This window comes from Trichosurus vulpecula, chromosome 5 (genome assembly GCF_011100635.1).
Source record: "Trichosurus vulpecula isolate mTriVul1 chromosome 5, mTriVul1.pri, whole genome shotgun sequence".
NCBI classification, from domain to species: Eukaryota; Metazoa; Chordata; class Mammalia; order Diprotodontia; family Phalangeridae; genus Trichosurus; species Trichosurus vulpecula.
In genome coordinates, this window is record NC_050577.1 from 74,220,185 (window position 1) to 74,364,363 (window position 144,179).

The window sequence follows — 144,179 nt, forward strand, 5'->3', positions numbered from 1 at the left end:
ACAACGGTCCAGAGCTCGCGAAAAGCCCCCACGAGCGGTTATGGGCTGAAGAGTGAGATGACCCTCGAGCCCGACTAGGGGTTTGGGGTGGGGGCGGGGACGGGTTGGCGGCCGTTACTTGTGTTTGCAACCAATTGCCATTCCGAGCGCCGCGCGCGCTGCGGTTGGCTCCAGTTCCACTTCCCCACTCCACCCCCACCCCTCCTCTCTCCTCAAGCCCCGCCCCTCAGCTCGGCTCCTTCTCTTCTCTTCCCCCGCCCCCATCCCCGCCCCCCTTCACCCTCCGGGTCAGCCCCTCCCCCCGCCCCCTTCCAGCTCGTTCCATTTAATTGTTGAATTGTCAGCGCCGCCCGCCCGCTCGCGGCCGGCAGGGGGCGGAGTTAGAGCTTTGAACTTTTCCGCTGCGTGAGCCGGAGGGAGGTAAGGAGGGAGTGGGGGAGGGGAGGGCTGGGTGCGAAGAGGCGGCTCGGCTCGGTCGCTGCTTCCGAGCTACATTTCGGCCCCCAACCCCCGGCGAAGGGGCCGTCGTCGCATCCGAGCTGACGTGGGGGTTACGTGGAGCGGCCGCAGCGGCTTGCCGTCGGCGGGTTTGCTGGGCGGTGGCGGCGGCGCCGCTCCTGAGCGGCAGCCCCGGGTCTCCGTCTCCACCTCCTCCCGCCCGTAATCAGTGACGAGGCCCGCTACGTAAATCCCTTCGCGGCGGGTAAGTAGCGCGTCTGCCCCCCGACCTAGAGAGCTGGGAGCCGCCGACGTTGGAGCGGGAGGAGCAGCGGCGAGAGGAGGAGGAGCAGCAGCAGCAGCTGTAGCGGACCCGGGGCTGCGCTGCGCGGTCCTGCCGAGGGGAGGGGAGCAGAAAGAGGAAGGAGGGGAGGGGGAGGGGGGACGGGGGCGGGGCAGAGCAAAGGCAGCCGAGCTCCGGAGCCCGTTCGCCGGCCTGTCTGCCTCCCTCTCGGGCCGCGCTGGAGGAACCGGAGCCCGGCTGGCGAGGGAGGCGGGTGGCCGGCCGGGCCCAACTGCGTCTTCTCGCCCCTTGTCGGGCCCCGCCACCGGGCCACGCCACCGGGCCAGTGCCGTCCTCCGGCTCCCCGCGGCCGAGGCTCCTGGACGTTCCTCTACCCATCTCCGGCAGGCAGGAAGGCCCGGCCTTGGCCGGCTAGCCCTCCGCCCGCCTCTCCTTCCGGACTGACCGCGGCCCCTCCGACAGGGGATGACGGGCCTCGGTGACTGCAGCCCGGATGGACGGAATCGCCGGCCTTCGGCCCCTCGCCCCGCGGGCCTCCTGGGCTCCGGGCCGGAGCTCCGCTTGCTTTGGAGGGTGACATTGTGGACTTGGCGGCTCCCGGATCTTGGGGTTAGTTGTAGGAGGCCGGGCATGAGGTGGCCGCGGAGAAGGAGGCCTGCCCGGTGACCTCGGCCGGTCACGGGGGCGTCCGAGTAATGTCCGAATTATGATGTTGATGAGAGAGAACCGGCCTCCCAAGGGGGCTGTGTAGAGTGATGGGCCGAGTGCTGGCCGGAAGACGGCCACACCATCCGAGGCAAGCCGGGCAGCTTCTGCCTCCCTCAGCTTCCTGATCTGTGAAATGGGCACAGCGGACTACGTACCTTACCGCCCAAAGTGGGCTTCATAGCCTGCGGCTATGATTCATTTTAAGGTAGAAGACCAGTTGGGTCTTAAAAACTTTTAGTTCACATGACACATTCCTATAAACTTAATTTAATCCCTTTTCCAGACGATATGAAGAGGCTGTTTAGTTTATTAATGGCTTGTGAAGGATGAATGAAACCTATGAGGATTGATTTCTTAGTTGTTTAGTCTTTACTGCCTGTGTGGACATTTAGAGGGTATTGAGTGATTAATAACTAGTTGAGATGTGGGTAAGCATGTCTCAAATATTCCTTCTGTTTTTGCTTGATCCTTAAATTTGAAGTCTGTTTAGAAATAACTTAGTTTAGCAAAAGTTAATAATGTCAGTTACTTTGTTAGATGCTAAAGCAAAGGAGAGGGTTGTGTTAAAGTAGAAATAGGTTTTCAAAAAATTGCTAATTGTTTGGCTTTGTGGCCAGCTGGAATGGAGCCAGGATTTCTTAGCATTTCTAAGCAAACCTCTTAATATAACTAGATTAAAAGTTTTTCTTCCATTTACATTTATTCTTTGTATGGCATGGTGGCATACGTGTACTTCGCTCCTTTTTGAAATGATCCAAGGTGGAAAATGATCCAGCATGAAAAAAATCTATTAGAGTTAAATGATCTTTAGGGCATCTTGTTACTAAAACTTGTCCTCTTTCATTAGAGCAGTTCTTTAAGCCTTTATCCATTTATATTACTGAAATCTAATTCCCAAGAGAACAAAGAATATTGCAAATTATGTTCAGTTTGAAAGAAATTGTTCCAGTTAATGTGGGATGAGATAGTATTAACTTTGCAAATCTTAAAACCTTATATATCAGAGACATAGTGAATATTTGCTGTTGTATGCTTTAACGTCTTGTCATTTCCCCCCAGCTCCCATCCCACTGTTCCAACCTTATTGAGCACATATATGTGTTACCTTCAAGTGCTGATTTTGACTCATGGTCATTTCGAACATTGGTTCATTTTTCTTTTCTTTTTTGATCTAACAGTTCTCTTCCATTATGATGCTCAGGCATTTGAGATTTAATGCCTGCAGAAACAGGAAGGAAAAAAGTTTTTTCTATTACATGTTGTAATAATAAAAACGCTTGAAAAAATGTATTATTGTCATACTTAAAACAAGGGATTATTCACAAAACAGCCTGTTTTGACCTTGATGGTGTTGTATATTAGTATAAATGAATATTTAAAGGCAGAATGGCATGTTGAGAGTCCAACTCTTTCTAGCTACTATGAACATTGTCAATTTTTGGATATTTACACCTGCACTTACTTAGTGTATGTAGTTTAATGTGATTTTTATTGGTATTTTTAAAGCTCTATTTTGTGGTTGTTGTAACTGCTCTGTACTTATTGACATATGCATTTGTATATGTGTTTATTGTTTAATTGTTAAAAGTTCAGGAGCAATTTTTTTATTTTAAAAATTAAAAATTTTAAATTTGTTATTGTTACGTGGGGCCTATAAATTTTTGACTTGATCATTAATGACTTTCTAGAATTATCATAGTTACTTTGGGAGAGTCATTACATGAAGATTAATAAAATGAATGAAAACTTAATTAGAATTATGACCTTTCCTGGAACAGCATACAAGAGATTTTTTTTTCAGGTTTTAAAACATCCTACAGTACTATTTCATACGTGTCATGTGATTGACTCACAAAAGTTCTAATGGGGATGGCTGATGTTAATGATGGCTCTGAGACAACTCCTACAAATGGAAGGTGAGATTAAACTAGAAAGATTTATCAAGGGAATTTGCCAAGGTAAAACACTGTCTTAGGGGTTAGGGATTTCTTGCCATTTTGGTGTCAGACCAGTTGAGAATTAGGAAACATTTCTTTTATATTTTGATAAAATTTTATATCTGTTTACACAATGGAATTGGGAGGGACTAATACTTGAGCATAATGAAAGTTTTAATGAGGTTTTTGGAGTCATTTTTGTACTGTTTGTGTGCCTTTTCATGGGCTCTTACCAGAGAGAAAGATAACCAGGCAAATTATATGTTTGAGTGGTTTTATAAGTGATAGTTCTGACATTTTAATCTGTATGTGCCCATTTTTGAAAAATAAACTGATTTTATTAACCACATTTATAGTGAGTTATTTTAATGTTGTTAAGCTATCAAAATGGCATGGTTTCTGTTAGAAATTATTCTAAATACATCCAGAATCTTTCACTGTGTTTCATTTCTTTATATACCATTGATAATTTATATGCTAACCTTTCCTTGGAAAAACTTCAAGTGGGAAAGTTCAGTACTAAATAAGATGGGAAATTTCTAGTTCTGGTTCTCTTTGTTGGCATGAATTGTACAAAAAGCAATGAATTCAACACAGTTGGAAAAAACCATGATACACCTGTGCTATATATGATACTTTTTATTTTTGCTCTACTTAAAACCAACCAAAAGCTTATTGTTTCTACAAAGTCATTTAATATTCACCCTGGAATACTTAAGCTGAAGCATCTCTCTGCCCAAATATATTTAACTATTAGTAAACAGGAATAATGAGAATGAATAAGGTACACGGAAAATTTCTCAAGCTTTATTCTAGTTATCTTCAGCCTCTCTCATCTCATTGTTTTCCAGTATAGTTAAAAATTTTATTGTAAGCAGTAGAGATCCATCTGAATGTTTTTTCTTAAACTCATTCTTTTAAATACAATAAGAGAAATAAATACATAAGAATTGTGTAATGAATCCTCTTTTAAAACATTCAAGCTGTCTCTTTACCCCCTCCCAAATTATTTTCTTGTGCCACTGAGTTACACTTTTAATTCTCAGATTTAGGGGCTCATAAGCAAGAAAATAGGCAAAAGTCAGGAGTCACGTGGGAAAAAACCCCTCCCACTAGGGACTAGGTCATTTTTGGAGTTATTTTTTACTCCAGTCACCAAAATTACATTCTGCATAAATATTAATGTTGACTAGTTGATAATAAAGTAATTAGTTGGAATGATACTAAATCTCCCCTTATACTTATCACCCCATGCTTTTAATTATGATTTGGATTCAAAATATTAACTTCATTTAAAGGGTATATTCAGAAACTTATTTTTATTCAAAATTGTGGTACTTAAATGATCTTTTGGAAAACCTGATTAATCTTAAACTTGGATCTCCTGTTAACACTGTACTCTTAATCTTGGCTGCTGTATTTTTCCTTCTGTTCTGGGACTATGAAATGGCAACTCTAGACATCCTGTTCAGTCCTTGTAGGCTTGGGACTGTTTTAATGCTTCTGAATTCTTAGAGCCCTATTTAACTCCTACCTATTCACATCTCTCCACCCCAGGCCCTTGTTTGTGACTCACCTGCTTGGCTCAGTTTCTGGATTCTTCTCATTTCTTTGACTTTGTCTTCTTAGGTATTAGATTGTCTTTTGTGTCCTAGTGGGCTCTTATTTTGTCTGCAAGAACTGTGTTCTCTTTTACTATATTTTGACAACCAAATATTTTGCCATTATTTGTTTTGTTTTCTTCTTTCAGAAGGAAAAATGCAGTCTGTTCCACTTGAAGTATTATGTCACTTTCTATATGAAGTATATTCAGTACTTCAGAGAATTAACAGGAAAGGTCAGGCTGCCTAAAATGTTTAATGATCTCCACTCAGAAACACCTTGTAGTGCCCCAAATTACCTGTGTTTATCTTTTGGCAGAGGAAAGAGAAAGTGGAACTTTTCAACACTTTATCTTTGAAGAGTATAAAGTTGTCATAACAATCCTTTTCTCCAGTAAAAGGGGCAGGCACACTTTGACTTTGTGAAGGATGAGGTCGGGGAGGAGGGAGAAGGAGATAACTAATGGAAGCTGTCTATTTCAATATCTGTGATATAATCATTCCAGGAAGAAGTAAAAGTAAACAATTTAATCGTATGATGCCTTCATATTGACTTGTAATTGTACAAATACCTAAAAGGCACCAAGTTAAAAGTGTCTGATAACAAAGAATAAGTGAATGGAAGCCCAAAGTAAATTTATAAAAATTAGTCTCAGTGGTTGCTTGGTAAAATTATACATCTCTCAAACCCTTTTTTTCATTAGATCTTTAACTTTTCAAGGGAGGTTCAGAATTAAAGGACAATAGATTTTCATATTAACTTGATTGGGTTTGTTTTAACTGTTCAAGAATCCTCATGTCACACAGTATCTGACTTTAATACTGTGTTGAATTCAGATAAAGCCAGAATGAATTAGCTCTCCATCAGGATGATCTAAGGTTGATTGAATGCTCACAAGTGATTGAATGGCACAGCATATAAGGCTCTCAACTAGGTAATACAGTAAATTTTAATCATGATCAAAGGAAACTTTGTTATATTTTGTTTATATGAAACTGACACTGGCCCCCCACCCCCATGCTACCAACCTCAAGGTTTTCAGTTTTCATTTTTATTTTTTTAAATTTATTTTTAGTTTTCAACATTCACTTCCATAAGATTTTGAGTTCCAAATTTTCTCCCCATCTCTCCCCTCCCCCATCCAAAGATGGCATGCATTCTGATTACCCCTTCCCCCAGTCTGCCCTCCCTTCTATCACTTCACCTCCCCTTTTATCCCCCCTTACTTTCTTACAGGACAAGATAGATTTCTGTACCCCATTGCCTGTATATCTTATTTCCCAGTTGCATGTAAAAACAATTTTTAACATTTGTTTTTAAAACTTTGAGTTCCGGATTCTCTCCCCTCCCCACCCCCCACCCACCCTCACATTGAGAAGGCAAGCAATTCAGTATACGTTATATATGTGTAGTTCAGCAAAACTTTTCCATAATAGTCATTATGAAAGACTGTATTTCTCTCGATCCTATCCTACCCCCCATTTATTCTATTTTCTCCTATGACCCTGTCCCTTTTCAAAAGTGTTCACTTCTGACTACCGCCTCCCCCAATCTGCCCTCCCTTTTATCATCCCCTTTCTTGTCCCCTTCCCCCCTACTTTCCTGTAGGGTAAGATATGCAATTGAGTGTGTATGTTGTTCCCTCCTTAAGCCAAATGCAATGAGAGTAAGGTTCATACATTCCCTTTCACCTCCCCCTCCTTCCCCACCATTGTAACAGCTTTTTCTTGCCTCTTTTATTCAATTAATTTTTTAATGTGAAAGGCTACTAGTCTGTAGTGTAAAGGTCTCAGGAACCCAGGACTGGGAGACCTAGGTTCAAATCCCAGCTCAGGCACTTATTAGCTGTGTGTGCCCATGGACAATTTTAATTGCTTTGATCTTCAGTTTCCTAATCTATAAAATGAGGATAATACTTAAACTCCCTACCTCATTCAATTGTAAGAAAAGTGCTTTATAAGCCTTAAAACATTAGAACCATGAGTGATTCTTATATACAATTCTTGATGAGATAAGTAATTTAAAAATTCCTAGTTTTTATGTTAATAATGGAACTATTTCTATCCTTCAGTTTTAAAAATTATTATTTGTGCTTCTGTCCTCAGCCCAAAAACCTGTAAGAAGAACATTCTATTGAAAAAGAAAGGCATTGGGATGTTAACACAGGAGAAAATGAGAACAACTTGTTATCTCTTCCTTACCTTTATTCTCTTTCAGTTTTCCTCGTCTACCCTTCTGACTCCTTTTCTCTTTATCCCTCTAAGATTACAGTGACTAAAAGAAAAATAAATGGGAGAGGAAAAATTACCTCATACTTCTTTAGAGCTGGAAAAATTTCTTCATTGCACTGTAGGTGTCCATCTTTTTCTGTGATGTCATCATTGTTAATGTTACCTGTCTTGGAATGGAAGCTCTTAATGGACAAGCTCAGGTCATGAAAAATATGTGTACACTATATTTTTCTAAAGGGACCAATAAAGTGACAAAAAAACCCCAACTTTGAAGTTACTGGTAATACTAATCTGCTCTTATTGTACTGTGAAACAGTGTTAAGAGCTACCAATGAATTCTATTAACTCTGGATTTCCAGTTTCCTCTGGTCATCAAAGTAGTCCAAAGTATAGGTGAAAAATTTAAATTGGGTCATATGCAATTTGAGATTAAAATTACATATACATTCTGGCTTTTACTCCAATCCTTTCTCCTTTAGCCTCAGTCTAATTTATCATCAGGACCTAATGATGCAATTTCCTAAATGTCAGCTTTGGTTTTCTTAAAATTGTGTATTTTATGCATTGGCAGCAGCAAAAAAAACCCAAAAAAACCAGCTTTGCTAGGGCTGGTTTTGGCTATTTTGGTTTGGTTACCTGTGATTTGTCACTTTTATGGTGTGATAATATCCCCTAACTAGTACAAAAAAGGTGAAACACCTCCCCTTCTCCTCTGTCCCATTTACATAACTTAATAAGTATAATCTCCTCTTAATCTGTAGACTCCCCCTCCCTCCTTGATGAATTGAATAAATTGTATAATGAATTTGGGCAATGTAAATGGATGGACAGTTTGCATAATTTAGTCCCAGGCTTAGTTTATTCAAGCAGAAAGAAAGATATTTCAGTTTTCTTATCAGAATCATCTGGAGACTTGTGGCTATGACAAAGTCAATCATAAAAGACAGTAAAAAAATTAAGTTTCCTATTCTTTCATTTTCATAATGTTTTTGCCTGCTACGGGACTTTCAAAAGAAGGGATGTGTTTTCTAATTAGAGCATTTCAAGCTAAAATTATTGGGGATGGCTTAGACTTAAGAGATTTCTAGGAAAATTAAGATACTTCTTAAATGAGGAAATTTAAACAAAATCCCATCTTCTCTAAAGAGTGTTATTTGAGATTTATTTTTAGCCTTGATTTTGTTGTTTAGTTGTTTTTCATTTGTGTCAAACACTGTGACCCCCTTTTTGTGGGTTTTCTTGGCAGAGATATTGAAATAGTTTGCTGTTTCCTTCTCCCTCTCATTTTACAGATGAGGAAATAGGGCAAACAGGGTTAAGTGACTTGCCCAGGGCCAGACATCTAGTAAGGGTCTGAGGCTGGGTTTGACTTCAGGTCTTCATGACTCTTGGGTAGGGGGTGGCTCAGCAGATGAGAGTGCTGGGCTTGAAATCAGGAAGATTCATCTTCCTGAGTTCAAATCTGGCTTCAGACACGTAATAGTTGTGCAACCCTGGGCAAGTCACTTAACCTTGTTTGCCTCTGTTTCCTCATCTGTAAAGTGAGCTGGAGAAGGAAATGGCAAAGCACTCCAGTATCTGCCAAGAAGACCCCAAATGGAATCACAGAGTTGTACACAGTTAACAACCGTAATTTCCTGACTCCAGGTCTGGTGCTCTAACCATGTCATCACCTAAATGCCCTTCAGCCTTAACATGTTGACATATATACCTTTTGTCCTTCCTTTTCATGTGTTTTGAGTAATAGATTTTGTAAACTTTAGTTCAGTGGGTCAGTTAGGTGGCTCAGTGGATGGACTATTTGACTATGGAAGACCTCTGAGTTCTACTCTGGACAGGGGAGTTAACCTCTCTGGCCCTCAGTTTCCTTATCTGTAAAATGGGGGTAATAATAGCACCCACCTCACAGGGTTGTTGTGAAGATCAAATTAAATATCACATAAAGCGTTTTGAAAACTTTAAAGTACTATATAAAGTGCTAGCTTATTATTGAATAGCTTTTAATAGGACCATTTATGTGCAAATTGGGGCTTATATTTGATTACACATTTGATATAGCAAATGAATGGGTCTTACGTTCATTAAAATTCTGTCAGTCCTTTGTCTTATCTGTAAATTCTTTACAGTTGTTTTTTCATATATTCTATATCAGTTATAAACAGCTGAATATTTCTTCCAGGCAGTCTTAACACAGTCACTTAAAAATAAAGGAGACTTCATACAGCAATTAGCATTGTATAATGAAAAAAAAAAAGTCTGGATTTGGAATCAAAGGACTTGGATTCCCAGGTTCAAGTCCCATCTCGAGCAAATCATCTGATCTCTCTGGTCCTCACTTTGCATATCTGCAATGGGGAGGTTGGACTAGACCTTTAGGTTCCTTTCTGAGTCTAAATTTATAGTCCTACATAAAGCATGTCTTTTGGGCAAATGTAATTATGTAAGTCAAAGACAAATCATGTATCTAAAATAATATTTTAAGGTAAGTATTCTAGAAGCAATTCTATGATGCCCTTGTGTTTCCAGGAAAGCATCCAAATTGTATATCCATATTTCAGAAAAAAACTGGTTACAAATCATCATTTTATGTTTTAAATTGTTCTCGAACGTTTGTCTACATCAGTGGTTCCCAGTCTGGGGTATAAAAAAGGTTATCAAGGGAATAGTTTTTATTTCTGAAAAATTAATCTCTTACTTTGTTTTTCACATATACAATGGTGAACTTGAAAGGCTATGAGGACTATGGGACCAGAAAAAGGTTAGGAACCCTGGATCTAGATCTTTTGAAATAGAAATAGGCATTGTTATACTTAATAAAACTACTTCAACTTAGGAATTGAAATAACTTACAATTACCAGAGAGATGATAGAGTATGCTTTTTTTTCTCCTTCATTTTTGGAACATTTACCTTAATGCAGCCTATACTCAATTTTTTTTCTTTTCAAAGAGATATCATTTGTGGGGTGCAACTTACATTGGGGGATGAGTGGAATGCTATAAATTGCTTTTCAAAAATGAAACATATTCGTTTTCAGAAATGACTATGTTAAAACAATGAACATAGATAGAAAATATTTTTATCCTGTAGAACTTCACCAATGTTTGTTACAGCCTTTTTCAGAACTAATGTTTCAGTACTGAAGAACAAATCATACCTGTTTATTTTTCATGAGTGTCTTGAATGATACATAATTCCCTATGTTTTATTTACCTTTGAAGGGTAGAGTTCTATATAGAAGCATCACTTTTTTCCCCCATAGACAACATTAAAAGAGATATATTACCATCCAAATATCACTGTATGTCTCCAAAGTGACTATAGTAATAGTTGTTTGATGCTTGCAATGAAGATAGCAGAGTAGACTAAGTATTTTAAGTGCAGAATTAATATCTGTTCCCTAATTTAAACATTGTTTAAAAGCAAATCTTTGTTTAAAGAATATTGCTTATAGGGGCAGCTAAATGGTGCAGTGGATAGAACACCAGCCCTGGAGTCAGTAGGACCTGATTTCATATGTGGCTCACACTTCTCTGGGCAGGTCACTTTATCCCAATTGCCTCCAAAATAAAAAAGAATGTTGCTTATAAATAATTTTAATGAGAAGTTAGCTGTTGTTCCAAAGAAAATGGATTTACATACTGATGGTGAGTTGAATTTCTACCAGGATTCTTTAGGATCAGACTTAGTGTAAAAGTTAAATGAAAGCTGAGAAGGATGTTGAGCATCAAAATAACTATGGTATTTCACCAGAGAAACGCTTTTTTTTTCCCTCCAAGGGAGGATTTTGAGAATAACGATGGGGGAAACTGGTCTCTTTTTTTCCTCCAGGTTTCTGTTATCATCTATTACCCATGTGGTTGTAGTGGCGCCAAAGATAGCACTGTATATGTTCATTTGACAAGTGACAGTTGATAAGAAGCCTTTTGTGTCTTTTCTGGAGGGCGGCGAGTGTATTTGTATTTGTATCCCTAGTGTTTAACACAGTACCTGGCACGTAGTAAGCACATAACACAACTATGTAAGACAGCTCCTTGTCCTCAGGAAGCTTATAATTATTTTGGGAAGGACAAAAACCATCAAATACCAATATAAGAAAGCACCATTAATTGTAACAGTGAATAGTCCAAAGGTATTTCCTTGTCTTATCCTGTGATATTTAGCATCCCTACTTAGTAATAGGTGGCATCACCTACTCTTCTCACTACAGGATGGTGTGGCAGCAACATTCCTTTGTCATCAGCCTTAAAGATAGATAGATGAATTATGCCAGTTGGAATGTTGGTGAACATGAACATGTTGGTGGTATGACATTAGCATTTTGGCAGTAAGAAAAGAGGAACTAACAAAAGTAATATTGGTTCTCAACCATTTTCCTACTAATTTCACAGGCAAAAACAATTCTGTCCTTTAGCATTAGAATTAATAGACACCCCCAGGTAGGCTTACGTTGTCCTAGTGCCAGTCAGTTTTCCTGAGTTTGTTATCCTGGTCATGCACTTGTACACGTAAAGCTGTCAACATATAATTTTAAAAGGCAGTCTTTAGAAATTTGGGATTAATGGCATTTTGTTTTATAATTAAATTGGTTAAAATAACCTTCCTTTAGGTTGAAGGAAGCCTATAAACCTTTCACAAAATGTATGATGTGTGTGGAGCACTGCCAGGCAGAGTGTGAGGGAGATAGAAGATATTGTTGAGACATGGAAGTTAAGTGGGGTTTCATTGTCAGCAAAATCACAGCTTCATAGAATTTTAATCAAGTATTGCTGGTTCTCAGACTAAGGTGTCGTTAATACACGTATTTGATTTTGATAAGGGGCAACTAATAATAGAACTGTGAGGGCAATGAATATCACATATTCTTATATTTCAAGCAGTTGCTTTTAAGCTTTATACTGTAGTTTTAGAAGTCCATTGATATGGTGAAAACTTTAATGAGACACATGAAACAGAAAATTAAGTATTTAAAAAGCAGATTGAATCAATAATTGGAATTTCTACCTTGCTGCTTTTATCTTATGTCATTTTAATTGTATGAAAATTAGAATTATCTCCTTCCTGGTCTTATTTTGCCAACAAAGTCTTAAATTGTTTTGATGGAAATTTTGTAATATCCCAAATTCAAAAGTATAATTTTACTGCAGGATAAATAGAAGAAGAAAGCTGGGAAGGAGCAAAGCATTGTTTACAAATGTCTTAATAATGAGCAAATGTGGCAGGAAAAAATATATTAAGACAAGCCTAAGGTAGGTGAATTTATGTTTATCTGGTTTTTAAAAAAGTTTTACTTTGAAAAAGTTAAAGTTAGAATGATAGAAAAATGAAAGTTATTTGTTCTCTTCAGATTTAAACTATGTTAGAAATAAATATAAACTATGTATTCATTCACCCAGTAGATAATTTATTGAACTACTTTATATAATACTGTACACACACACAGACACACAGACAAATGGAGTGTGTGGTCTCAATTAGGCTGAGTAGCTGAATCAGAGAGACAGAAATCATATTCGTATTAAACTTTCCTCTACTTTCTTATAAATAGTACCATGAACAGAATATAACCTTTCTAGATGATTTGGAGTCATTTTTACTGTAATGTTCTGTAATACAAAATGCCCTTATGGATTGTCTTAAATACTTCTAGCCTGCTGTGGTTTTGTTAGTTCTATCTGTTTTTTATAGTTTTTCTGTCTTTTTCATTCTTGTAGGTCTTACTTTTTGCAGCTGACAGTATCTGCCTGTAGAGCAAATAGCCTTCCCTGGTTTTGAATTGGCTGTGGTCTTGGGAACAAGATAATCAAGGTTTCTTGAATAATGATTGTTGTAAGGGTAAATAGGCTCTGAGCCCAGGCCCTCTGGGTGCCCCTAGTGCATGCACTTTTTAATATCTGATTCCAGTGGTCAGAGGGCCTTTTTTACTTTTTCTTAGTTTTCAGCTGAGTTCTGGGTAGGTAAAGTTGCCATATTTAAGTTCCAGATAGGTCAAGTGTATATAGAATGGTTTAATCGTGTAGTTGTAAGAACGGGCTTCTTCAAAAGATGTGAGTTTTGAGCTGGGTCTTAAAGAACAGTGTTTGTTTAAAGAAGCAGTACACTTGAGATAGAAGAATTGGTATGATTAAAGGCAAAGAGGTAAGAATTATCAATCCAAATTGGATGGTGAGAGGCAAATAGATTGGTTTGGCCTAGAAGTAAAGGGGCCAGGTTGAGGAATAACAAAGTGTGAGGCTAGAAAATGAATGTGATCAGGTGTTTGCTGTATAAGGAGCAGTAAGCTTTTTTAATTTAGAGTAATAATGGCAGTAGGTTATTGAAAGTTATTATGAAAGTGACGTGATCACTTTCCTTTTGATAAATAATTATTTTAACAGCTATGTTTAGGATATACTAGAAAATGGAGTATGAGCAGATTAATAAATAGGAAGCAAATGTGATGAGGTTAGAAAACTTGGAAATCAGGTGTTGACAGAAATTGAAAAAGAAATGGCTAGGCTGAGAAGCATTGTTGGAGGATGACTCTTTAGGAGAATTTTTATTTCAGTCGAAGTTATGAATGATCCCCTTAAATTTTACATCTCTTTTTAGACTATTTTGGTGAAAAATACATTATTGTGGTGGTGATAAGTGGGAGAAGGGGTACAAGATCAGGAGGATAAATTTTAAATGGTCATTTTAAAAATGAATTGTTACGTATTTCATTTAGTGAGCATACCATTTACAAGATTTCATATTTTCACTTTTTAGTTTTAAAATAGAATTATTACAGGATTACTTACTCTTCTAGATAAAAATTCAGGGTGATAATTTATTTAAATTAAATTTAAAAGGAAAAGGAAAATATTTTAAAAAGGTATCCCTATAAAAACATCAATTTCTTAAAAATGACTTAAGCTTTCTTACATGTAACTTTGGCTTCACATGGAAAAAATTACATGGTAGACTTATTTATCATTAACTGCATGACTAAAAAATTAATCTTGTTATAATACTATGTTATAGACATGGGCAGTTTGAATAAATGATGAATAAATTATTTTCATACAATAGAGATGGCTTTAATTTCTTCATCTGTAAAAGGAGGGCAGTGGGCTACATCAGGAGATCCTTTCAAGTTCTAAATATATGATGCTATCTTTCTGTTCCAGTATCAGCAATTGTGGTGATAATAATGATATCTCAGATTTATATATTGCTTTATAATAACAAAGAACTTTCCTACCTACCCTTTGAAAACTTAATGAAGTTTTATTATAGATAGTTAAGGAATAAGCCAACAGTTTCAATCATTCGGCTATAGGCGATCATAAGAAAACATTGTTGTTTTAAAAATCTGCTTTCTTTGGGCAATGTCAATAGAATAACTTGCCTGGAATTTAGAGATTTAGAATTTGTATTATATTGATACATTCTGTAGGACTAAGCATTCAGTTTGAATGTAAAAAAAATTACTTTTAAATTTAATTTTACTCTTTGACTCTGTTGGTATTTGAACATAAATGTAAATTAGTGGGCCTGATTATTTAGTACTTTGAAAATTATCCTGAAGGAGTATTTTTGAAGGTTGAGGTGGGTTTTTAGGAAGACGGGTTGAGAACTGTGAGAGGTGACTGTTGTACTACAGATGCTAAAGAAATTTTGTCAGAGTCAAACATAAATAGTGATTCTTGAGATAGGTGCCTAATAGTTTTTCCTTTTTTGTTTTCTTTTCAGACAAATGACCATGGAAACAGTTGAATCTCAGCAGGATGGAGGTGTAACAGATTCTGTAACAGACAGTGATTCTGCTCATGTACAGGCTCAGGCTGGTCAAAATTCTATTCCAACCCTAGCTCAGGTAAATTAAAATAGAAGCAATACACTGAAACTAATAATAAAGTTGTAAATCTATGGAAATAACATCTGTGGCTCTATACTTGTTATTTTCTTGGAGATGATCTTTAATGTGGTATATTCTTAGATGGTAATTATTTCTAATGTGTATGTTGAAGGGAATATTGATGTTTTAATGGACATATGATAATAGCAAAAAATAAAACCCCAAAAGAAGAAAAAAGTAAGAGAAACAATCCTCATAAAACATTCAAGAAGAATGATTGGTATACAGTTGGCATAACTATTTTGTAACAGTAATAAAATTGAGTTATTGGGATAGAATGCTTGACCTTTTTTTTAACTGCCTGTGAGTTACTTACTTTTATTTTCTTTTGACTCTGTTGGTAGTTGAACATAAATATAAATTAGTGGGCCTGATTATTTAGTACTTTGAAAATTATCCTAAAGGAGTATTTTCGAAGGTTGAGGTGGGTTTTTAGGAAGATGGGTTGAGAACTGTGAGAGGTGACTATTGTACTACAGATGCTAAGCCTTGCAGGTAGGAATCAATCAATCTTTATTGAGCACCTGCTCTGAGCTGGAGATTATTGCTGCACGCTGAGATAGATACAAAGACAATGACAAAACATCTCTGTCCTCATGGAGCTTGCATTCAAGCTGGAGAGTTAAAGTGCACTGTATAGGTGTCCCAAAATTCTTGATACAGTTTACAGCTTTATTTTTTTTATTCACAACCTAAGTACTCCAAACCAGGATTTTTATACATAAAGTAATCACAAATAGAAGGGCATATATATGTAATTAAATGTTACTTTCAAAACAGGCTAGTTTTCCTTCTTTTCCCTTACTTTCAAAATTGGCTACGTTTACTTCTGTTTTCTTGTGTGCTTTACAAAATATTTTAATGCCTAGTTTGTTTCTTTTTTTTTTCTAAATGACATGGTTGATACTTCCCCAACTCCAAAGCCCTTCCCAGTTAAAAACAGAAGGAAAAAAAACTCAAACCTTTGTAACAAATAAACAGTCAAGCAATAAGCGTAGTCAAACAAAACAGCAACTGTGTCCAAAAAAATGTATGTCTCCTTTTGCACCTTAAGTCTCTCACCTCTTATAGGTAGGAGGCAAGTTAATATGAGTTGTTCTAGGTACTCTGGAGATATGGTTGGTAGTTGCTTTGATGAACATTTTAAATGTTACAGTGTTACTGTCCTGGTATAGATTGTTCTCCTGGTCCTGCATATTTTACTCAGCATCAATTTATACCTCCCAGGATTCTTTGAAATCACTTCTTGTCATTTCTTAAGGCACAATATTATTCCCTTATATTTATATACCATAATTTAGCCATCTCCCCCATTTCCTGTTCTTTCATTCCCCACCCCTCTTTTTTTTCCTTTTAAGTACCATCACCTATTTGAGGATTAGGAAGTTTGTTTTGCTTTTGACTGTTCATTCCCAATATTATCCTCCTCCTTTATACTACCCTTCCCCCATTTCTGCCTGTTTTCCTGTTGAGTTTAATTTGTTCCTATTACAAATTCTATGTAAGTGTTCAAACTTTCATTACCTAGTTCAGAGGGGGCTAGGGCCATTTGATGCCCATCACCCCAACTCTTCTTCCATATTTGTTATGAGGAAAAGTAATTTCCACAGCTCCTTCTTCCTTTCCACATTAGTGTATTCCTTCTATTCTCCCTTCACTTTCCCCTCTTAAAAGCCTCAGAATAAAACTAAATCTTGCCCATCCCTGTCTTCTCTTTTTTTTCTTATTTAAAACCTTCTATAGCTTTTGAAGACATTAAATTTCTAAAATGATACTTGTTTATTTTTTCCTTATTAGAATATTAGTCTTTTATCATTGTACAGCCCTTTCTAATTGCTCATATAAGTTTACCTTTCTAGTTTTCACTTGACTCTTGTGTTTGTATCTCAAGGTCCTACTCAGGTCTTTTCATCAGGAAATCTTGAAAGTGCTCTATTCCATTAAAGGCCTATTTTTGTCCCTATAAGACTGTACTCAGCTTTGCAGGCAAGTTGGTAGTAAAACTATTATTTTTTGCCTTTTGAAATATTGCATTCTGAGATCTCTTATCTATAGTAGAAGCTTTTAGGTCTTATGTGATCCTGTGATTCATCTCATTAGATTTAGCCCAACGTTCCAGTCTGTCAAGATCCTTTTTGATTTTTTATTGTATCCTGTGTTCGCTATCTCTCCAAACTTTGTGTTATTATCAGATTCCATGAATAATACTATCTGTGTCATTGTCCAAGTCGTTGATAAAAATGTTAGGCAGCACAGGGCTCAGATCCCTAGGATATTTCACTGGAGATGTCCTGCCCTGTTGCTTTTGAAGTGGCGGTACAACCAACTCTGAATCTGTCAGATTACCTTGTGGTTTAATCTGTGTGTGTGTGTGTGTGTGTGTGTGTGTGTGTGTGTGTGTGTGTGTCTCTTCACAGAGCATAGTATTATATATTATACCATATCTTCTGTAATTGCCTTATGCCTTTTTATTAAGAAAAATCTCCTACTTAAAATTGTGAGAAATACATGATCTGCTTCTCTTCTTATTTTTTATAGTATGATCTTTAATATTAAGATCACATTTATTTAGAATGTATTGTGAGATGTGGTGAAAGGTAGAACTGGGTTCTAACTTGCTTTGGGGGGAGGTGGAGAATGAGATATAATAAAGTAGAAGCGATAACCAATACATATGTTTTTGAAATAGGTATTTGAACTGGTGACAGAGATTACATAGACTAAAAACTTAAGAAATACAGTCTGGAAGGATTCTGGGAGTTCTTTTTCTAAGAAAATTGATAGGATCATAGAATTTGAGTAAGAAGTGACTTCAGAGGCTATCTGGTCTAACTCTCTAATTTTACAGATGATGAAACTGAGGCCTAGAGTGGTTAAGGACATGGTCAGTTACACACCTATTAAGTGACAGACAAAGCTGATATTCAAACCCAGGTTTTCTGACTCTACATTCTAAGGGGTTTTTTTTGTATTACACTGTGAAAGTTGCCAGAAGCTTCCAGAAGAGTAGAGATTCAAAGTAAATAGAGATATTTTCTTCTGTACTTTATTGTTAGGCAAGGTGTACGTATAAATATTTAGGTCTGTCGACTCCAATTGATAAGAATGTGGAGAACTTCTCTTTAAGGCCACGTGGTTATTTTAATACTGGGTAGAATCTATATTAGATAATAGGTGAAGAAATGAAATGGAATCCAGGCAGTTCAGTTCATCCGGTTGCTCTGTAGCAGTTCTTTAACAGGTGAATTAGCTTAGTATTGACTAAAGCTTTCCATTTATTAGCCACTTTTAACCAGGCTGCTCCCTACCTTTGGCATGATGCTGACTTATTATTAGAAGCAATCTGTTTTGTTTCTTTTCCTCTCTTTTACTCCAAGCTCTGATAAAGTGATCCTTCTTGCAAAAGCAAGCCTCTCTTCATGTGTTCTTTCTTCACATACATCTTTTTTTTAGCTCCTCCTTCTGGTTAATCTTCGATCTCCATCAAGTGGTCCCTTTCCTGCTGCCTATAAACACTACCAAGTCTCTCCCATCCTGAAAAATCCCTTACCAGACTCCACCATCCCCTTATAGTTCTTTCTCAGCAAGACTACTTGAAAAATCTGTCTGTACTCATTGCCTTCACTTACTCTCCTCAGTCACTTCTTAACAATTTGCAGTCTGCCTTCTAGTCTCGTCACTTAACTGAAACTAGACTCTGAATTTATTAATGATGTCTTAATGGCCTTTTCTCAATCCCAATTCTTCTTGACCTCCTTTCAGCATTTGATATTGTTGAGTGCCCTTTTCTTCTGAGTACTTTTCCACCCTGTGGGTTTTCCTGAGACTGTTCTTCGTTTTTTCTCCCACGATATTATTATTCCTTCTTGTCTCCTTTGTGGATTTGTCATCACCATCATATCATCTTGGAGCGTACCTCAAGACTTTGTTCTGGACCCTTTTTCTTTTATTTCCCCACTCTCTCACTTGGTAACTTCATCATCAACTCACATGGGTTTCTCCTCACTATTTTGATAATTCTCAGATCTGTATCTTTAACTCTAAGCTCTTTCTAACTTCTGTTGCATGTCTCAAACTGCTTGCATTGGACATGTCGAACTTGATGTCCTGTAGACATTTCAGGCTTAACGTAATTGAAACAAAACTTAACTATCTTTGCCCTCCAAATGATCCTCTCCATAACCTTTTGAACTTTATTACTGTCAGGCACTTATCCTTACCCCTATATATCCAATCACTTACCCAGTCTTGCTGATTCTATCCTTATGGTATCTCTCACCTCCAATACCTTCTGTCCATTCACACATGTACCACCTTAGTCACCTTAGTTCAGACCCCTCATCACCTCCCTGCCTAGGTTATTGCAGAGGCCTTCTGATTGGCCTTCCCGTCTCATTACTTCAGTCTATCCTATACACTGCTTTCAGAGTAAATTTTCCTAAACACAGTTCTGATCACATGACTTCCCTATTGAAAAAATATCCAGTGGCTTCCTGTTACCTTGAGGATGAAATATAAACTACTTGGCTTTTAAAGCCCTACAACTTGACTCCAGCCCATTCTTGCAGCCTCACTGGGCATTACTCCCACTTCCAGCCAAACTGGCCTTCTGTGTGTATCACACTTGACACTCCACCTCCCAACTCTGCACCTTTGTTTTGGCTCTCCTCCACGTCCAAGAAGGAAAGCACTTCTTCCTTAGCTCCATATCTCGAGTTCCTCTCTTCCTTGAAGATGAAGCTCCTTATATTTAACTGCTTTGTATTTATTCACCTTATATTTATGCTGTATATATTTTTACATATACTTGTCTTTCACATTAGAATGTAAATTCCACTTTGCATTTGAGTAGGGGTTGTATCGGATTTTTTTGTATTTTTGTCTCACTTGCCTAGAACCGTACCTGGCACACTACAAGTAGGTGTTTTCTTGAGTACTTGCAAATTGATTCAAATCCTGAGTTTTCTTTAAGGCTTGGCGCAAACTTCATCTACTACACCACCACCTTCCTAATCTCTCTCAAACCTTCCATTCCTCACTGGTGACTTTGTACCAAAATTATTTGACTCTATTACATATATATTTTTATATTATTTATGTACATATATATTATAATCTCTGAGAGAAGGGACCAAGGATATCTTTGTATCTCTACTTCCTAGCACAATGCCTGGGACTTAATAGGTGGGTTTTTTATTTTATTAGTATTTGTTGTATAAATAAATCCTACAGAAAATATTAACAAGTGATATTTTTAGAGGCAATTTTTTTTCCTCTATTCCCTTCTATTCTTTCACATACATCCCCTTCCCACCCCCCACCCCCACCCCTAATTCCCAAAATCAAGTTCAGGCCCCCAAGGTATTTCTTAAACTCTTATAACCTTAAATCAAATGATTTTTCCTACTGATCCTTTGTATGTATGTGAATTTTTTCTTAATCTTAAGGGTTGAGTTTATTTTTCAGAGTTGTAATTGTACCATTTTACTTCTATAACATTAAGAAGAGTGATTTTTTGAATCATTATTTTTGTTTATGTATCCAGTTTTAAATGGGTATTTTTTAAAAACCTTTTATGAGTCCCATCATTTTATTATCCCATAAGTATAAAGATTAGGTTAAAAACTCACTACAAGTTAATCAGATATTTTAAAATTAACATTCTCAATTATGTAGTTTCTGGACCAATTTGTATTGCCATCCTCCCATCTTTGTGGATATATGCTCTTGCTCAGTAGCAACTGTTTCTGAGGGTAGGCAGGAAGAACCCCGTTCTAGTCTGTTTTGCAATTTATATTCCTGCTCTGGTAACAAAAGAAGTTTTTGTGGGAGCAGAGTGAAGATACTGGCTAAAATGAGGATTACTTCAGTGTTTCCTTCCTCTTAACCTTTTTTCCCCCCATAGAAACACAAATGATACATTCCTCCCATAAATTTTAATACAGTGAAAGTGAATGTTTTTGCATCTAATTTATTGCTTCTACTTTTAATAATTTTATTTTGAGTCATCTTCAAAATTGGGGCAGATTTTGGACACCTGTTTTTAGTACTGGAATTGTGATAGCTTTTTTAGTTAAAAGCTCCACCTGTTAATGGAATCTCATTATTTCTACTTGAAATTAAATTGGAGACTATAGACATTTGATTCCTTGGTCACAGGGTAATTACAAGAATTTAGTTCACAGTGACACATTTTTTACTTTATCAGCTCCCTTAAAGTACAGGCCTCTGTGACATTTGAAGGTCCATTGTGACATCACAAATCCATCTTCAGGGAACCTAGCAACAGATTGGATGTAGTCTATTAGGTCTAAATCAAGTGCTGTGTTACAACATTGTGAGGTTTCTCCCAGTTATAAGTGTCATTAATAGGATTTTTTAAAATTGCAAAGCCAAGTAAGGCTGTAAATCGCATCATCTAATTTATCTCTTCAGATTAACTGTCTATAGTGGGGTTTTCAGTGGATGTGGTGGCATCAGCATAATCTATGTTTCAGGCATCACACACAGGAGGACTGCTCTTTAGGGGATCTAGAAAAAAAGGTAAACTACAAGCCCATTATGGGTTAAACAGATCACTTTATACATCTTTTGGGCAACATCTTTATTATAAATAAAGACATGCATATTAACAAAGTTTTTATTTGTGAATATAATTTATGTTTTAAGTGACTAAAAAACCTGCATTTGTATTCATTTTGATGTGGCTATCTGGAGAGCGGTGGATATACATAAATGTATCATGCTATTCAAAGCTAAGATTTTTTTTTACTTATAAAAATCTTGGAATGCATATTTTGATATTTGAATCTCTTCCCCTTATGCATATTCTTTGGATTCAGACATAATAATCTATTTTTATTAAGATACCACTTTCCTCAACTCCAAATCATGAAATTCCAATTCATTTGGAATTTGTTAGTCAAAAGCTGCTTATTTTTCATTTTGATGACTGAGCTTTTAACATTATTCCAAGTTCCTGAAATAGGAGCATTTGAAAGGAGTGTCGTATTTTTCTTTCTACATCTTAGTGGGATCTTTGGAGAAGACTGTATCACAAAAAGCTCCTTCTTAAAGCAGAATATCTGGTATTAATGCAGGAACAATCTTTTGAATTTCTTGGCAGTAATATGCTTTTAAGATAGCTTTTTGCTATCATTATTCTTTTTAGGAAAAGAGTCCTTTAAGAATAGGTTTCCCAGGGAGCTTCTTTAAGGTAAAAGTCTTTATAGTCCTTAAGTGCTTCCTACCCTGATCTTTCCTCAGAATTACAGTTCTGTAACAGCCCCTCTACTAGACTTTTCACCTGGATGTCCCACTATCACTTAACTCAGTTTTAAAAATTGAATTAATTCCTTCTTACTCCCCACCTCCCAGCCTTTACATTATTGCCTAGTTTTTTCAATGGAATCATTATTCATTATTGCTACCACCATTGTAATTTATTCTCCCTCACACCCTAGATTTGTGCAGTAATCTCCTATTTGAGCTCCCTGCCCCAAGTCTTGTCGGCTTCCAGTTCATGTTATATACTAAGAGCAGATTGTTGTTGTTGTTCAGTTGTATCCAACTCTTCGTGACCCCATGGACCATAGCACTCCAGTGTTCTCTGTGGTGTTTTCTTGGCAAAGGTACTAGAGTGCTTTGCCTTTTCCTTCTCCAGTGGATTAAGGCAAACAGAAATTAAGTGACTTGCCCAGGGTCACATAGTAAGTGTCTGAGGCTAGATTTGAACAGAGGTCTTACTCTAGGCCCAGTGCTCTATCCAGTGAGCCACCTAGCTGCCTCTGATAAGATTAATCTTCTTAAATATATTTTTTTAAATCGCATCGTTCCTTTGCTCAGAAACTCTCCATGTTTCCCCAGTGCCTATAAGATAAAGGTACAAAAAACATAAATACTATGTTTAGCTTGACATTAAGCATTCATCATAGTTTGGCCCAGGTCTACTATGTCCCATTACATTCTCTAAAATGAGTGTTTAAATTGGGCTAGTGTCCTCACTGTCCTGTGAATATCCTGTGTGTATTCCCACATTAATGCCTTAATTCTTTCTCACTTCTCCATATAGACCTTTTCCCCTCTACTACCTTAATTTTACTCATCCTTTAGGGCCCGAATCAAGGCCAAATTATGAAGCTTTCTTTGACCAGTCTTGCCCTCTACTTTTGAACTCCTTAACTGTCTGGGCCACACAGTTTTGCTCTTACTGTAATGTATTCATCCAGGCACCCCAACTAAATTGTAATCTCTTTTTGATCAAGGAATATATCTCATCCTTTTTTCTATAATACATTATAGCACAATGCTGAGTATATATGCTAGGGGCTGGGATTGGTAGCGGGATTTGCTTTTTGCAAGAAACCTAATATGATTACCTTATGTTTTGTTTTGTTTTACCAGAGCTGTGATTTCATCTGTGTAGGGGGAGCTTTTGATGAGAAACTTCCTCTTCCAATATGGATTAGCACCTTCTCTGCAACTTGTGGTCTTAGAATGCTGAAAGGGTCATGCAGTAGTGTTCATCAACAGCAGAACTTGATCTTAGTCTTTCTGATTCTGAGACTTCGCATCTATCCATCATAAGACTTTTTATCTTGAGTATATGCAGTGTAAAGAGAGATTTTCATTATTTTTTCATTTTTATCAAGTTGCTTGTCTACCAATTGATTTATTTACATTTACTCTCAGTATGAATTATGGTGTAACATTTTATCATATGTAGAACATTTTCACATAGATCCTTTTATTTTGTTGTCATAACAGCTTGGTGATGTGCAAAGATGTCTTCTTTGTACAGGTTCAGAGAGGAATACCCAAGGTCACACAGCTAATATGTGTGACAGCTGGAATTTGAATGTGTCTAGTGTCATATTCCATTGCTCTTTTCCTGACACTGTTCTGCTCCTTTATCAGTCTTGAGAAGTGTTGGAAATTACAAATATCCCCTGAAATGAGATCACAAAATTTCTTGCAGCTCCATAGTTTTCTATAACATCTTTGGTCGCTGCTCTTCAAGAGTTACATGTCAAAGAAGTGAATGCTGAGTTACTCTGTAAGGGAAGGGAGACACAGCTTGCTGTTTTCTGGGTATGTCTATCACTAAGATGAGAGTGGCTGAGAAGTCAAAGGTTGTTTTTTAATCTTGTTTTTATGGAAAGAATCTTTGTGATTAAGAGATTCGGTAGTTTTAAATTTCCTTTAGCAATAATATGCTTTAGCTGATGGAAATTTTTGTTGAGGGGACCTTGGCAGGTCGTGAAGAAGGAGGCAGTTTTTCTTCTCAGCACGGTCTGAGCTTTGTCCAAGGCATTTGAGTTAAATGGGGTAGCAAGGAATGGGATGGACGAAGGACCCTCCTGTTCATGGGTTAAAGACCCTCTGCAAGGATGTGGGATTCTTGGCATTATTTTTGGTGTGCATTAACTTGGGATTTTAATATATGGATATGGCAGTACTGAGTCTACAGGGCATCGGCCTATGATCAGAAGTACCTCAGAATGTCATCAACTTGAGATTTTAAGTAACATTTGTTCAAATAAATTGGCTTTACAAATTTAATTTTTGCTTAGCTTCTTCTTAAAATATTATAGGTAAAAGGTGAAGAATAGTTACTTGAGAGTTTAATCATAGCATTGATCTTTTCCTAAAGGAGGCTTAGTTTCTGTAGTGGTGAGGTGGTTTAACTGCCTTAGAATCCTTTGCTGGAAACATTCTCAGCCCACCTAAGCATGGGAACTGAAAGTGAGGGTCATGGATTTTTTTTAATATCTATAACATTAGAGAACAACTGTTCTAGGATAATAATAATCTAATGGTAAATATAGCAGCTTGTTTCTCATTCCTTGATAGCTGAAAAAGAAAAAAAACTAGCCTTAGTGATGAATAGTGCCCATTTTTTGGCTGTTGTTACTGTTGTTTTCTTTTTATTGTAACATTTTTATAATACTGAATGATCATTTTTGCAGGTTTCTGTAGCTGGATCAGGCACCGGAAGAGGCTCTCCAGCTGTAACTCTAGTGCAATTGCCTTCAGGTCAAACTGTACATGTCCAGGGAGTGATTCAGACACCACAGCCATCGGTTATCCAGTCACCACAAATACAAACTGTTCAGGTTAGCTTTCTTTCTGGATGACTTTGAACTTTCTTAGGCTCCAAAAAAAATATTGCCTAAGTTGTTATTGTCTTCTCTGTAGAGCTGTTCTGATTCAAATCTTTTCTTAGGTGTTACAGAGGAATTTCTGTGATACTTCTGAAGTGTCATGCTTTGGTAGTTTAGGGTACTGATTTAGGAATTGGGGTCTGTTCTTAGGACTTAATTTGCAAAATGATGCCAAAAGAAGCAGAAAAGTGGAACAGTAGTTAGAACTCTAGACTTTGGAGTCAGGAAGGCCTAAGTTCAAATGCAGCCTCAGACGCTTGCTAGCTATCTGAACCCAGGGCAAGTCACTTAACCTCTGCCTCAGTTTCCTCATTTGTAAAAATGGATATAATAGCACCACTTCTTGGGGTTGTTGTGAGAATCAAATGAGATATTTGTAAAGCGCTTACAAAACTTAAAGCATTATAAAAATGATGCTAGCTGTTATTAAATTAGCTAACTTGTTTCTCTCTAGGGAAAAAATCAGACTTAGAAATTAATCAGTGGTACATATTTTGAAAATCCCTCATGAAATAAATTTGGTAAATATATTGGGATGATGGTGTTAGGATGGTGGTGGTTTTTAGGAGTGTCATATTGTTACAAGGAGACAACTCATTTTGAACTTAGAATATATATTCTTCAGAAAAATGATACCTCAGTTCACTTTGATGCTATATATTCTTGAGTTTTTTGCTCTCTTAAAAACACATGGATTTCTTTATAATCTTACAGTTTTAATCTCGTGATACTCTCTAATAAACATTTAGTCAAGCAGATCTTAAATCGTTAATAACCTCTTGTGGCTAAAATTTCATATTGTTTATGATAATGCAGGAAAGGGTTAGGAATGCAGATTCAAGTGTATTATTTGTGTGTTGTTTACTACTCCCCTTTGGGAATAATTTTTTCTCTTTCTTCAACTGGTATTAAGCATAAGAAGGAATTATGACTTGGCATTTTTTATTCATGTCCATTCTTGAAAGCTTGGATCCAGCAATATAATATTTTTAAAATGTTTTAGCAGTAAATATTTTTTAAAATTTATCTTTTTTTACATTACTTTTATTTCCAAACATAACCCTCTTCATCTAACGAGCCATCTCTTCAACAGATAATATTTGAAATTTTAGGTATCAACCTTTAAAACTTTAAAGTTACCTTTGTGCATTGTTCATCTTTTCTTATGCTGTTCAAGTTGTTTAAGAATATTTGGCCCAGACATATGCTTTTTATGTTAGTAGGTGATTTACAGGGAAGTTTTAAAATTTTCTTCACTTCTAAATCTAGACTTCTCATCAGGAAAGATCTCTCTTATCCTCTTTAAATTCTTAACTTAATGGGCATGCTGTTCTTTGTCCCTAGTTTTTACACGACTAAAGTTGAAGGAAGGCATAAAGCCTTGGATATACTGGGTATTTGGTCATATTGAGCAAATGAATGAATTTTCCTTGTATAAAAGTGAATGTATAGAGCTTTTTAAAGAAAATAACTGGACTTATGATTTCATCAGAATAAGGCAACTCCCAACATAGAAGCTACCTCTCCTGATAGAACTCAACACCTCCCCTGTAACTTTGTCTTAGAGGTATTAAGTGGGCCGTTCAGTGTCAAGTCAAGTAACTTGACTATGGGCACAAAACTACTATATATCAGATATAGACCTTGAATCCAGTTCTTCCAGAGTCCAAAGCCAGCCTTCGTCTCACTGTCATACTGCCTTAAAAGTTTTGCTAAGACCTAAGAGAGAAATGTTTCTGTTTGTATATGTGTTTGTATGTATGTATGTGTATTCTGAGTAATACTAATCCTTTTTCAGAATAAGTTATATTTATGCCTTTTGTTGTCTTTTTTTTTATGTTATAGTCGTTTTTGGAAGTACCCTTCACAATTGAACTTTCTCATATCAAAGAAAAATAATCAAAAGAAACATAATACAATAATTATATCGGAGAGTGTGTATTATATTCTGCCTTAGTTGTTTGCTACCTCTCTGCCAAGAGGAAGAGTGATATTTTTCATTATTTGCTCTTCAGCATATTGGTTTTTTAATTGTTAAAAGTTGGGCTTTGTTTAGTGGAGGTTTCTATTTAAATTGTTGTCAGTATTTATTTTGGTATCATGTCTACTCATTTCACTCTGTTTCAGTTTATACAGACCTTCTCATAATTCCCTAAATTTTTCGTGATTGTCATTTCTTACTGTATGATAATATTTCATTACATTTATAAATGAGGCTTTTTGAACAATTCCCCAATTGATGAGGACTTATTTTTTTCCCAGTTCTTTACTATAACAAAAAGTTGGGAGTATGACTATTTTGATACAGTATTATATATCAGACTTTTGTTTCTGTCTTTTGACCTGCCCTGTGAACATTGTAATTCTTTTTTTACATCATCTCAAATTCACAATCCAAAATGGTTTAATAGATAATAGCTCTTCTCATAGCATATTTTTTGTGTCTGTTTTTCCTCAGTCACTTCAGCATTGATTCTTTTTCTTTTTGGGGGGGTCTTTGCTAGTTTGCAAGTTATGGTGTAAAATCCAGGAGTTTTGATTTGCATTTAAGGGGATTTAAAGTATGTTTTCCATATGGCCATTTATAGTTTGCATTTTTTCTTTTAAAAACTATTCTTATGCTTGGACTTCTTATATATTGGCAAATGGCTCTTGGTATTATATTCATGTCAATTCACTATGTATCTTGAATATCAGATGTCACTTATTTAATTTTTCCCCCAGTCATCATTTTCTCTCTTTATTCTGTCTTTATTCTTATTTTTTGTAATCAAAACTACCTACCGTGTCTTTAATTTAAAAAAAATTAAATATTTTATTTTCCCCCAATTACATGCAAAGATAATTTTTAGTGTTCATTTTTCTAAAGTTTTGAGCTCCAAATTCTTTCTCTCTCTCTCTCTCTCTCTCTCTCTCTCTCTCTCTCTCTCCCTCTCTCTCCCTCCCTCCCTCCCTCCCTCCCTCCCCTCCCTTTTCACTGAGATGGCAGACACTCTGATATAGGTTATATATGTGCAATCGTGTAAAACATTTCCATATTCGTCATGTTATGTAAGAACACTGAGCAAAAAAAAAAAAAAGAACATGAAAAATAGTATGCTTTAGTCTGTATTCAGACAACATCACTTCTTTCTCTGGAGGCACATAGCATTTTTCATCATGATTCCTGTGGGATTGTCCTGGATCATTGTATTGCTGAGAATTGCTAAGTCATCCACAGTTTTTCATCGTATAATATTTCAGTTACTGTGTATGGTGTTCTCCTAGTTCTGCTCACTTTACTTTGTATCAGTTCATGCGATATCTTTTATGATTATCTCTAGCCCTTCTTTAGTTAAAGGTTTATTTTATCCCTTAACTGTAGTTGTGAAAGGTATCTCCTTTCATTCTCTAATTTGTGTTCAGGGAGTATATCCATTTCATTCTTACTGTATTGTATGCTGGTCTAAGTCTAACTTCTGCTTAGCTTCTTTCCTATTTTCCAAGTAGTTCTTGTCAAATAGAAAGTCCTGTTCTCATTGATTTATGTTCTTAGGTTTGCTATTTTCTATTTCTTTGGTTCTTCCTTATTTCATTTGTTCCACGGTTGTGCTTTTATGTGTTTTTAAGCAGAGTTTTGGTCACTATTGGTTGTTTTCTTTCTTACAAACTTTCTAGGTTATGGGTTTAAGTTGTGACTGGATTATGTGACTGGAGACCCCTAACCATCGTAGAAGTAGTTTCTCTGAGATTTCGAGTCATTTCTAAGTCTGGGTATACCTAGGAAGAAATAGTGAAGTTTGATCCCTTAAAAATTTTCTTTTGTTCCTAGGCTTACCTTTTCAAAATTTAAAGATTTATGATTGGTGCTATTGCTTACTTTTGGCTATTAGTATGTATTAGGGAGTTACTGACAGATTCTGATGCTCCATCAGAAATGCAGAATAATAGAAGCCTTTTAAACTAAAACATTTTTTGAAACTTTACAGAATAATAGAGATATATTTCTCTAGATGGCATTTAGCCTTTCATTTTTATCTTGAGAATAGGCTTCTTTTGCTCTTTTGAATTTTAGGACAAAGTTGATTAGATAGTTAATAGCCACTCCCAATATAGAGACATTGAGAAATATGGATTATATTCGAAATATGGGTTATTTCTTAATTTCAGCAATATATTTAAATTATACTACCTTATCTTGATAGGGACCCATGAATAATTGTGTCAGAGCTCCCTTCTCATGGCAGAATATTATAAATGACTCTGGAAGCACATTATGACTATATATGTGGATGTATATATGTGTATGTATGTGTTTACACTCACATATACACACACATACACACATGTGCTAGCCTGAGAAACTCCAGTACTATTATTGTTACTACACTGTCTGCTGGAAAATAAAATTTTCATCAAAGACTGTATTAAAGTACTTTATCAAGTTTTAAGTATGTACACCCATGTACATATACCCACATGAATGACTGATACTTTGGTTAATCAGGGTTTTTTTGTCCATATCTAGTTTCAGCATTATGAGGCTTGGTGCCTTATACCTGTTGTTATTGCACTGAATTTACCATTGTGATTGATACTAATAAATACTCACATTTCTATGATTGTCGGTAGATTGTAAGCTCTTTAGGGCAGGGAGTATGTGGCTTTTTTGTCTTTGAATTCCTGCTATCTAACTCAATGCTTTGAGCATACTAGGTGCTTATTAATGACTTAATTGAATTAATTAGTGAATTTAAGTTAATAATATTTTGCATATGTTCTCATTTAATCATCAAAATAGTCCCCGTATCAAGAGTTTCCTGTAATTTATATGGTTCAGTGTTAAGAGTGATTTGAGAGTTAATGGAAATGGAAATTTAAAATTTTCCCAGGTTTCCTTCAGATTTGTTGATTGTATTTAATGTTATTAGACCTTAAATGTGAAACAATACCTACTCTTCTTTTAAAAAAAAAGATAAGCAAGTTTTTCTGTTGCACATTTTTGGGGCTTTCCAGTTTGATACTGGAATCTCATTTGGAAGCAATCTTAGAGAATACGTACACCAACTTATTTTATGAAGTAATGGTTTTTTAAAGAATGTACCATGATTTTTCAAAGACACACAGCTAATTAGAGTCTGTGTGTCTTTTGTTTCAATGGCCTTTCTCTTCTTTCATACTGTCATTACAAAAGGATGACGTCTTTATGCCAGGGCCAGATTGTATTGGCCGTTGAATACCACTCAATCTTAATAATCTTAACCTCTTCACTGGTACATAACACAAGCCCTTTGTTTAGCCAAAATGGTCTGTTTGCTGCCCCTAAAGCATGCCATGAAAACCCCTACCTCCTCTGTGTTTCTTTCTAATACTCCATCCAACACAAATGCCACCCAACTCCCCTCTTTTCTACCCTTATTTAAATCCTGTGAAACCTTCAAAGACTACTTGGGAGTAAATAGTGCAACATGACAGCCAAAGAAGCTTTGATCTTCCACTTTGCTAAGAGGAGCATAGTGTCCACAGCAAGGGAAACAATAGTTCCATTGTACTACTCTTTCCTGGTCAGACCCCATCTAGCTATTGTGGAACTTAAAATTAAACATTTTAGGAAGGACATGGATGAGTACATCCAGAGGGGTGACCAGATGATGAGATGGCTAGAGAATATGCCTGCCATATGAAGCTCATAAGAAGGACCTGGGTAATGTTTAGCCTGGACAAGACAAAATTTAGAGGTATCATGATAGTTGCCTTGAAAGATTGGCTTTTCAAATTTTCTTTTTTTTTTAAATTAAGAATTCCACAATCAACATATGAATATTTCCATATTAAATACAAAAAAAGAATAGTATATGAAATGTGGGTCTTTATTACATATAAATTGCTTCTTTTAAAAAGAGTATATTAAATTTTAACACTTCTGTGCCAACCCTGTCTTGCTTATCTGTGTTTCCTTCTGGACATTTTTCTGCTCTCTTCTTTGGCTTTTTTTTAATGTTATATTGACATTCTTTTTAAAATTTTCATCACATGACCTACCTATTTCTTCCCACAATTATTCTCCTTCTCAAAAGATCCTTCCCTTTTTAACAAAAGTTAAGGACAGTCAAGCTTAACAAATTTATACCTAAGTAATGTCTAACAACTTACATCTCATTCTGTCTTCATGAATTTCAGTGTATTCTTTTGGAATAGAGATTATATTCATTTTGATTGCCCTCAGAGGGTTGTGGGGTGGATATTACAAAGGCAAATTCGGTCTCAAGGTCTGGAAAGCTTGCTGACAATAAAAGTTGTCCAGAAGTGAAATGGTTGCTTCAAATAGAGGATTTGATCTTACCGGAACTCTTTAAGTGAAGAATGGTTGACCACTTGCTAAGAATGTTATAGAAGGAATTTCTATTCAGGTACAAGCAGGACTAAATGACTTCTAAGATTTCTCCGAACAGTAAGAATCCTGGATTCTTTACTCAAATTTCTCCACCTTCGATATAGAACCTTCCATAATTCCAGATCTGCAGTGATTTGGCTTTCTCTGAAATCTGTAGTGCTTATCTTTTGTGCCATTTATTTGGCACATAATTATATGTATACTGCTCTCCTGTTTTAAGTATTTCACGTGTTTATATAATTTCTCTAGCTAGACTATAAGTTCCCTGAGGGCTTGGACTATGTGTTCTTATTTGTATCTGCTGCAATGCATAATATGGTGTTTTGTATATAATATTCCTCAGGAAATATTTATTGGTTGAATGAATTAATTAGAAGGCCTTTTATTTTATGATGGATGTTTAGAAACTCTTGTATTCTAGGTAGCAACAATTGCAGAGACAGATGAGTCTGCAGAAGCAGAGGGTGTAATTGATTCTCATAAACGTAGAGAAATCCTTTCAAGAAGACCTTCATATCGGTGAGTTTGTTAAAATATCCATTGTAATATAATCGTTGTATAATATTGTATAATTAGCCATCAAAACCTTAATTTTAAGCTTTTGTTTTTGCCCTTAGTTTCATTTGTTAAAAGCATGTTTTAGATGAGTTAAAGTGATCATTTATATTCTGCAAATTGTGTTTTAGAAAAATACTGAATGAACTTTCATCTGATGTGCCTGGTGTTCCCAAAATTGAAGAAGAAAAATCTGAGGAAGAAGGAACATCACCTAACATCGCTACCATGGCAGTGCCAACTAGCATATATCAGACTAGCACGGGGCAATACAGTATGTATACTAAGATACAATTTAATACAATTTTATTTCTAAGTTCTCTGTAGTTATATTAAAGAAGTATATACTATGCTGAATTAAAATAATTTTGTTTTTCAGCATTATTTTAGTTTTTAATACATCAATTATTCCCACCTGTATGTATTATAGAGTAAAAAAATGCATGTTAAATAAAGTGAGATTTGTATTGAAAGCTATTTGCACTTTGGAAAAGTCCAATTTTATTAATAATCAAAATAAAAGAATTAAAAAGGAAAGAATTGGGTAATAGTGTATACTATAAGTCTTTTACCCTTTTCAGATATATTTTTATTCATTTCTGTTGAGAATTTTTCCTTTGTTACTGTTTCTGGTTATTTTACTGTAATGTATGTTAAAGTTGAAAGCAAATGAATAGAGCTAAAGTCTGTACTTTACTGCTGTTAACGTAATATGAAAAATACCTATTTATTAATATGAAATATTTCTATTTGTATTTTTAAAAATAATGTTTTAAAGTATATTTCCACTTCCAGTTCTCTCTTTGTTCATTTATATTGTAGTTCTGCCAAAATGGGGATGGGAAAAACATTTAGCTTTTAAAACCATAGTAATAAGGCAGACAACTTAACTGAAATCATTAAACTGATTCTTATATGTACATTACTCTTATACACGTTAATGTATTGTAAATATTTATGTTCCTTGCTGTAATTAAGGTACTAGTTGTTACCCCCAATAAAGAGCAGATTTGCCATGTAAATACTTTTGTAAAATATGATCTGTGTTGCAGGTACTGGAGTATATTTGAAATTTAAATCTGGAACTAAATTTTGAGTGTGCTCTTTCCAAAACCCTTCCAAGTTTGAATACCTAGGATGAAAAATCTTATTACATTCACAGACTTTAATCTGGGCAAGTAGGAAATAACCTTTGAAATCTAGAAAGACTTTGTCAGTTCAATGTGCTTTAGGCTATTTGTGCCAATAGTTTTACACTAAGCCATCTACCCAATTTGCTTTGCCCCTTTCGTGACAAGTATTGGGTATTTATAATACAACTTTAGTGTATTGGATGAGAATTGGAAGAACTGGTTTTTATTGTGGTTCTGCCACTAGCTGGCTCTGTGACCTTGGGCAAGTCACTTAATCTAAGGGAGATTACTATGTTGATACCAAATGTAGACTTCATTGCTAAAATCAGATGCTTTTGAAAAAAGGTACATAAATATACACAGAAAAAGATGATTGTTTATATATATATATATATACACTCAGTTTTTACACAAGCTAGATTTAGGGAAAAAGTGGCATTCGTGGCAGTATAACAATGCTTACTATTCTACGTTACAAAGTTATCTATCATAAGGTTAAAAAGATAATTTATGTGAAAGTGCTATGGGAAAACAGGAAGGAAACATATAAATGAAAAGTATTGTTATTAAGATAGGACATTTTTTAAAAATGTAGAGGTCAGTAGAGTCTCATACACGTTTTGCTTCTGCCCAAAGAAGGACATGTCTTCAGGGCACTTTTGGATCCAGCAATTTGTGCAGTCAGTGGTCAAGCATTAAACTGGATTGGAGGTAGTGTAAAGGATCATAGCATATCTTCCACTTGAGACATTTGTAAAGGTAGATAAGGGCTTCTTTTTTAAGTTCTGTAGATTTTTATTTCTTTGTTTTAAGAAAGATCTACCACCTTGCAGTTTTCTGTATTTGAAAATACTACCATCTAGTAGGCTGGAATTGGAAGAACTGGTTTCTAGTTTGTCTCTAATGCAATGTTATTAATCATTTAAAATGCCATGTCCTCGTTATTTTGTAGATTCAGTCTCTTGATTATACTTGACCTTTGTTAATTCAGCAGTGTGATTAGAAAGATAGACTGTTCATATCCCTGGTCCAGTCACTATACTAGTTAGTAAAATATAACCTGCAGAAAATGCTTCTAAACTCACTTTACCTTTATTTAGAAGATAAATAAATAAATAAATGAATGAATGTTTGTATATTAATTGCAATGCTTACTTTAATTTTATAGGTAATAACACGCTTGTTTTCAAGTCTCTGCATGCATGGTTAAATAAGTGTTAATTGCTAGTGTCAACAGAAGTCAAGCCGGGGAATTTGCCTCCACTATAATAGCCAGACAGTTTGCATTTAGATGTACTTCTTGAGGACTTTTCAGAATCTTTTGTTGCAAAAAGATATCTTTTTTGAGGGTTTCTTTAATTTTCATCTCTAATTCCTGCTGATCTCCCTATTATGTTTTTACAAATTAAAAGCAGAACTTAATGTCATTGGTATTTGAAGGGTTGATTAAATTAGAAAAAGCAAAAAATACTAATATAAAAGTTGAAGACATTAAATCTTTTATTAATATATTCCAAATAGATGATGATCATCAACATATACTGCACCTATATATATATATAAATAGAACTTCTGTGAATAGAATCTGAAAGTTAGTTGTTTGCTATAGGTTTGCTGTACTTTTATGTCTTATCCTATTGGAAAAAATCAGAAATGAATATTGAGTTAGAATAGTTCATGGTGTTAGGGGGGAAAGAGATAAAAATAGGAAGCAATCTATTAATATCATATGCACATGATCTGAATTCAGTAAGTCCTCATGTATTTCAGCATAGTCTTATTGATGATTTTGTTGTATGACAGTTGCCATTTTTGTACAAGTGTAGCTATTTTATCTCAGGAGAAAGCATTTGAAGGAATTACATAAATGGTCTTTATTTTAGTCCTAGAAATATAAATGTTAGTTATTGAATGAGATATTACACATTCCATGAAAAAAATCTCTCTTTAAATTTTTACTACATAAATGAGAATTTCTCCACAAAATATAGTAATGGAAACTTACTGTTAATTTAGTATAATGTTGAAATATTGATAAAGTTGCTTACTATATAAAATTTTCCTTTAAAGACTATGAATTTTCCTATCAGATATGAGATCTTTTTACTTGATAGTATAGACTTCTTATTTCCCTACCCCCAGATTCCAGAATATCAGTTATTCCCTACTTCAAACATATTTTCTGGTTGTGTTTCTCACCTTCAAATCTACTTGCTCCTATTGCATTGGAAATTTTGCTAATATCTGATTATTATTTCAACCTTTGTGAACTTATGTTTCAAAAGTAAGTGAATCATTCTATAGAAAAAGACTTGCAGACGGATAAGAGGGATTAATAGTCTTAAGATTTCAGAGTTGCTGGGAGAGTCATAGGTCTCCACTGAGTCTATTCTTTATAGAAGGAATTTAGCTTACACTAATGGAGTCCAAGTTTCAGTTCAACTGAAACAAGATATGAAAGAGCTTTTAAACCTAAAGTTCTATATAAAATGTCAACTATTATTATTAAATGAGCATAGTTACGTTTTACTAATTATTAATTTTGGTGTTTTGTGCCTTTGACTTTAGAATCATACACAGAGTATATTTTCAGAGATATAGACCAGACACTTTAAATTGTAAAAAAAATTTTTTTTAATCGGGAATAATCTGGTACATTCCACAAATCTTACTTTGTGTGATCTTTCTACTGAATCTGCTCTTTATTTCCATGTAGTAACTTTGTTGTGAAACTTACTGTTCATTCCCAACTCTGCCACTGAATTTTGTTACCTTGGGCAAATCATGGGTAAAATGCAATAGTAATGCCTACCTTAATTATTCCAGATTTACCCACATTTGTATAAATGTGACCTGCGCGATACTTGCTTCCCTTTTTTCTTTAACCACCTTTTGGCTGTTGTATTTTTAAAGGCACATATGTTCTGTGGCTCTCCTTTTGTTCCAAGTTTTTTTCTGTGGAAGTTTAAAGCTGAGGATTTGTTGTGAGAATCTGCTGTACTTTTCAAACATGTTAACATTTTATCAATGAAGATACATAGTTGTTGTCTGTTACCTGTTTTTATCACAACCTATATAGTTAGGGTGACTTTAAGAATAAATTTTATAGATAGATAGATAGATTTGCATTCAGTAAAACAACAAGAGTACTATGATGAAGGCTGTGGGGAGATAAAAAATTCAGGTAAACTCCTGGAAGACGGAAACTGTAGCTTATAGTGTAGTAGAGGGATAAAATGAGAAATAAGTATATTAAAGGCTTAAAGTTAGATGGATTGTGATTGGTGGGGATTAGAGAAGACTTCACTTGGCTGATTAGGAGGTGGTTTATGAATTGGCCTTTTAAGGATATACAAGAATTAAACAATTGAGCAAAGGGGAAGTAGAACATTCCAGGTATTGAGTATGAGCAAAGAATGCTAGTTTGGAAAGCACTTGGCCAGTGTAGAGAGCAGAGAATAATACCATTTTGTTATAGCATAGAATACATGAGACAAGGTGGCAAATGTGAGGGTGGACCAAGTTTGTGGAATGTCTTGAAGGTGAAGTGAATTAATTTGAATTTCCTTTAGGCAGTAGGAAGTCAGTGAAGATTTTTGATTAGAGAGAGACATTCCTGAAGCAAGATTTAGGAAGATTAGACTGTATGAAGGATAAATTGGAGGGGGTAGAAAGAAGAGAAACAGCAAGACTTATTAAGAGGATATTGAAATAATACACGTTGGTGGTACTGGGCATAAGGGATGAATGTTAGGTATATCTCTGTGTCAGAATTGCCTGGACTTGGTAACTAATTGGATGTTAAAAGTGTGAGAGGGAAAAAGAATCTAAGGTAACATGAAATGGAATATAGAAGTGAATGATGACAGAAACAGTGAAATCAGTATGTAAATTAATATGTCTTTGCATGGTTAGGATCTAACATATATGTGACCAAGTCACTTCCAGTCATAGGACAAACCATTAATCTTCCCAGGTTGACTCCTTATTGGGTTTATATTATAGTTCTGCCATTACCTGTGTGAAGTATAGTCAAGTAACTTAAATTCTCCAGGCCTTAGTTTGCTCATCTGTAAAATCAGGATTCTTACCTTTTTTAGTATCATAGACCCCATTTTTATTTTAAATTCATGATTGGAGAAGATGCTAAATTTTTTGTTACCAGTTAGTGAAAATAAAACTCTGTGATACATAGTTTTTCCCTTTCCAAATCCAAGCCCTGCCCCCCTCCCCCAGAATCTATCCATGGACCTCTTTGGTGGGGAGTAGGAGAGGTCTAGATGAACTCTCAAGTCCATTTCAGCTTCAGATCCTATGATGCTATACATTTTTTTTTTTCCTAACCATCCTTCCTACCACGTCTCATAGGCCCTCTCTTTTACTTACTCTTTATCTTTACAGTGCTTTTCATTTTTCACAGAAGTGTCTCTAGGTAATTGTTGAGTATAATTGAACTGTTTCAGGTTATGGAAATTTCCTGTTCCTCTAGAAAACTAGCTTTTAGAATATGATTTTTTTGGGGGTTCAATTTAGTTCTACCACCACTGTCATCAAAAGCATAAGTGCCAGATTGCACTTGGTAGGTTCTACAGGACATAGAGCTGGGTGGAACTACTGGGTCAGTAGTTCTTTCCCCTATAAGAGGACACTGAGGTTCCTGAAGGTTGGCTGACTTACCTAAGGTAACAACAGTAGTAAGGAGCAGACTCATGTCTTCTGACTCCTCACTCATTGATTTTTCCATTATACCATGCTCTCTTACATGGGTGCTAAGTGTTATGCAGACGACAACTATGTCCTGCCTTGCAGAGATTTTGGTTGTTCAGTCATTTCAGTTGTCCGACTCTGTGACCCCATTTGGGGTTTTCTTGGCAAAGACATTGGAGAGGTTTGCCATTTCCTTCTCCAGCTTATTTTTACAAGCGAGAAACTAAAGCAAACAGGGTTAAGTGACTTGCATAGGGTCACACAACTAGTAAGTGTCTGAGGCCACATTTGAGCTCAGGAAGATGAGTCTTCCTGACTCCAGGCCTGGCACCATATCCACTGCACCACCTACCTGCCTCCTCCACAGCTGCTCCGCCGCCAAGATACAGTGACATTAATGTATTGATCACACAGATCTTTATTTTGTATTTGTTCTGTGATTACCTATAGAGAATGAAAAGGTAAAGATATTGATGTAATTGGGAGGGGTCAAGAAGTTCAGGTTCAGCTAGAGTAAGCTGAGGGTTTCTAGGTTTAGAGAAGCCACTAACTTTTGTTCAGATGTGGTGGGGCTAATGTTATTTCCTTTGATTCCTAAGTGTAGAGGATGGTGAGAATAGCGCTAAGTAATGCTGTGGGGCTAGAGGGCTGATGCTCTAAAAATATTCTTGTGCACTCTACAAAAAGTGAATATTAATTATTAGTACGTGAGATACGTGTAGATGGCCATCACCTTGGGTTTGCACTCACCAGTATTTTAGAGATATTCCAGAAATAGCTTAAGAACCCTTCTCCAGCTTTCTTTTCTGGCCTGTAGAGTTCTTTGAGAGGACAGATAAGCATCTAGAAAAGGGAGAGCTACTAGGCATTTAGTTTTTGAAAACATTTTTTGGCAAAATTCTGTATCCAGGGCTGTTAAAAAGAGACAGCATAGGTTTGTGGAAAGAATATTATTGCATTTGGAATTAGGAGAGTTGGCTTCTACTCTCATCTTTAAAGACAAGTTATTTTACTTCCAGGCTTCAGTTTCTACAGCTGCAAAATCGAGGTGTTGTACATGATAGTCTTTCTAGTACTTTCTAATTTTTAAAGGTTTTTATTATCTCTAGTATTATTAGACAGTACCATGATGAAGGAAGAAAAAGCAGTTAATAAGAGGCAAGAAAGATCTAAATTTTAATACATCGCCAGTTGTGAGATTTTTTTTTGGTTGTCACATAACCTCTGGAAGTTTTAGTTTTTTCATTTTAAAAAGAGTCCTTTCCTGTTTAAAACTTTTGTGATCTACGATATATGGCAGTGCCTTGGGGAAGAATGCTTGTGGCATTGGCAAGTTCAGATTTTACAGCAGGCACAATTTCACATGCTTTAGAAATTTCAGTTAGATCTGATAATATGGTAAGGTGTTGTTGGATTTGATAGTGCATTTTAAACCAACCACTCTTCTCTCTACTGCCTCGTAATTATTAAATGGGACCAAATAGTTTGGAAATAAAAGAATACGAATATATTTTCAATTTGGAGGTCCTAAAATTAGAGAAATCATGTGTAACAACTGTTAATTTTTACTATGGAGAGGAGCAATTATTAAAATAACGAATTATGTTTTTGTTTAAACTGCTACTGCTAAAGTCATGTTGTTGAGTTCAGGTCTTATGTCTTTATTACAAGTATTTTAGGAAAACACTGACTAAGCCTTTTTATTAATGTGAAGTGGGAAACGCATTAATTTTTATTTATCCATAGTCATTACTGGCCATTAATCAAAGTAGAACTTTACTTATGCAAGTGATTTGCTAACACCTTAGAAGTGTGTTGATAATACTTACGGTACATGAATTTGTTATTAACCCGCCTCTGCTCCTGTTAACAAGCAGTGCTAGCCATGCTGTCCTTCAATGATTTGCCTAATCAATTTTCTCACGATATTAAAAAATGAACACGACATTATTATTTCCCAGCTTTCTTAGACATTTGAAAAATACAGATGTATTTTACAGTAAAAGCTAAAATTTCAAACTTTAAAAAATTTCATAGGACTTGTTGATTTTAAACTGAATACAATCTTTGGCTTATTGGTTAATGGAGTATTACTGTAAACATATCAAAGAATTTATGTTAGAGTGTCTTAGGCCATGGGCTCCTTGAGGAGGACATTTAATATTGAATTTGGGGAGAAACAGTACAGTTGTTCAGGCATTGCCTTTATTGCCTTTATCATCCCCCCACCTTTCACTAGCTTAATAATTATTCAGCGTATCTGTTTTATATGTTGAATTTTCTTTATTTTCTGAATTGCTTGCTAATGGCATGGTCATGTTTATTATTGGCATTCATCCTTCTAGTTCTTTACCTTTCTCTGAAATTGGGAGAGTAAATCTCTGCCTCGTTGTAGATCATGTATCAGTTGTTGAGAATTTTTGTACTTGTATGATCTTCAGTAGTTGCCACGAAGTAGGGGCTATCCCGGCAAAGGAAGTTGGAATAAATAGGAAGACAGGTCATTGAAATCACAGGTTGGATGTTTGGAAAGTTTGTTTGGAATATTAAAAGTTAAATTATAAACCTTTATAGAGAGAATATATAGTTTCTTCTCATGCCAGATGAAAATATTTTAACATAACCAACAAATGAAATAATACTATTTAGCCATCCTTAATGCCTATTTGTAATAGAGGGATTTGATAGGTAAATGAAGGAGAAAAATTCCTAAGAAACAAGTTCTTGATATACTTTTCTTCTTGGAGGTAGTGTACCAAAGAAGTACTGATTTGAAAATCATTGGGAATAAATGAGATGACTGAAAAAAGGAGGAAGGAGAGATACATGTTACTTATTTTCAAGCTTGTTGGTAACATTTACTTGCACAAGAACAGCAGTTTAATTCGAAGTTTGTTTTGATGTAGGAGTTTGTTAGAAGTCGCATGAAGTCATAACAACCTTAGTAGTAATTTCAGGAAAAAGATTAAGGCCTAAATGCTCTAAAGGATAAAAGTATACCATGGAGTTTTACTTACATTGTGTTTTTGAGATTTTGGAACTAATTTGAATTGTTTTCAGTCTATTATTTTCAGTCTATTAATTGATTGACGTTAAACCCATCAGATTTCAAATATTTTAATATTAGTATGTTATCATCTTCTGTATTTGTATTCTTACACAAGTTTTTCCTGCTATTTTTGAGCAGTGTAGAGTCCACATGTTGCTTACTATTGATTGCTTGTTTTCTATATCTTTGGCAAATGTAACATTTTTTGTCATGCATACGTGAAATGCTAATTATAAAATAATAATTTAAAAATAATTAAACCAATTATACATTTCAAGTCTCTATGCTACCTCAGTTTCTAAAAAATTGAATCTATTCATTATTAAATTTGAATGCATTTCACTTAAGCCCTGGTTTCTTATAGAAAGTCAGAATTTGAATTACAGAAGAGTATATATAGTGCTTTATATTGGTAATTCAGAAATTTTTGACATTGCACTTTGAGAAGAAGGGGAAATCACAAAACAAGCTCTTGTCAAGAATTTAGAGGGAAAACAAATTTCTGGTTATATTCTGGGGTCAGTATACATTTAGTCCAACCTCCAACCCATGCCATTCTGTAGTCCTTTACACTGAGAAGCAATGTTCAGAATGATGATCATGAAGCACTGTAAGGCCCTGAATCATCAAAGAATATCCAGTATAGTCTACTTACAAAGGTAGGAAAAGTGGACTAAAGTGTTTTGGAATGATTTTCAACAAGGATTGAAAGAAAAAGACTTAATTTGAAAATTCATTGAACAAGCACATTTCCCAAGTATTCTGGTTAATCAGATTTTTATAATGTTCCACTTCAACGTTGAACTCCCTCTCCTAAGATAGATATTTAATTCATCTTCCATGCTAAATATATTCAGTGACATTTTGTTAATTGTTTTATAAGAATTTCTTTAGCTCCTCTCATTTTGTTATCTAAATTGGGCCCAGTGGTATCCTAAAATTGAGGAAACTTTTCCCAAAACTTACTTGCCATTCTGTAATCACCAGAACATTTGGTTGAAAAATTTATCTGGATGTTTATTTGGAACTCCACCTCTACCTCCCAACCCCAGTGTGTGAATCTCTTACTAAAAGGTCATTTACTTAGCTTTTACTAAGAATGAAAAGTTGAAATTGACCCACAGTTGTGCTGAATGTGTTGTTTTAAATATCATTGTTACATTATTGTACTTATATTGAATTCCATATCTTTGTTGTTATGTTATTTTTCTATCATCTTATTTTGGTCTTCATTATAGAGTCTAGTTGGCCATTGTAGGTTTTTAATTAAAGGACCTCCCCCTGCCCTAAACAAAAGATACTTTATTATATTTAAGCACATACCTTAGTCCTAAAATATGGTTGTTAATCCTAATGCTCCCCCCACCGCCTGCAAAAAAAAAGATGTCAAAAACATATTTTAATCTGGTGGTTGAAGAAGGCTGTGATATTGTTTTATCTTTTTAACATTAGGATATTACTAAAAACTTGACTATAAACCCTAGAATTTTTAAGAAGGTAATATTCTGTCCAAAATATTACATTTTCCTATCAGGCATGGGAGGGATAAAACTGTTTAGAGCCTGTCTCTGAAATATTTGAAGATTTATAAAAGAGCTACATATTCTATAGTATTCTTTAAAATCATATATGAGAGAATTAAAGTTTTGTTTTCCTTTTATGGTGACTCAAATGGAACAAAGTGCAGATTCTTACTCAGTAGTGGAAACATTCAGATAAAAAATTTGACAGTTTTTAGTAGTAGATACAGTTAATATTTCGGTTTTCTGCAATTAAAAGTGTCTCAGTGAAATTAGATCTTAAAGCTATAAGGGAGCCCCTGGTGGTCATTTTGGACCATTCTTAAAGACTAATCTTTACTCCCACAGTTCTAGACAAATGGAGAAAACAGTATGGTGGCAGCAAATTCAGTGGGTACCATGAAAGATTTTGGCTATAGGCCTCTTTCAAGTGTTTTGTAAAAGAGCAGTTGGCCAGCAAGATGGTAGATTAATCACTTGATCTAAAACCTCTTTAAAGCCCAAACTTCTTCTCTCCCCCCACCCTCCCACAAAAGAGGCATTATAAAGTTAGTGCTTTAAGCACCATTTAAGAGAAATATCCCTTGACTAACTTGATGATCCTCACCTCTTCACCAACAGAATGCTTATAGGAAGGCAGAGAATCCGTGGTGATTTGAGAAATAGAAAGGCACCTGAGAATAAAAATTTCCAAGTGTGTGTTTTCCATTACAGGATTATTAATTATGATTTTTCACGGTTTCTAATGTTTCTTTTCTTTTTTCTGTTAAGTTGCTATAGCCCAAGGTGGAACAATCCAGATTTCTAATCCAGGATCTGATGGTGTTCAGGGACTACAGACATTAACAATGACAAATTCAGGAGCTCCTCCACCAGGTGCTACAATTGTACAGTATGCAGCACAATCAGCTGATGGCACACAGCAGTTCTTTGTACCAGGCAGCCAGGTTGTTGTCCAAGGTATATTTTATTAATACAATAAGTTTAGATAGTTTTAAATGATTCACACCATTTCGTGGTGGGGTGGCTTTTCAAATGACATTAGTAGTTTTTTATTGGCCACTTAATGAGGAAGAAAGCTGAGGAAGATATAATATCTTAGTCCATCAAACAACCATTTACATAAATTGCTTAATTCTCACTAAGTAGTAAAATTTTGTGAACATTTAGAAAAATTAAAACTAATGTAAAGTTGTGATAAAACAATATCCAGGTTCTATTGAGTTACTCCATTAAATAAATATCCATAATTCCTGGGTCACAAATATATTATGTAATGGATTTCTATAAGTTCAAGGTCTCTGAGGGATAAGAACTTCATCTTTATTGCATGTCTTTTAGGATAAATTTAACCTAATCATAGTCAAATGGTTGAGGTGGACTTTTTTCCCCTAGCCATGGTACTCCTGTCAAATCGCCACTAGATAATTTCAAAACAAATCCAGATTTCACTTGTCCTTAACGTTATGGAATTTTAAAGTACCGATTTTCTCTCTAGTGAGTTTGATGCTCAAGAGGGCAAGCCTTGAAGAAAGGAAGATCTGGGTTTAAGCCCTACCTCTGCTACATATTAGGTTTGTGACTATGGGCAAGTCAACCTCTCAGTGTCTCTAAGACCATTAAGTTGCAGATGAATTGCTAATCTACTCAAATGGAGGGAGTTTCCACATAGGGAGTTCCCTAAACCAATGAAATCACAGGTCTAGCTTAGACCTTCCCAATTCCCTTCTTTCTCCCCCACACCCCTTGGCACTTAAAAATAAAATGAACCCATAATTATGCAATAATTCTATGCCATTATTATGACCAGACAGCTTGATAGACTTTCCGTTATAAATTATTTTAATCATTTTGTTCAGTTAAATGAGTTACATTCTAAAAGGGCATTCAACATTAATTAGTCAGCTAAGAGTGCTGTGTGTGTTATTTTATGTGAAGTGATAACTTTTTAAGATCCCAAGTTTCATTTATCTTCTTGAAAGGTGCATTTACTCATTGTGTATATTTATTGCACTGGTTTTGAAGGTTACCAGACTGAGCTCTTTAGTGTTATTTTTGCAGCAATAGGAAACCACAGCTCACAGCAGACACATAACATGAAAATACTTGCTTTTTCCTTTTATATGCTTTACCTATCATATAGCTAATCTAGAAATGCAGTATTTGAAGAACTGTTACTGATGTTCATTTGTGTGCAAAATAAACCTAATGCTTCATAGATAGCATATCCCTAATCATTGGGCAGAATTTTTTCCTAATGTGAAAGAAAATTTGTATTATTTGACTCTTAGTGTAAATTTTGTATAAGGTGAAGTTATAATTTCTAATGTGGTAAACAATAATTTCCTCCCTACTGCAGCCTGTCATTCTATGCCTTAGCTTTTTTTAAAAAGCAATAACCTTTTTTTCTGGACAGAGTACAAAACTGCTAAGACAAGAGGCTGAGATTGAGTATTTTAAATGTTGAGGGATTAAAATGTATCATTTAATTATGTCAGATTGAAAGTCAGTTTTGTCCTTCTGCCAGCATTACAGTCGAGAGACCTCTAGCCATGTTGTCACTTTTCCAACCAGTCCTACCATTCTGTCAGTAGATGATGATGATGATGATGATGATAATGATAATGATGATAATAATGATGATGATGATAGCTAAGATTTACATAGCGCTTAAAGGATTACAGTGCGCTTTACTTATATTCTCTCATTTGATCCTCACAACCCTGTTGTTGTCCCCATTTTACAGATAAGAAAACTGAGGCTGAAAGAGGTTAAGTGACTTGTCCAGGATCATACAGCTAGTAAGTGTCCGAGGCAGGATTCGAATTCAGGTTCTCCTGAACACAAGGCCAACACACTATCCACTATGCTTTGTCCAGACTGGAACTAGGTTCCTGGGGAATCGGTTTTAAACTCCCTTAGAAGAACACCATAATAGCATTATTTTTAGTTTAAGAAACCACCAAAAAGTAGTAAATTTTAATAAGAGTATTGGGGTAGGCATTAGGAAACTTGAAATCTAGTGCTGGCTCTGCTGCTTATTTTCTGACCTTGAAGTAAAGTATTTTTCTGAACCACTTTAAGCCTTAGTTTCCTCATCTGTGAAATGAGAAGACAGCATGGGATGATTCTAAAGCCCCTACAATGTGGTGATTGTCCATCAGGCCTGCTCCCGTGTCATAGAGGCTTTAGCATCTTCCTAGTGACTCAGGTCTGCTCAGGATGGAAGCAGAGGCATAATGTGGTTGGTTCTTCCCTGGGGAATGCGAAATGGACTTCACTTTGTTATATTCGTTTAGTCTTTCAGATCTTCATCAAACTTCCCAAGGAAACTTCAGATACCTGGTGTTTAGTTCAGAGCACTCAGCATTCATTCAGGGATACATAGGTTGTTTCTGTCCTAACACCAACTTGATCACTTTGAGAAGCTCAGTTTACTTTTTAAAATGTTTCCTCATTTGTAAAATCGTGAAAATGATGCTTTCCTTTGGAAGTATGTTATATTTTAGTATCATTGTGATATCATAATATATAGCTTTGAGCTCTTAAGAAATAAGACCCATTGCAGGTAGGACAGGAATTTTTATTTTGATTTGGTTTTCCACAAGTGGAGATTAGGTGCACTGAGCCACCTATACCTGGCCTTACCATCTCTTGTATTCATTCGCTGAACACAAATTTATTAAACACCTACTATATGCTAGGCACTGTTCTAGGAGCTGGAGATATGAATACAAAAATGAAATAGTCCCCAATCTCAAGGAGCTTACAGTAACTTTTAATAGCTTAAAACTACCCTAAGGTTTTCCCTGTATTAAGGGAAAACACAATGAAGCCCAGGATAAGTAAATTCCAAAATACCAAGTAAGGTGAAAGAAATTGCATTGAGAAGGCAGTAGCAGGGGGCAGGGGGTAGGAGGGGAAGGGGAGGCATACAGACATGCCTTTCACTTGAGTCTTCAGGGGAGCAGAGAAGGTTTTGAGAAGGAGATGCATTCCATATTGGGAGGGGGGGAAGCATGTGGATGGGCATGGAGGCAGGAATTGGAGTATGCATGTGACGGAGAGAAGTGTGCTGCTATTAATAACCTTGGAGAAGTAGGCTAGAGCCACGTTGTAAAGGGCTTTAAATGCCAAATGGAAGAGTATGTATTTTGTCCTAGAAGCAATTGGAGGCCACTGGCACACCTTCAGCAGAGCAGTGACATGATGACGAGACCTGTGTTTTAAGAATATCAATTTGACAGCTACGTGGAGGATGGATTGGAGGCCGGAGAGGTTGGAGGCAGGGAGACCAATTAGGAGGCTATTAAAATAGTCCAGGTGAGAGGTGATGAGGGTCTGAACTGGCATAGTGGAGATGAGAATGGCATGTCTTGGCTGACATTGTGGGAAATAATTGATGGTTGAGGGAGGGGGAAAGCATTTATCAAACGTGTGTACTATATATAGATTTGTTTGTTTCTTGTCCATACTTGTGTTCTCATGGTGCAACAAACTCTTGGTGAACAAACTCCCTCTGTTATTGAAGATTGGCAACTGTGCTGCAGTTTTCAGTCTTGTCAGACAGTTGCCTGGGGCAGTGAGAGATTAAATGACCTGCCCAGGGTTATACAGCTGGTATGTGTCAGAGACAGCACTTGAAGCCAGGTGGTCTTGACTTTTTGAGGCCAGCTCTCTATGCATTATGCTAGGCTTCCTTTCAATCAGTATATTATGCGTTTACTAACAGAATAATCAGTCAGCAAGCTTTTATTAAGTACCTCCTATTTGTCTGGTTCTATGCTAACCTCCCACCCCCACCCCCAGAATACAAATCCAAATGCAAAGATTGAGACAGTCCCCACTTCAGGGAGGTTAAATGCTGTCAGGTAGGAAACATGGACATACACAAAATATACACAAAGTAAATGAAAGAGGGATAAAATTTTATAGTGTTTTAATAAAACCAAAAACTGTTTTGGAGTGTTTTGATATTTAAAATTTAATAACCATAATTATCGCTATTATCTATGTTCAGAATCCCTAATGTAATTTCAGATGAGGCAAGAGGAACCATGCCTACAAAATTCCCATAGTAGTGGTATTTAATCTTAAAGATCCACTCTGATGATCCATTGTTGCATGTTTGAGATCTAGCTTCTTGAAGAACTAGGTCTGTAGAATGCAGGGTCAGAGAAGTACTACCGAACTGGTATAAGCTTTCCAGTATGGTGCGGGCAAAGCACTTCATTCCTGTCTGTCATCTAAGGACCAGCTTAGCTAAATTTTGAAGAGCCAAGCTGGTCATGGCATGATGATTTTTTTGGACATAGCAACTCCGAAGAACTAGCATCTGAATAAAAGGAGTGATGTTCTCTTCTTGGTAGAAGATGTACCCATGCCTGGATGTACCCATTCCTCATTTGTAAAATGGTGAAAATGATGCTTTCCTTTTGAAGTATGTTATATTTTAGTATTATTGTGATATCATAATATATACCTTTGAGCTCTTAGGAAATAAGACCCATTGTTGGTAGGACAGGAATTTTTATTTTGATTTGGTTTTCCGCAAGTGGAGATCAGTTGCTCTAAACCATCTATACTTGGCCTTACCATCTCTTGTATTTATTCACTGAACACAAATTTATTAAACACCTACTATATGCTTCCATGGATGTCATGGATCTTTAGAGTATTAAAATATGATGTTGAATTTTCTGGCACAGTAAATGACTTAAAAACTACAAAACAATTAACATTTCACCAATAAAGTTAAGAAAGCTCTAATTGATGTTATGTCAAAAAATGTTCCCTTTGCAGTACAGAAAATAGCAGTATCTCTTATTCTTTTTTGTATTCCTTTTTCTTAAACTTTTCATTCCCCCAAACTTTAAATCTATAGGTTATAGTTGGTACACCAGCTAAGAAAAACAATGTATTTTTAGGTTTGATAAAAGTTTGCATCAAAATCTTCTGCAAAGAAAAATACAGAAATAGCATTAAAATGGTTTTAATTCTTAAAGCTAGTGTGGCTGACATCTTCTTTGAATTTATTTTATTTCAGTTTTTAGAGCCAGTCCAGTTTTATTAGTAGATTTTGGAAGAAAATGGGAGTGTCTCATTAGCAAAAGGGTTCATTAGACTTCTGTTGCAATGAACTATTCAGTGACACAGTAAATTGATGACGTTGATAGGCCAGTGATGTCATTGTGATGTCAGTACCCCTCTATTTGTCATCCTGTACATGCTGTTAGTTTGGAACATTTTCTGTTGAACCGTGTTAGAGGAACAAGAAAATTCTGTAAGCAGGAGCTAGCTGATCATGGCTGTAACTGGAGAGGACACAGGTAGGAATTTTACATAGGAGTTTTCAGAATAAATTCGGCATTGTGAATTTAAGAAAAGATAAAATATTCAGGAACGTCTAGTTACTGCTCAAGAATAGGAATTTTAGAATTGTAAGCAGAAAGAAATCTTACCTTTTCTATATATTCTAACCACTATAACACTGAAATATAATTTACAATGCAGTTCAGCATTTCATTGCTTATTTAGGGCAGTCTTTTTTTCTTTTATGAATATTCAGTTAGTTAGATTTCTGCTCAGCAGGAATAAACTATCGTGTCACTTTATTGCAACCTGTTGTGAGTTCAGCCTAGCAACCAGTGAAAAGCATGCACAGCCTGGGAAGTGAAAATAAGACTTGGAAATAATTATACTGAAACATAAGAATATAGCTCAAAACAGGAGAAAAAGCTGTTATTCTCATGTTCTTCTGCCTGCATTATTTCTTTCCTCCTCTATTTGAAAATGGTTTGTTCCCCAGCTAATTGAGTTCAAAAGGCTGACGTCATTAAATTTCCTGGAATCATGTTTCAGTAGGGAAGTGGAAAAGTTAAACTCCAAACAAGATACACATTGACGTCAGCTCCGAGTCATGCTCTCAGTTAGTCAGTTCCTTTTTGCTTTGTCAAATGCTTTGGCTAGATAGAGAATGTTAAGTGCCTTACTTTCTTCATCTGCAAGGCTGCTTGTTAACCTGAATAGACAAAAAAGCTTTACTTTGTTTCTTTCAAGGTAAGTATCTGCTTTAAAGCAGAAATGCTTGTATGAGCAAGACAGCAGGAGATAATGTAGCAAGCTTATATGGTAAAGTTGAGAATCCTTTCAAGAAGAGAGCCCATGCACGTGCCTTATGAGGAGGGAACTATATATAGATTGTGTATCTTCTCTTAAACAGCCATATAAGAACCTACTAATACTGGGGTGCTCTCTAGTGCTCAGTGAGGGAAATACTGTGTGTTGGGTTTGGGTTTGTTCCCTGTCTTTTGTAGTACCACTTGCCTTTGAGAAAATATTTATTCAATAGTTTTTAAAAATATTTTTGATATATTAATCTTGAGAAATTAACTTACTAAATTATTTAAACAAAAATTGACTTGGATAAAACATTGGATGTTTAATACTGGCTTTTTTAAACCCCACAATGTGACTAGAATGAGTTAATTGTGAAGGATGACCTAACACTGATTTGACACCTCAGAGTCACTTCAGCTCAGTCCCTTTCTAGAACAGTAGCATGTACTGTATTTTATTTTAGGATATACATTGTTTTAGGTTTTTTTAAAAATATGTAAACTGTCAGTAGAACCTGAGTAAAATTTATTTTTTCAATTTTTTTACTCTTTATCCTCAATTTTTTTTATTGAACTGTAATTTAAAGCTGTCTAACCACAGTGCCTCACTGTTTCTTCACATGAAACATGTTCATTAAGAAAATGTTGTTTTAGTGTTAGTACTATTTACACATTGCATAAGACATACAAAAAATGGAGCTTTTGAAAGGTGCTATTATTCGAAAGCAGAAGTTCTTACTTTTTTGTGTCATGGACCCCTTTTGCAGTCTGGTGAAGCCTTTAGCCCTCTGAATATTTTTCATAAGATTGCAAAAGATCAATTATGTTGAAATGCAGCTATATACATATATGTATGTGTGTGTGTGTGTGTATATATATATATATATATATATTTTTTTTTTTAGATTAAGGTCATTAATCCCTGGCTAAGACTCCCTGTTCTAAAGAGTTGAGGCATATTTTCTATTCATGCTTTGGGGTATTTTGGAAGATATTACTGAGCTTATATTGGTGTATTAAAACAATTTCTTTAGCATTTTATATAACTTTGAATAGCAGCACTAGTAATGGACATTTTTCATGTTTATGTGATTGAAAGTGCTAACTTTCAATTTTATAGCTCCTTATTTAATAAGTACCTCATGAACATAAAGCTAAACAAATAAGAAAATACCTTTTTAATAACTTCCTGTTAGCCTTTAAAATGTTTTATAATATTTCTTTTGTAAAATGATAAACATTTAATTGAAATATTTTCAGGTTGGATTAATTGACTAATTAAGCATTATCCTGTTATAATGACTTGGTTTGTGGGCCAGATGTTATGGGAAACTTGGTTAGAGGATGATTCTTTAGGTGTTAACTAGAGAGTCAGTAAATAGTCACTTGTAATAACAATAAATTGGTCATCTTAGTAATCTTTCAGAATGTGCCTTTTATGACATTTCATGTTTTTCCATTTCTGCTTATTTTACTTCCCAGTTGGTCTTCTGTGATTCTTAACTTTCTTAGTTATTTTAAAAGTGATCTTAAGTTGTAAAAAAGAATAGGTGATCCTTATCATATTTGTATATTCTCATTCTTTTGAGAAATTGGCTAACAGCATATTGTAGATAAAATAATGTAATTTGACAGTAATTTCCTTAAAAGAAATAGAGTTCAATGTTAATTATCCCTTATCCTATATGCCCTGAAGAGGAAGTATTTGAGAGAAACTTATCATTATTATTATTATATTCTCTACACCACAATTTGGTACATTTTCTTTTAGAGTTTACAATAAAAAGCATTAGATTAAAGATCCAAGTTAAGGAAATTTTCCGTGAAAAATTGGAAAATACAGTATGAATTTTATGTATAACTACAGGATACATTTCTATCTTGCCAAGTACGGCTATGAGAACAGTATACAAGTGCATTTATTATAGTTTCCATGGAATTTGCTGATATTGTTAAGAAAGTGTGTATATTTTCCCAAAGATTCTTTTTTTTCCCCAAAGATTCTTTTTAAAGATTACTTTATGAAATAGTGGTGGGAAGAAGCCAGAAATTCTGAATTCATTAGGCATTTGCCAGTTTTTTTGGTTAGTTTTTACCTACTTGGAAATGAACTATATAGAAAATATTTTTGTATACATCTTTTTTTTTTTTTTTTGCTTTTTGGCAGGGCAATTGTGGTTAAGTGACTTGCCCAAGGTCACACAGCTAGTTAGTGTGTGTGAACTGTCTGAGGCCAGGTTTGAACTCAGGTCCTCCTGACTCCAGGGCCAGTGCTCTACTCACTGCGCCACCTAGCTGCCTGCCCCTACATCTTAAACACATTTTTTTTTCTTTTTTGTATAGACACTAAGTCATATTACAACAAAAACTCTAACAAAAATTTTTTTCAAGCCTCAACTAATTGGATTTGGGGATCATTTTTTTATTCCAGACTTTTTATTTCATTGGTGTATGGAACTTGTGATATCCACGAGTAGAAATGGGCAATTGTCTAATTTATAGTCTCAAAGAATTGCTCAGAGTTCTAAGAAATTATGTGACTTGCCCTTAACTACACAGCTAGTAGGTGTCAGATGTAGAATTTTAATCCAGTCTTCCTGACTCCAATTCTTGCCCTCTATATATTCTATTATGCCCCTCTCCAACTGCTCCTATGTTCATATAATGGCCTATTTTGCAGAGTATTTGATATAGTGAAATTTATCATAATAAAGTAATTTGAGCACACAGTAGTTGAAAATGATAGAGGTTGGTTTTGTAAGGGGACAGGGGGATACTATATTAATTTAGTTTATTTACATAGGTAAGCATCCTTTCAGTGGGTGGTAGTGAAAGATAGGACTATTTTCAGTAAAGACAACAGAGTATACCTGAAGATTGAAGATTCTTTGAACTGTGGTCTATAATACCAAAAGAAGTAATCCCAAATATTGCAAAGTGAAGATGACTAATGAAAACCTTAGTTGTATACTTTCGTGGGGTGGTGGAAAGAGTACGAAAGTAAAGAGTAAATTTGGAGTTAGCAGACTCCAGTTTGAATTCCGGCTCTGTACCAACATGATAGGACACTGGGCAAATCATTCATCTTTTCTGGGCCCAAGTTCCTTCCTGTGTAAAATGGAAGAATTGGAATTAATGATCAGTTTTTCAGCTGTAACGTTCTGATTCTTTGATTTACTTAAAGAATCGATTATCTGGATCCCTCAAAACAAGTTTTCCTTTAGAATGTAAGCTTCATGAGAGTAAGGAATGTTTCACTCTTTGTATTCTTAGCACCTAGCACAGTGCCTGGCACATAGTAGGTATCAGTGCATGTTGCCTGATTCTCTGCCCTTAATTCCTTCTTACATAACTTCCTAATCTTGATCATATTATTCTCCTGATGGAAGCCACCATTCAGTATTTTTTGACAGACCATTTTATGTGAAACAATATACTAGGTTCTTTGGGAATCATCTTTATGAAGAAGATAATCATTGTCCCCATGGAATTTGTTATCTAAATTAGAAGGTTATACTACCTGGACTAGGGTCTAACAGCAGTAGCACAGAGACTGAAGGCTCTTGTGATAATGTACACTGATAATGCCTCACGAAAAGTTCTTAAGGTGGCAGCTGGCCATACAGTCTACTCTAGGACCATCTATTGATTAGAAAGAACAGTGCATGTTGTAGTACAGATCATTTAACTGTGGCACTTCTTATAGTTAAAAGAATTCATTCTAAAATTCACCTATGTTATAATATGTAAAAACTTTAAAAATAAGACTTATTTGAAATAAGTACTTATAGCTTGACTCATAATGCATCATGCATCTTAGGAATTGTGTGACGAATCTAAGAAAGAAACAAACTTATAAAAGTATATTTAAAGGAAAGCAGGTGTAGATGAAAACTTTTTTTTTCCTATTTAAACTGTGCTAAAGTAAATTTCTGTAGTACCTCGCTCACTTCCTCATAATATGTCTGGTTCTGAGTGAGGCGCATGAACTCTTTCAGGGTTCTCTTTAGCACAAAGTAAAACCTTAGGTAATTGAATAGCTGGTGATGTGTAGATGTTCCATATTGGTGAATTGGAAGGTTAACTGAAAAGCAGAAAACTATTTTAACCTATTTTGAAATAGTATCTAAAAGGTATTAGCATACATTTTACCTTAATAAGTAGAACATAATGAATCTTTGATTTGCATAATCTTTGATTATACAGAGTTTTTCCCCCCAGGGTAGTGGTCATCATGAAGTTTCATTATACAGTACTTTTTCCCAAAGCTATTATTACTTCTTTCATTTTTTTATTCACTTATTAAATATTATTTGATTTGCATGCTTTAGATATATCTGATGAATTTATTGGAAACTGAGTTGGATTCACAGAATTTAGGACCGGAAGAAATCTTAGCGATCCAGTGGTCCAGTAGCATTTTCCAAATGAACAAGTGAGGCCCAGAAAACCTATGTGAAGTTATTTTATTTACATACACACATACACATGCTGACACACATATGTACGTAATACGTGTGTGCGTGTATACATTAAACTTCTGATATGAACTACTTGTTTCCTAAAAGTGAAGTGCAAGGTTCTTGTTTATTAATTGAAGAGTCTGATTAGCTTTCTCTTTAATTAGTGTTTTGCAGTACTAAAATAGTAATGCACTTTCTTAAGCCCTAAAACTCCAGGCAATGGTTAAAACATTATGGAGAATAGAGAAGGTACTGTATAATACTAAGATTGTATGTCAGATGGATTAACTGTCTTAATTTTCATTTGACAAAGCATACGTCTGTGACATCATTTGTGACAAAGCTATCCTTGATTTAACAAAAGCCCCTTATAATTTGTAAAAGAAGTTTTGATGTTTACATCCATTTCATTGAGGTATGTGAAGCTGAAAATTGTGAGTTGTTTATATAAAATTTATAACGTTCTGTTTTATTGCAGCAGCTACTGGTGATATGCCAACTTACCAGATCCGAACTCCTACTACTGCTTTGCCACAGGGAGTCGTAATGGCAGCCTCTCCAGGAAGTTTGCACAGTCCACAGCAACTAGCAGAAGAGGCAACCCGCAAACGAGAATTAAGACTTATGAAAAATAGGTAAGAGATTTCACTGAAAATTTCCAACTACTACAAAAAAGCAAAAGTTTATCTGCTAGAAACTTCTAAAACTTCTCTGGTAGAAGTTTTTGTTTTTGTTTCAAAATGTTTTAGTTTTTGAAAATATCTTACTACTGTAGTAAGTGTTCTGTGACATTTGCATAAATCTTTGTTCCACAATTCAATGAAAATCAGATTGGTCTATATTCAGATCAGCAGGAGGTACATTCCTGATTGTTGCTAAGGATAATGTTCAGTTACTGCTTTCACAGTCACTTTTTCTTCATGGTAACTGATGAGAAACTTTCTTTATAAAAATTTTTATTTTAAAGATTTTATTAATATAATTTATTTTTATGTCACCTTGATTTCCAAATATGAATTTCTCCATTCTCAGAGAACCATCCCTTGAAAAAAGAGGGAGAAAATAATGTAGTTAAGCAAAAAGTGACAAATACATCAACTCAGTCAGTCAGGCAGTCTGTGTGGTGTTTCATACTCATCCCCTGTCTCTGTAGAGAAAGGAGGGAGGTTATCAAATGAGCAAATATACTTGTAAAGCACTTTGCAAATCTTAAAGTGCTACATAATTTTTAGCTGTTACTGTTTTCTCATCTGTTAAAGGAATGTTTTTAGTGTGTTCATTTTCCAAAGAACATGATAGTTTAATATTTTTATATTAATATAGCAGTATACTATAAACAGATTAATTATCTCTAGCATCAGTGCATTTAGGTGAGAAAATATTTTCTCAGTTTAGGTGAAACATTTGAAAAGTTTATTTGTTATGTATTGGTTCATATTGGTTTATCTTTTCTAATTCTAAAAATTTTATTGGTTAATTTTTTAACATAATAGTAGGGTGGGAAGTAGACTCTTGTAGGATCAAAATAGCAGCCCAGGAAACTTTTGGACAGTTTTTATTATATTATGTTGCTCCTCAGAGGGGACCCAGATAATTTTAAATACAGGCATTTGTTTATAGTGAGCACCTGCAAGCTTAAAGAGGCAGCTCAAGGCTTTGGTTATTCTGATTAGCACTTTAGCTATAATCATAGATTGTAAAGAATTGCCTTGAGACTCAGGTTAGAAGCTCCCTGGGGTATGTTTAGACTCTAGAGGAGTCAACTTAGTCAGTCTAGAAATTGTGCCCTCCATTTGGTGCTTGGACACACTTAAAAATATGTGAAACTGTAATAGCAGTGCTTACAGTTTTCATGACATTTTGGATTTACAATAGTAATAGACATAAAAACATGAGATGTAAAAAGTTTTTACCTACATTTTGGTGGTGGTAGTTATTGACCAAAAGTAGCACTATTTAATATATTGGTGTAAAATGATTATTACAAATTGATATGCTACTAGAATAGTTGATTGACCCCTGTCTTATTATTTTCATGTTAGAACAAGTATTGCCACATTGGGAAACTCAGACCTGCCCACTAGAATCTTAATATCTTTCTGGTTCCATGGGATCCAGGATTTGAACGTGTTAAAAAGCCTAAAGAGTTGAATAAACCTAATCAAAAAGTCACAGTTAACTTTGTGAATGACCTGACTTAAAAATGTGCTAGTTTTTTTCTTATGTAGATTTTCCCTATCCTTAAAAAATCATAATATCCTTACCAGCTGTTGTCCCATCTCTAAAGGGAGAGTAGTAGTAACCAAAAAGAAAAGTCTGTCTTGTTTCCCCTTCTTCCTCTTCTCTCACCTACTTTGTAACCCCTTGTAATTTGGCTTTTCACTTCATCATTCAACCAAAACTCTCTCCAAAAGTTACAGATAATGTCTTAATTGCCAAATCCGATAGCCTTTTCTCATTTCTTGATGTTTGCAGCATTAATACTGTTGGTCACCCCTCTCTTAATGTACCCTGTCTTTTTCTACCTGTTCTCCTCCTCCATGTCCAAATTCTGCACCATGTCCTTTTCTTCCAGGTGGGGTGGGGACTCTCGAGCTCTGTCCTAGCTCTTTCCTCTTTTTTCTGTATTTTATTTTTCTTGGTGACTTCATCAGGTCCTATGGGTTTAGTTATCACTTCTTTGCACAAGTCTACTAGATCTGTGTATCCACCCCTAGTGCTGTCTCCTGACCTCTAGCCTCCTCATCAACTGCTATTTGGTCATATCAAACTGGGTATCCCCCAAACATTCCAAACTCAACCTGTCCAAAATAGAACTCCTCTTTCCCTTCCAAACCCTCTCTTCTTTCTTGCTGTTCCTGACACATCTCCCTTCTCTGGACTTTTCCACTGGCTGTGCCTCGTGCCTGGAATGTAGTCCCCCTTGAGCTCTTCCTCTTAAGATCTCCTGTTCCCTTCAGCTCTCTGTTTCCAGATTTCCCCTCTGTTCCAAGTGCTCTCCCTCACAGAATTGCTTTGTTTTATTTTGAATGTGTTCTTTACATACTTATTGATGAGAGATGTTTTCTTGTCTGATAAAATGTAAGCTTCTTGATGGCAAGAAGTGTTTCATTTTTTTCCTTAGTATCCCCAGCATCTGGCACTGTGCCTGGAGCATGGTAGATGCTTAATAAATGCTTGTTGGCTGATTGATTTTTAAATGGCATTGTCAGAATCCTTGAAGATATGAGTAACATAATTCTGTGGTCATTTGATGCACATGTTACAAAGTATTATGATTATAAGGCTATTTTGTGAATCTATAATATAGTTCAAAGCACTTAGCTAGAGTGCTAACAATTTTTTTAAAATAGTCCCTTGGTCTCTAATAGCTTGTACAAAGCATGAAAGAAATATGGCAGTGCTACATTTTATTATCCATAGATAATTAGACAAAGTGATGACTTAAATGTACAAATGAACTTATTTTATATTTCATTTTGTCATATAAATGAACCCCCCTACCACTTCCTGATTTACCCCATTCCATCTCCATTTTTGAAAAGTTCTGGTAGGTAAGACTTCTTCCTTACCTCAAGCCTAAATTTGTCTCTCTGCAACTTATATCCATTGCTCCCAATTCTGCTGTCCAGGATCAGGCAGAGGAAATCTAATCTGTCTCCCTTGTGACTGCACATCAAATACTTGAGAATAGCTACAATGTCCTTCTCTCCCCTTCCTCCCCCTCCATGTGTTCTGTTCTCTTTAGGCTAAATAGCATCCCAGATGCCTTCACTCTGTTCTTAAAGTGGCATGAAAGCATTTTTTGAGATCTTGCTTGCTCTCCTGAATACTTTGAGCATAGCAATTTCCTTCATTAAATGTGGTAACTAGAACTAGGTTCTAGGGTGGCATATGACAGGACTGTCATTTCCTTGTTCTAGAAAACTGTGCCTCTGTTAAAGCAATTTAATATTGCATGAGCCTTCTTGGCTATCTTTATCATAGTGGTGGTGACTCATTAAATTTGCAGGCCACTAAAATTCCCAGATTTTTTTTTCACATGAACTAGCCATGCTTTCCCCCATCTAAATGTACAATGTTACACTTATTCCTATTAAATTGAATTTCATCTTATATTATTCAGACCAATTTAATACCTGTTTGAAACCCGGATTGCCCTCCCAGCCTTTTGTTATCTGCAAATTTGATAAACTTACCATCTCTGCCTTTATCCAGATTATTTTTTTAAATGTTAAACAGAAGAGCTTCCTGGGGCACTCCATTGGAACCCTCCTTCAGAGAGTGCCTAGCACTCATCATTTCTCTCTCATTACCAAATGAACCACATGAGAGACTTGGCCAGATTCTTTCTTTAAAATCTCAGCAGGAGCTCCCCAGGTCTGCCTCAAGTGACCCTGTTGACAAAGGGAAGGGGTTGGTCTGACATGGTCACTGACACAAAACCATGCTGACTTTCTGTGCTTACCACTCTTTTTCTCTGTCATCTTCATTAACTTTTCCTTTGAGAATGTGTTCTAGAATTTTATAACAAATTGAAGTCAAGCTCATTGGCACATAACTTTTGAGACTCCATTCTATTCTTTTTTCAAAATGTGGGATATTTGCTGCCAAAATGTTTACTCTCTACTCTGCTTTTGGCAGAGGGAGGGAGTGGGAACATAAGCACAAGTGCACCAGCTCCGGTGGCTATACAGACATGGCTCCTTTCACTGCTCAGTGCACCAGTCTCTTGACCTGTTTCCTGAACCCCCTCATCTCTTTTGTCTTCCTGTCCAGGTGGTCTGTAGTACATTTTGGGGATAAGGAGGGACTTTGTTGTTGTTGAGTCATTTTTGTTTTATCTGATTCTCCGTGACCCCGTTTGGGATCTTGTTGGCAAAGATACTGGAGTGGTTTGCTTTTTCCTTCTCCACCTCATTTGACAGATGAGGAAAATGAGGCAAACAAGGTTAAGTGAATTGCCCAAGGCCCTGCAGCTGCTAAGTTTCTGAGGCTATATTTGAACTCAGATCCTCCTGACACCAGGGCCAGAGTTCTCTCCACGGTACCACTCAGCTGCCCTGAGGGGGAATGAGGATTCCCATTACTTGTTTTGCTCAGCACTTTACATGTTTGTTTTTAGAACCCTAAACCTTTCAGCAGTAAAAAGAAACAACTCCAGGCAGTATGTTCCTGGGAACATTTTGGGAGAGAGTTTTTTGTGTATTTGCCATGGAAGCTTATGAATTTGAGAAAGATGAGGTGGTATTTTCTTTTTTAGTTACCTTAATGGTTAGCTCATTCCCTTATTCATTAATTCTTGAGGTTTTCCTGAAGTATCAGATAAATCAGTCAGTCATCAAGCATTTATTTTTTAAGCACCTTATGTGTACCAGTCACTGTATTTCATGCTGAGATACAAGACTCAGTCAGACTGAAGAGTTTAGTATCTTAAAGCTCCCAGGAGCATCTGTAGTTTTGGTATTCATTATGGAGTTGTAAGTATCAATGAGGCCAGAGGAAGAGACACTTTTTATATGAGGGCCTCTTCAGTCAGTCCTCCTGAAATCCTGTCCCATAAGCATCCTCCAGCTTATGCTGGCCTTACCTGTATTGTAATCAAGCTGACTCACTTCAGGTATCACGGAGCTCTGGATTTGGAGCCAGAAGATCTTTAGAAGGTCTGCAGAGTGTATGCACACATATATCATATATAGACCTTTTCAGATGATAGGCTTGTACTTCATGATCCAAATCTAAGATCTCTTCAGAACCTTTTCCCTTTTTTCTCCTTCTTGCTCTCCCTTCCCCCAACTCCTGTGATTTTTTTCCCACCAAGTTTTTTTTACATCTACTTTTATACTAAACTAAGGTCAGTTTTTTATTTCTTCCAGTTTTCTCATCCATCCACACTTGCCATGTATTTCTCTTGAATAAGAGGAGATGGCAAAGGTTCAGAGATATATAGACATACAGTGTGTGAAAGTTGGGCTAGCTATAAATAGACATAGCAGGTGTTTTCCCTATCTAAGCATTGTTTAGATATGTACTATCTACTGGTGAGATCATTTAAAAGTTTTGTGCTTGGAAATTCTGACTCTCCTAAATATAGGATCACAAGGGTATATAGAAGAAAAAAAGGAAATACATTTGGTTTTTGTGTTTTTTAAACCTACCGAACTATATGTAAGAGCTTCAAAATTCCATTCTTGTTAATTCACATTATTAAATTAACTTTATTTCAGATCTGTAATTGTTAAAATAATTATATGCCATGAAAACTTTGACTTTCTTAAGGTAATTTTAGTCCCAGTAGAGATGATAGTTGGAAAATCTTTTAAAACTGGCAAATGTTTGAATAACCTTGGTTTTCTTTTAAAATTAGCAATGTGTCTCATTTACATTAATTGCATCTTTTATTAGATGAAATCTAATTTTCTCTGATTTCTTCTAACCAGTTGAGAAGACTGAAAACTTTTGACATAGTGCTTTTATTGGTTTTAGCTAGAAAGTAGGCACTACTCTTTTTGGTGTACTTCATTGAGGGTACTAGCTGATGATTCCTCTGGAGAGACTGTCTACCTGCCTGAAACAGAAATATTCACCAATTAGTAATTCAGTCTTTAAATTAGATCCTTAAAGGATTATTCTTTGGGTTAGATTTACAGCAAATTAAAGTTTGGAAGTAATTCTAATTATTGTTAGAGTAAGCAGTTTCTAGTTTATACATTTGGCACAACTGTCCAGATATTGTTTCTTAAATAAAAATAGTTCAAAAGTTGTCTTATTAAGGTGGACTGAATTAGCAGTGTAATAGCTATGCCAGAAAGCAAGGTTATTTTAAGATGGATACACTTTTGTTAATATGTTAGATTTGCAAAGGAAGAAGGGTAATATTTCAGAAAAATTTGCTATCATAGGGTTTATACTGCAAGGAGTTAAGTGTGATATTTGCTTCCCTAACCCATCCCCAAAAGGGAATTTTGGCTGTATTCTTTACTTTTTGGTGGCCATTGTGTGTGAAAATAACCAATTTAATCTCACAATAATTATTCCTTTTTATTCGTTTTGTTGCTTTGGCTGCTTTTCTTCATGGATGCCTCTGGTGCTTTTAAATGAAGTATAATGGATGTTAAGTGCATGTCATCGTAGAAAAAAGTTATGACCTTCCCGTGTGAGTTATTTTGGCAGCTTTCCTCTCATATTTCTATGTTGTTTTGCTCTTCTGCCCGTCTTGTGTTTAAATTGCCTAGGGTGATGAGCCCTGTGTTTCATTCTGTGCACTCCTTATTTCTTTTATTTTTCGTAGTAGTGCCCTTTCACTTGGGTACTTTATGTGACTTGTCTTATACATGTTGTCTTTTGCAGCTGGAAAACTTTATCTTTTGATAAAGGCAGTTGAATCCTATCTGTTTTGCCTAGATTTTAGTGTTAAGACAAAACCTCCACTAATGGTGCTTTATTAAGGTTTTCTGAAGATTAATTCTTCTAAGCATTTTTGGTCAAGTAAAATTCAGTTCAGGATAATAGAATTATGAGGTTTCTGGAGGATAAAAATAATCAGAAAAATTGAAAGGAAATATAAATGTTACATATAGAAATGCAGTTGGCAATGTGGTATTATTGTTTTGTGTGACAGAAAAGCAATTCATTGATCTGATCACTGTGATTATGGAACATATATCCTGTCAAAACCCAGTTTTGACTCAGATGCTGGGCAAATTGAATGTTAGTTGTTTGTTGTATTACAGTCATTTATAAAAGGCATGTTTTTGGTTGTAATTGTTGTATGGTTTTGTACAAATCAGTACCAGGTTTGAGTGGCTGTTGAATCTGGGGGGCAGAAGAACAGTTCATTGAGCCATTCTTTGTTGTGCTGGGAGTTGTTCCTGTAGTCATTTGCCTTGTGTTGGTTCCAGGGAAGCTGCTCGGGAGTGTCGCAGGAAGAAGAAGGAGTATGTCAAATGTCTTGAAAATCGTGTGGCTGTTCTTGAAAACCAAAACAAGACTCTCATTGAGGAACTCAAGGCCCTCAAAGATCTTTATTGCCATAAAGCAGAGTAACTGTCTTTGACTTGGACCTTGTTTACTGTGAACTCTAATCAAGGCATGAGATGCAGCAATTCTACAAATTGCCAGGTGGACTTGTGGAAGGGACACTTGTGACCCTTGGGAATCCAGTTTGGCTTAGTATTTGAAACTGAATTGGGAGTGTTGTTCCAAAATTTGGAATGCAACCATGATCACACAGTTATACCGAGCTTTCTTCAGTCTGTTTGCCAATAGCATGCAAATGGTTTTTTGTTTGCCCTTTTTGCTTCTGCTTTTTGCAGGGAAGCTGCTAAAGAATGTCGACGTCGAAAGAAAGAATATGTAAAATGTCTGGAGAGTCGTGTTGCAGTGCTGGAAGTTCAGAACAAGAAGCTTATAGAGGAACTTGAAACCTTGAAAGACATTTGCTCTCCCAAAACAGATTAGTAGAAATATTTACGCTATGAACTGATTACAACATGTACAGTTGCTTTTGAAGGCAATACAATATATAGCCGGCAAGAATTATGGCTTTTCCTTTGTATCATTCATCTTATACTATTAATTTCTAACATTCCTGAAATGCTTTACTGTACTTCGTTGACTCTTAGCTGTAACTTCAGTTTTTTAAAGGAGACAAACTGTAAAAAATGTATGTAACAAATTCTTAAAATGCAATATTTGTAAGACTTGTTCCATTGCCACATATTTGCAGTTTCCACTCTTTGTGTCACTAATAGTGTCCTACGCAATAAAATATTTTGCAGGTCTTTTAAAAATCATTTTAGGAAAGGATCATCAGAGATAATGCATCCAACAGTACAATAAAATTAAACCACCAAAAATACCTCAGGAAGTAGTTAATAGAAAGTATGTTCTGATTACATACTTATATGAGAATAGTAGCTCATAAATGAATTTATGGCATTTTTCAGATTTTTATATTAGTTGCTTTGTGAAGAAAATATTGTATTGCTGTCCTTGAATGCCATGGTTGAAGGTAGTTTTTAATAGAACCATGTTGGTTACACTTTGTAGTGTTTGGTGCTCATTTAAATATCTGAAAACACTTATTACAGTTTTTAATCTACAGTGTAATATAAAAGATCTTGCAGAAGTTTTTAGTGTCAGTTTTATGTTACATAATCAACACTTATCTTACAACACATTTTCGACTTCTGAAAGGAGTTAAGTACTTCTTGCCAAAATCGAACATCTGCACCTCAAAGCACATTGACCTATTTCTACATGGTTCAAAGATCTTCACCCTGGGACTGTTTGAGCTGTCTCATCTGATCCAGACCTGTGGAGCTTACTCACAGAAGAGAAGATCTGTGGTGAAGAATTTATATGTGTTTGTATGTATGAGTGCGTGTGTGTGTACATACATGTATATACACATATTTATGTGTGTATGTGTGCTGTGGAATAGGCCTTTTCCTGGAGAGAGTGAAAAAGGTTTGGAGATTTCTTGTTAATGTGCCACTTACCTGAATATTTGCTATCAGTTTAAGCAGCCCTAAACAAGCAGTTTTCATTGTTATTTCTAAAGCAATTTGAAGGAAATATTTAGGAAATATTTAAATTTCAATGCATACAGGTTAGATGCAGAAGATTTAAAATTCACTACATCAAGACTATAGTTTTGTAATAATAGGTTGTTTGTGTCTGCATTTCACCTGCTACCCAGTTCATTTATTTAAAAAATTGTTTTTAGTAAATAGCCATTTCAGATTATAGGACTAAACCCCTACCTGTCTCTATATATCATCTCCTCAAGCAAAAAGTAAAATTTTCCCAGGATAAAGAACCTTTTTTTAATAAATGGCCTATTTTGTCTGCTTTTGTATTTTAAAATGGCTATGGCAGCTTTCCCTTGGTTAAACATCACCCCAATTTTAGTTTGTAGAAGTGATTAATACATACCCAGAAAGAGTACCTTTCCTTTCCTGTTACTACTCTCCTGCTCTTTTCAGACATTTTCCCCCATGTTATATATCTCCAGCTTCCACGAAGTAGGAGAATTAAGATGTTATTAATGTATTCTCTAGAAAAACTTGTTCTTTCCCATATAGTCTTTTCTGCCCCACTTCACCATGTAACCTTATCAAACTTTTTGTCTTTTCTTCTGCAGAAAAATAAGATGAGGAAAGAAGCAGAAGAAAGAGCAAAGAAAAGAAAATCCAAAATTTTCAGGTGAAGAAAAGGAGAGTATTTTGCATTCATTCATTAATTGAACATTACTAAGTGTCTACTATGTGCCCATAATTGGGGTAGGCACTCATAGAAATATAGAAAAAGTAGAAGACTCTTTCATAGAACTGGAAAGAGATGATCTCATAAGAAGAAAACAAGTCATCTCTAACTGAATTTTAGATCATTTAAGTAGGTATTTAAGGAAAGCTTTTTTTTTTAAAAGGGAAGAACCTGTGGGATTTAATTTGAATTAATGAAGAGAGGGGAAGAGAAACATTTAAGGTAGAAGACTGAACACGGGTAAATCGAGAGATATACGTGAGAATGGCCCACAGATGGGTCAGATTGGAATAGTGGGTCTGTGTTGAGCCGTTGTGATCGATAAGTTTGTATGGTGGGTGCCTATTCATTTAGAGTCTTGAATTTCAAGCTAATGAATTAAAATTTGTTTAATAAACAATAGCAAAGAAGTCTGCAAACAAGGATAGTGATGAGGTAATGCTTTAGGCAAGTCTGGCAGCAGTATTGATATAAAAAAATAAATCAGGATATTGCAGTCATCTAATTACATGGTGGTGAAGGTCCCAAACTGATTATAGCAGAGTATGGCCATGTAATAGAGAAGGAGGAATTAATCTGAACAATATTTCTAAGGAAGAATGAATAGGGATGAGGGATAACTGATAAGTGAGGGCAAAAGATAGAAAAAAATGATGATTTAAAGATTTAAGGAAAGTGGGGACTAAGGTGGTGTGAAGCGAGGAGAAGAGATATAAGAGGGTATCGACAGAAATAGGAAAGTTGGAAAGACAACCCAAATGAAAAGGGGGAAAGTATATTTTAGTTTTAAATATATTGAATTTGGGGAGATGGCAAGATTCATACAACATGGGAGAATATCCAATAGTTATCTAAAAATGTAGTTCTGGAATTCAGATATGATGGAAAGGGATATCGAACTGGATTTCTGTACCAGAGAGGTGATATTGAGGCTCTTAAAGTGAATGAATCTTCCAACTTGAGAATAGATGGAAGAAAGCAGAACACAAAGAATTGAGTTGAGGGTGTTGTCCACACTGAAAGGTCAGTGGCAGGAAAATGACTCAATGGAGCCATCAGAGCAAAAGCAGACCTGATTTCACAACCTTCCTCTTTGCCGAGAGCATCCTCTTTTTTTTGTCCCTTTTTCAATCGATCAGTTATTAGGTAGATCTAAAAACCTACTGTATATTACCATCATTCTACTAGATGCTGAGAGGGATGCAAAAATAAGTATAATATACTTCCTGCCTTTGAGAAGTATATAATCCAGCTGCAAAAGAGATTAATTAACCTTAGGTACAAGACAAGCAGACTTCATCTAGTAAACTGTGTTTTATAAGTTGCTAAGAGTGCGAGATAAGTGAGGACCTAAATAATCAGAAGTTTCATAGAGGAGGTAGCGGGTAATCTGGACCTTGAGGAAAAGGTAAAATTTTAATTGAGAAAAGAGTATTCCAGGGAGTTTGTGAACATTGAAATACCTTAGTAAATCATACCACCTTTTGCAAAGACCTAAATTTGCTTAAAGAAACTCAAGTAAGTAAACTTAAGAGAATTTTACCCATGCTTTATGCTTACCTCATCTGTGACATTTTCATTTTCATATTGCATGCTTGGAATTTTTCTATAAAATTTTAAAATATATTCAAGGAAAACTCTTAGACTATTGCTGCATCTGATAAGTTTTGTATGTATTATTGTAACCAAAAACATTCTTACTTAGCACAACATTGCTTTTTGTGGATCTATTTTATCATGAGATATAGAAATGCCTCACTGATAGTTTATCTGTGACAAGACACTTCAGACAATCTTTTCAGGGTAATGCCTGCTACATAAAATCGTGGTTAAATCTTATTTAAGGAATAAAAAAAATCAGTTGCAAAGCTAATTAATATATTTGGTGCTAGAATATGTCTTATTTCAAATAAAATGCCACTGATGTTAATCCTGAGCCAGTCCTAACTTGGAAAAACCCTGAAATCAACCACAGCAGAAAGGATTCTTGAATTTCTTCAAAGAAAAAAAAATAAAACACTGAACTGCCATGTGTTATTGGGTAATTGTTTTCCCTCTGCCATTGGCATTAAGTACTGTTGACTTATAACTCAGGCTTTCCTCTTTCCTATGTAAATAACCCATGTTCAAGGTTATTTGGCTTGAAGTTAATGGTAGGAGACTTGACCCTGCTCTGAAATAATGGCATTGCCATTAGCTCCTCCCTGTAGTAGAATAGAGACAAAAATATTATAATAATCCTGAGCCAGAAAGTCATCACACTTCTTTCCCTTTTGTGCTTTCTAATGCAATTCAATAGACATTGACTGCTTTGTGCCAGGAACTGTGCTCAGTACTGGGTATATACTCCTGCCTTCCAAAGCTTGCATTCCGCTTGGAGGAAACAACACACATATGATTTACATACATAAACAACACACATAAATTTACACACACCCAAGGGAATACAAAATAAATATTAATTTGCTGGTGGAAAAACACTAAAAACTGGAGGAATAGGGAAAGGCCTCATGTAGGCAGCGGCTTTTGAAGAATGAACCTTGATGATGGGACATAGGAATTCCAAGAGGTGGAGGTTCAGAAATAGGGGAAATGGAATGTCTTGTACAGGGAACAATAACCAGTAGGCCATTTTGGCTAGAAAGTAGAATAATGTGTGTGTGTGCATGGCGGGGGGAGGTCTCGTGAAATAAGTCAGGAAGTATAGTTTGGAGCCTGACTGTAGACTTTAAATGCCAGACAGAGGTTTTTATCCTATTGTAGGGGCAACAGAATGCCAGTGAAGATTCTTGAGGAGGGGAACGATATGGTCAGACCTGTGCTTTAGTAATACCAATTTAGTAGTTGTAGATTGGAGGAGGGTAGAAACTGAAGGCAAGGAAACTAATAGAGACTGTTGAAATAATCGTTATGAGGTGATGAGACCTTGAACTAGAAGGGTAGTTGGTGTGAGTAGAGGAAAAGGGTCAGATAAGGGAGATTAGGAGGTAGAATCAACAAGACTGGGAACTATTTAGATGTGTGAGGGTGGAGACAAGATGGGAGCAATCACTCTTAAGATTTTGAACTAGGGTGAATGGAATATAGTGGTGCCCTTGACAAGAGTAGGCAAACTTTGGGAAAGGGTAGATTTGGGGGCAAAATATTATGAGGTCCATTTTTGACTTGTTGAATTTGAACTGCCTGTGTGACATCCAAGCAGAGACCAGAGAAGTTTAGCAGTCAACATGAAAGATGATATGTAGGTTTGAAAATCACTGGCCTAGAAATTATCATTAAACCCATGAGAGCTAATAAGATCATTCAGAGAGAAGAAAGCCCAGGACAAGGCCCTGAGCTACACTCACACATGTTTTCCTAACTGTGTCCACCCAAGAAGCAGGTATAGGGACAAAGCTGTCAGCATGTGAAAGTTCATGCTCCATGATGAAAGTCAAGGTGGTTAACGTCTAGTCTCACAGATTTAATCCATATTCTCAAGTGGAATCACAAAAGTTAGGCATATTGACCATCTAATTAAATTCAACAAATGTTAATGAAAGACCTAATTCTATGAAAAATCCTGAGAGAGAAAAAATGAAAATAATACATCCCCTCTCCTCAAGTGGTTTAGAGCCTGAAGGAGACTGGAGGTCTAAGACATGTCCTTAGAGACTAACCCAGGAGGCTATTGCCATTGTCCTGGTTTGACATGTAATGAGGACCTGCACTGGGGTGGTAGCTGTGGGCCAGCTCTGCTACAGGTAACCTGTGTGTTTTTCTTTACTGGAACATGTTCATTCAGCAAGATTTATTATGGACCTATCTGTGAAGCATTATACCAGGCCCTGGGAATACAAAAGAAAATTACAAAATCATGAAAGTAAAAAGATGAAAAAACAACCTATTCCCTGCTCTCGAGGACTTTGGAGGGTACCGTGGGTAGGGACTGTGACACTCATATTTTTATTGCTCTGTTGGAGTTGATGCTTTTGCCATCAGGTCATGGCAGAAGATCTGAGGGTCCAAAACAGAAGGAAGTTCTGATTGACTCAGTCTAGTCAGTGAAGCTGACCTAGGGAAAGGCAGAACAAATCACATATTAACAATTACTCTCATATCTCTAGACAAAGACAAGAAGTGGAGAACTTTGCACCAAAAAGCTCAATTAGGTGGTATCCACCCAGAGTAAGTTAAGCCGTTCTGCATGCTTGAGATTTTAGAAGTACCTAACTTTTGTTTAGAGTTGAGATTCCGTGTGCTGACATACAGAAGATGACCACTTCTTGGAGTAATTGGAAATTAAGGCTAACTAGCATTTAAGATTAAAAAACAATAGGCAGCTAGGTGGCACAGTGAATAGAACACTTGACCTAGAGTCAGGAAGACCTGAGTTCAAATCCAGCCTCAGACACATTCTGGGTGGTCAATGGACTTCTGTATAGCACCCATCTCACAGGATTGTTGTGAGGGTCAAATGAGATGATAATTTCATAGAACTTAGCAAACACTTGCCACACAGCAGGCACTACATAAATAGCAGACAAAGCATTTTGAAGTAGAAATACAGAATTATCAAATCAAAAAAGACATTGGTGTTTAAGTCCAACACCCTAACCTTATAAATGGGACTTGGAGAAGTTGAATGCCTACGGCCAGATCTGGGTCTAGAAACTAGGATTACCATGTTTCTCTTTCAACCATACTGTGCTCCTTTGATTTTGACTTTATGTTGTCACTTTCAGCTAAAGCATCAATTTTTTGGTTCAACTTTAGGGTAGCTTAGGTGTATATGTTATGAAAAAGGCCCATGTCCTTTCCAATAGAGAATTCTACAGTTTTTAAAAACCCTATGAAGCATATTGCCTCACCATAGTCTTGTCATCGAGAATTTTGGCTGGTTTCCATGAAGTATTTGGTAGACGTAGTCTTCAGACGTTATTCCAACTGAAGAATAGGAATAAAATAATATTGTTGCCACAATACTTTGCCCTGGCTTTAGGAAAGGTATCTGACCTACAATAGAGAGTTTCCTCAGTGAATGTGTTTCAGTAAAAATCGTAGGTCTTTCACTTTTAGAGATTATAGATTGATGCAGCAACATTTATGAACATTGAAAATTGCAGTCTTTTTGGTGACATTACAAAACAAAAAAATCGACAGGAGAGACAATTTTTTAACAGCATATTTCACCATGATTTGAATTATGTGCTACGAAGATAGACCTAATCAATAAGTCATCGCTTATGTCATAGAAGCACTCGATGGGCAGAGCCCCAGGCATCTAATCTCTTCATCTTGCTTATACATTTAATGAACACATACTTTGCGACAAGTAATGTGGGAGAACCAGAACTAAAAGACAGGCGGTAGCTGAGGTCTAAGGAAATCCTGATTTCACTGCCAAGAGCCAAATTTCTTAGGTAAGTGATTAGTCAGTGAAGACTTGAAGTATAATGCAGTTTCTTCTCCACCTTCACCCCTTCAAACAGCTCCCAAGGTCCTACACTGGCTCCTGAAATAAGAATTTTCTCATCCAGCTTAGATTGTCTCCTACAGTCTTCAGGGATTCTTGGCAGGTTAAAAATGAAAACCCCTCAGTGCTACGATTGTTCATTGTTGTTTTTCCAATCACCCTTCCTCCCGGCCTGGGTTCGTTTTAGCCTAGAAAAAGAGACAGATCCCTAACTCTTCTTCTACCCTGGTGTTCCTAAAATTAGAGGGAAATATACAGGTTTTTTTTTTAAAAGAGAAAAGTTTAGAAAGCCTTAAAAGTTAAACTAGTTTAATATGCCTAGATCTCTTTTTCCTAGATCAAACCCATTCAATAAAGAGTTTGATTTTTGAGTCATTCCCCAGCTCTTTTAAAGCTCAGTGGTAGACCCAGATTTGAATCTTAAGAGAACCTTATCAAGTCTGCTAAATTTCTCGTACCTTCTGGAACCTATTTCTCAGCTTTATTTACACATTTCAGGCTCCTGAATTACGAAAGGCACTAATCTGACTCCCCAAAGATTTCTCCCATATGTTTCTTGCTATCTTACAAAGTCTTTGCAGAAGCCTTCCTTGCCCCTTCCTAAGGTGTTTTAATGGCATCCATTCAACTTAACATCCCACCCTCATTCCTGACCATAGAAAGATAGTTTTCTTGGTCCTTTCTCATTCTGGGCTTATAATCCTATAGTTCTACCCTTCAAAAATCCCTCTCATAGATTCCATGCTATCCCACAAGGACATTATCCTCCTCACCTAGTAGAAGTCCTAATTCACTCTGAAACCATGGGATAGGGGAAGAGGAAACCTTTTTCTCAATCAAGTTTACTAGCTTATCATGACAGTTTCTGACCTCCTGATAATGCTTCTGATGACCTAGTGGCATAAGCCCACATCTGGGCCACCTTTCCCTTTGAAAGGGCCAGTGACTGAGAGCAAAAGGTACCTAAAATGACCTTTTGCATGTTTTGTTTCAGAAAAGAGCTCCCCTAAAGACTGATCTGTAGTTCTTGTTCCACTAAGTTCCTTTTGCCAGGGTGAGAGTTGCCTCCAGTGCATTAGTAGAATAGAGATAAATGACCATGGTTTTGTTTCCCAGCTTCTTTTCCTTCCACCAATACGAATCATAACCCATCCCTCTCGACTTGTCTGTTCTCTCATAAATTTACCATAGATGGTCTTCCTACCATGTGGAGTGGCCTTTAAGTCTTTTTAAAAAAGTTATTTAAATTCCAAATTCTCTGCCTCTTCCACATATTTAGAAAGCAAAAAATATAAAATTCATTACAAAATGTATAGTCATGCAGAACAAATTTTCATGTTAGCTATGTCCAAAAATGTCCAAAAAAATATTCTTCAGTCTACATTCAGTCCATCAGTTCTCTCCCTGGAGGTGGATAGCATGTTTCATCATCCTTTTTGAACTAGGCGGTCATTGTATTGGTCAGAGTTCCCAGGTCTTTGAAAGTGGTCTTTACAGTACTGCTGTTGCTGTATCAATTGTGGCTCTGCTCGCTTCACTTTGCATCAGTTTATATATGGCTTTCCAGGTTTTTCTGAAGCCATCCCCTTCATTTCTTACGGCACAACAGTATTCCATCACATTCATATACTTATTCAGCCATTCCCCAGTTGATGATTATCCCCTCAGTTTTCTTTGCCATCACAAAAAGAGGTGCTATAAATATTTTTGTACATATGGGTCCCCCCATCTCCCTCTCCCTCCCTCCCCCTCTCTCTGCTTCTCCCTGTCCTCCCTTACCCTGAGATACAGACTCCAGGTCTTTTTTCATTTTATGGGAAACTAGCTCAGGCTGTTGTCATTCCTTATTCTCACTACAAGATTGGCTTTCTTTATTGTCATACATTTTTCAACTAATTTATACCCATGGAAAGTCCTCTGACTTATTGATTTGTTTAAAAAAAGAATCGTTACTTGTAGGTGAACCGATCGCTGCTAAAGGCACTATACAAAGTACCTTTAAATCAGACATAGTGACTCTCAAAGGAAACCTCTCCAGTTATCACTAGTAGTGTTCTAGCTGTTTCCTGTAGTTGATCGGAATGTGATAGTAATGAGACAATAATCATTGGTTTGACAACTTAGCCTGCCAGTTATCTTTGTCCTGCTCCATTCTGTGGTTATAGATGACATCGTTAATACTGGCTAACCCTCCTGAAGATCCTCGTTCTCCTTTTTGGATGAGGTAAGTGAATGTGAATAGCAAATCCATTATAATGCTACTTTAAAAAAGTCCAAAATTTATGCTAGTTTGTTGGAGAGAGCACCTTATTCTACTTTTGTTCAGGAAGTTCTAGTTAAAAATTTCTGTCCTAAAATCATGACCCTTCTAAACCTTAAAAAACAAGTGATGATTATAATTCTCAAGATTCCAGAGAACTTAGTAGCATGATGTAGCACGCCATCCTGACCTATATTAAAAGTGTTTTAAATTTCTTGATACTCAGGTCTCCTAATTATGATTGACTTTCTGGATGCTAAATCAGAGATTATATCCCTGCCCTTTTTCCTTAGGGTTGGTCTTTAATTTTTGTCCAGTTGGTAAAGGGAGAGTTATCCTCTCTTCTGGCATCTCTAAAACCTCATGAGACTTTTAAAAATGTCACCTTAGCACAGTTTCTAGATAGACTTAAAGACACTTTTGTGGTAATATTGTTACTAACTAAAAAAGTTTACTATGAACTTTTCAACAGGAGTATTATGATGATTAATCTGATGGTATTGAATAAAATGACACAGTAATACTCACTGGGCTTTTCAAAATGCATTAGGATTCTCCATTAACTGCAGTCTATGTCTAGTGAAGCAACACCAAATGACTACCACTGGTGGAAGAATTTTTCATTTAGGAAAACTTTTTTAAAAAGAGTCATTGGTTTTTATAAAAATAAAATTGAAATAAAATTAGATTGGAATTTCCATAAGAAAGTATAATTATGTAAAAGAACATTGATTTGATTTGGGTTTGATTACTGGCTTTACCATTGGGTTGACCGTGGACCGGTCATTTTACTTTGCTATTTCTCATCTGTAAGTACCATACCAGCCCCAGCGTGGAGTGTAATGAGAAGAACCCTGCTCTAGACTTGTGTGCTTGGGGCTTGTGAGCTCAACAGTCAAAAAATCAAGTATTAAGCATCTAATATGTGCCAGGAAACGTGCTATCTCCTGAGGCTACACAGACAAAATGCAAATACTCCCTGCCCTTAAGGAGCTTCAGTTCTTTTGGAGAGACATTTCTCTATATTTCTCATTCTATAGATGATTGTATGTGACATTGTGACTTTGTGGAAGTTATTTTACTTGTGCTCATCTGTGAAATGGGCATGACAGTATTGCACTCTCCTGTCTCTAGAGATGTGTAAACCTTAAAGCGCTGTAATTTCTATTCAGTGAGTTATTAGAAGGCAGCCTGATGCTTTGGAAAGAAGACACGATTTGGAGTCAATACCCTGGGTTCAAGTCCCAGTTCTTCCCATTGTTATCCAGCATTGAACAAGTTATCTCACCTCTGGGCCTTGGCTTCAAGAAAGGAAATTGCATTTCAGGGAGCTAGGTTAGTTCACCTCCAAGGTTCCTTCCAGCTCTGAATTTATACCCAGTAGAGAATATAAGCTCCTTGAGGGTAGGAACTCTTTATTTTTGTCTTCATATCCCTAGAGCCTATTATAGTCCTTGTCACATAGTTGACATTAATAAATGTTTGTTGAACTGATACGTTCAAACTCTAAATTCCTTCTCTGAATGTTTTGATCCTTATCAATAGAATGGAAAGATCCCCCCCTTTTTTTTGCATTTGTTTAAATCAAACTCTTGTGTTTTCCAATGTATTGTGTTGCATACTTTAGAAAAATCAAGTGGTAGTCGAAAAATAAAATCTAGCGTACTTAGAATAAGCTTCATAAAATAAAAAAAAATATAAATTTTGCTATATTTTATTATTAATAAAAATCTAACTTTCATTGTTCTAAGAATTTTTGTCCAAATGCATTGATTTACTATCTCAGTTCTTTAAAGAGACCACTTGCTTGGGATTTGGTATAAAAAGATTATACAATGACTTTGAACTCAAAACTCTCCGTTTTGACATTTGATAGGCTTTGCAGTAAGCAGGCATTTGAAAGTATTTCCTAATTGTTTTGGTTTTAGATAACTGTAGCCTTCTGAGTTTCCTAAGCAAAAGAATTTTCCTTGTGAGCCATTAGTTACTCTCTGGAAAAAGTAAAAATCATGGAAAAATCAGAAATGATTGTCTTTGTCTGACCCCTTGTGGACACAATGAAACCTTACAGAGTCTAGTTGTTTTGTTTAATGTTCTTGGGGTTTAGTCAAATGTTAATTTGAGATGTCTGGAAAGAAGCCTTTTCTTAAGCCTTTCTTTGAGGAAAAGGTGCTAACTTATTTAGAGAAAATCAGGCCTAGTAAAAATCTGTCATTTGTTTTTAAGGCAGAACACATTTTTTCCAGACTCACCAGTTTCAGGGAAAAGAAGTGTGTGCTAAAAAAAACCTAGGTGATTGATTAATCCATCAATAGTAAGCCTACATTTGGTTGAGGAGGAGGAAAATAACATCGTGTGTTTAGGTGGGTTTTTTTAAAAACCGACTTTTGGGCCCTCAAGTAAAGTTGATACAGGGGGAAAAGAGCACTAGGGTTAAGAGTATGAAGACCTGGGTTTCAGTCCTGTGATAACCTTAGGCAAGTTCAGTTCACTGCCCGAGTCTTCCATTTCATCTCCAAGGCCTTTTACTACTCTAAATGTTGTGACCTTGTTCTAAACTCTCAGATTTAGATTCTGGCAGAACAGTGTGGGATGGAAATATCAAGTGGAAGGGTTGTCTAAGGAAAACACAGTGTGAGTTTTTTAGGATAAAAAAACTACAAATCTCGGCCTGGTTAGTTTTTTTTTTAGAGGGGGGAAGGCAGGGCAATTGGGGTCAAGTAACTTGCCCAGGGTCACACCGCTAGTAAGTGTGTCAAGTGTCAGAGGCCGGATTTGAACTCAGTTCCTCCTGACTCCCGAGCCAGTGCTGTACTCACTGCACCACCTAGCTGCCCCTTCTGGTTAGTTTTTACAATGTAGCCAGTTCCTTAACACCAAAATACAGGAAAGAAGTGAGGCAGCAGTTTATACCATTCAGTCAATGAATCCCCCTCAATCATACCCATCTTTTCAAACCCTTCTAAAAGTCCTTAGTAAAATCTTTTCAGAACACTTGATCACACAGTGATTTCTCCTTCCTCTGAACGCAGAGCTTGTATTGTTCACACAATTCTTTTGGCAGTTAATTTTCAACTGATTTTACTTTGCATCTGTCTTGTTTCCCAAGCTAGATTTTAAGACCCTGAAGGCCAAAGAGATTAGATTTATATATCTTCAATTCTTTCATGGCATCTAATACAGTGCCTTGCACGTTAAGAAGAGCTTAGTAGATATGTGCTGATTAAAAATAGGGGAGACCATTGCTGCCCATGTGAGGGACATGTGTACATATGGTAGGAAAAGTTCTAGATATGAAGTCAGAAGGCCTAGACTCAGAAAGGCCTAAATACTGGTACCTAAGTAATGTGTGACTTTTTACTAACCCATAAAATGGGGGTAATAGCCACTTGCACTACCTACCTAACACAGTTGTGAGGAAAATGATTTGTAAACTGTAAAATGCTAACATAAACTATTACCCCATTATGTTGTCATTTACAGTACTTGAAAGGAAGGCCTGTACAGTATCCTGCTTTTTATTCCAGTTTTTATTCAGCACAGTGCCTTGTACCTAGAAGGCAGTTAATAAATATTGGTTGAATTGACTTAGAGAATCTGTTCATCTGAATCTGGTTTGGTCAACAATCCTCATTTTTGCATCCATGGTGTCCTTATCCTATCTTTCTCACTCACTCATGCACCTATTAAAACCAACTTTTTCCCTTTGTGATAAGCTGTAGTCCCTCCCTTATTCTAGCCCTTTGGCCCTCTTATAGGAGGCCACTTGCCTCCCTTTTTGATATGATCTTTTTAAATGACACTCTTTCTAGGGTTTTCTCACCTCTACCCCCCCACCTCCCAACATCTTTAACTTCTACTCTTGGACTGCCAGGTATTTTAGGACAAAAATCACAAAAATATGAGGGCTTGAGTCCAATACAAATCCATGCTATCTTAGATGTATCAGATGAGCCTTTATGGCCACTCAAAATTCCTTTTACTCATCCCCTCTTGAGTTGCTTTCATCTTCTCCCTAGAAACTGTTCCAAACCTTTTTCCATATTCTTCAAGTCCCAGTTTTAGGTGTTGCCTCCCTTTCTGTCAGTTGACATTATGTCCTATTTTACGGAGTAAATTGAGGTCATCTGGTTCAAGCTCTCTCATCTAACTTATACTCCACCTTAAAGCATTGCTGTAGTCATAGCTTTATTATTTCGAAACTTCTTTGGATTCTCACAGGTTCTTTACTACTCTTGTCTTAAATGTCTTCCTGTTCAAGGCTAACTCCTTCACCTTAGTTGTTGATCTCTTCCTCACCCACTTCCTCCAGGACTTGTGTCTATCACTAATATCCTTTCTCTGCTATCTTCCATCTCTGTAGTGTTTCATTCCCTTATTCCTGCAAACATGCTCCATTATGTCTAGTCTCTTGACTTTTACTTGCCACCTGCATCAGACAAGTCACAAATTACTGTCAATCCTTCCTAGTGTTTTCCAAAACTATTTCTGTCTTTAAATGCACATTGCTTTCCATTCTGATTGCTGCGGAAGTGATTTGGATGACTGAATTGGTAAAGAACAGGTTTTGAATTTAGACTGCAATTATTTATAGAAATTAGGAAAACCTTAGTGAAAGTTGAAGGGAGGACTCAGAAGAAGAAAAGAATTCAAGGAGAAAGAGAAGGCAGGTGGCCAAATAAGGTAAGAAAAGGTAAGTAAGACAAATTGGTTAAGACATGGTAAGAATTTAGTAAGAGAAGGAAAAGGAAGTTGAGAATAACCATCAAGTTACTAAGGAATGATAAAAAGGGAATAGATTTATAAAGGAAGTAAAAGGGACTTGACTTCTAAAGATTGTGGAGATGCTTTTGGGGGTATAGGTTTAATGAGGTGACTGCTGTGGTTTGTTCCATATCCAGAATTATGTGATTTTTGACCCTTACCACTTCAAGCTTAGATCACTGAAAGAGAACTTGCAATAGATCTTCTTACATCTAAACTTTTCTTCTACTTTTTTAAAATTATTTTTAAATAGGATTTTATTTTTTTCTAATTACATATCAAGACAATTTTAAACATTCATTTAAAAAAATTTGAGTTCCAAATTTTCTCCCACTCCCTTCCCTAAAGTGGTGAGCAATTTGATAGTAGATTATACACATGCAATCATGTAAAACATATCCATATCAGTCATGTTGTGAAAGTAGAAACAGACCAAAAAGAAAAAAAAACATGAAAAAATTATAAAGGTAGTGAAACTAGTAAGCTTCAATATGCATCCAGACTCCATCACTTCTTTCTCTGAATGTGGATGGCGTTTTCTACCAGGAGTCCTTTGGAATTGTCTTGAATCATTGTATTGCTAAGGAGTCATTCATAATTGATCCTCACACAATGTGGTTCATAATTGATCTAAAGTTGATAATTATTTCAAGTATCTTTTTAGTTGATTCTCTTAAGTATATCATCATAGCATCTGCAAAGAGTGATAGTTTTGTTTCTTCATTGCCTATTCTAATTACTTCAACTTCTCTTTCTTCTCTTATTGCTATGGCTAGCACTTCTAGTACAATACTGAATAATAGTGGTGATAATGAGCATCCTTACTTCACCCCTGATTTTATTGGAAAGGCTTCTAGTTTATCCTTATTACAGATAATGTTCACTTGATGGTTTTAGATAGATGCTACTTATCATTTTATGGAAAGCTCCATTTATTCCTATGTTCTCTAGGGTTTATAATAGGAATGGATGCTGTATTTTGTCAAAAGCTTTTTCTGTATCTAATGAGATAATCATGTGATTTCTGTTGGTTTTGTTATTGATATGGTGAGCTAGTCTGATAGTTTTTGTAATATTGAACCAGCCCTGCATTCCTGGTATAAATCTCACCTGGTCATAGTGTATTATCCTGGTGATATATTGCTGTAATCTCCTTGCTACTAGTATTTGGGGTTGTTTTTTTTTTTGGCATCAGTATTCATTTGGGAAATTGGTCTGTAGTTTTCTTTTTCTGTTTTGGCTCTTCTTGGTTTAGGTATCAATATCATATTTGTGTCATAAGAGGAATGTGGTAGGACTTCACCTATTTTCCCAAATAGCTTACATGGTATTGAAATTCATTGTTCTTTAAATGTTTGATAGAATTCACAAGTGGAATCCATCTGACTCTGGGGATTTTTTCTTCGGGAGTTCATTATGAATGTTCAATTTCTTTTTATAAAATGTTTTCTAAAAAATGTTATTTCAATATTTTCTTTCCTCTCCTATTAACCTGGGCAATTTATATTTTTGTAAACATTCATCTATTTCACTGACATTTTCAGATTTTATTTGTATACAACTGGGCAAAATAACTCCTAAATATTGCTTTAATTTCCTCTTCATTGATGGTGAATTCATTTTTTAATTTTTGATACTGATAATTTTATTTTCTTCTTTCTTTTTTTAAAATCAAATTAACCAATGGTTCATCTATTTTATTGTTTTTTCATAAAACTAGTGCTTTGCTTTATTTATGAGTTAAATGGTTTTCTTACTTTCAATTTCATTAATCTCTCCTTTGATTTTCAGGATTTCCAGTTTGTGTTTAATTGGGGATTTTTAATCTGTTCATTTTCTAGATTTTTTTAGTTGCATACCCAATTCATTGATCTGTTCTTTCTCTATTTTATTGATGTAAGCATTTAGAGATACAAAATTTCCCCTAAGTACTGCTTTGGCTGCATCCCATAAATCTTGGTATGTTGTCTCATTGTTGTCATTCTCTTTGATGAAATTATTTATTGTAGAGTGTGCAAGTGTAGTGCTGACTGTGACACCTAAATATTTGAATTGTTTCTTTCTGACTCCTTGTGATATTTTCTCCTTGACTGTAGAGTTATGGAATTTGACTATAATATTCCAGAGAGTTTTCATTTTGGGATCTCTTTCAGGAAATGATCAGTGGATTCTTTCCATTTCTATTTTACCTTCTCGTTCTAGGATAGCAGGGTAGTTTTCCTTGATAATTTCTTGACAGATGCTGTCCAAGCTCTTTTTTTGATCGTGGATTTCAAGTAGTGTAATAATTCTCAAATTATCTCTCCTGGATCTATTTTCCAGGTCAGTTGTTTTTCCAATGAAGTATTTTGCATTTTCTTCTATTTTTTCATTCTTTTGATTTTGTTTGATTGATTCTTGATATCTCAGAGTCATTAGCTTCGACTTGCCCAATTCTGTTTTTTAAAGAGTTGTTTTATTCAGTGGGTTTTTGTACCTCCTTTTACATTTGGCCAATTTTACTTTTTAAGGAGTTGTTCTATTCAGTGACTTTTTGTACATCTTTTTCTATTTTTTTGTACTTCCTTTACCAAGCTGTTGACTTTTTTCATGCTTCTCTTGCATGACTCTCATTTCTTTTTCTGATTTCCTTCTGCTTCTCTCTCTTGATTTTTAAAATCCTTTTTGAGCTCTTTCAAGAGAACTTTTTGGTCCTGAGACTAATTCACATTTCTCTTTGAGGTTTCACATGTAGGTATTTTGACATTGTTGTCCTCTTCTGAGTTTGTGTTTTGATATTTCCTCTCACCATAGTAGTTTTCTGTGGTCAGGGCGTTTTGTTTTTTGCCCCTTTTCCTGCCTAGTTTGTAACTTTTAAACTTGAGCTTCACTCCTGAGGTACGGGGGCACCGTCTCAAGCTTCTTGTAGTAGGGGCCAGAGGTCTGGTGATTGGCTTGCTGCACCAGGACCTTGAGGCCTGGCAGCTCACCTGCTGCACTGGAGTCACCTGGCCTAGTCCAGCCTGCTGTACTGGGGTTTCCAGACTTCTCAGGCCTGAGCACTAGCCTGCTGTGTCAGCTGGAGACCTCACAGTTGGCCCACTGTATTGCTGGCCTGCTGAGTTGGGCCACAGGGCCTCTGTTGCAGATCTGTGCAGGTAACTTCCTGTCTTTTTTCTGCCATCTTGGCTCTGCCTCCCCATTTCTTCCTCTTAATTTTTCCTACCCAATGCTACCAGCTAAATCTTTTAAAAATACCATTTTGCCCACATTTCACCCTTCTCATTGGCTTCCCAATGCCTACAGAATAAAGTTCAAATTCTTGAACTAAAATTCAAAGCCTTCCACAATCCAGCCCCAAATGATCTTTTTGAAATGTATTACTTCAATAAAAATAATAGATTTACAATCCCCCAGAGAGGTCATGTGCTTTGGTAACACTATTCTCCTTATTTGGAATGATGGAATTAATCTTCCCCCCTCAAAAAAACCCCACCCACATACCCTTAACCTAACTATTGAAATGTTTAATCCTTCAAGATGTCTTTGGGTCTTAAAGCCTCCCCCAGCCAGTGTAATTTCAGTGATTAACCACTCTTCTGACGAACAGCATTCTACTGTAGCACTCATTTAATACTACATACATAGGCCTCCTTATATTTCTATCTTTTTAATACATGCAGTTGCTCCAACTAGGATACAGCTCCTCAAGAGCAGGAACCATTGTTCATGCATCTTTGTATGCCCTGTTTCTAGCACAATGCCCTTCATGGGGCAGATAATCCAGTGAATTTTAGTGACAAAGATAGGAGGTTAGAGATAGTAAAAGATTCCATTTGATTCAGGTGCAGCATCTTCAGTACCTGCACCTCTAAAACAATCAGCACCTATAGCAGTGGCATAAATGTCCTCACTTCCTATTTTTTGCTTCCTTATGCATATGCCTTTGTGTGCTTACTTAATTATGTTCAGTATGGTAGCAAGAGACTTCCTGTTCCTGAGAACCTGACAACAGTTCTTATGGCTGGAGACTGGTAACAGTGAGAAGTGTATGCTAGTAAAAAAAAAAAAAAAAAAAACCCAACTTGAACAGATTAAGAGAGCTTCCCTTTCAATTCAAGTCAACAAAGCATTTATTAAGCACCTACTGTGTGCCAGGCACACTGCCAAGCACTTAGAAATATCTCATTTGATCCTTATTAGCTTGAGAGGTAGGTGCTATTATTACAATCATGTTACAGTTGAAGAAATTGAGGCAGGCAAGAGGTTAAGTAACTTGCCCAGGGTCACAGCCATTAATTGTGTGTGAGACTGGATTTGAACCCAGAGTTTCCTAGTGGGAATAAAGTCCAGCATTCTATCCACATACCACGTTGCTGCATCAGAGGAAGACACTAAGATTGAGGAGGACCAGGAGAGGCTAAGACCTGAAGGAAGATGGGTAGTCAGGCAGAGAAGATAAGGCAGGGGAGAGTTTCAGACAGAGAAGACAGCTGGTGAAAATGCGTGGAGTTGGAGGACAAGGTTTCCCAATCCAAATTATACTACAGACCATCGCCATAGCTAATATTCAATTATAGGATTTTTTGTTTTTTACCTTTCTTTATCCCTATTTTACCTTTTACCTATAACCTGGATGTCCCATAACTATTCAGAAGGTTGGATTCAGGAGCATAGGAGAAAAGCAAAGCATTAAAAAAGGGAGGAGTTAAAATTTTTTTCTAGTTTTTAAGAAGGACCTTTTTTGGTAAAACTTAAGTATCAGTAAAAATTTGCCACAGACTACTATCTTTGGACTGGTAGTTGAGAAACATTACCTAAAGATTAATAGGGTTTCATGTCCTATTAGCAGTACTATGTAAATTTTGCATTCTTTTTGTACAAATTCTTATTTTATCATGTTTTTTTTCCTTGCATTTAAATGCCGCCTTGACTACCTTTACAAGTGTGTCTTTACAGGAGTGTAAGTGCATAATTTGGCTGAGACTGTAGAGGGCTTGCGATTTCCTATGTCCAGGGAACTCCTTATGAGGAAATTCCCTAGACCAATGTAAATAGGCTCTTCCCAACTTTTCATACCTTCCAGTCTCTTTCCCTACCCTCTAACCTGAGGACTTAACCTCATCCTTTAGTGGAGATCAAGGCCATTCACCTTGACCTTTCTCTCTTCATCTCTCAGCCCCTTGACATCATCCTTTGCTCCATGTTCCTTCACTCCAGTCTCTGATAAAGAAATGGCCCTTCTTTTCAAGACCAAACCTCTTTGCACCTCCATTATTATCTCTCTCTAGCTTTTCCAGCAGACTGTTCCCACTGTCATCCTCTTTTACTAATTTAACTCTCTCGCTTTACTGGTTCTTTCCCTACTGCCTACAAATGCATCCATGTGTCTCCCTAATCCTTTAAAAAAACTTTAAAACTTTCTATTCTCTCTTTCTCAGCCAAATTGTTTTAAAAAGATGCCTGTGCTTGGTGTTGCCATTTCCTTTCCCCTTATTTCTCAACCTGTTGGCAGGCTGGCTGCTGATTTTATCACTCAGCTGAGATGGCTGTCTCTCAAATGACAAGTAACTTTTTAAATGTGAAACCCGATGGCTCTTTCTCAATTCTCATCCTTCTCAACTTCTCTGCAATTTTTTTTAAATCAGTAAATGGAAATTCACCTCTCCTTGCCACCTTCACCTGTCTCCACTGAGAAAAACAAAACAAAACACCCATTACATGTATAGTCAAGCGAAACGTATCCCTACCTGGCCTTGTCCAAAAGAAGTGTGTCTCAATCTATACTGTGAGACCATTGCATCTCTGTCCAAAGTGGGCAGAGTGCATTTGAGCCTGGCTCTTCGGACTCAGAGCCATGGCCCTTTCCATTGTAACCCACTGCCCCAATGTCTGAGATTCACAATATATATTTTAAGGATAATCCCAGTTTCTGAACATTTCTGAAGATGCTTTGTGTTTTAAATTTAATGGCAGATAAAGTTCAGTCATTCATTCAGTAAGCATTGAGTGTCTACTATAAGGCAGCGAAGTGGATAATAACTAACATTTATGTAGATTATATAGATAATGACTGACATGTATATAGTGGCAGCTAGGTGTCTCAGTGAATAGAGGTTCTGGGTCGGGAAGACTCATCTTCCAGAGTTCAAATCTGGCCCTGGGCAAGTCGCTTAAACCTGTTTGCCTCAAATCCTCATCGGTAAAAAGAACTGGAGAAGGAAACGGCAAACCACTCCAGTGTCTTTGCCAAGAAAACCCTGAATCAGACATGACTGAAAATCACTGAACAACAGTAAGAGTGCCTACTATGTGCCTGACACTGTGCTAAGCACTTTACAATGATCTCATCTGATCCTCACAACCACCCTGGTAAGGTACTGTTATCCTCCCCACTTTATAGATGAGAAAACAGACTGAGAAAAGTTTAGTGACTTGCCCAGGGTCACACAGTGAGTGAGGCCAGATTTGAACCTAGGTCTTTCTGGCTCCAGGCTTGGTGCTCTATGCACAGCACTGGCTCTGGACCCAGGAAAACCCTATTTGCATTTAGATAATTAACTACCTGTATGACCCTGGACAGGTTATTTAATATCTGCCTCAGTTTGGCTATTTATAAAATGGGGAAAATAATGCAACCTACCTCCCAGGATCAAATGTTTGTAAAGTGCTTTGAAAGCCACATATACATACATACACACACACACACACACACACACACACACGCATGTACGAGTACTAGCTATCATCATCATCATTATGTGTGACACTCTTAGCTGGTAAACCATTTCTCGAATTTCTAATCAAGTTGTCCTGATCTTTACTCTCTAGAAGCTCCCATCTGAAAGGAGAAACCAGAATTAATGCTGTATGGGCTGTCGTCTCAGATGGGATTCTTGACTGAAAGGCTTCCCAGTGAGAACCTGCTTGACGATCAAAGAATATTTTTTTTTTAAAAAAGACTAATTGTTTAATATTCAGACTGTTAAAATAGTCCAGTTGGGAGTTGTTGGAGGGACTGAATTAGAGCAGTGACTTTGAATGGAGAAATAAGGGAATAGGATCTTGAAGACTTGTCAAATGATTGGATGTGGGGGATAAGGGAGAGGAAGAGAGTCAAAGGTGACTTTGTCATTCTGTTGTCTGGAAGGATGGCAGTGGTCCTGACAGAATAGCTACTTGATCAAAAGCATGGTGTCTTGCACATAGTAGGTGCCCTCCTAGCTTGTTTATGAGACTGTCTTATTGAATCAAACTATCTTTCAAAAATCAAATTAATTTTATAAAATTCTGTAGTCTATACTCAATCAAATCCTCTTACAAAATACAGCTTCAAGCATTGGTTCACTATTTTCAAATAAAGTGCAAAGCAACAACAGGCCTATGAGATACATGGTACAAATATTATCCTCATTTAATGAATAAGGAAACAGAGAAATTAGTTGTCCCAGGATCACACAGCTATTAAGTGTAAGCTGGAATTTAAATCCAGACAGAGAAGAAAAAGACTCATATGTGCAAAAATATTTATAGCAGCTCTTCTTTAGTGGCAAAGACCTGGACACTAAAGAGATACCCATTAATTGGGGAATGGCTGAACAAATTAAGTATTTGAACGAAATATGGTATATGAATGTGGTGGAATAGTATTGGGCTGTAAGAATTGACAAAGGGGATGGTTTCAGAAAAACCTGGGAAGATCTGTATGAAATGATTCAAAGTAAAGTGAGCAGAGCCAGGAAAAATGTTTCTACAATAACAATAGCGTTGTAGAGATAAACAACTTTGAGAGACTTAAGAATTCTGATCAATATAATGACCAACCCTAATCCTGCAGATCCTATGATGAAGCTTGCTATCCACCTTCTGACAGAGGGGATGGAATCAAGATGCCATATGAGCCTTACATTTTTGGACATGGACAATGCACTAATTTGTTTTTGCTTGGCTGTATGTTATGGGAATTTTCTTTTTCTTTTCATTTGGGAGAGAAGGTGGTAGAGAAAAATGCTTGATGAAAAATTTGAATCCATGACTCCTGACCAGTTCTAGAACTCTATACTATAGAACAAAATTCTAGGCAAGAAAAGGATTTTAATATTCTCATGAAATTAACTGTAACGGGAAAGTACCTTAATCTAGACTTAGCTCTTCAATTTACCTTAATCTACAGCTACTTATTACTGCCCTTAATGCCTTTTTTAAAAATTTTAGTGAGGAAGGAGTTGACGGTCAACATTGGAATGACCCAAAACTCTGTTGCCTCCCAATTCTTCTAACTCGACCATAGATACACTTCATAAATCAAACTTAAATTATGCCAAGAGGAAACAGACCAAATTCCAGTAAGCATGTAAATCCTTCCAGGTGCATCCACACAGATCAATGATTCAGTAATAATAGACTATTACAGATGTGATGAACAGTGGGAACAGCCATGAGCATGTTGGGTTGTTATAATTCCTCACACTCTTATGAAGCTGTTAAAACTGACGATGTCACCTTGGAATCCCCAGAATTTAATGTATGACTTGACTAGACTGGTTCTTTCATATGGAACACCTATTAAAAGTGATTATAGACTGTTCATACTATTTAAATAGGAAATACTAACCCAGTTCAAAACAAGATTTTTTTTAATCCAAAGACAGAGGACTCAGTGTTATTTGGCTAAATAAAATAATATTTATCCTTTTTATTAAAAGCACAAATAAGCTCAATAAGTGATCTATGAACCAATTTGCTTTTACAATACTTATTAGTTTGGGGTTTGGAAGATATTTAACTGTTGAAATTAAGCAATTATAGCATTGTTATAGGTGTTCAAGGACAGGATTAACAACTGTCTTCAGTCAATAGTATATTAAGCACCTGCTATGTGCCAGGCACTGCGAATACAAAGAAAGGCAAAAAAAAAGACTTTCCTTATTCTCAGGGAACTGAAAGTCTAATGAAGGAGACAATATGCAAACAACTACTTGCAAACAAGGTGTATACAGGATAAACTGGACATAATCTACAGAGGGAAGACCCTAGAATAAAAGGGAATTGGAACAGCCTCCCTGTAGAAGGTGGGATTTTAGGTAGAACTTGAAGGGAGCCAAGCAAGCTAGGAGGAAGAGATGAGGAGAGTATTCTGGGGATAGGAAACAGGGGTCAGGAGATGGAGGATCTTGTAGGAGGAAGAGCAAGGAAGCCAGTGTCACTGGATCACAGAGTACATAGAAATAAGTAAGGTGTAGGAAGACTGACAGGAGTGGGGCAAGTTATGGAGAGCTTTAAATGCTAACCAGGACTTTATATTCGATCCTGAACATGACAGTAAGCCACTAGAGCTGATTGAATAGGGTAAAGGAAGGTGACATGGTTAGTCCTGCCATTTAAAATGATCAATTTAACAACTGCATGGAGGATTGACTGTAGTGGGTTTTATTGACTAATTATTTTTGCTATAAGTAATGCTGACATTCACGGACATGATTTGAAAAGAAGTACATTTTTATCTTTACTGCAATCAGGTCCATACAAAGCCTGACATGTACATTGCCCATGTGATTGTACAGTATATTTTTCTTAGCTGAGATTGCTCCTCTGCTAGACCTGTTTTTTCTAGTGTGCCTATTGCCAGCTATCTGACAATAAAAGACTAGGAGTGGTGGAAAGTGAAGCCAGGATTCAAACCCAAGAGCTTTGACTTGAAATCAATTGATCTTTTCACTATACCACAATTCTAAAGGGCACAGCAAAAGGAAATAGTAGAAAGTCAGTGGTGGTGGGATTAAGGCTGAGAAAAGGAGAGGGATAGAAATGAAAATCTTTGATAAATTAGCTGGGGAAAGGAGTTGATCCCCTAATTGTGTGACCCTGGGTAAGTCAAATATCTTGTCAGCCTTAGTTTCATAATTTGTAAAATGTGACTTAGGTGTATCTATAGATGCAACATTAGCCTAGAAAGAGACTGCCCCTTCCACTCATTCTGAAGAGAAATGCCCTTAGCACTAGGATAGATTTTCCTGACCCACTGGAGGGCACAAATTCATTTCCCCTCCTCTTCTAACAGGGATTCGGGATGCAGACTAGAGGACACGCTTTCATTTTGATCAGTTACCTTGGATGAAGGTATCAATAATAGGCTGAGATTTGCAAATGACATGAAGCTCAGAGGAAGAGCTAACAAATTAGTGGACAGAATCTGGATTCCAGAAGTCTTGACAGGCCAGAATGATAGGCTGAATCCAATTGCAATTGAATTTAACTTGGAATGAGATGTATGCCTAGAATATGGTTCTGGAGGGGTATTTCAAGCAATGGAGCAATTTGCAACTGTCAACTCATTCCATGGGTACATTTATGGGAAGATGTTTTATTGAGGTTGATGACGGAGTCTGTAGGCAGAGAATAGCTTCTGAATGTGTATGGCTGGTGCAAAGGACCGGGAATCAGCAGGGAAGAGAGAATATAGCATTCCTGAGTGACAGTGGCATCTCTGAGGAAGGGTGACTCAGGGGAGGAAAGGAGCTTGCCATTCTAGCAGCTTGTGTGAGTTTAGAGTAGGGGAAGGAAACCTTGGACTTGAGAGATGGTGTGTAGGCTTTGAGGTCTGGTGACCACCCATATTTGAGTTTAATGATGAGAAGTTATAAATAAGCTTTGACCTCCTAAATTTTTTATGATCAGATTTTTCTGAGCCTGCTGTAGTTTCCACTGGGCAAAACAGAGTTCTTCAGGTGAGTGGCCTGTAAGCAGACTCAGAGCACAAGGTGTTATTGAGATCAGCCCAGCTGTCTAAGTAGGTATTTGATAACATCCACCTTATTTAAAAGGAACAGAATGCATTATCTATTTGGTGCTTTATAACCCACATTTGTATAGATTTTAAGTTTGCAAGGTGCTTTTTGAACATTATTTCCTTTGAATTTTACAATAGCCTGTGAGGTAGTTGGGTGGTAATGCTAGTTACTCCCCTGACGCTGTTGAGGAAAGATCTGAAGCTGGGTGGTCCCACGCTTACTCTGGTGGTTATGCTATTCCACCCTGCTGGGCAGAAGTGTCAAGTTCTCTCTGTTTCTCAGAGAATGAATGACTCTCTATCCTCCAGTTCTGCTTCTCTGGGTGGTTAATCTCTATAGAGATAGACTCACTATAAAGAAAGTGATTAGAGATAGACTTGCTATCTAGGGAATGTGGATTATTATGGATTGATTTATTCAATCAGAATCTGTTTTGATCCCCTGTCCTACCAGAAACTATACCCTCTCAATAAATCTGCTTCATGTCACTGAACCCTAGTCAAGAGACATTTAAAATTAATGGAATTTGGTGTAATGAAATCACTACTCTCAGAAACAAAGTAAGTTCAACTGCATGCCATGTCTTTTGGGGAGAGAATCAGGAAAACAATAAACAGTACATAATAAAACGTCTACCTTATGACTACACAGTCTCTTGCATTTTCCCTCTGAAACATTTATAGTCTCCTACACTTGAGCAACAAACATATATGATAAGCCTCATAACAGTGAACTTATGGCAACCTTAATTACAAAGTATGATGCACAAATAGGCACCTAATAGCGTTCATATTAGAGTTTAATGAAGTTAACATTCATGCATTTAACCATATCGTAGAACACCACAGAACGCATAACATTATGGTTAGAACACTAAACTTGGAGTCTTGATGACCTGGGTTCAAATTATAAATCAGAAACTTACTAGCTGTGTGACCCTGGGTAAGTCACATATCTTGTCAGCTTCCATTTCATAATTTGGAAAATGGGACTTAGACGGATCTCTCGGTGGAATATCAGTGTAGAAAAGGGACTGCCTCTCATTTAATCCCTCTTCTAATCTTCCTGAAGAGACACACCCTTGGCATTAAGATAGATTTTCCTCTCCCTCTGGAAGTTCTTACTTCCCTCCTCTTCCAAGTTGCAGTCTTCTGAGTTTTTATCTAGTACTAACAGACTCTCTACAACTATTGAATGAATGGGTTCTTTTAGAATTTGCTTTTTTGGCTGTTCATCACTCCTTTCTTCCTGCTGACCAGGGACTCCAACTGGCTACTTTGTAGGAAGACAGTTGCTTTTTCTTTTAGCTACTTAGTAAAGAATACATTTCAATTGTATGCATCCATGAACACTAAAATTCCTTAGCAGAATCTTATGACCTTGCTGAAGATCTTCACAGTGAACTGGTGCATTCTAGCATCTCGTGTTTCTCACCCGAACTTCTCTGAGTTGAGGCTGCACCTAGTTAGTAGGACTCTGAGATAATCTCTGTTAATAAATGTACTGGGTTTGGGTCAAGTCTTTTCCATCTTCTGAGATTCAGTCTAAAACATCCATGACTCATTTCTTGGGATACTAGAATACAGCGCTGATGCTAGTAGTGTACAGCATATAGAAAAGGTATGCTTCCCTCTAACATAAAAAAAAGAAAACCAGCATACACGCAACTTTCCAGCTCCTTCATAGCTCCATTCAGGGATTCTTCTGTAACTTAGTCTTCATTATCATCAGACAGTTCTAATATCAAAGCACTAAAAAATCTTTGATGGAGATTGAATTCAAATCCTTACAGCAGCTATGCACATTTTAAACAACCATATTGCTCATTTAAGATTAACAGAAGATGCTATTTAAGTTCGTTTATGGCTTGCTCAATTTCTTCTTCTGAAATTTGGTCATTTAGGTTATTTATTTCTTTTGTTAATTTTGGAGGGTTTTTTTTTTGGGTAGACATTGATCCGTTTAACTTACATTTGCAGTTTTGTTTTCATATAATTTGGTATGGAATTTTCACATAGTTTTATTTATTTTCTATTTATTGTGAATTCCTCTTCATTTTATTCATTTGTTTCTTTTAAAATCAGATTAACTGATAATTCATCAGTTTTGCTTGTCTTTAAAAAGCTCTTATTAAGTTTTTTATTTGTAGTTTTATTTATCTTGTCCTTAATTTTTCAAAATTATCTCTTTTGTTTTTGTTTTGGGGCTGTTAATCCATTGTTTTTCCATATTTTAAAAACTGTGTATTCAGTTCATTAGTCCTTTCTGTTACTTTCTTTTGTTATTATAGGTGTTGGGGGATATAAATTTTCCTTTAAGGGCTTCTTAATACCAATTTTGGTATCTTGTTGGCCTCAGTATCATCACTTTTTTTATTTCTTTGTATTTAAGCTTTGACCCACCCAACATTTAGGATTTTGTTTTGAAATTTCCATTTAGGTGAGCAAATTTTATTCATATTATCTTATATGGTTAAAAATTTTGTCTTATGATTGATAAATGAAGATTTCTGCATTTTTATTATTTGCAAAATAGAGAGTATCATAAAGCTTTATAAAGGTTTGAGGTGGGTGGAGCCAAGATGGCAACTGGAAAGCAGGGACTTCCCTAGGGCTCTCCCCCAGGACCCTCCAAACACCTATTAAAAATGGCTCTGAACAAATTCTAGAACTGCAGAACCCACAGAATAGCGGAAGGAAGCAGGGCTCCAGCCCAGGACAGCCTGGATGGTCACTGGGTAGGGTCTATCGCACTGCACTGGGAGTGGAGGGGAGCAAAGCCCAGCGTGGGCTGCACCTGGACCAACCACACCAGGAGCCAGGTGGAACAGGCCCTAGTGCCCAGAATCAATGAGCTGTGGCAGTTACCAGACTTCTCAACCTACAAACACCAAAGACAACAGAGAAGGTTAGCAGGAAAAAAATATGCAGGGACAGAGTGAAGGGAGTATGTGGTTCCGCCACTGCCCTGGGGGTAGAGGAGGTGGTGCAGCTACAGAACTACAGCTGCAGTTGCTTCTGGCCCCAGGCCCACTTGATGGGAAGAATTAAGTGGCAGATCAGAGCAGGAATGCAGAGCCTGCTTAGATCTGAGTCTCAATACGGGTTGGAGGTTCTTGGGGGAGGAGGAGCACTGGTGTGGCAGAGCTTGTTGCATAGAAATAGCTCTGAAAATAACAGTACAATCCCTCAAGCTTGGGACAAAGTACTCTCTACTCTACAAGCAGTCACATCCCAATGAAAAACTCAAGGGTCCATGGCCAGGCAGCAAAAACGGACTCAGATTCAGACTGAGACTTTGGAATCTTTCTTTGGTGACAAAGAGGACCAAAACATACACCCTGAAGAAGTCAACAAAGTCAAAGAGCCTACATCAAAAGCCTCCAAGAAGACATGAACTGGCCTCAGGCCATGGAAGAGCTCAAAAAGGAGTTGGAAAAGCAAGTAAGAAGTAGAGGGAAAATTGGGAAGAGAAATGAGAGTGATGTGAGAAAACCATGAAAAACAAGTCAATGACTTGCTAAAGGAGACCCCAAAAAATACTGAAGAAAATAACACCTTAAAAAATAGACTAACTCAAATGGCAAAAGAGCTCCAAAAAGCCAATGAGGAGAAGAATGCCTTGAAAGGCAGAATTAGCCAAATGAAAAAGGAGGTCCAAAAGACCACTGAAGAAAATACTACTTTAAAAATTAGACCAGAGCAAGTGGAAGCTAGTGACTTTATGAGAAATCAAGATATTATAAAACAGAACCAAAGGAATGACAAAATGGAAGACAATGTGAAATATCTCATTGGAAAAACCGCTGACCTGGAAAATAGATCCAGAAAAGATAATTTAAAAATTATTGGACTACCTGAAAGCCATAATCAAAAAAAGAGCCTAGATATCCTCTTTCAAGAAATTGTCAAGTATCAAGGAGAACTGTCCTGATATTCTAGAGCCAGAGGGTAAAATAGCAATTGAAAGAATCCACTGATCGCCTCCTGAAAAAAATCCCAAAAAGAAAACTCCTAGGAATATGTCGCCAAATTTCAGAGCTCCCATATCAAGGAGAAAATACTGCAAGCAGCCAGAAATAAACTGTTTGAGTATTGTGGAAACAAAATCAAGATAACACAAGATCTAGCAGCTTCTACATTCAGGGATCAAAGGGTTTGGAATATGATATTCCAGGGGTCAATTGAGCTAGGATTAAAACCAAGAATCACCTGCCCAGCAAAACTGAGTATCATACTCCAAGGCAAAATATGGGCTTTCAATAAAATAGAAGATTTTCAAGCTTTCTCAGTGAAAAGACCAGAGCTGAATAGAAAATTTGACTTTCAAAGACAAGAATCAAGAGAAGCATGAAAAGGTAAACAAGAAAGAGGAGTCATAAGGGACTTGCTAAAGTTGAACTGTTTTGTTTACATTCCAACATGGAAATGGAAAGATGATGTGTATAATTCATGAGACCTCAGTATTGGGGTAGCTGAAGGGAATATACACATATACATATATGTATATACGTATACATACATATATACATACACACATATATGTATATATATACATAGAGAGAGAGAGAGAGGGAGAGAGAGAGAGAGAGAGAGAAAGAGAGAGAGAAAGAGAGAGAGAGAGAGGGCCACAGGGTGAGTTGAATATGAAGGGATGATATCTAAAAAAATAAAATCAAATTAAGGGATGAGAGAGGAATATATTGAGAGAGGGAGAAAGGGAGAGATAGAATGGGGTAAATTATCTTGCATAAAAGTGGCAAGAAAAAACAGTTCTGTTGGAAGGGAAGAGGGGGCAGGTGAGGGGAAATGAGTGAATCTTGTTCTCATTGGATTTGACCTGAGGAAGGAATGACATACACACTCAATTGGGTATCTTACCCCACAAGAAAGAAGAAGGAAAGAGATAAAAAAGGGGGGATGATAGAAGGGAGGGCAGATAGGGGGAGGAGACAACCAGAAGCAAACACTTTTGAATAGGGACAGGGTTAAGGGAGAAAATTGAATAAAGGGGGATAGGATAGGAAGGAGCAATATATAGTTAGTCTTTCACAACATAAGTATTGTGGAAGGGTTTTGCATAATGATACACATGTGGCCTATGTTGAATTGCTTGCCTTCTTAGGGAGGGTGGGTAGGGAGGGAAGAAGGGAGAGAATTTGGAACTCAAAGTTTTAAAAGCAGATGTTCAAAAAGAAAGTTTTTGCATGCAACTAGGAAACAAGATATACAGGCAATGGAGCATAGAAATTTATCTTGCCCTACAAGAAAGTAAGGGAAAAGGTGGTGGGAGGGGAGTGGGGTGAGAGAAGGGAGGGCTGACTGGGGAACGGGGCAATCAGAAATATGTGCCATCTTGGAGTGGGGGGAAGGGTAGAAATGGGCAGAAAATTTGTAATTCAAACTCTTGTGAAAATCAATGGTGAAAACTAAAAATATTAAATACATAATAATTTTTTAAAAAGAGAGGTTTGAGAAATACTTTTTAACATGTAAAAAAAAATTCTGCCTTTGATTATCAGTTTTTTGTTCTCCCTGAAAGGCTTTTAGATAAAATTCAGTTCTTAACATTTTCTACAAATTTGTAATTTCCTTCTTTATCTTTCTGTTGTATTTGTCCAGCTCCAACAGAGGAACTTCAAAGTCACTTATATTTAATATCTTACTATCTATTTCTTTTTCAATTTCAAGTAACTTTTCTTTAAAGGACTTGACTACCTTATCAATTCTGGGAATATGTATTTAGAAATTATATTTTTTCACATATATTATACCTTTAATCTTATCATGCTTTTTCTTAATAGTGTATGTATATAATATCTTATATAATTATATAACTTATCATATGTATATGTGTGTGTATCTTTGCTGCTGACTTACCTTATCATGTTTGAAACTATTACTCTTTTAAATTCAGTGGAAGCATAATAGATTTTGTTCCAGCCCTTTATTTTGAACCTGTATGAGTCCCTGTGTTTTAGATGTGCTTGTTTTACAGTGTCAATTTCTGATTTTGTTCTCTGTTTCATTCTGAAATTTACTTCCTTTTTAATTGGAAAATTTAGACCAGTAAAATTTGAGACAATAGCTTTTAAAATTAGTTTTCTCTGCTATTTGTTAATGTTTTCCTTTTAATAATAATAGTTAATATTTATATAGCTTTTAACCAGTCTCCATAAAAATAAAACTTTATCTTTCCTTTTTATTAGCATTCCCATAAAAATCCTGCTCTGATGCCTTAATATGAGATTATTCCAGAGGATCACAAGTTTTATCAAGTTCTAACTTGGTGAAAAGAATTCTGCAACCAATTGTTTCTACTTTGTTAAAATCAGACAAGCTAAAGACAGACCGGCTTGTGATCAATAGATGGCTACTTGGTGATGAAGTATTTAACAATGTTCACCAATGAGACGGAGGCAAATATAAAAAGTCCACAGTCCTGTGCGGCCCCTTTTTGTTTCTTCAGTGATTAAGGAGAAGTGCCAAGAATCAGACTTAGTCTGCTTAGAACCATTAACTGTTGAGATGAATGAAAAACCTGAGAGTCAGTTTCTGAGTAATTAGTAATCAATTTATTAATTAGGCTACATAATAATCAATAAACTGATGAGCAATGAGTTCTCTAGGTAATGAAAGACACCTGATGGAGACACCGAATGCCTTAAATATTTTTTCGAAAGGAATACCCCAGATAGAAGAAATCAACCCTGATTGGTGAACAATTAATGAGGGGGTGGGAATTTAAATGAGGAGGTGGGCTATAAGTTTTTAGCTCCTCCTTCTGAGAAGTGGCTTGATCATTAGATTCAGCCACCTCCAGCAATCCATCTCCACCCAGACCACATTAGTTGGTTTTCTCCTTCCTGAGCTGGGCTACCCTAAACTCCAGTGGAAGAATACAAGAACATAGATTTAATGCTTCCGGGCTGGGATTCATCTAGAGTAGATTCTGTTTGCACTCTAAACAGAAGCAAGGTCTCCTAATTAGGTGGGGTCCTCCCCAAGATCAAGGAGCATGTTCCTGGGGGATTTGGGCAATCTCATCTATCACCCATGCCCTTCAGAGACTGGCTGACTGACCTACAGGGGCTGATCCCTGAATGAAAATATAAAAAGCCTAGATCCTAATTTGATAATCAGTTATTAATATAATAAAAAATTTCACCGTTTATATTCACAATGTGAGATTTTGTATACTTACCAATGAGTCAATATGATACTGGAGGAGTGGAATCATAAATATTGACAGTATTGCTATTACTCAAGCCAGAAGACAAAAAACAAAGCTGCCCCTAAACACAACATTCTGTTCTAGGTGCTCTTCCCTTTTCTCTCTATATTATTTTGCTTGATGATCTCAGCTCCCATGGATTCAATTAATTATCATCTCTATGCTGATGATTCTTACTCAGTCAATAAGCATTTGTGCCAGGCACTATACTAAGCAATGGAGACATAAAGAAAGGCAAAAGATAGCCCTTGCCTTCAAGAAGCTCACAATCTAATGGAGACACACAAATATGTGCAAACAAGCTACATTCATAGGATACGTAGGAAATATTTAATGGGAAAAAGGCACTAAAATTAAGAGGGCCTGCGAAAGGCTTCCTCGTAGAAGGAGGGATTTTAGTTTGTGCTTGAAGAAAGTCAAGAGGCAGAGATGAGGAGGGAGATCATTCCGAACATGGGGGACAGCCAGTCTTCGAATGCTACATTTCAGTTTATCAAGTAAAATAAAATACAATAGAATATAGACAACATTATATTTTAAAACTTAAGTCAATATGTGACCCACAGGGATCCTTACATATAGATGACCCCTGTTTCTATTTGAGTTTGAAACCACTGTGCTAAGAAGTAGAGTTGGAGATCACCTAAGGGGCAATGGAAAGGGACGTGGTGGTTATGAGCAGCTACTGTATTATATACATATGAGGAATTATATAACACACAACAGGAAAAAATGATGGACCAGTCATGAAGGACAGCCAATAGCCTATATGTTCCCTTGGTATTTACAGAACATAAAGAGAACACAGGGAAAGCATGCAACACATTGGGTGGACTCCCCACCACTAATCAAATTTATGAGAAGGTGTTAACAAAAGTCATATAAGATGGGCAGGTATGGATGGATTTCATTCTGCATTGTTAGATTACCTACATAGATGAGATCACAGATCACTGGGAGTATTGGAGAGATAAAATGAGAAGTATTTAGTGAAATCTTTGGTCTAAAAGCATGCTTGTAAGTATGATATACTGACTTTAGCATAATTCCTGAAGAAATTTTGGGGCTGATTAATTGCTCGTCTGCCACATAAATTTGTTCATTTGCTGGACATGGTTAATGTAAATGCCTTACAAAGATGAAAACCCTACACAGACGTAAAAACAGATGTGGCCTTTCCTTTATCAGAATTCTAGAATAATGTTAAATATATAGACTTCATTTCTTATGCATAACACAGAGCCAACCTAAAACAGTTAATAGAAACTCTTGTGGTTCTAAGATGTTCCAATTCCTTTTCCTATCTATGAGTGCTAATTTCTGGGAGTCATCTTAGCCATAATAATAACTAACATTTAAGCACTTTTACATACATTAATTATCTCTTTTGAGCCTCACAAGTATCCTGTGAGGGTGGCACCTTAGCTATTACTATCTTAAGATGACATATTAAGAAAATGTGGTTTAGAGAAATTATATGATTTGCTTTTGGTAAGTACCAGAGGCTAGATTTAAAACCCCATCTTCCTGAATCCAAGTCCAGCACTCTCCTTTGCTATGGTATATAACTGTCTCTAGTAAGGAATTGATCATCCCAGACTACTTGAATATAGGTTTTAGTAAGAAATGGATGACAAAATTATTATCCAAGGCTGACAATGCTTGCAAAACATTTCTATTCAAAATGTAACACATTAGCCTCCCTTTGAAAATGGAACCCAATATGTTAAAATTAAAACTTACTAAGGAATTATTTGCTTTATTCAAACCCTAAAAGGAGTCAAATTGATTTAAAAAAATAACCAAACAAACCTGGATGACATCTTTTTTATATTGACTCTAATCTCAACTTGATTCAAAATGTTTCCTATTTGGGGAGTAATCAGTTTTCTAAATGTTGGTTAGTATAATTAATATATTCAATCTCTAAATATATTTCAGATGAATCTGCACAGTAGCTCCTATTTCAGAACTTACGGGGGGGTAAGTGGGGGATGGGAAAAGAGGAGAAGGCGGCAATTAAGTGAAAATTACCAGGTAATGAGAGCTCTCCTTGCAGTCTTCCAGAGAAGTGATTATGCCCCACCCACAATGGAGGCATTTAAGGAGAATCTGGGTGATCACTTTTCAGGGATTTTTGTAAGGATAATCCCTGAACTACCAAGTAAGGGGTTTGGACTAGATCAGAAGCATCAAAGCACATAACTACCAACACTCCTGGGTACAACACAAACCAAGTGAAAATGTAACTGGGAAATATTTAACCAAACAAATAAAAATACAATAGAACATAGATGATATTACATTTTAAAACCAAGTCAACATGCGGTAAGCAGGGATCCTTATGTATGCTTTAGTGATTCTTGTTTCTATTTGGATGGGTTTGGTGGGGGGTGGTCATACTGGGGCCAGGTTTAGTGCACGTACCCAATCAGCTTTAGACCTACTACAACTCAAAAGTCCTGAGCCCAAGAGACCTATGAGCCTTATCCTCAGCCTCTTCCCAGGTAGCAGGTATTACAGGCATGTATGCCATGACACCTGACTTTATCAAACACTAAGCACTTACTGTGTTCAAACTACTGTGATGGGCACCAGGCTTAGATAAGACATGATTCTTGATCTCATGGAATTTACAATATGGTAGGTGAATATGATACATACACAATCAATGCATAGAAGAAGTGCATTGCATCCCAGGAAATCTGAGAGGAGAGCCTTGTTCAAATTCATGCAGAGCCACTGGCTAGATTAGAGTCTTCCAAGTTTTTCATTAGTGGACCACATGATTAGAAATCCATATGTATATGGAGTGGATGAATTTAATTAGGTAATTAATTACATTCAGCTTCAATTACAATTAGTAATTGATCCAAGTCAGTAGCCTGACACCTGGGGCAAGTAGCCCTGAGCAGGAGGTTAAACCCTGTTAGCATGTATACTCACTAATTAGGTAAATAAATGTTTTGAATACAAATCTCAGGCAGGCTGCCCCTGAGTGTTAGGTAGAGGCATTTTTGCCTTTTAGATACCCAAAGGCAAGTGGTTACTGACCCAGTTGCCTTTGTATGAATTTTTGTTGAGCTAGAAACCAAGAATATTATAATAGTTTAACATGGGTGGAAAAGAATACCAAATCCCTTTTGCCTTTTTTCTTGTACCCACTGCTGTACATCTAAGATTCTATGTTAATTCCATTTGAGTAACTACCAGTTGAAGCCCTGACTATAACCTCCAACTCTGCCATTTGATGTCCTGGCTGTAACATTTCCCTCAAGGCAGCTAACATAGCAGGAAGCTTTCCCCATGGTTCCATACATTTTGAGAGATTTTTTCATCTTGTTGACTTTCTTAGCAAAATGCTCCGTGGTTCATATTATTTATGTATCTGAATTATATAAACCTAAAGTAATCTTCAATTTAATTTATGTATTAGTGGGCCCTACAACCCATCTGCTAGAACACCTTGTATTACGATAAGGTGTTGAATAACCAAGTTAGAAATATCCAATTTTGAATAACCAAATGAGAAATATCCAAATAACTCACTTAATTATATAATGATAAGATTACTTTTAATCAGACACTGCATATGGATAACAGCCTGGGCCAGATTTGAACAAGAGGTAGCAGAGTTGGCTGGATTACTTTTGGGAAATTGCAGAGTTCTTTTAATGACCTCATACCCTTGAGTAAAGGGTCTATATTGTTTTAACACCAGTATCTTTCTGGTGATATTACATGACTATGAGTTGTGGAACAGTCGCCAAAGAATTGAAGTTGAAAATCACTCAAAGGGCAAAAGAGTGGTGTGTTGTGGGCCTGAGCAGGCTGAACATTTGACAGGTAAGAAATTCTGCAAGAGACATCACTGTAAAGAGTGAACTTAGAGAGACAGCCTGATCTGGAAAAAAACCAAAACAAACATAGTAAGAGAAGGTCGACTGACAGATGGCCTCATGCTCCATTGGTAGCCAAGCAACATGAAGGTATTGAGAAAAATGGCGCAGCACATTGGGCGGACCTCCCGTGGTAAATTTATGACAGGATGTGGATAAGAGTTGCACCTGGATGGATGAATCTAGGTGGATTCTGTTCTAGGTATTTATTTTAGGTGGTACCAGCACGGCTAAGATAAAAACTCCTTTGAGTTTGGGACTTTTATTCATCCTAAGTGTCCCACTCAACTCTATTTACTGAACACCTTCATATGTTCATTGTCCATATCCAGGTAAATGGACCCAGTTCCTAACTTTGCTTTGATATTCACATTCTATCATGTTATTTACATTTATGCCCTGTTATCTGCAAGGCAGACTTTCAGACACATTCCAGAACCAGAAGTATATATTTTTTAAAAACCCCAGAAACATACGTCCTGAAGTTTCTGTCATAGAGATGCAAACTTTACCACTTGGGTTCGTACTCAGGGCCTTTTTGTGGTCTACTTAACAAATCATCCTTAACAAGCTTGGTTATCTCATTTCACAACCTCACAGCAGGTTGGAAGCAGTAACCTAGAAGGTGGCTGGCAGATCTATTAGAGTCAGTCTGCACACTGAGTGCAGTGTAAGGGATTATTGACAGTCTGATACGGAGGATGCTGACAGGAAAAAAAGCCGATGACTGTGACTGCGCAGGAGGACAGTGGACTTCAAAACAATATTGATAATGAAAGCTAGCATCCACTGAGCACTTGGGTCTGTGCAAAGCGCTTTACAGATATTATTTTATCATATCCTCATACAACCCTGGGAGGTAGCTACTATGATTATCTTCATTTTACAGACACAGAAACTCAGACAGACGGAGGTTAAGTGACATGCCCAGGAATCACATTCCGAGGTTGACCCCACAGTCCGAGGTTGAATTTGAATTCAGGGTGTCCTGGATCTGGCTCTAGCCCTTGCACTACCTAGCTGCCTTGTGATGACCAGCCATTGAGAAAAGCTTAAATCATTTAAAATCCTCTGTTTTGAGAGGCATTTATAAAAATTTAAATTTAAAAAAATCCCTAGAAAATCTCTAAAATGAAATATTGGCCAGGAGTGAGGGTGGGGGTGGGGGTAGGGGTCGGAGTGAGGGGGGGGGACAGGCAGTTCATTCATATGCATCCCCTGCTTTTGCTAGATAAAAGAGATAGTTATGTACATAACATATTTTCTCTTTTTTGGTCTAGACCTGTGAATTCATCAGTATGGGGAACTCCTGATATGAAAGGGCCTTCCAACGATGTAGATTGGCCACTCATTTGTCATTTATAATCCCAGAGAATTAGAGAGGTTAAGTGACTTGCCCAGGGTGCCCCAGCTTGTCAGAAATAAGACTTGAACTCAAATCTTATTGGCGGCAAGGCCTGCTCTCAATCTGCTCAATCTCAAGCCAGTTCTGCATTGTAATTCATATGATAGAAGGTCTATGGAAGGCCCCACTGCTTCCAGTTAGCATAAAACCAGGGATGGGGAACCTGCAGCCTTGAGACCGGATGTGGCCCTCTGGGTCCTCAAGTGTGGCCCTTTGACAGAATCCAAACATGTGTTCCCCAGGCTGCAGGTTCCCCACCCCTGGGTAAGCCTTAGAGAGGTGTGTGAGGCTCCTAGAAAGAAATAACTTGGATTTGGAAGAACCTAAGTCTTCAGCTCTCCGGGCTCTCTCCACTACATTAGGGGCCTGCACATGGCTACAATTACTTCCCTTCCACTATGAAGAACCTAAAGCAAAGTACCAAGCTTAATCTTCCTATAAGGTAGTTGTTGGCTGTGGTATATTAGATGTTGAACTGTTCCTCCTGATGTAGGATGAGAGAATTTGTTTAATTAGGAAATGCTTTGTGGGGTTCTGTGGATTGTTGACAGAAATAAGATGGTGGGACCGGGAGATCATTCCATCAGGCAGGTGTAATTAGATGGTGCTTTGAGCTGCATGAATTCCAGAAGCTGCATCAGCTTTTTTAACCTCCTCATTCTTGCTCCATCCTCCCCACTTCCCCTCACCTCCATCTCTAACTTGGATGCCATACCCAAATTTACTAAATCAAACCAGTGGAAAAATTCCTCCTCCCCATCACACACACACACACACACACACACACACACACACACACACACACACAGATTTTTCTAACCCCAAGCTTTATAGAAGTCAATTATAAAACTCTCAGTGAATAAATGGCACTAGGGCCTGTTTTGTGCAGAACACTATGGACCTAAAAGTAATTTAGAGAGGAAAGTCACTAGAGAAGGTAAACACAATGACCTGTTTGCTGCAAGGGGGAAAAGCAGGCCTCAGTCATTGACACATCTGTGCCCTTCGCATTTTTGCAGCCAATTTACGTCAGTACCTTGGGCCCTTAAAACTGAAGTCAGCAGTTGTGTTTTGGGGTTGTTGTTTTTTTTTTGGCAGGGTGGGTGGGGACAGTGCTGGTGGTGGTGGTGGGGTTGGCAAGGTGTTAAAAAGAAATGAAGTAAATTGCTGTCTTTCCTGGGTAAAGAATGTGTGTTGGTGTGTGGGAAGGTGAGCTCAGGACAGAATAATTGGACAATAAGTGTGGTAAGCAATTTCACCCCTGGGCAGAATAGGACTCCAAGAATGATCAAGGAAACTGGGGCGTTCTAAAACAAGGCCTCAAAGCAAACGAACAAACAAAAAACCAATTTAGTCTTAAAGCTTAAAATATAGCAGGGACATGGAAGGGCTTAGGAGAAATAACAAGCAAAAGAGACCTCTCCCACCTTATATTTGCAAAAGGATTTACAGTTATTTTATTTGTCACATCTCAGTTTGTGAGGTACAGTAGATTGTTATCCTGTTTTCACAAATGAGGAACCCGGGGGCGGGGTGGGGGCGGGGCATCAGTGAATTCCAAGAACCCTCAAATCTAGATTCCCATTCGACAGGGGAGCAGAGCTGGGTTTCAGTTAGATTTTTAGCCTTTTGCTCCACCTAATGAGAGCTATGCTCCTACCCAAAGTTAAGACATTTTCCTTTCGAGAAAAAGTTTTTCTTCCCTCTTTTTTTGAGAGGAAGAGGCTGGAGAAGTTGACTAATGAACAGGGCACCTAAATCAATTAAATACCTGCATTAACCTTTTGACTTAATTATTCAGCAAAGTCAGTTTCTAGAAGTGCTCTGATTTTCAGATACCTTGATTACGAAAAGGCTTAGAGACACCAGTTAGTTCTTACCAAGTCCCAGGTGGGATTTCACTTTGTCCACTTTGTAGACTTCGGATTTGTTGCTTTATTGATTGAGCCTGGGAAGAACTGATAGCCTATTGATTGTGTATGCTCACAGTATATGAAGGCATTCATTTATTTTCTGAGCAGTGAAGGAAGGATGGTGTCTTTTGTATTTGAATCTGCTTTTGAGATTGCACATTTTGGTTAAAAGAATTTTGCTTCATTTATAAATAATGATTCCCAGTCAAGCATCTCATTGATGGGAGATCCTGATTAAGCTCAGACAGAACCTAGAACTCATAATTGTGCCTTTAACCTGAGGGCAGGACAATGTCTTCTAATTGGCTACAAACTCTGACCAAGGCATGGCTGTATTCTAGAATGTTCCCTCATACAAGTGCTTTATAGGGCCTGATTGTTTTGAAATAGCATCCGATAAATTTCAACATGAATGATGGTTCTATCTCAAGTGATATGAGAAGTCCTGGACCTTGAAGCTATTTATATCTATCCGCGTGTATGTGTATACACACTGATATTCATTTAATATCATTTTTGTAACTTCAATAAGAGCCAGAGCCTGAACTAATCAACCAGAAGAAGAGCCTGGACCTAACAGCTTCTTTGTTCTCTGAGTAAACTCAGAGAATACCTCTTCCTATGTCAACAAGACCAGATCAGGCTGACTTAAGAGCATTCTTTCCTCTTAACTCTGTGGCCATTAAGGATGAGACCTTTAAGCCAAGAAACTACCTTGAATAATGTGACTTTTTCTTATCTTAATATTTTATGGGCATATACTATGTTATGTTAATGGTAAATTAAACACAGAGATCCTGGGTTATAATTTCAATTGACACTTTGTCAATTCTCTTATTGTATTTACAACCTATTCAATTAAGAAAAGTCCTTTTCTTGTGTCATGGTTAAACATACATGGGGATCATAAAATTGAAGTAACGCAGGCATGCTGAGTTGGGACTAAAATGTATTTAAGCCTTCTCATTCTTTTGTTCAGACAGTCAGATTTTGTCTGGCTCCATATGTGTATGTATCTGCTAGCTTTAAGGGAATAAACAATATGAATTTACATATCACCTAGCTCTGTTTGCCTCCTTTAACCAAACTTTCAGGTCGACAACACATATGTATACATACATGCATATGTATGTATACACACATGTATGTACATGCATGTAAATATATAAAATAAACAATATTATATGTACACATATGAAGGGCAGTAGCTCCAATATCATTATGACTTCTGTAGGAGCTCTTGTGAAAATTTTGAATAGTCTCTCCATATTCTCTTTTTTCCTATCAATTTCCTTCCAGCCTCCACTCATGCATCATCTTCTATGGGCTGCATTTCTAGCTATTAGTTCTCTCTCCTGCCTCCTCAAATAATCATTTATCTATGGGGCAGTGGATAGAGTGCCAGCCCTGGAGTTAGGAAGACCTGAGTTCAAATCCAGCCTCAGATGCTTACTAGCTGTGTGACACTATGCAAGTCACTTAACCCTGTTTGCTTCAGTTTCCTCATCTGTAAGATGAGCTGGAGAAGGAAATGGCAAACCACTCCACCATCTTTGCCAAGAAAACCCCAAATGGGTCACAAAGAGTTGTACACAAAGCAACAGCAACCTCTTTACATGTTGTCTTACCTCTAATATCAAGGCATACTGAGAACAGGGTCTGTGTCTGTTCTTCATTTTGTTATATCCCTAGCACCTATGTACCAAGTGTTTGAAAGTCATAGGCCTTAATAAATTAGAAATTAGCCTTGTTTTGTTTGGCTCCAGACACTGCAGAACTAGGAAAAGTGGAAGTGCAAAGAGGCAAATATAAGGAAAAACTTCAAAACGACTCATGAGTAGAATGGACTTTCTCAGGAAGCAGTCAGTTCCTTTTCACTGGAAGACTTCAAGCAAATACTGGATGGCCACTTTACATAATGGGGAGGGAGCTGAATCCTGCTTCAGATCCTTACTAGCTTTGTGGCTTTGGACAAGTCACTTAATATCTCTCAGCCTTGGTTTCTCCATCTGTAAGATGGGAATAATAGCAGTCCTTTCCTCCAGGGGCTGCTGTGAGGATCAAATAAAATTTTACACACAGATGTATATCCATTTGTAAATCTTAAAGCTCTATATAAATGCAATTTTCTATTTTTTTTCCCAGGCATGGCTTGAGCTAGATAGCCCCTGAGGTCCTTTCCAACTCTGAAATTCTGTGATTCCATAAAATGTTTGTTGGATTAGAGGAAGAAAAGTGAAAAATAAGCAACAGCTTCTGGGAGCTGACTGGAAGCAAGATACTGGATCCAACGCCAGAAGAGTTTCAGTGCCTGCCCCAAAATTTCCACCCCGCCCGATTTTTTTTTTAAAACTTGCTGTGTTAACACTGGCTGAAATTCTGCCAGTTAGAGTCCTTTAGTAAGCATCTGCCTTTAAAAATATAACAGATGCTTCTACTTGAGTAGGGGAACTGTGATTCACACATTAGTGTGTATTAGTTCTCTCAAATTGCTTTCCCTCCTAACCGCTGCTACATTCCTACACTCTTTTTGAAGACTCTGTTATGTATAATACCAGCTCTTCTGCTTGTATGAGTTTGGGCAATTCAATTTACCTCTGGGCTTCAGTTTCTTCAGACATTCAATAAGAAATTTTCAACTTGATCAGTTATTCCCAACATTTTTTCTAAGAACCCTTTTCAGCAGACACACACACACACACACACACACACACACATGTGTTGTAAACCCCCAAGGTAATTTAATATACTACTTGTAGTGGTCTTTTTGATTTATTCATCAAGTGCTTGTAATAACTATAGTGATGAGTTTTGCCCTTTAAAAGATGCAAAATAAAATTTCCATATGTAATTATAACAAAATCTTATTCTACACACTGATGCTTCTGGGGCTGGCCCTTGGCAGGATTGTTCAGCATACAAAATTTATCTTCAGGCCCACTCACCTCTACCTGAAGTCTGCCTGTTCATCATTTCTTATAGAACAATAGTATTCCACTACCTTCATATACCACAACTTGTTCAGCCATTCCCCAATTGATGGGCATTCCCTCAATTTCCAGTTTTTGGTCACCACAAAAAAAGCTGCTATGAATATTTTTGTACATGTGGGTCCTTTCCCCATTTGTATGATCTCTTTGGGTTATAGCCCTAGAAGTGGTGTTGCTGGGTCAAAGTGTATGCACATTTTTATAGCCTTTTGTGCATATTCCAAAATGCTCTCCAGAATGGTTGGATCCATTTACAACTCCACCAACAATGTGTCAGTGCTCCAATTTTCCCACATCTTCTCCAGAATTTATAATTTTCCTGTCTTGTCATGTTAGCCAATCTGATAGGCGTTATGTACCTAAGATTTGTTTTGATTTGCATTTCTCTGATCAATAGTGATTTAGAGCATTATTTCATATGACTATTGGTAGCTTTAATTTCTTCCTCTGTAAACTGCTTGTTCATATTCTTTGACCATTTATCAGTTGGGGAATGACTTGTATTCTTATAAATTTGACTCAGTTCTCTATATATTTTAGAAGTGAGGCCATTATCAGAGACATTGATTGTAAAAATTCTTTCCCAATTTTCTGCTTCCCTCATAATCTTGGTTGCTTTGTGCAAAAACTTTTCAATTTAATGTAATGAAAATTATTCATTTTGAATTTCATAATGTTCTCTAACTCTTGTTTGTCATAAATTTGGTCATAAATTCTACATAAATCTGACAGGTAAACTATTCCTTGCTCTCGTAATTTGCTTATAGTATCAGCCTTTATATCTAAATTGTGTACCCATTTGGACTTTATTTTGGTATATGGTGTAAGATGTTGGTCTATGCCCAGTTTCTGCCATACTATTTTCCAGTTTTCCTAGCAGTTTTTGTCAAGTAGTGAATTCTTATTCCAGAAGCTGGGGTCTTTGAGTTTATAAAACTATAGATTACTGTAGTCATTGACTACTATGTCTAGTGTACCTAACCTATTCCACTGATCCACCACTGTCTTTCTTAGCCAGTACCAAGTAATTTTAAGGATTGCTGCTTTATAATACAATTTAAGACCTGGTATGGCTATGCCACCTTCCCTAGCATTTCTTTTCATTAATTCCTTTGATATTCTGGATCTTTTGTTCTTCCAAATGAATTTTGTTATTTTTTTCTAGCTCTATAAAATAATTTTTGGTGGTTTGATTGGTATGGCACTGAATAAGTAAATTAATTTAGGTAGAATTACCATTTTTATTATATTAGCTTGGTCTACCCATGAGAAACTGATCCTTTTCCAATTATTTAGATCTGACTTTATTTGTGTGAAAAGTGTTTTGTAACTATGTTCATATAGTTTGTGGGTTTGTTTTGGCAGGCAGACTCCCAAATATTTTATAACATCTGCAATAGCTTTAAATGGAATTTCTCTTTCTACCTCTTGCTGTTGGGCTTTGTTAGTAACATACAGTAATATGGAAATGCCAATGATTTATGTGGGTTTATTTTATATGCTGCAACTTTGCTAAAGTTGTTTATTATTTCAAGTAGTTTTTTACTTGATTCTCTAGGATTCTCTAAGTATACCATCATATCATCTGTAAAGAGTGATAGCCTAGTTTCTTCTTTGCATATTCTGATTCCTTCAATTTCTTTTTCTTCTCTTATTGCTAAAGCTAACCTTTCTAGTACCATATTGAATGACATGGTGATGATAGACATCCTTGTTTCACTGCCAGTCTTATAGGGAATGCTTCTATCTTATCCCCATTACATATAATTTTTGATGATGGTTTTAGGTAGATGCTAGTTATCATTTTTTTATTGTTGGTGATTAGCCTGTGTAATTCTGGCAAGGGTTCCTTGGTCCATCATATGTCTCTTCCTGAGCACTTCTAATTTATTTGTTTTTTGACTTTGGAGCTCTGCATTTTGACAATCCTATTCCTAGATGAATTAAAATTAAGATTTATGTCTGGTGATATCCTGTGAATTCTATTAATCTTTACTTTGCTCTTTGGTAGCAATCTTTCTGGGAAGTTTTATTATTCCCTGAAATATGGTCTTGATTTTTTTGTATCATCATACTCTTGTGAAAGGTCAATGATTCTTATATTATTTCTCCTAGGCCTATTTTCTAGGGCGGGTTATTTTTTGGTGTTACATGTCTTATGTCTTTTGATTTAATTCTAATAATTCTTGCTGCATTATTTAATTTTTGAACTCCATCTACTCTACAGTTTTTTGGTATCCATTACTTTCCTAAGGTTTTCCACCTTTTGTTCTGAGCCATGTAGTCTTGAGGTTTTTTTTTTTAATTAAGCTCTATTTTTTATTCCACATAACTTCCTTATTATGTTTTATAGCCACTATGAGGGTTCTTTTGGCCATTCCATCCTTTTTCTAGGGTTTTAATTGCAATTACTTCAGAATTATTCTCTTCCTCTGGAGTATTATCTTCAGATTCTCTTACTTTAAAGTATTTCTATCCATCAGTATTTCTTCATTAGGAATTTTTCCTTGCTTGCTTGTTCATTTCTTCAATCATTATGCTATTTCTTTTCTGTTGGGGATTCCTTGAGAGGATCTTTCTTGTTCCTCCTTTAGTTGCTATATTTAGTTTATTTGGTGCATTTCTAGTTGTTTCGAGGTGGTCAGGATTAGCTGGACTTGTATATAACTTCTCACCCATCTTACCAGAAGTTCAAATGTCAAAGAAACAAACCACCTTGAAACATAGATACCTATCTTTACTTTAAGATTTAACACTTTTCATAACCTTATCATCAACATTTATAGTTAATTTATTATCTTATTCAAATCTTTACTTTTAAATGCAGACCCCCTTAGCACAACAGAAGAAGGGTAGCAAGAAGGAAGAGAATTGTATGATTCCCTAGAAAATTCCCAGGTTTTTTTTTTCCATTTTGGCCCAGGACTGTAATAAACCAGAATCTTTATGCTGCAGTGCATTAGCATACCTGGTTTTAATCCCTTTGATCTTGAAACTAGCATGGTGATTCTGTTGCAATTGCAGAATAAGTGATTTTTTGAAAGTCAGATAAGAGTGTCAGCAGAGGGAGCTTTTTGGCAGTCTGAATATTCTCTAGGCCAGGGGTAAGGAACCTGGGGCCTTGGGGCCACATGTTTGTATTCAAAGGGTTGCACTTGAGGACCTAGAGGGCCACATGTTCCCGAGGCCCAGATTCCCCACTGCTGCTAGGCCCTTTCTAGGTATTGTACCCATGCTGTACCCTGAAGAAGTACATTTTCTATGCTGCAGAAAGTATTGCTATGCCCACCAAGTTAAAGTTCTGTGAGGACTGTTCAAACATCATTAATTGACTTAGAGTTTGGAGCACAAAGAACCCCCTAAGGTGAATTGACTATGGTGATCTTCTGTCATTCCTTGACAGCTATTTCCTAGCCATTCTCCCATTTTTACCACATGACTGTCATAAATTGGTGATCCAAATAGTCAGAAATCTGGTACCTCTGACACCCTGCTTTTAACTGGACTTCAAGCCAGTTTAGAATCAAAAGCTGCCCTCCTTTCCAAACACCTTTCCACTTCTTGGAAGAGGATCCTTTTTTAACTGCTTCCAGGGAATCAGAAATAGTATTTTAATTTGCCTTTCCACCTTTCACCACATGTGGCAGAAGCAAAAAGACAGTAATTGTAGATGTATATAGATTTATCTCAGTGCTCACAGCATGGACTCCAATCAGAAGGGAATTAATTTCTGCTTTTTTTTTTAAACCCTCCACTTCACATAAGTTATTACAAGCTTGGTACTGCTATAAATGTAAATGGTGCCTTTCCTTTCTGCTGAGATCATTGAACCCAAGAGCCATATCACAACAGGATCAGGTATAAAAAATTAGAATTAGCTTTCAAAAGAAATTGCTTACCTATAAGAACAAAATATTTTAAGTCAAAAATGCTTTTTTAAAACAGAGATTTAAAGTAATTTTATTATACTTTCACAAAGTATAAGCTGAATTTTTCTAAATTAGGAAATTTTAGGATTTCATAGTAAGTGGTGAAGTCACTCTATATCTCTATAATAGGTTCTTGGGAATTATGGACAATTGCCTCTTTTCTGTTACTCTCAAGTTCAAGACATTCTCATTGGTTCACCTCCCACCCACTGGCAGCTCATACTTCATATTAAATTTAGCTGTTGTTAAAAAATAATCACCTAAATTTCATAGCATCAGAAGGATAAGAACAAATTTCAAGATATCATTGTGATATTAAGGACAACACCATGCAAACACCCCCAATGATCATGATCCCCATAAAACCATGTCACCTCCTCCCAACCTCCAGGATAGACAATTGTGAGTATAATACAATCCCAGTTCTCTGGCCTGGCCCTTAGATCTGTTCTGTGTTGTAGAACATGGATATGCTCATTAATATTTCTATTTAATAATTGCTAAAGGTCTAGATAATATAATTTTATAACTTTCTATTCAGATCCTTAATTTCTTGTATTTATCCTTCCGTTTGATTTATCCATTTATGAATATTGAAGTCACCAAAAATTACTATTTTTTTCTACCTAAGTGGTTTTTAAAAATAATTTAGGTAGCCTTTCTTTTAATTGGGGCAGCTAGGTGGGGCAGTATATAGAGTCAGACCTAGAGTCAGGAAGAGTTTGAAAAAGTTCCCTTTCCCATAATTCTCAAGCTTCCCAAAATGGTGACCCTACCCTTATCCTACTCTTTTTGTCCTATAGCAGTCAACAGATTGGTTTCTGGGTTGTCAAAAGTTGTAGAGGACAAGAAAACACAAGGTGTACAGGAATTGTTATATGCTTCTAAATTAGAGTTCTCCCAAGAAAATTGGAATGGGTGGCTCTCTTCTTTAGCTAATGCCAAGGAGTGATTAGATAGACAATAGAAGTAATCTTTTGTGACTCAGTGTTCACATTCAATTAAATTCTACAAATATTAGGTACCTGCTGTGTGCAAGAAATTATGCTAGGTACTGAAGATATAATACGGTTCCTTCCCTTAAGGATCTCACCTTCTCCTGGGGGATATAACATGTGTATACATATAGATACACCATCTAGAGTAAGTCATGTCCAGCTAACCTACTTTTCTCTTTTGGCAGATTTGCTAAACTAATAGATCTAGGAAATGCTTGTAGATATAATTTGCATAAATATTAATAAAGTGTTTGGTAAAGACTCTTTGACTGTTCTTGTGGAAAAGATCATGGGATTAGAGAATTAGAACTGGAAGGGCAACATTGGCAGTTATTTAGCCAAACCTCCTCATTTTGTAAATGAGGAAATTGAGGCCCAGAAAACTCAATGATTTATTTGCCCAGAGATCACAAAGGTAGTAAGTGGCTGGGCCAGAATCTCGACTCAGCTATCATGTCTCCAAATCTAGCACTCTTTCCAATTCAGTTCAACTCAGCAAGCATTTATTAAGCACCAATTATACCAGGAACTGTCTGGGTCCTGGGAATATCAAGACAAAAATAAAAATAGTCCCTGCCTTCAAGGAGCTTATATTTTACTAGGGGGGGTGCAGGATGAATACAGAGGGGTAAAGGTATATGTGAAGTAATTTCACATATGGGAAGAGGAGGGCACTAACTACTAGGAATCAGGAAAGATGTTCTATAAGGAGTGCCATTTGGTCTGAGTCTTGAAGGTACCTAGAGATTCCAAGAGTCAGAGGGGAGGAGGAAGAGCATCCCAGGCAAAGAAACAGAGGTGGGAGATAGAATGTCATGTACAGGGAACAGCAAATAAGCCACTTTGGGGAATGTATTAGGGGAGTAAGAAAGTCGGTCTGGAAAGATAGGTTGGAGTGAGACTATGGAAAGCTTTAAATACAAGCTGAAGAGTCTGTCTGTATTTTATCCTAGTGGCAGTTGGGAGCCACGGAAGCCTCTTGAGCAAAGAAATGGTGTAGTCAGAACTGTGCTTTAGAGACACTAATGTGAACATGACTAATATGGAAATAGGTTTTGCATGATTGCACGTATAACCTATATAAAATTACTTACCATCTTAGGGAGGAGGGAAGTGGAAAAATTTGGAATTCAAAATCTTATAAAAAATGAATGTTAAATATTGTCTATATATAATTGGAAAAATACTACAAAAATAAAAGAAGTAAAAAAAAGAAATATCAGTGCAGCATCTATAAGGAGGATGGATTGGAAGGTGGAAAGACTATACTCTAATCTACATAGCTAATGCCAAAGGCAAGATTCAAACCCAGACATCTCCTGACTCCAGGTCTAGCACTCTTTTTTTTATGCCATATTGACTTCCTTTCTCTACTAAGCAAGAACTCTTTATCGCGCCTCTTTTGGAATTAATTTGCAAAACATTTAATCATCAGAATTTATTCATTAGGCATTGGTTAGGAAATCAATTCATATTTCTAGTTGTGTGGTTTTTAAAACAGTAGTCTTGGCTTGTATTTCTGTCTTTGGTCAGCTGAGGTATGGAAACAAAAGCAATAAACAATATTAACCCCAGCAAATCTATTCCTGGTTCTGGGAGGGCAACGGCAGAAGGAGAGAATAAATTGTTTGCACTTTGGCTCCATATCATACTCTCCTGTAATTTACAAATGCCACAGAAGCTAGGAAAATCCCAACTCTGCCGGCTTCCTGCATTACTCTAAGAATAAGGAGTGTGAGAGGATGGCCCCTATGACTGACTCCTGCTTCCCTCTCTGTCATCACTATCCTTATCAAACAATGAGGGGCAGGGTAGAGGGTTCACTTTCTTTCTTTTTACCCCTAGACTCCCTCATGGAAATAGATGATTTTAAAAATGGCCTCTATTTGAGCAGCTGAGCGAACTGTTTGCAATTTTAGATTAATAGCTGCAAAGTAACAGTAAAAGACATTTCAATAGAACTAATAGACAGGGTATTTATTGAGGGGAAAAACATGGATGTGTTCCATGCCTAGAGACCCCCTCAGGCACTTCGAGCATTCTCTCTGCTCTTCAAATTATTTTTTTTCTTCAATCATCCAAGTGTAGGGGCTATCTTAACTTATTCTATTGTTTACTTCTAAAAGCAAACCAGTCATGGGAAAATTAAAGAGCACCCCCCCCCTTTTTCAGCTTCTCACTAAGATGGCAACTCACTTTACAAAGACCAACAAACTTCACTAAATCAGATTTTTCTCCAAAGTGTCTCTTAATTCTTGAATTTATTTTTAGCCATATCCAAGAGAAGCACAGACTCGTCTCATCCACAAAAGTTAGCTCTTGTTTTTCAAGTCTGATTAAAAGAAAAACACAAATAGCAAGACAGCAAAACTTCAATCCAGTTGCTATTACTTGATTTAGAGGAATGAGTGAAGTCACCTAGTTAACCAAAGGTGGAAAGGAGGGAAGAAAAAGGAAGAAATATGATCCCTTCAGAATTTATATAGTTGGATGAGTTAAAAACACACTCAAGCATAGGTCTGACCGTATCCTCCTCCTACTTGATAAATTCTACTGGCTCCCATTTACTTTGAGGAGTAAATATGTAAACTCCTTGGTTTGGAATTTATAGCTCTCCCCAATTGGTGCCTTCCTGTCTTTTCAACTTTCTTAGACATTACTGTGCTCCACTCACTCTATGGTCCAGATGTAGTAGCCTATTTGCAGTTCCTCACCAACAATACTCCATTTCCCATCTCTGTGCCATTGGCCATCTGCCATGCCTAGAATGCTCTACTAGATCATCTACGTATTAAAATCTCTGGTTTTCTTCAAGACTTGGCTTAAATGTCACCTCGTATGGGAGGCCTTTCCCAGCCCCCTCAGCTGTTAATGCACTTCCCACTATAGTTACCTTCCATACACACAGCGTCTTATATGTACCTATTTATATTTGTGTTATCTCTTCCATCAGAATGTAAGCTTCTTGTGGGCAGGGACTGGTTTTTTTCCTTTATATCCCCAGCACTTAGCCCAGTGCCTAATAAGTGTTTACTACATGCTTGTTGACCAAATGTGTCTAGAAACTGCTTCACCCAACAAACACTTGATCACTTTTCAAGTCTTCTCATCGCTACTTTTAGTCAATTACAGTTAGGGTTTGTTTTGTTTTTTTGTTTTGAGTTGTTTATTTGGTTTGGTTTGGTTTTGTCAGAGAAGGTTGGGGGAAAGAGTTGCATCAGCCTGGCTTCCCTGTTTTTGTGAAAATGTGAGTTATTTCTCATTTCCCAAAAGCCCTTACTTAGCTAACCCTGGAACCTGTGGTTGCTCTCAGGAGATTACAACAAACAACAGGTACATATAAATTATATATGTGCATGAATGTGCATACATATCTCTGTGGGTATACGTTTATTAAACTTATCTATGTACATGTGCGAGAAAGTCTTTCTGACTCTATGCCTGGTGCCCTATCCACTGAGCCACCAAGCTGCTTAGCACACAATAAGCACTAAACAAATGCTTCTTCACTCACTGACTGACCAGAGATGATAAAGGTGATGGTCATGATATCTAAGTGGATGGAAAGTGTAGACAACTACTTCTGTTTCTGCCTATAGATCTGAAAGCCAATCGTGGTGCTATATTGCCAGCTTCACTCATACCCCTTCCTGGTAGCTGGGTTCATTATAATATAACTATTCAGTTGCCATAGGTTCATTATAATATAACTGTTCGGTTTGTCCTAGAAGAGGGATTTTTAATCTAGGGTCCATGGACCATGGCTAGATTCCAGGGGTCGGTAAACTTGGATGGGGAAAATTTACATTTTTATTTTTACTCACTTTCAGAAGAAATTTAGCGTTTCCTTGAATTATAAATGTAAGAAATATTCATTATTTTGAGAAGGGGTCAATAGGCTTTGTCAGAGTGTCAAAGTGTTAAGAACCCTTGCCCTTGAAGAAAAGAGGGTTTGAAAAAGTTGTCCTTCCCACAATTCTCAAGCTTCCCAAAATGGTGACCCTGCCTATATCCTACTCTTTTTTGCCCTAAAGTAAGCAACAGATTGGTTTCTGGGTTGTCAAAAGCTGTAGCAGACAAGAAAACACATTCTATAAAGGAACTGTCACATGTCTTTTTGGTGCATATCTATGTACATACCTGGAGCAGCTAGGTGGCTCAGTAGATAGAACACTGGGCCAGAAGGAAGACCTGAGTTCAAATCTGCCCTAGCTGAGTGACCCTGGGCAAGTCACTGAACCTCTATTTGCCTTAATCCACCAGACAGGGAAATGGCAAACCACTCCAGTATCTTTGCCAAGAAAACGTCATGGACAATATTGGCATGCTATGGTCCAAACAGTCACAAAACATTGCACACAAGTGAACAACGATGTGCTAGGTACTGTGCTAAGTGTTAGAGATACAAATACAAGCAGAAAGAAAGACAGTCTCAGCCCTCTGGGAGCTTTTATTCTAATGGGGCTAGACAACACATAAAAAGGAGCTAGAAAGGTTGGGAGGGGGAGGTACCTGTGGTAGAAAAGTATAGACAGTCAGAAGCAGAGGAAAGGAATGAAGAATGGCTGATCTCACACCCTTTCTCAGAATGGAGATTCTGGAAGGAATTCACCAGCAGGAGAAGAGGGCAACAGGATGGAGAGATGTTTCAGCCTGAGAAGACAGCTGAGGTATGGTGGCAAAGAAGAATAGGAAAAAGAATGGGAAGAGGAATGAACCAGAACAAACCTTGATTGAACACCTACTCTAAACAGGCACTTGGGGTGCCAAGAGATATGTAGATCCTCAGGGAACTTACGCTTTGTGAGTAGAATGGATATACACATAAATGTATGTAAACAGTAATACAGGTTAATAGTGTGCCATCAACCGGACCCAGCTGCCTTACACTCCATGGAGGTGAATGGGAGAAGACCTTCAATTTGGCTCATCCTAAAAAAAAAAACCAAAGGAAGGAGATGGCTCCTACATTTTAGCTTAAAAGGCTTCAAGCATGTCCCTTGCCATGTGACAGATTGTGGTATCTCATTCTCAATCCTAAGTACCTTTCTTTGACTTCTCCACTACCCGTTTTTGTTGGTCCTTGCTCAGATGTTGCAAATTCACTGTTGTTGTTACCGCCTCCTCCCTCTTCCTGGATCTTCTTGAATTCTGTGCTTGACAACCTGGCATTTTGCTTCCTTCTTTGCCATCGCTACTTTGGCTTTCGTCCTTCATGAATTCAGACTTTATCAGTGCCAGGCTCATTTTCCTGCCTGGTGCTGGCCTCAAGGCCGTTGTGACTCAAAATCTTTGCAGGCAATGTGGCATGTTGTCAGGTCCCTTACTCATCTGGCTTGGCCTGGCTGCCAGCTTCCACCCATAAGTGGAACCTGGTGTGGGGAACAAGATAAATAGATAGTGAGTGGCAGATGACAGGTACCACAATCCTACAAGTCATTCATTTTCCACACCTCAGGGTCAACACTGATCTGTCCACCTCCCGAACTTCACTCCTCCAATCAGCAGCCAATTTTGGCCAATTCTATTTCTATACCATCTTTCATATCCTTTCACTGTTCTCTAATCACACCCCTCCAATTACTGGGACCATTCCTCTTATTACTTGGACTATTGCAATATCTGTTAAAAAATTTCCCTTGGCTTCCTATTGCCTCTAGGATAAAATATAAACTCATTAGTCTGACAAATAAACCTTCTATTATTCAGTTCCAACCAGTGGTGTGCTAGTAAATATTTAATAATTGGCTCTCCATGGGGAGTGGAAATGCCATTTTTATGTTTAATCTGCTTTATCTTAAATCACTTAAGTCTAGACAACCAACAAAACAATGAATCAAGCACTGATTTGTAGTGTTTACTGACTCCCCAGGCACAAATTTCCCACACTGAAAACTTAACAATCAGCTAGCCAGTTTGAGCTGCCTCCAGCACAGCACTGACTTCAACCTATCTTTCCAGATATTCCATACTGTGAGACTTACATCTCTGTTCTGTACTCTTTTCTGGGAAATGATAGGACCATGCATCTAATTGGGAGAGCTGAACTAGTAACATGGTGAAGTATGAGAGATTAGATTGGAAGACAAGTAGGGAACAGATTATAGAAGACCCTGACTGCCGATCCAAGGAATTTGTTCTTTTTTCCTTTGAGAACATATCATTTCCTTATGATGAAAAATGCTATCCATCTCCAGAGAAACAATTGATGGATTCTGAATGCAGATCAAAACATACTTTTTCTTTATTTTTCTTGGCCTTTTTTGGCTGTATTTTCTTTCACAACATGACTAACATGAAACATGTTTTGGATGACCATATATGTAACCTATATCCAATTGCTTGCCTTTTCAATGAGAGGGGAGTGGAAGGAGGGAGGGAGAGAATCTGGAACTCAAAAATTTTAAAAAATGAACTTTAAAAATTGTTTTTACATGTAATTGGGAAAAATAAAATATTAAATTTTTTAAAAGAACATGCCATTTCCTTTCTCAATAAACATCCGTGGCTCCTTAATGTCTTTAGAATCAAGTGCAAACTCTTCAGTTTAACATGCAAAGACCTTCACAAAAGTGGCTTCAACCTAGGTTTCTAGCATTCTTATATATTACTCCCTTTCTTAAACCATCCAATATGGCCCAGCTGACTTTCTTGCTGCTCCTCATACATGCCATCCTATGTCTCTATGTCCCATCCCTGTTTTATTGGAGGCTGTCCCCTCTGCTGGGAATGCATTGTCTCCTCACTACATCTGTTAGAATCTCTATTTCCTTTAAAGCTCACCTCAAATGCCACCTCCTACATGAAACCTTTGATGAGCCTCCCTCCCCTCCCCCACAATTTTTCTTGTATTTATTTTGGATATTACACAAGCATATAAATATATATGTCTCCTTTAATGGAGTGAAAGCTCCTCAAGGACAGGGAATGTCTGATATTTGTCTACAGTGCATAACCCATAGTCCCTAGCACTTAGATGCTTGTTGATTATTTTGTTGATTGATCTTGTGGGTGAGGTAGAGCCAGTGAAGGTTTCTGAGTGGGGAGAGGCTGGAAAAAATGAAATCAGCGTTTGGAAAGCTTAACATGGCAATACTGTTCTCAGGAGTCTGGAATACTGAGGAGCTGGGAGGAGGAGAGAGGCTCTCTCAGGGGTGGCCTTTTGTGTGGGAAAGTTTGCTCTATAGTTTTCACTTCTGTGAAGCAACTGCAGAGAAGATAAATTGATTACAATTCTAGGGGGAGAGGTGTTAAAAAAGCAGATGGCTGGCATATGAGAGAAGAAATGAAGCCAGCCCGGCTACAGCATGTCAGTGGCCATGATGAACTGTGGGTTTCTTGGCATGAGAAATGAGCAAGTATTGGGAAGAATGGCCTGGGGGATAATGGTTTCACCATTATGGCATTTTCCCTGGTCATCCTTCTCCTGTATTGTGGGGTGTGAGTGGGTGTTGAATGGGCACTTATCTCTGTCAGGGTTTGTGATACTCCCACAAGGCATATGCCAATATGGGACAAACGGTGATGAGAACTGTAAGATCAGCTTTTGTCCTGGATGACCTAGCTGAATAGTGCCACAGCGTAGTTTGCCTCAGTGCCTGTTTTCAAGGAACAGTGCTTGGTGGGGCACCAACAACCTAACAAGTACCCCAACCATACCAGGGAAGCAGTCCCCTCTTCTTCTTTTCTCTTTCAATGGGTTGGTTGCATTGGTGCACCACCTTCAGGAGGGAGAAATTACAGTAGTTCCAGGTGTTCTCCTTTTGAATCAAGACTCAGCAAAATTGCTTGGTCTAGGTGATGACAACTGCTTTACACATATGACTGCTCTTTAGTGACCAGGGATCATATCCCCAACCATTTTCCCCCCACAGAAGCAGGAAGCCAACTTAATTTCCCTGGAGAACTGCCAGCTTATCTTTAAAATGCAGTCCTGTGTCAGTCCCACCAATCAGGTGCATGTAGCCTTCATGAGTGGGTATTTGAGAGTGGCAGTCCTTGACTAAACAGTGGTATCGGAAGGGGAAGCCTCTTGTTAGGAGATTGTATTTGAGGCTGAGTTTTGTTCGATATTTGGATACCTACACAGGGCATTGGATGCTGTGGCTTTACTGGCAGATATATGGTAGGGAAAGTTCTTTTTCACACACACATGTATGTACGTATATGTATGTATAAATGCATATATGAAGAGATTGGGAAGAGACAGCTTGACTGTAATTCTATGCAAATTGTTCCCTTATTGGGAAGTAGACAGGTGACTGCGTTATGGTGAAAGGTGGTAGAAGGTAGTGAATGTAAAGTCAGTCTTGGTGCAGAGAGTGTTGGAGTAGGGGAGGAGAGTCCGTGATTATGAAGAGGATTGAGTTGTGCCAGAAGGGATGAGAGACCAGGAGGCATGTCATAGGATGACTTTGGACCCCTTTCCATGATGTGTGTGTGTGTGTGTGTGTGTGTGTGTGCGTGTGTGTGCAGGTGTTTCAGCCAAAGGTTATTGGTAGCTATTAACTCCCTACAGCATATAGCATGGTGGAACAAGCAAATGAGAAACTGTAAAATCAGACTCTATTTAATGTCACTTAGGAGAATCCACCCAAAATTGAACTCTCCTCCAGTGCCCATTTCTAGAGGAAAGTGTTGGCAGCAGGGAAAAGGAAACCAGGTAATCTACCATGTGAGTAAACTGGATTCAAGGAGAAGAGAGACTAGTGGTAGAAAGACCTGTAAGAATGATAAAGTCCATGCATGAGATAATGAGGGCCAGGAACGATGGCGGTGGCAGGGGAAATGGAAAGTAAACATGGGATTCACAGAACATTGGAAGGATCACAGTTAGAAAAGAATAAGAATTAGTAACTGGCAATATACCTGTTGAGGGAGATCATGAGTTTAAGGACAACTAAAGCTTCTTTAAAATGTTTTTTAAATTATCTTTTTTATATCACTTCTCTTTCTCAATGCATTCTCTTTCCTTCTTCTACCCAAAGAGCCATTTTCAATAATGAAGACAAAAAACAGAGGAAAAACCAGATCAACAAAACTAACCAACACATCAAAAAAGCCTAACTGCAATATTTCACACTTACAGTTCCACCTCTGCAAAGAATCAGGAAAGGGGCTTTCTTGCATCTCTTTTTGGGGGTTAAAGTTTGGTCATTACAATTTCACAGCATTCCATTTTGATTATTGCTTTCCCTCCATTTACACTATTATAGTCCTTGGGTATTATTTTCCTAGTTCCACTAACTTCACTAACAGTACTTCCACTGTTAATGTCTTCCCATGCTTTTCTGTGTTCCTCATCTCTAACAGCTCAGTAATATCCTGTTGCACTCATGTACCAAAACTTATTTAGCCTTTTCCCAGGCAACCACTTTGTTTCTAGTTCTTCGCTATTATTAAAAGTACTATGAATTTTTCAGTGTATAGTGAGCCTTTCTTTTAATCACTGACCTCCCTGGCACATATGTCTAACAGTGGGATCTCTAGGTGAAAGAGCATGGACATTTTAGTCACTTTTTAGCATAATTATAAATTATTCCTAGAATGGTTTAACCGCTTCAAACTCTAAACCGGATGCTATTGTGCCTATCTTTTCACAACTCCTCCAACATCGACTATTTCCATCTTTTGCTGGGTTTACCAACTTGCAATTATGAGGTAAAAGCTCAGAGTTGTTTTGATTTTTATTCTCTAATTATTAATGACTTTAAGAATCCTTCCATATTGTTGTTTAAAGTTTGCAATTCTTCTTTTGAGAAATGTTTATTCATATTCTTTGACTTCTTACCTATTGGGGAAAGGCTTTTGGTGTCTCCAAGATTTCTGACCTGGGTAACTGAGATATGGTGACATGGTGACTACTGCCACCCCATTCCTATGTCTCCTTGATAGTCCACTAAAGAACACAATGGCTCAAACATCTGGGGCCATAGGGCAGCTTTAAAAAAGCCCTATAAAAATGTATGTTTAGAGATTGGCTGCAAGAGCACCCAAATGACATATTTATAAAGGGCTTTCAGTTCACAATTTCATATATTGTTCTCTTTGTCTGTTCTTTGTACATTTAAATGTCCATGTTTCCAAGTTCATAACAAAAATATGATAATAATGATAAATTATAGAATCTTTGTAGCTATAGAACTCAAACTCACTAGTATAAAGTTTACAGACCCCACTTTCTTTGGTTATTTGAAAATCAAGACAACATATGTCCTTCCCCAGTCCTGACCCCCTAGTTTCCTTTGATCTTCCAAAGACACAGTGACAGTGGCTCAGCATCACATCTGTCAATTCCTTTTGGGCACTTGTAGTTTATCTGGGCTTGAATTCATCACAGACAGCCACATACTCTCATATTATTTCCTTACTTATCTTGGATTTCAAAACCATATCAGCCATTTAGTTCTGTACTTTCCTTCCCACAGAAGCAATTTGAATTGAATAATGCTGCCTTCTCATTATCGTCCATTATCATCCTAATATCTATCCCCAGCATTGGTTCTACCCCTTCTTTTATCCTCTTCTTTTCTCCATTATAGTAGAAACCCATACACCTCCCTTTTTCTTGTCTTCAACATTTCCAATCAACTTTAGCACATCACAAGCTTTAGCATTCCCAGCACTGTCCTTAAAAGGCCATGTCACATTTTTTACATTTATGTATATTTTATATTTATATCCTGTGTTCCCCATCGTTGTTTTCATTTTTCTGTAGGTGTCTTTTAAAAAAATATAAATTGGTTGATAAGTATATACATATCTCTTTCTTTAGACAAATTCAGTCAGTCATCTAATATTAAGCATGTGCAGGTATGCCAGGCATTGTGCTAAGCTCTGGGGATACGAAAAACAAAGGACCCCCAGTGCCTGCTTTCATGTTTTTCTGCATGGTGTAGCACTTGGGAGTCCCTGAAAAAGCTGCTCCAGGTGGGATCCTTGTCTGTTGTCTCCCATAAGTTCATAAAAGAGGTCCACCCAACATGCTGGATGTCTTCCTTGAGTTCTCTTGACATAGAAAAGGTACTAGCAGAGCAGTGTACGAGACAACCACCTGTTATCCCCCACCCTCTCCATGTGATTGATCAGTCTAACCTTCTAATTATCCAATCATTATACAAATATCTTCTCTTCTCCTTGTACAATTCTTTGATAATATCTTTTATTCTTGTTCATTTTTGGCCATATATTATAACCTGCTCAAGCCCACCATCCCCCTCTCTAATGTCTTCTTCATGATGTTCATTTTTAATTGTTAGGAGACGGTTGTTTCTGGTGTCTGTCTATCATATTGCAACACTTGTTGAATGTTACTATTGCAAAGATGGACTTTGCTCTCTTTCAAGACCCCAAACTTCCTGGGGAAATTTGCAGTTATTAAAAGAGATTCACAATTTCCTAACAGCAATCCGACCTAGTTTCTTCTACCTGTTCAGTTCTGCAACCAGCTGTGTCCATCTGTACTGTCTGTCTCAGAAACATGCAATTATGGACAACCTATATATCATTTAGTAATTAATTGGAACCTGCTGAGAATATGAGATCACATCGCACTTATTTGTTGATTATGAAAAAAGCTTTTAAAATTATTGAGTTATAAGAAATGACAAAATGGCCTATCCCAAAAGAGACTTGGAAGATCTCTACAAACTGATGTGAAACGAAATGAGCAGGGCTAAGAGAACAATTTCTAGCACACTACCCTCCTCCTGCCAGGTTGGACTTAAAAGGCAGAATAAGGCACATATTGTGTCCCAATGTGGGAATTTGTTTTGCTATGCTACGCATATTTTTATAAAGGTGTTATTTTATTATATATTATTCCATGGGGAGGAAGGGTAATAGGAGGGACAGATAACAAATGTATGTTTAAAATAAATAAAAACAATAAAAAAGAAGAGAAAAGACCTTTTATATGGTAGAACAAAATGCTACCTTAGCCTCTTTTATAATCAGGTGTCTTCTAGTTAAATATCAAAATTATTCAAGATTCCTTGAAAGGCATTAAAAATTCTGTTTAATGACCTTTGTTTATAAATGTCAGGCAAAGAATAACACAGAAAATTGAATGCTCACTTAAGAAAGGTACTTATCGTGGTGACAGAGGAGATTCAGTTCAGAGACCAAGTTTGAAAGAGATTTCTGTGAATGGTGAGGTCCTCCAATTGCTCCTGTTTGTGGATAGCACTGTTCCAATTGTACCAAACCTGGGAATATCAGAGAATTTCCTAGAAGAGATATGTTACCACTCAAAAGAGGTTGGCTTGACCATCCACACAGGCAAGACCAAGTGGGAGGGATGGAATAAGCAATTATACAGTGCCTACTGTATACCAGGCATTGTGCTAAGTATTCTCCCATTTGATCCTAACAACAACCCTGAAAAGTATGTATTGTTAATTATTACCATTTCACATTGAAGAAACAGGCACATAGAGGTTAAGTGACTTGTCCAAGGTCACCCAGCTACAACATCCCCAACAAGTGGTGATTGAGCCTCTCCCTGAGATCTTTAGTGACAGGAAATTCACTACCATTTGGCTAAGACTATAATACCTTTATAAAGCTGTAATGGTTAGGAAATTCCTCCTTACATTATAATAAAATATGCCACCTTATGCTACTCTATTTTGCTTCTCTGGGTCAATTAGAACAAATTTCATTCCTTTTACACATGAGAATCCCTCAAATATTTGAAGATAATGATGATGAAACCCTCAAGTCTTCTTTTCTCAAGGCTAAACTTTTCAGTTCCTTCAATTTATCCACACATATCAGGGTTTCTTTCTTCCTTTCTTCCTTCTTCCTTCTTCCCTTTTTTCCTCCTTTCTTTTCTTCTCTCTTTTTCTTTCTTTCCTTCCTCTTTTCTTTCTTTCTTTCTTTCTTTCCTTCCTCTTTCTTTCTTTTTTCTTTCTTTCTTTCTTTCTTTCTTTCTTTCTTTCTTTCTTTCTTCTGAATATAAGTACCAAAAAAGTAAAAAAAAGGAGGGGGGATATTTCCATGTGTAATCCAAGACATTGGTATGGGACTCACCCCATCGATGGAGATCAATACCCTCTGCCTTCATGAGGGACAGGACAGAGTTAGAGAAGAGCTCCAGGCTCTTCAAGTCTCTTCAGTTTCTTGAACTCTCTTGAGACTCTTCAACTTGGCACTCACTTTGGGAGCTTCTGGCTTCCAGCTTTGTGAGGGTAGATGGATGAGGCCCATTTAACTTCAAGTCGCTAAAGAGTGAATAAGACTCTGGGAAGAAGCCAATATTAGAGGAGCTAGGAGTTTCCATCATGTCCTTATCCCCAGCTTTCTACACTACAGACTTCAGGGAATTTCCACTTGGGTGAGAGCTAGGATTCTCTTAAATGAGCTGAGTTACCTCACTCCTAAATGAGAGAGCTTCTTTACCCTGTGTTGCATGTTATATATTCTCCTATGTATACTTCTCTGATTTGTTTTGCTTTTAATTTGGGTTGATGTATTTCTTTGCTATTTCCCTTTGGGGTTTATTGTAGAACTGGTATTTGGTGGGAAAGGAAGAAAATCTTGGATATAAAGCTTGGGTCCTCCTTTCCCCATTAATGAATAGTGACTAGCAGTTTGGCTTGAACTTGAAAACTAAATCCCTTCCAGAGGTGGGAAACCTTCGGCCTCAAGGCCACATGTGGCCCTCTAGGTCCTCAAGTGCAGTCCTTTGACTGAATCCAAACTTCACAGAACAAATCCCTTTAATAAAAGGATTTGTTCTGTAAAACTTAGACTCAGTCAAAAGGCCTTACCCAAGGACCTGGAAAGCCACATGTGGCCACAGGTTCCTAATCCCTGTGGGCCTAGACTAACAGTATACAAGGAAGCAGATAAATATAATTCTAGCATAATATCCCATTTTTTTCTGAGGAGACTTGGGTGGCCAAGATTCTTGCTCCAACCTCTGCTTTCCCTCCTGGTGGGAATTAAAGTCTCCCTTGGAGAAAGGGGGTGGGGGAGAAGAGGATTGAGATGTCCATTCTGTCTCCCTTTGAGTCACAGCCCCATGGTACCTGTGGGGGACAGCCTCGTTGCACATACACACAACCCAACCCAAAAAAGAGAATCCCCATTTCATACTACTTGCTTTTATATCTCTCTCCTCTCTCTCTCTCTCTCTCTCTCTCTCTCTCTCTCTCTCTCTCTCTCTCTCTCTCATACTACTTTCAAAACTGTCCTACATACCTGTGCTTTCTTCTTAACTTCCTTCTCTTCTGTGAATTTTAAATATTTCAATGGCACTCTTTGGGGGGGTGGGCATTACTGTTAGCTCTCCCTAGCCCAATTAATTGAGAGGATGAAAAAAAAACCCTCTTAAACAAGTCTAGTTAAGCAAAGTGAATTCATACAATGGTCATGTCCAAAAATGTTTGTCTCTGCTCTTTATGCCAGTCAATTCTCAGTTGAGGTGAGTAATATGTTTCATGATAAGTCCCCTTGAAACCAGAGTTCCTAAGCCTTTCAAAAAACTTTTTTTTTGCAGTGTTGTTATCCTCATCCAAATGTTTCTTCCAGTTCTCACTTTATTCAGCTTTGGTTCATACCAAGCAGGATTCTCTGAAATAATCTCATTGTTTCTTACAGCACAACAATATTCCATTACATTTATATACCATAATTTGTTTAGCCATTTCCCAGTTGTCTCTGAGGTAATCACAGGCACCCCCTTAGATAATACTCCCTCCAGGAAAAGAAGGTTCAATTTTCTTTTAATTATTCCCACCTCAGAATTATCTTCTCTTAACCCTCATCTTTCATTCCCACTTATTTCCCTGTTGAATTTGAAGTATTTCTTTACTAAACTCTGGTGTGTGTGTGTGTGTGTGTGTGTGTGTGTGTGTGTGTGTGTGTACACATATTCAACCTTCTTTTTGTAAGATAAGAGTAAAGTTCATCTGATACCCACTCCTCCACCCCTTCATCTATGTTTGCACGCACTTCTCACATACCTCACTCATGAGAAATTTAAGTTCCATTGTCTTCTTCCTCCATTCTACACATGTGCATTCCTAATTTTACCCTCCTTCTCCTTTCCCCTCTTAAAACTCTCAAAACAGAATCAATCCACCTCCAGGTCCTCTGTTTTTCTTAAAAACTCCCTCAAAACCTTTTGAAGACATGTAATTTATGAAGGGGTATTTGTTTCTTCTCCTATTACAATGTTAGCACTATATCATATGGCTTCTTCTAATTGTTTAAATAAATTTACCTTTTTAGGTTTCTTTTGGTTCCCACATTTGTATTTCAACGTTTCTATTCAGCTCTGATCTTTTCATCAGAAATGCTCAAAGCCTAAATAGTCCTTTACTCTCTTCAAGGATCCTTTTTCCATCTTAACTTCCTCCTGTTCTCTTCTGTGCATTTCACAAAATGTTCCAGTGGCACTCTCCTCAGCTTTGTAGTAGAATTCTACTCAGCTTCGCTGAGTAAGTTATTCTTGGTTCTAAGCCTATCTCTCTTGTCATTTGGAATACTGTACTCCAAGATTTCCTCTGGTTTCTAGTTGAAACTGCCACATCATGTATAAGCCAGATTATTGTCCCTTGGGACTTAACTCCTTTTTGGATACTTGCATTTTGTTTTGATGTGGGAGCTCTGGATTTTGACTATGACATTCCTAGGTATTTTCCTTTTGTGGGTTCATTTCAGGAGACTATTGGTGGAATCTTCCTACCTTCATTTTGCTCTCTGCTTTGAATAGATCTGAGTAATTTTCATTTATGATTTCTTGAGATGCAAGACATCTCATAAGTCTTAGTGGGTTTTTTATGCTTTACTAAGACTTTTGGGACATGCTGTTTGATGTGCAGGCTTTTTGTTAGGTCACAGTTTTCAGGAAATCCAATAATTCTTAAGTTATTTCTCCTTGATTTGTTTTGCAGGTCAACTGTTTTTGATAGCTGATATTTTACATTTTCTTTTTTAAAATCATCTTGATTTTGTTTTTAATATTTCTTGCTCTCTAGTGGAGTCATTGATTTCCATTTGGTCTATTCTACTTTTCAGGAAGTTCCATTTCTTGGGTAAGATTTACCACTTCCTATTCAAAGCTTCTTGTTCTCCTTTCAATTCTTTCCCTAACAGTTTGTTTCATTTTTAAAAATATCTTCCTTTATTTCTAGTTATTTACTAGTCCTTGTGGAAAATACATTTTTCTCCTTCGAGTTTCTGCTTATAGTTGTTATGGTGTTAAATCTGCAATAATTGTTACTTGTTGCTGTTTAATTTGATTTACTCATCTCTCTGGCTTTAGTTTCTAAATTGGAGCTTTGTGCCAGGGCAAGGATCTATTTCCTTGTTATACTTTTTGGTGTGAGAAGTAGCTCTTTTAGGTCTTGCCCTGGGTCCCCTGGGTTCTTGAGCTGATTTCTGCCTCCCAGGGCTCATACTCGCCCAGGAAATCTGAGGTTCAGATCACTGGGTTTAAGTAGTACTTTCTGGCATCTCACAATAGACTTCAGAGTCCCTGGGCTTGGGATGTCCTAGTCTGACACTGTGGCATCAGGCTGGTTGCTGTCCATTCCTACTTCCCCGGGCTTCCAGGTCCCCATTCTGGGACTTTCTGAGCACCCTGGGGTTTTCTGACAGGAGCCTTCTGCTCTTGCTGCCTCTGAACAAAGAGCCTTACAGGATCCACAGTTCTCATCCTTGGTCAGTTGCTTGCTTTGCTTGGGAGTCCTTCTTTCTCATTGTCCATGGCACTATGGCTAACTTTTCATGAGGTTCTGAGGGGAAAGGTGTAACTTCTTGCAGTTCCTCATTGGACTTTTTGATCATTATTGTATATGGTTCATGTTCCAAGAACATTGGAGTAGGAATATGGAAGCTGGGTGGTCTGCCTCCTATTTAGGAAGCCATCTTGGCAAGAAGTCATATGGTATGGCATCAGTCCAGCTTACTATCCTGATCCACTCTCCTCTGGACATTCTCTAACTTGTCAAAATCCTTTCTAAAATGTAATACCCAGAGCTGGACTGGAGCCTGACAGAGGGTAGATAATAGTACATCTATTATCCCCTCCATTCTAGCTATATCTCTATTAATAAGCCCAAAGATTGTATTACATATTTTGTCTACCATGTCATACTTTTAACTTATCTTGAGCTGTCAGTCTACTAAAATTTATAGGTTTTGTTTTATTTTGTTTCCCATGAAAACTACCATTGGGCTATGTTTTCCTTTTGGGACATAAGTTTTCTCACTCTCATATTAACTACCCCTCTCTGCTTCACATCATCTGCAAATTTGATAAACATGCCAACTATGTCCTCATCCAAGTTAATGATGCAAATAGAACAGGGCCTTGACACCAAAGGCAATGCTCCAGATTGACGTCAGTCCATTAACTGCCACTTCTTAGGTTCTCTCATTCAACCAATTCCAAATCCATGTAACTGTATTGTCTTCCAGTCTAGATCTCTCCATATTTTACCCAAGGACACTATGAAAGATCTTATCAAATGCCTAACTGAAATTCAGGTATACCTGGACATACCAGTTTATAAATCCTATCAAAAAAGGAAATGATGTTAGTTTGCCATGACTTATTCTTTATAGAAAAAATGTTTTTTTTGAAATTGCTTTTTGCTTTTATACCACTGTGATTTATGGAAATTTGATTGAACCCTTTTTTTTGTCACAAAGAAAACAAACAAAAACATCTGATGTAATGACCAAGTCTGACAGAATATACTGTTCTGGCAGTCTCCCATTCTTCTGCCATGAGTGGGGATGTATGTTTAATTATTTGTTTTCTAAGACTATTATTGGTTTTTCAGTTATTCAGAATTCAGCTTTCTTTTATTGATTTGCCTGCCCTTAACCTAGAGTAACTTAGATCAATTATATCCATTTAACTCTGCCTTGTCAGGCAAGACCCTCAAGATTTAAAGGGCCCGTGGTAATATTTAACCAGATTTCTCCACTGTCAGTTTCTTACATCAATTGTACCTTTTTTTGAGTGGATAAGGAGTTCCCTGAAGGGGACCTAGATGCCTTAAGGAATTTGGACCATGAGTTATTTCCTCCTCTTCACTATTGTTAAGGTAGGCAATAGAGTCTCTGATGCAAAAAAATGGAAAGACAAGACTAGCTAGAGTGAGATTGGTCCAAAGACACTAAAGCAAAGGAAATACATACATACATACATACATATATACATACACACATACATACACACATATACTTTTACACACTCATGTATGTGTGGGTACATGTGTGTATGTTCTGTGTAATTTTGAGCTTTAATGGAATCTCTTAACTGAGCGAGTTGAATTTTAGTGTCAATAACCCACAAAGCATTTCTAAAGTTCCAGCTATGTGCCATGCATTGCAATAGGCACTGAGGACAAAAAGGCAAAAGTAAAATAGTCTCTACCCTCAAGAAGCTTACAGTTCAGCCAGGTGCAACAACATGTACAGATATAGGCAGAGACAAAATATATTCCGACATATACAATATAATTTTAAGAAGGAAAAACCAGCAACTGGGGAAATCCTGAGAGCCCCTAGAAAAAATGCCACTTAAGCTTGGTTCTGCATGAATCCTTACACCAAGTATTACATATGTACCGGGACTTGAAGTGGGGAAAAAAAGAATTTGAATAGTTCTTTATCGCACTAGCCCTGACAGTGTCCTCACTACCCCTCCCTTTCCACTTCCCACCTCAACTCCCCTCCTCTTCCATTACTTCTATGATCCTTTGGAGGGAAATTGAAGAAGAGGAGAGGTAAAGGGAATGGAAGAAGATTGGCCAATAGGATGGGCCCCAGAAAGATTTGCAACAACTGAGAAATGGAGGAATGAAATTAGAGCCACCAAAGGAAAAATGGGGGCAACTCCCCTCCCTGAAACCCCACCAGTCAAATACTGAATATACTTCAACAATAGAGAGGCGGTGTGTCTTTCAAATGCGCAAGCCCCCCAGTGGCATTATATCTTATTTTTACTCATAATAAAGAAGAGGCCATTGCTGCATTGTTAAGAGACATAAATTACATAGTGCTGCTTAATTAAAAGTGACAGCAAAGAGGTAAATCTTAGTGTGCTCAAGTTTAGCATGCCCCAAGAGAGTTGTAGCTTGTAATTATATGTTATAATGTTCTCCCAGGTTGCATTTCTTTCGATTTGGAGAATTGTCAGGAGGTACTACATAGCTGAATGAACTTGAACTGGGTTTCACCATCCCTTTGGGATAATTTTAGGGAAACTTCTCAAGTGTTTAGTCCTTCAGAGTGCAAATGACCCCATGAAACCCAACCATAGCTCCTGGATCATGATTTCATGGCCATTATCATCTATAAGCAATTCCATGTCAGTAAGAGTAGTCCATAATTAGGGGGCTCAAGCTGTATTGTGCATAGGGGAAAGGATACCACCCTAGAAGCCAGGGTCAGATGACACTGAGGTCTCTTTTAATTTCCTTTCTGTGCTACCTTAGTGATGATAGTTTTTACATTTTTTCATATAAGAAATTTTACTCAATAGGAGGAATTGAGATACTTATGCAGCATTTTAAGGTTTACAAAGCACTTTCTTGTTAAAAAAAATTAACCCTGTGAGGTATAAATAATGCCAGTGTGTATCATTTAGAATCCAGGTGTAGCCTGATGCCAAGTCCAGCACTACCAAGACACACAGCCAGCTTCTTCTGTGGTCTGGCCCAGTGAGAGAAGAATGAAGTTGATCTAACATCCCACTCAGCTCTTTTGTTCTATTAGTCTAGCTTTGAAATACACTGATAAAAGGAATCTGAAAGTAGAGAAAAAAAGTAAGCCGCTTCTTCTCTACCTAGGAAAGGGCTTCTTCTTACAACAGCTTAGTGTAAATAGAGGGGTTGGGGCCTGGTGACTGGTGAATCTAAGAGCAGAAAGTTTGGAGGGGAGACGTTTCAAGTATATGTACTGAAAGACATGTAACTACAAGAATGTGCTGGGTTTAAAGGGCAACGGAAAAATGAACTACACATTATAAGTAAATATGTTTGATGTACATCTGGCAGAAAAGTAGCTTTCAAATGGATATCCACAATGACACTGCCCACCTTCTTTTATTTACTTTCTATATCCCTTATCTCCAGAGCTGCTCTTTAAGCCATCACCATTACTCTCTTCCGACACAGGGACCCAAAATGAACTTGCCTGGTGAATTTTGTTATTTCCAATGCCAGTGCCATCAGAGTCCCATTAGAGAACCAAGGTGTATATCATAGCGGATGGACAGAGAATCAAGGATGCATGCTACTGTCTTGGTGGGAAATTTGCTAAAAAGAAACAATGTGGACGTTATCTATAAAAAAGCTGACTTCTTAGACAGATTAGCTCTGCCTGGGGACTTAGCTAGAGGATATCTTTCCATTTGTCTAGGACTTAGAGGGATAACCGCAGAGCAGGGGATGAGTCCCTTTTCCTGTTAAAACCTGTTCCCAGGTTTATCTGGTTAGGGCCCACAGGAAGAATAATGCTTTGAGAGCTTTGCTTCCCTTTCCCACCAAGGGTCTAACTGAAGTACTTTCTGAAATGCTGTGATGAATGTGATACAAAGATGAGTAAGACTTTGTTTCTGCCCTCAAGGAGCTTCCAATCCAGTAGGGATGATAAGGAAGTTTTATAAATGCAAAAGTAAATTATGATAGAGAACCCAGGTAGGCTAGCATTGAACTTGGAAGACCTATGTTTCAGTCTCTAGTCTGCAAATAAATAACTGCTTACAGGCAAGACATTTGATATTTCTGACTCAGTTTCCTTGTCTATTAAATGGGGATAATAATATTTATACTGCCTACTTCACCCACTTTGTAAACTGTAAAGTGCCATATATTTATGAGTTATGATCATTGGTATCATTATTAGAATGTGATAAGTGCATAACAGGCAAAGCATCCTATGAGAATTCAGTAAAGAGAGTGAACTGTGGGCTAGAGGAATCAGGGAGGAAGGTAATATTTGAAAAATAGCTATGAAAGGCCAGGAGGAAATGGGGTGAAAGGGAAGGCATTCTGAATTTACATTTGAGCCAGTTTTACAAAGTAAGTAAAGGTATACTGGAGGGAAGACAGCACAGGAAACAGCTGTCGAGTTTGCCAGACCATGGGGGCAGCTAGGTGGTACAGTGGATAGAGTGCTGGCCCCTGGAGTCAGGAAGATTTCTCTTGAGTTCAAATCTGGGTTCAGACACTTAGTAGCGATGTGACCTTGTACAGGTCACTTAACCCTGTTTTCCTCCTTTTTCTCACCTGTAAAATGAGCTGGAGGAGGAAACGGCAAACCACTCCAGTATCTCTGCCAAGAAAACCCCCAATGGGGTCACAAAGGATTGGGCATGACTGAAACGACTGAGCAAGCAGCAACAACAACAAGTGTATCTGAAAGCAGGGAGTGATAATAGCTCTTTAAAATCTAGGGCTTGCTGTGTGCCAGGCACTATGCTGAGCATTTTACCAATTACTCTATCATTTGATCCTCACAGCAACCCTGGGAGGTGCTATTACTGTCTCTATGTTACAGATGAGGAAAATGAGGCAGAGGTTAAGTGACTTGCCCAGAGTCACAGAGCTAAGAAGCGTCAGGCCGGATCTGACCTTAGGTCTTCCTGACTGCAGACCTGGCATTCTCTGCATTACACCACCTCGCTGACCCTCCCCGTGTGATGAAGCTGGAAATACAGACTGATTTTTACCTCCCTGTCTAGCCTAGAATTTCCAGCTTCATTCGAGCCTCAGCTTGTATAGTAAGATACCACCTCTCAAATCAGTTCCTTCCAGTAGAACGTAAGCTCCTTGAGGACGGGGACTGTTTGTGGTTTAGTCTTTGTCTCTCAGTGCTCAGGGGAGTGGAGAGGAGACAGGAGGTGCTTCCTCGATGCTTCTTGGGCTGGGCTGGATTCGTTCAGTAGGCAATGGGGAACTCTGGACGGTGTTTCAGAAGGGGAGTGATTCAATCCCAACCCTGCTCGAATGTGATTAATCTGGAAGGAGAGTACGGGATGGATGGTTCCAGGAGACTCCAGAGAGAGCTACTGTTTGGGGATTCTGGTGGCTAAATTTGGAACATTAGGAATTATATCTCTGTGCCCTGATTATATCTGTGCTTCTTTACAGCTTTATTTTTACATTTTCCAGTACAATCTCTTCTTACTACTATGGTATTTCATTCCAATCTATATTTATTCTTTTCTACTCAGTGACTACATTTCTCAGAGTGGGAAACAAGCTTGCAGACATGCTGCTTGCACTGTTTTCAGGGTAGTGACTAATTTTTTTTTTACCAGCTTTGTATGGCATATTGTTATCTATTAAAGCTCTATTTGTGTTAGTTTCTTTAATGCCACAAACACATGGCATTAGTATATTCTTAGACCTGATTCTAAGCATTTTAGTTTAGTCCATTACTATAGCTAATTAGGATGTAATAAGGACAGCTAGGAGGCACCATAGCGCATAGAGCGCTGGGCCTAGAGTCAGGAAGACCTGAATTCAAATTCAGCCTCAGATACTTACTAGCTGTTTGACCCTGGGCAAATCCTGTTTGACTCAGTTTCCTCATCTGTAAAATGTGTTGGAGACGGAATTGACAAACCACTCTAGTGTCCCTGCCAAGACAACCCGAAATGACATCACGAAGAGTTGGACATGGGTGAAAAATGACTGAAAATATGTAGTATATTTTGTTCCTCATAGTGTTTGCCAGTTCCTGAAGAGCATCATAAGATCTTGAGAGTAGAGCTCTAGAGTTGGAAGGGATCTTGAAAGTCAACTAATCCGACCCCCTCATCTTACAGATGAATGACTCAGAGAGTCATTAGGGGACTTGTCTCTTGTCACCCAGGTCAAAAGTAGCATAGCTAGGAAAAGTCATCTGAAATAAAGATATAGAATCACATAACTGTCCAGGACCCCACTGAGATAGCAGAGGGAAGAAGGGGGCCTCACATTCTATTGGCTTCAAAGGATCTGTACTGAGCCGTATAACCTAAATCCTGGGTAGAAACTGGTCTGGGGCCTAGTGACTGACCATGCTGCTTTTCTGGGCCAACTAAACCATGACTGTGACAGCTTATTTCATAACATCTGGTTTGGGGCTGCCATGACCCTTTAAAATACATGTGTGTATGTGTGTGTATATATCTATATATATGTACATATATATAGATAGTATGTGTGTAACATGTGTACATATATATACATATATAAAATCAGTTCTGCTATCACACAACATTTGCATTTTTAAAAGTTAGTTTGCCTATGCAAAATAACATGATAAAAACCACAGAACTTATGGGAAAATGGGGTTAGGGAAAACAACACTCAAAAGCTTTATCAGTGATATATAAAAGATAGGAACCTAACAAAAATGTTAGTAGTTTTATATATGTTAAATGGTTAAGAAATACATAAATAGTACAATAAATGGTGGCAGTATACATGACCTTAGGCTACTGTTTGGGCTACTCTTGGGTGGGGTGGGGTGGCAAAGTCAAAAGTTGCAAGAGAGGGCAGCCTCAGCAGGCTACCACTCCAATCAGTTTTTGAGTGTTGTGTCTCCAGTTCCATTTTCCCCATACATGTGATTTTACATAGTGCATTGTATTTTGGGAATGCACAGGTTGTAGCAGAACTGGTTATATAAAATGCAAAACAAAAAGAAGTAAATATTAATCTATTTACTGTGCCTATTACTTGAGTATGGAGTCTGGCTTAGGATATTTGAGTTAAATCAGTAATTCAAACTATGAGCATGCTTATTGGCATCTTTCTTCTTTGTTTTGCCATTTGGCCAGCTATGAGATAATGGCCACCAGCATGAGGTGAGCTCCTGAGTTCTGGGAAAGTTTTTCATAATCAGAACAGGCCCCTCATCTATCAGAATAGGCCCAATACTTCTGTAAAGTCAGCCATTGGGTCAGACTTTGCACTTCTTTTTCTCCTTCCTTTGCCTCTTCAACCGAAAATCCAAAAACATCTTGGAGCAGAAGCAAGAGATAACACCTTTTTCCCCACTAATTACTTCCCTAGAAGTCCTGGTAATCTTGGAAAACTGACACACATCAGAGATGGGTCTTTCTTATATAAAGGGGAAAAGCTGGGAATCCATCTTTGGTTGCTCCACATTCCCCATGAATTGATCTGACACAGACCAAAAGATTTGTGGCATTCCCTCATTACCAAGCTCTCTGGAGGTCTTGGTCTCAGTTGCAAAGAATATTCTTCAATACATTTCATTTATGTATGTCATCTTGGGGTGAAGCTTCCCTTTTTCCTTTTCCTAGCACTGGCTTTGACTAATCACAAAAGCACCCACTTGGGAGAGGCACTTGTCACAAAATGTAGGAATTAAAATAGGGGAAGAAAACTTGATTAACTTTCCTTTTCATTTTTAGATAACTCCTATAGAGGCAGAAAATAGCCTTAACTCAGCAGGGTCTGTGGTGCTGATTGAAATCCTTGACCTTGGGAGAGCAAGGTGCCAAGAGAAGAGGGAGTGGCTAAGAGGGGAATGGACATCAGGATGGATGGGTGGTGGTTGGGAATGTAGTCCAACAGGCCATTTCCATGAAGCAGGGCACAGATCACTGAGTTGGAAAGAACCAGAGGCAGGTAGGTAGCATCAGAGGCAGAAGCACTGTGAAAATGAGAAAATCACAAGGTTAGGAGGAGTCAAGGCCTAGGTTTCTGCCTATTTGAGTTTAGTACTGAGTCAAGGAGCTGAGTAACACAGATTCGACAAATAGTTTGGGCTCGGTTTGCCACTCTCAAGGACTGCACAGGTACATGTAAATTTATGCCTAGTGGTACCCTAGCTGTCTCGCTCTTTCTCCCCTGATAGTGATGGCCTGCCCTAACTACCTTTTGTACGTTTTGTATTTGGGATGAAAGGATCGTAGATTCTGAGCTAGAAAAGACCTCCAAGGTCATCTGATCCAACCTCCTCATTTTACAGCTAAGGAAACTGAAGTCCAGAGAGTTTAGGTGACTTGCCTAACACCATGTATGTAGAAAGTGTCAGAGCTAGGATTTGAAGTTGCATCTTCCAAATCCATTATTTTTCCAACTGAACAATTCTCTCTCTCTCTCTCTCTCTCTCTCTCTCTCTCTCTCTCTCTCTCTCTCTCTCTCCATATATATATATGCATATATATATTTATTCTGTATGCTCATATATACATACATGTTGTTGCCTCTCCTAGAACATTGTAAGTTTCTTGAGGAATAGGACAGTGATACTTTTTATCTTTTTATTTCCAGTGCCTAGCACAATATCTGGCCCATTTTCGTTGTTCAGTTATTTCAATACTATCCAACTCTTCGTGACCCCATTTGGGGTTTTCTTGGCAGAGATACTAGAGTGGTTTGCCATTTCCTTCTCCAGATTATTTTACAAGTAAGGAAACTGAGGCAAACAGAGTTAAATGACTTGCCCAGGATCACACAGCTTGTATGTGTCTGAGCCTGGATTTGAACTCAGGTCCTCCCAATTCCAGACCCTACACTCTATCTACTGTGCCACTTAGCTTCTTGTCTCCTCTATAGTAGGCCCTTAATAAATGCTTGCTTATTGGTTGATTGCTTTTCTTCACCTCTGTGAAACCTATAGGGCATCAGACTTATTCCAACCTTTGTTAGCTGGAATGTCCCCCAGGCCATTTCCAAGTTCATTGTAATCTCCATGAGCAGTTGCCATCTTGTCTAAGGAGGTCAGCACAAGTTAGCTAGCAAAGGACTTAGTCTGAAACGGACTCCCATTGGCCACTTTGTGAATGTTTCCTTCATGGCGTTGCTTGCTTTCCAAAATCCACTCTTATTTCCCTTTTAACCACTGATCCCACCCCTACTTCAAGATCCCTGCCTGGATTAACCAGTAATTTGGCAATTCAATGGCTTTTGTGGCAATCTCTTGAGTCCCACCCATTACCCCTTGAAGGGTTCTCTCCCTCCAGGTTTTCATTTCTTTAGTCATGAGGCATATATGATTGCTAGTCCTCATGCATGGCAAAGTCCCAATTATAGCTGTCAGTTAATGACTTAAGTATTGGAGGTAATTTACCTGGAAGAAATTTTGATAAGTCTTTATCTAGTCCCCTTACCTAGTCCCCCATCTCTGGGTAGAACGCTACTTGTTACTTCAGAAGCAGGGTGGCCCAGTAGATATTCTGGATTCTAGCTTTAGGCCATATAGCTAAATCCGACTTCTCAGCCTCAATTTCTACTACCATAAAAATAGGATCATAAACCCAACCATTTATTGAAGCTTAAGTGTTTTTTTTAAGTCCTTAATGGAAGATAAGGTTTTTGGTTTTATTTTGGTATTTCATATTTGGCTGAATTGGGAGTAGTGGCATAACAATATAATTTTGTTATAGTCACGCAAAGTTGAGAGGCAGTGGGGCACAGTAGATAGAGAACCAAGCCCAGGAAGATCTGAGTTCAAGTCCCATACCTGTCAAATACTGGTTGTATGACCCAGAGCAAATCCTTTAACCTATTAGTACTGAATGCAACTCTAAGACTGTAAATTGTAGAATAGTTTTCAATCTCCTTTGGTAGAAGGAGTCTTCTCACTGGGAGCTCCCCAAATCAATAAAACCACAGATTTGTAACAATAAGAAAAAGGCAAGTAATAAACAGTGATTTTTTATTCTGTTTTGTAGTCTGATGTACACAATAAGCTTTTCCATGTGTCACTGATCAAATGAGATCATGACTGGGAGCCCCTTGCTTCACAAGATAGCTCATCACCTTTTTTATGGCTTTCCCTGCCAGTTTTTGGCATGGTACTTTAACATATGTAATTTAATTTCAAGGAAGTTCAGCATGATATTCTCTCTGTGAATAGCAACATCATCACGCTAATCGTGAGCCTCATCTTTTCCTCCTGCTCCTTTCACCTGATTTGTTTTGAAAAAGGGATGAATTAGCGAAGGACAAAGGAATAGCAGGTCTTGCACAATCAATTTTAATTCGTGACCACTGTCCTCTCCATTTTAAGTGTCTAAAAACATAGCAACCCGTGGAATATTCACACCATTTCAACCAACAGGCAAAATGAAAAATACACAGCAGTGCCACCATACCAGGGATGTCGAACACTAGAAAATGGTGACATAGAGAGGGTGCGGAAACTCCTTTCTGGGGAATATTTTAAATAGGCTAGCTTCTGTTCTATTCAAAATAGTACAGATAATTGGAATGACCTATAAACAAGGTAACTTCCATCCTTTTCACTCTGTGACAAACAGCAACTTACATTTTCTAAAAAAAACCTTTAAGAGTATGTGAATACTGATAACATTTTCATATTTAACCTTAATGAGTGCCTTATAATTAGTCTTTAATGTTTTCCTTATAATTCTTCTGGGTCTTTATGTTGAATTTTCTATTGTCTTCTGGTCTTTTTCTTACAAATACCTCAAAGTCTTTCAATTCACCAAATATCCATTTTTTTTTTCATTCAGGATTATACTCAACTTTGCTGGGTAAATTATTCTTGGAAGCTATCCCACCTCTTTTGCTCTTCAAAATAAAATGTTCCAAGACCTACAGTCTTTTAGAATAGAAGCTACTAATAAATAGAAGTACATATAGAATCATTTTACATGTATACATGCATATATATATGTGTATATATATATATACATAGTCTTGCACAATCAATTTTAATTCATGACCACTGTCCTCTCCATTTTAGTGTCTAAAAACATAGCAACACGTGGACTATTCACACCATTTCAACCAATAGGCCAAATGAAAAATACACAGCAGTGCCACCCTACCAGGGATGTTGAACACTAGAAAATGGTGACAAAGAGGGTGCAGAAACTCCTTTCTGGGGAATAGCAAGTTGTACATGGTAGATTTGCAGTTTCATGTGCATCATCTTTTTTATTGTACTGTGTTGTGGAAATGCCTGTTTTGTTCCATGAATTGAAAATTAAAAAACAAGAGTATGTGAATATGCTTTCCTCACTTTCAGAGAAAGAAACTGAGGTTCTCCCGGGCCGAATGAATTGTTATCTACAGCTTTCCCCATTATACCACATTGCCTCTTTTCTTGCCTTAAAGTGGCTCTTCTACATTTCCCTTAGCCATCTTTGTACTCAGAATCAGGGGTTTTGTGCACCTGACACACAACTAGCACCTTACTCATTTTGTCCAGACGTCACTGATCTCTTATATTTCCCCCTCCCTAGCAGATTACTAAACTTAAATGTTAATGTCCAAAACACAGTAAGAAAGGACTTCTGCTAAGGTAAGATAAATAAATTTCAGGAGCTCAAGGGCACTTTGGTATGCATAAGTTATGGGAGAAGAACACAGTCCGGATCAATGATACTGATGGCAGTATTAATTTCTCAGATTAACAGCAAGAACAGACGGATCATATACAGAAGAGGGGGCATCACCCATAGGCGGGAGATTGGTTAGCATGAGAAAATACAAAGATAAGCGTTGGGCTTAATTCTTCTATTCATCAAAGATCTTCTGAAAATTAAGCATGCTTTCTGGAAAGTTGGTAGAGAGGAGGCTATAATATTTCTGGGAGCTGAAGGCAGAGGTTATTAAATTTACATGTAGTGCCTTGAAAGAGACAATTGTAACAAATACATATTGGCTTTCCAGATCTAATAACAATATGTTGTTATCTTTCTTCCTAAGGATTCAGAATACTGCCACATTAGTGGCAGGTGACATAGCCCAAAGGAGAGTGTCAATAACACCAAGGTCAAGGGTTTAAGTACCCCCAGGGCCAGTTAGTTTAGTATATTTTCTGACTCCGGAGCTTACAACCTTAATTTGAGCCCGCTGTCTAGCAAATACATGCTTTTGGCCACTAGGGGGACGAAGGGAGAGATTGTGGAGGGCTCGGTATAAATCCATCCACCTTCATGGTAAAAAAGCAACTCAGAATACAGCCTATTCATGTGAACTGCTGGAGAACAGGGGCTGTTTTTGCCTCTCTTTGTATCCCCAGCACTTAGCACAGTGCCTGGTGCATAATAATAAGACCTTCATAAATGCTTGCTGATTTGATAAAAGTTGTTTGTATATGAAGGACACTATCAATCAATCAACATATTCAAAAGCCTGTGACAGGTGCTGTAGGGAGTCACAAAGAAGCCTTGACTTCTGCCTTTGGTGAGCTTACAATCTAGTTATAATACCAGTTAATAAATGAGTAGCTAATGAGAATAAGTGTTGTGAGAGTACAGAAAAGACAGAGAGGGTGTTTTAGGATGGAGCAATTAGGAAGAGCTTCAATGAAAGATGGGATTTGAGTTGAAACATGGGTAGAGTTTTAGTAGGCAAAAAGGAGAGAAGGAGGAGGCATTCCAGGTAAGGGGAGACAGCATGAGATCAGCACAAAAATTTAAAACGGTAAGATGTGTTCAGGAACAGTGAGTAACTCATTTGGTCATTTTAGATGGGGTAGCAGTGGGGAGATCAGACTAGAAAGATAGGTGAGAAACAGGTTGTAGAAGGCTTTGATTGCAAGGCTAAGGATTTGAGGCCTTATCGGTGACAAAACAGAGAGCCATTATAGTTCTTTAAAAATATTTTATTTTTTTTAAACATCAGCTTCATTTCTTAATATATCTCCCCCCTGACCTCTCTTACAATACCGAATGAGGAAAAAAATTAGCAGTACTAGTTAAACAAATCCAACATTATAGCTAACATCCCATACTTGTAGTCCTTGGTCTCTGCAAAGATAGGAGAGAAGAGAGATCTCATATCTCTTATTTGGGGCCAAACTTGGTCATTTTAATTGCATAACATTAAATACTAATTTTGTTTTTGTTGTAGCTGTTGCCATTTGTAGGTCTTAAACAGATGGGTACTCAGTAAAAATGGTGTTTTAGAAAAATGAATATGGTGGCCTGCCAGATAAGAAAGGAAAAAAGAGGAGACCGAGGCAAGGGGAGGCCAGCGAAGAGGCCTTTATCATCTCGTTACTATCACAAGGTTGCAAATATCTGAAATGGGGTGGTAGCAATGGATGTGAGAGACCTTTGAAAACAAGAGTGGGCAGGACTGAGAGATTAAATATGGAGAGGGATAATGATGATTGTGTTTGCTATTCTCAGTATTGTAGTTATGATCATTAGAAAGATATAACATTAGGAATGATAGAAGGAAACAATGTTACACTTGGATAACCTAGATAATCTGGGGAAGATCATATCATTGTCATCATAATCGTCATCATCATTATCATCATCACTATCACTTATGGGATATGCACTGCACTTTCCATGGATTATTTCATTTGAACCTTGCAACAACCCATGACATAAGTGCTATTGCCAGTTTGCAGATGAGGAAACTGAGGCTGATAGGAGTTAAATGACTTGTCCAGAGTCGCACAGCTAAGTGTCAGGCAGGATCTGAACCCAGGTCTTCCCTGATTCCAAGGCCAGAAGTCTATCTACTACACTGGCTGCCGAAGACCTTCAATCTTATCTTCTTCATAAAACCTTACTGTACTAGGGAAAAAAATTGGAGTCTTGCTCTTAGACAAGGGGTAATGGTTAGTTCTCCTTTTGTCTTGACTAATGTGATTAGAAGTAATGCTGAAATGGGAAGAACAATGGACTTGGAGTTAGAAGGCTAGGATTCAAATTCAGGCTTTGCTCTCTACTGTGTGCCAAAACCCAAGTCATTAAGGGTCTTGTGATTCAGTTTTCTTATATATAAGATGAGAGAGAGGGGTTGTGCTACATGACCTCTATCATTCCTTTCAGCTACAAATCTTATGATCCTCTAGGTAATCAAAATGGCAAATGGCATTTTTTTGCACCCAAGGCAGCACAAACTACACTTGGCACAAGTGGCAAGACGGACTCCTTAGTCTTGGATGCTGGCTCCTGTGGGCAAGGACTGTGGGAGACTTTAATGTTGTTTCCGGGGGCAGTCACAGTGATAGTGATTGAAGGAGGGAGTATGATGGGGCTAGTCAATGATTGGGCTCTGCTGCAAGGTGGGGATGATGGAAGCAGGTTGTCTGGTAGCCTCCTTAACTAATTCCTCTTGCCAACTTGGTGTTAAGTTCTGTTGTTTCTTTTGATCAAGCACTTTTGCAACTGTTCTCAATGCCCTCTAAATTCAGCACCCTGGGGCAAAGCCTCAGTCACCTCACCCTACTTACAACTTTAGCAATCATGAGACTTTAGTGAAATCATTCATTTATTTTCCAGCTACTGTTTCAAAAGGAAGAAAATTCCCAGGACACCTTGTACAGTTAATTCTTCTCCTACCCCCACATAGGTAATAAATGAAAGGGAAAAAAGCTCTTCTCTTTCCTTTTGAAATGTGTAACAATAATCCTTAAGGTCTTAGAAAACACTGTATAAAAGCAAGTGTTTCAGCAGCAGTGTAGGGGAACAGGAACATGAAATATGTATTGAATCCAAACTCATTTTGAAAATCTGCACTGTTTATCCCAGCAACATGAGCTATTCACAGCCATGCACTGTAACTAAATAAAGTAGCAGCAGCATGGAGCTGTATATAATTGTTTATCCATTTAAATAAAGCACAGATTGGAGTGGGTTAGGAGAAAGACAGGATCTGATATCCATGCTTTGTAGCCACATTTGAATTTTTATAATCTCTCACATCTCAGAGGCTATACGAAGGAGAAAACAATCACTACCGCTTCCTATATTTTCCTTGTAGTGTAGGGCCTAACAATGACAATGACAACAACAAACATTTATGTAATTCTAACCATAACAAACATTTTATAAGTGTAAAATGAACCAAAACAGATATGGATGGTAGGACAACAGAAACCTGTAACTATAAATAAAACACAGTGTCAATTGCCCTAAAGCAGCTAGAGAAATATTAACCCTTCTTTATCAAAAAGGGGGAGGATTGATAGACTGTCTCAAATGAGTTTAAAATCTTAGAGAAATCTTTTGGAGCAAATAAACATCCCTTCAGAGAGCAATAATAAATGCTAAGGATAGGCACATGCCACTGGATTTATTGAATGTAACAGAAAAGGGTTTACCTCTGACTACAGCCTATGGAAACAGTTAAGATCCAAGAGTGGAATCAAAAAGCTCTTCAGGAGTGAAATCCATGTGAATTCAAGAAATGAAATTGGTTAATAATAATAAAATAATAATAAAATATCAACAAAGAGTGATCGAATTAACAGTTGAGTTGTGAAGATATGTTTGCAGCAATAGAACTTTACGATGATATTCAGGGCCAGATCATCACATATTACAGATAGGTTGTTTTCAGGGAGGCTGGATTTATTGATGAAGGCATGTTGTGTAAGGAAATGTAGAGACTACAGAACACATCGTTTTAGGCCATGAAAAGTTAGCATTGACTGAATACCTAGGAAAACATGAATCTGGTGGCTAGACTTCAGAAGCTTGCTATCTTTCATGGACTCACTCACAGATGAAAAATTACATAACACAAATAGGGATAGGGACAAGACTTGTGATTTCATTGATAAAGAGAAGTCCCAGATAAGATAACTTCCTCTACCAATGCAAATTGTCCTCTTTCTTGCAGCAATCTTAGCAACTACCTAGAGCATGGAGAGAAGTTAAATAACTTATGCAGTGTCATACAGCCAGTATGTATCAAAAGTAGAATTGAACCCAGTTCTTTTAGGGTAGGTTTCTATTCACTATTCCATGTTAAATATAGTAACCTCAGAATATCCTTGAGAACTTAATAAAGTGTACAGGAACCAGGATATCGTCATAAATTAAACTGTTTGCTCCCAGTCTCCTGGATGTAACTTTGATTCATAAAAACTTTTGAAAAAAGTTTTTAATAGATGTCACCACACCGAATAATTCTTTGTCCATGCTGTTTGGAACAAAGAGCTTTCAAAGTACAGAGACCTACTAAAAGAAATCAAAATCATGTGGGAATAGGACATCCCTATCATCCTGTCTGCTACTAAGAATGAATGACCCCCCCCTCCCAAAAATGAACTTACATACCAATATTTCATTCAATTATAAGAAAAAGTATTTTTATAAAGTTATGAAATAGTCCACAGAAAATTAAATATTAAAAAATAGCAGGAGAGTGACTTGTCCTTGGACTGTTTCTATCAAAACCCCATCGAAAAAGATGAGAATGAAGTCATTATTATTGTTTATCATAATAATATCAGCAAACATAGTACTTTATGGTTACAAAGCATTTTGATAGGCACTATCTCATTTGATCCTTAATAACCACCAGGACAGATAGATATTTTTCATCTTATCTAATCTCACTTAGGAAAGAGAATTTTATGATACCCTTTTCAAATCAATAACAGGACAATAGAAACTTCCTAATGTGCCCCATCCTATAACATACAAATCCCAGAGATGGTGTTTCTGATAATGTTACCCTCTTAGAAAAATTGTGTCGGTCTGGTCCCTTGTTAAGTTTCACATGAGTGCTTGTGATGAGTTAGACTCTGTTTAGCTTCCACTGGAGAGGAGTGTATACAAAAGACCCAGAAATAATTTTCAAGGCTATGATTTCCAGACTAGTTGATGTTCTTTGTTGTGCTCTAAAATCTAAACTGTATTGTGAATTTAAGTACTTTAAATTAAATGACTTTTGAATCTCCCCATCAAGTAGCTTCTAAATGTGAAGATGATCGTGAGGTATCTTCCTTTCTTATACCATTTCTTTTTTTAAACAAGTTTTATTGATGTCTTTTGTTTTTTATATCACCCTAAATTTCCCCAGTATCCTCTTCTTCCTCCTCCTCCTGCCAGAAAGCTATCCCATTTTTTAAAAATTATATTTTAGAACAAATTTTAAAAAAGGAGGAAAAATATTGACATAACTGATCAATAACTTGAAAAAATCTGAAGCAACAGATTGTGTGGTTTTTCTTATGAAACTCATCACTTTTTCATTTGGTTGGATTGTTTAATCCATTCACATTGAAAGTTATGTGAATTAGGTTTATATTTTCTTCCATTTGTCTCTAATATTGTTCAAAAATTTTAAGACAAACTTTTTCCCCTTGACTCTCCCTAACTAGCCCTTCTCCCGCTCCCAGCTTCCCCCCCCCACCGAGTATATTTCATTCTCAAAATAGATCATTGTGGCAGAG

At 37.2% G+C, this 144,179-nt stretch overlaps 1 protein-coding gene across 20 annotated transcripts; it reads left to right on the plus strand.

Moving 5' to 3' along the window:
- Positions 1 to 383: 383 nt before the first annotated feature.
- CREM (cAMP responsive element modulator) lies at positions 384 to 63,312 on the plus strand. Of its 20 annotated transcripts, none has more exons than XM_036758789.1 (8): positions 384 to 420; positions 14,936 to 15,059; positions 25,070 to 25,216; positions 32,059 to 32,156; positions 32,324 to 32,466; positions 43,373 to 43,561; positions 54,661 to 54,817; positions 62,084 to 63,312. In XM_036758789.1, exons 2-8 carry the CDS (start codon positions 14,940 to 14,942, stop codon positions 62,226 to 62,228), a joined length of 999 nt encoding a protein of 332 aa, XP_036614684.1. In that variant the 5' UTR covers positions 384 to 420; positions 14,936 to 14,939; the 3' UTR covers positions 62,229 to 63,312. The 20 variants fall into 20 exon arrangements, with proteins under 20 accessions (XP_036614684.1, XP_036614683.1, XP_036614679.1 ...); XM_036758788.1 differs by lacking the exon at positions 384 to 420 and adding an exon at positions 429 to 703; XM_036758784.1 differs by lacking the exon at positions 384 to 420 and adding an exon at positions 12,373 to 12,468.
- Positions 63,313 to 144,179: the final 80,867 nt, after the last annotated feature.

What these genes read in the sequence shown, in the direction of transcription:
- CREM (XM_036758784.1), top strand. Translation starts at nt 12,425, where the DNA reads ATGAGCAAATGTGGCAGGAAAAAATATATTAAGACAAGCCTAAG. An exon ending in CTATTCCAACCCTAGCTCAG is followed by an intron (nt 15,060 to 25,069) that starts GTAAATTAAAAT and finishes TCATTTTTGCAG; the next exon opens with GTTTCTGTAGCTGGATCAGG. An exon ending in CACAAATACAAACTGTTCAG is followed by an intron (nt 25,217 to 32,058) that starts GTTAGCTTTCTT and finishes CTTGTATTCTAG; the next exon opens with GTAGCAACAATTGCAGAGAC.